The sequence below is a fragment of the Eleutherodactylus coqui genome, chromosome 11, assembly GCF_035609145.1.
Source record: "Eleutherodactylus coqui strain aEleCoq1 chromosome 11, aEleCoq1.hap1, whole genome shotgun sequence".
Taxonomy (NCBI): domain Eukaryota; kingdom Metazoa; phylum Chordata; class Amphibia; order Anura; family Eleutherodactylidae; genus Eleutherodactylus; species Eleutherodactylus coqui.
Genome location: NC_089847.1, coordinates 23,467,559 through 23,611,737, shown reverse-complemented (window position 1 = coordinate 23,611,737; position 144,179 = coordinate 23,467,559). Strand labels below are relative to the sequence as shown.

The 144,179-nt window shown below is 45.8% G+C and overlaps 5 protein-coding genes across 9 annotated transcripts; 1 reads left to right on the top strand and 4 right to left on the bottom strand.

Moving 5' to 3' along the window:
- Positions 1–17,335: 17,335 nt before the first annotated feature.
- Positions 17,336–37,398, bottom strand: TMEM231 (transmembrane protein 231). Its single transcript, XM_066582611.1, has 8 exons — positions 37,341–37,398; positions 32,725–32,947; positions 32,481–32,647; positions 23,499–23,627; positions 23,108–23,251; positions 22,330–22,411; positions 21,261–21,366; positions 17,336–17,866 (listed from the first exon to the last, which is right to left on the bottom strand). The coding sequence occupies exons 2-8, from the start codon at positions 32,861–32,863 to the stop codon at positions 17,695–17,697; spliced, it is 939 nt and encodes a 312-aa protein (XP_066438708.1). The 5' UTR covers positions 32,864–32,947; positions 37,341–37,398; the 3' UTR covers positions 17,336–17,694.
- Positions 37,399–44,714: 7,316 nt separating this feature from the next.
- Positions 44,715–61,128, top strand: GABARAPL2 (GABA type A receptor associated protein like 2). Of its 2 annotated transcripts, XM_066582603.1 has the most exons (4): positions 44,715–44,845; positions 55,250–55,305; positions 58,090–58,262; positions 60,549–61,128. In XM_066582603.1, the coding sequence occupies exons 1-4, from the start codon at positions 44,812–44,814 to the stop codon at positions 60,637–60,639; spliced, it is 354 nt and encodes a 117-aa protein (XP_066438700.1). In that variant the 5' UTR covers positions 44,715–44,811; the 3' UTR covers positions 60,640–61,128. The 2 variants fall into 2 exon arrangements, with proteins under 2 accessions (XP_066438700.1, XP_066438701.1); XM_066582604.1 differs by lacking the exon at positions 44,715–44,845 and having other exon boundaries at positions 55,141–55,305.
- A 2,583-nt stretch (positions 61,129–63,711) lies between these two features.
- On the bottom strand, positions 63,712–93,460 carry ADAT1 (adenosine deaminase tRNA specific 1). 2 transcript variants are annotated; one of them, XM_066582602.1, is made up of 10 exons: positions 93,384–93,460; positions 91,237–91,391; positions 90,953–91,009; positions 88,856–88,910; positions 81,439–81,569; positions 79,865–80,393; positions 79,647–79,786; positions 72,453–72,552; positions 71,105–71,191; positions 63,712–64,084 (listed from the first exon to the last, which is right to left on the bottom strand). In XM_066582602.1, the coding sequence occupies exons 1-10, from the start codon at positions 93,386–93,388 to the stop codon at positions 63,958–63,960; spliced, it is 1,386 nt and encodes a 461-aa protein (XP_066438699.1). In that variant the 5' UTR covers positions 93,389–93,460; the 3' UTR covers positions 63,712–63,957. The 2 variants fall into 2 exon arrangements, with proteins under 2 accessions (XP_066438699.1, XP_066438698.1); XM_066582601.1 differs by lacking the exon at positions 93,384–93,460 and adding an exon at positions 93,232–93,250.
- A 6,291-nt stretch (positions 93,461–99,751) lies between these two features.
- KARS1 (lysyl-tRNA synthetase 1) lies at positions 99,752–115,892 on the bottom strand. 2 transcript variants are annotated; one of them, XM_066582597.1, is made up of 15 exons: positions 115,739–115,866; positions 110,771–110,925; positions 108,874–109,000; positions 108,144–108,306; positions 107,180–107,273; positions 106,746–106,932; positions 103,990–104,115; positions 103,789–103,908; positions 103,547–103,709; positions 102,052–102,225; positions 101,846–101,931; positions 101,535–101,620; positions 101,304–101,430; positions 100,024–100,167; positions 99,752–99,945 (listed from the first exon to the last, which is right to left on the bottom strand). In XM_066582597.1, exons 2-15 carry the CDS (start codon positions 110,884–110,886, stop codon positions 99,868–99,870), a joined length of 1,791 nt encoding a protein of 596 aa, XP_066438694.1. In that variant the 5' UTR covers positions 110,887–110,925; positions 115,739–115,866; the 3' UTR covers positions 99,752–99,867. The 2 variants fall into 2 exon arrangements, with proteins under 2 accessions (XP_066438694.1, XP_066438695.1); XM_066582598.1 differs by lacking the exon at positions 110,771–110,925 and having other exon boundaries at positions 115,739–115,892.
- An 8,240-nt stretch (positions 115,893–124,132) lies between these two features.
- LOC136581634 (carbohydrate sulfotransferase 4-like) lies at positions 124,133–134,353 on the bottom strand. 2 transcript variants are annotated; one of them, XM_066582249.1, is made up of 2 exons: positions 134,136–134,353; positions 124,133–125,384 (listed from the first exon to the last, which is right to left on the bottom strand). In XM_066582249.1, exon 2 carries the CDS (start codon positions 125,377–125,379, stop codon positions 124,183–124,185), a length of 1,197 nt encoding a protein of 398 aa, XP_066438346.1. In that variant the 5' UTR covers positions 125,380–125,384; positions 134,136–134,353; the 3' UTR covers positions 124,133–124,182. The 2 variants fall into 2 exon arrangements, with proteins under 2 accessions (XP_066438346.1, XP_066438347.1); XM_066582250.1 differs by lacking the exon at positions 134,136–134,353 and adding an exon at positions 132,130–132,173.
- Between the last annotated feature and the right edge of the window lie 9,826 nt (positions 134,354–144,179).

Below are 144,179 nucleotides of genomic sequence, written 5' to 3'. Positions count from 1 at the left end.
GTGGGCCAAAGCCCACCTGTATTTTATCTGACGTTACCTCAGCTGTGCAGGGCAATGCAATGGGATTTATTTATGTACCGCCGGTGGCTTCCTGGGACCCACCTATGCTGTCGGTCCACAGTGACTTCACATAGGGGAGTTTTACCTGCCTGTGTCTACTTATAAAAACCCCAGTCTGACTGGGGCATGCAGTGTGGGCTGAAGCCCACCTGTATTTAATCTGACGTTAGCTCAGCTGTGCAGGGCACTGCAATGGGATTTATTTATGTACCGCCGGTGGCTTCCTGGGACCCACCCATGCTGTGGGTGCACACGGAATTCCCATTGCGGAGTTGTACCTGCCTGTGACTATTTATAAAAAACCCCAGTCTGACTGGGGCATGCAGTGTGGGCTGAAGCCCACCTGTATTTCATCTGACGTTAGCTCTACTATCCGGGGCACTGCATTGGGACAAACTACAGGAGCAATACAGCGCTAATGAGACGTGCACAGCTACGCTAGCATTGGAGTCCGCTGTAGGCCCACGATTGCTGAAGGTTTGTGCAGAGGCCTATGTCCTGGGTGCAGTGAAAGTCCGCTTCCTGCCTAGGATTGCTTAAGCTGTGGGCCGAGGCCTATGTCGTGGGCGAGGTGCAAGTCTGCCATGTTTGGCCGCTCAGATCAATTTTTTGTTCATGGTTGGGTTTCCTAGAACCTACCTATGCTGTGGTTGCAAACGTAGTTCCCATTGCGGTGTTTGACCTGTCTGGCACAAAGACACTGACTGACTTGGGTAGGGGGCAGAGCGCAAACGGCTTTCCCCTTGCAGTGTCGATTGAGCTATGCGACACCTTGACAGAATGAATACTGTGTGGCACATGGATTCCCCATTGCTATGCCTATGTTTGCAGCTCCTGATGGAGGTGGCACAGGATTGGATTTCTCATTGCTTCTGTACAGCATTGTGGGCTATCGCACCGCCCCTTTTAAAGAGGGTTGCTGCCTGGCCCTGCCAACCCTCTGCAGTGTGTGCCTCCGGTTCCTCCTCATGGCAGACGCACTCATAAATAGACATGATGGTGGTGTGGCTATGAGGCCAGCGTGTGGCATGAGGGCAGCTGAAGGCTGCGCAGGGACACTTTGGTGTGCGCTGTGGACACTGGGTCGTGCGGGGGGGTTGGGCAGCATGTAACCCAGGAGAAGAGGCAGCGGTGTGTCCCGCAGGCAGTGCTTCTGCTTAGTTGGAGGTAATGTGGTGCTTAGCTAAGGTGTGGCTTACTAATGAGGGTTTGTCCAAAGTAAAAATTGTTGGGGGGGGGGCACTCTTGCCGCTATTGTGGCTTAATAGTGGGACCTGGGAACCTGAAATGCAGCCCAGCATGTTGCCCCTCACCTGCCCTATCCGTTTCTGTGTCGTTTCCATCACTTTCTTGGGTTTTCCAGATTTTCACCAATGAAAACCTTAGCGGAGCATGGGTGATATACAAAAATGCTCGAGTCGCCCATTGACTTCAATGGGGTTCGTTACTCGAAACGAACCCTCGAGCATCACGGAAAGTTCGACTCGAGCAACGACCACCCGAGCATTTTGGTGCTCAATCATCTCTATTTAAGACCCTTCTGGCATTGTCCGAAGCCTGTCAACTAGAGATGAGCGAGCATACTCGCTAAGGGCAAATACTTGAGTGAGTATTGTCCTTAGCAAGTACCTACCCGCTCATGAGAAAAGATTTGTGTGCCGGCAGGGGGAGATCTCTCAGGATTTATGGTCATTAAATGTTTACAGGTCGATCATAATTGACAAAGCACTTAAAACTGGTACGTTGGAACATCTCTGTTCTGTTCAATATACAAAGTTAAAAAATAATAATATTGAACTATCTGTGGCACAAGGAGGTCTAAGGCTGGGTTCACACAGGGCAACGAAAATTCCATCCGGAATTTTGCTTCGGCTAATCTGCATGCGACGGCTAATCCCGGGATTAGCAAGCCATGTGGACGAGATTTATAAAACATCTCATCCACACAGGACGGCCAATTCGTCGCGGCAAAGCCAGCAGAAGCTGGCACTGTGGCGTGGATTCCTCAGCCGCAGCATGTAAATCTTTTTCTTTTTTACGTTGCGGCCACACTCCTCTCTATGTGAGCGCCGGTCCCAACGGTAAAGTGTGCGGCCAAGTTGCTCCAAATCCGCGGCTAACTGCCGCAGGTTTTGAAGCAGCACTTTCCCGGTGGACATCTCACGGTTTTTGCTGAGCTGAAGTTAAAATTGACTCTACGCGCAGAAGGCTGAGCCTATGCCCTGTCCTGGTGGCTGTGGTGGAACCAACTCCGAGGAGGCAGCCCCTGTACTGGGAGGAGGATCCACAGCTAATCTGGTTGCATACCAATCCAGTGCCGATGAACAGACAGTCAGAGACGGACACCCGGAGGACAGCAGGGTCTTTACAGCCTCTGTACTTTTACAGGAGAGACGATGTTACTGCACAGGCAAGACAGCCGTTGTGGATAATAATCCACCGATGCAACGGAGTTGTCAGAGACTGTATCCTGGAGTTATTCTGACCCTTCATCATGGAATATGGAGATTCCAATTTCTTGTTCAGCGGACACCGCTGAGGAGACCTGCTGTGTCCCCTTCAACTGTCATGGACACTGCATCCACTTCTTCTTCTACTAGCTCCATGAGATTGGAAGATGATGCCGAGCTGTTGGTGAATAACAGTGTTTCAGCTGCTATGGCTGATGCAGACAATAGGGAAAATCAGTGGACGGAAATTGGGAGACTGTTGTTGCTGCAAAACAATTTCCTTTTACATTAATGAAAGTTAAATCCTAAGAAGACTCTAATTTTTTCAAAGACATTTGAACTGTGCCCCCCCCCCATTAAGTCCCTTAAAGAATAATGACTTTAAAGTTATTTTCCCCATTTGCATATTGAGAAGTTCAATAACTGTTTGCAACGTTGTAATGTTCAAGTAATGTGCAGGAGGAGAAGTAAAGGAGTATTTATGATTTATATTTCAGTTGTTCATGCTCTCAAATCATTCTCTTTAAAGTCATTTATATTGCCATGCATATGCGTTATTGCCACCGTATGCTTGAAACTGTGTGCATGCTATGATTGATTTATATGTGTATGACTGGAGGTTTCTTGAGTCCCCCCCAAGTCCTGTCTTAGTGTTTGCAGCCCGTTCTAGCCTGTCTCAGGGAGCAGAGCCTTTTGTTCACCTTCTCAGAAATCATGGACAGCGGGATTGACATAAGCTGCTGACTGCTCCGCTGATATTTTTGCTCTTTTTCCTACCAGTCTCCCTTTCATGTTTTTGTGTTTAGTAACGTTGTGTTTCATTCTCCTGGTTTAGAAATGATTCTCTTCCAGGAAGGTTTCTGAAATATACATTGTCCTTCATTCCTCAAGGTGATCAAAGCTTTATTGACAACCGATATATCACTGCTGCAGCAGATCTCACACGGACACAAGGTTTTCGCAACTACCAGTTTATAAATGCAAATTTCTAACGCGCTTATCAGTGGTGTAGCTATGAGGGTCACAGTTGCGACAGCCTGTATTTAACAGCCTGGAATTGTGTCTGTGAGGGTGGGGGTGGGGAGGGAAGTGCAATATGGACCATGCTGGTATAACCTGGGTATGTTCTATATATAATTATATATTGTGGCAATGTCTGCATAGTGGGTGGGGTCAGCAACAACACACTCAGTCCATGTAAAAGTCCAAATCATTTTTATTTTCTTCAATATTTAGCGGTAACAAGGAAATCTGGTGCAAACAAATCACCCGCTGGCAGCACATACACTTAGTGCTATGAAAAATAAGAAACGCTTGCCCATCAAGGCGCTAACTAAACAGTAGTTCCCTTGCTACTAACACAGTGGCCTAGCGCCACTACACATACCACAGCGGTCCTCTCAAGGAGTAGCTCCAGCTTCTTCTCAGGGCCTTGGCTAGCTGTGGTTTCTTGCAGGAGCACTGCTCTGGAATTGAGCTCTTCTCTGTCTCAAGAGCAGCATGCAGCTCCAGCTTGCAGCCTGGGACTGAATGTGTCTGGAGTTTTTAGCTCCTCCTGATACACCCACACAGCCGTCCCTGCTAATTGGCACACATTCAGTACACAGTGGGGCTGGTTACATTCTGTGCATAGCCTTGCCACAATATTTACAACTGGTATAAGATATACATCTCCTGTATATAGTGATATGGACAATTCTGGTACAAGCTGGGTATGATCAGTATATATTACATATAAGTTACACATATCTATTTGTAGCTCACTGATAAACAAGTTCACTAAATATTCTAAAACAAGGCCATAAGAATTAATTAATGAAATAATAATATTTATTATTAATGCATGAAAGTTGTTATTATCATGCAGTGAATAGAAAGGAGCAGATGATGGTGATTCCGCTCTTCGAGCCTTGGCTTACTCTTTTGGAGTTTTTGGAAATCCAGGTGCAGATCACACATAGGTGACACTTTCCTGGAATCCTACAACACGCCACTTTCAGCATTTGGGCCCTCAGTTTGTTGTGTCCAATAGAAAGGAGCAGATGATGATGATTGTGCTCTTCAGGCCTTGGCTTACTCTTGTGGTGTTTTTAGAAATTCAGATCTAGATCACACATAGGTGACACTTTCCTGGAATCCTACAACTCATCACATTCAGCTTTTGGGCCCTCAGTTTGTCATGTCGGGTGGGTGAAGGAGCTTCCTTCTGTCATTGTCACCACATTGTAGATGAGATGTCCCTCAATTTCCCAGAGGAAGGCGAAAAACCCCTGAGGATTGTTAGTTTGTTCTCATATTAGGGGAAAAAATTCCTCCCTGACCCCAAATATGGCGATCGGAATGAGCCCCTGGGTCATTGAAGCTCGAATCTACATGGATGTTATGCGGTGAATAGTTAGATTGAGATGGTGGAATTATTAGATGGAGAATATGGATGGATATCATTAGCTCTGCTGGTGTGAGGTGGTCATCCACCAGCTTTGTTTGTTGACCAGTTAGTTTGGTTCCTCCTAGAATGGCCTTCTGGCAAGCAGTTTGGCCATCCAAGATTTGTTTTCAATAGTGACATCAGGATGATAATGATGAGACCACTCTGGACATACAAAGCTAAAATGTTTGAAGATCTTCTGGTCTTTAGATCTTATTTTGCTTGGGTTTTCCACATAGTCCAGAGTTTGGTCCATACTCAGATCAACAGAAGCTGCTGTCATGATTGCTGGTGGTATGAGTCTCCTGGAGTCTACATCTTCCCAATTGATGTTGGAAAAATATGGATGTTTCCTCACGTCACTTTGTACTCCTATCCGATTGTGCTGCTTTTTACACAGCAGCCCTTGTAAGATGTCCACTGTGTCAGGAGTCAGGGTCTCTGGGTAGACTGGAGTATGGGAGAGGACAGGACGCTTATGTCCAGAAAAAGGAAGCTTAGATACATGCAACTTATAAAGTATCACCCCTATTGCAAAGTAATCTACCCCTCGTCCATGTTTCTGGCCTCTCATCACTTCTGGGGCCATATAGGAAAGTGTACCACCACGCTGGTCTAGGATCATTTCATACACATCCATTGCAGCAAGGCCGAAGTCGATTATTTTGACATGGCCATCTGCGGTCAGAAGGATATTTTGTGTCTTCAGGTCCCGGTGTATGATATTTTTTTTGTGCAGGAACTGTATGCCACAAATCACTTCTACAATAATAAATTGTATTGTGGGGATATCTAGATGACTGTTCTTATGCAGAAAATGATACAGGTCCCCTCTGGTGGCTAATTCCATCACATAATAAACACAATTTTGTGTGTGGAAGGCAGCCAGGCCGTTAATCAGATAAGGGTTTTCATGGGATTGGAATAAGATATTTCGCTCTACGAAATTGTGCCCACGCTGTGTGAAATACAGTTTGCTGGATACTTTAATGGCAACGGATTCCTTGCGGATTATATCTGTTGCCAAGTAGACTTCTCCAAAGCTTCCTTTTCCCAGCGTCTGATGGAAAGTAAAGGACTGTAATGTTAGGGGTACTGTGGCAGATCTTTCCTTGACAGCTTGCTTGTGTTTCTCCAAACAAATGCCGCTTGTGGAGGGTTCCTCATCATGGCTACTGCTTTTCTGAGAGGCTTTGATTGATTTCGGGAGCTTCTCTGGTGTCTCATCTTCTAGAGAGCTGCACTTACAGCTTGACTTCCTTACAGATCGACATTGTTCTCTGTCTTCATTGCTGTTAATGCTAGTATTTTCTCCCTGATCATCCTCCTTTTCGTTCCCTTCACATGAAGCTCTTTGGCTATTCTTGGCGCTGTCTGCATTCTCCAGTCCATCCTTTCTAACTTCCTTAAAATTTACTTTATTATCTTCTACTTTACTTTCCAGTTCTTCTTCTCCATCCTGTTGTTCTCCATCTTTTCCATCTTCCTTGATCTTTACTTCTGCATCTCCTTCCTTACTCTCAAGTTCTATTTTTGCATTCTGTTCTTCTTTATCCTCTCCAGTATAATACTGGATGTACAGATCTTCGATACCCTGGATCAGGGCGTGAATACGATCGTACTCTGCCAGTATTTCCTGCTGACACGTATAGAACTGGACGTACAGATCTTCCTGGCTGTGGATCAGGTCAAGAAGATGTTGGTATTCTGCTTCTATTTCCTGTTCCACCAAACTGTCTGTCTCCACCACTTCTGCCTCCTGACAAGTATAGTACTGGACATACAGATCTTCCAGGTTGTTTATCTGGTCAAGAATGTGCTGGTAGTCTGCTTCTATTTCCTGTTCCACAAAATTGTCTGTCACAAGTTCTGCCTCCGTGTTGTCAGTCTTGATGTTTTGGTTTTGCTTTTCCTCCACATCATCTTCTTTTTCCTTCTCTTCAGGTGACATGTTGGCTGTAAAAAAGAAACGTATCGGTATAGGTAAGAAGTCACATCAGGAAACCTGAAACTTGCTTTATACATAATAAAGGGAAAAAAAGGTATGACTAAGGATTGAAAGAATTCATATTTAGAGAACCTTCCAGAAGAGGCTTAACCCAATGACTTTTTTTCCCAGTAGTGCCTCATAAAGACATCTCTGTTTATATATTCTATTAGGGCACATGGACATCATAGAAGTGATCCCCACCATAGAAAAATTCATGCCCCAGGGGACCCAAATTTACAAAAATTACGTGGAGGGCCAGTTGTCTAAATGGCTGGTACACAATATTTCATTTAATTTCCATAGGTGGCGGTAGCAAAACCCGTAGTAATCCATCCTAGTGATGATGATTTAACTTTAATATTCATACAGGACTACTTATCTACACATTAACCTGTTATTTTATACCAAGGGCCATTACCTTATATTATAACTCTACCCTGGTCTGCTATGCAGCATTCCATATTTACTATGATGCCATAATTGCTCTTTACTAACTGTACAAAGGAAAAATTGATTAGTTGCCCGTAGTAACCAATCAGATCACATTTTTACTGTTAAGATGAGAACTGAAATCTGGCTAATTGCTTTGGGTGACTCGTCCACTTTTCCTCTGCAATAGCATTTTATACTTTACATTATAAAGTTTAATGACTATAACTTTAATCATAACTCCCGGAGAATCCTGAGCTCTTTTCTTACTGAGCTTTCCCTTGCCCTCCCACTCACATTTTTTTCTAGCAGTTACTCCCTATATTATAGGGGTCTTTTTGGCAGTAACAATGGGGGGCAATAACTATAAACATAACTTTTGTATTATATGAGAAGTTACATGATGTCCTACCTTTGCTGTCCTCCATATTGAGCTCGCTATGTCCTGGGAGTTCCTCCATATTGGTACCACTGGGTTCTCGGAGTTCCTCCATATTGATGACGCTTAGTTCTGGGAGTTGCTCCTCCATTTTTAAGCCACTGGGTCCTTGGAGTTCCTCCATATTGATGTCTTTGGACTCTGGGAGTTCCTCCATATTGACCCTGCTGGATGTTGGGACTTCCTGCATATTGACCCTGCTGGATGTTGGGAGTTTCTCCATTCTGATCACACTGGGATTTGGGAGTTCCTCCATGTTTAGGTCACTGGGTTCAGGAAGTTCCTCCTCAATTTTCATCTCATTGGGTTCTGGGAGTTCATCGGCACTTCTCTCTATTTGGATGCAAGTGCATCTCCTCATACACCCAGTAATCCTCGCCCAGGTTTTTCTTAGGCGTGCTAAGAACCGGTTCTCTCTTGGTGTCTTAGCTTTAATTGGCTCGTCTTGGCCTTCATGGCCTTCACGGCCATCGTTCTTCACTTCTGGAATTTGCTCGATCTTATCAGCTTCTTCCAGTAAATGGTTTGTCTTCTTTTTTGCCTTCATTGTATCACAAAGGCAAAAATATCGAAAAAATAGAAATCCACAAGGATAGTCGCTCTCACTTATTTTCCGCTGGCTGCAGCAAGTGAATGCAAGGATTCTAAGCCGTACACCTGTATAAGAAGCCTTGTGCCATTGTGATGTCACAACTGCCATTGTGATGTCATTGGCCATTGTGATGTCATCATCTGTCTTGGGAACATGCCCCAACATGCCCATGTACAGAAGCTCAACATCATTAACTATCTAGTGAACTACCATTGTGATGTCACCTAGTGGACTAGCATTGTGATGTCATCAACTGCCGTTAGGAACACTCCAGAACATGGATAGACATATAAGATTGATTTTACATAGATAGGTAGATAGGATAGCAGAACCAAGCACATACATACAGTACCAGAACGGAGCTTGTTTGCTTCTGTCAGAAAAAATATGTCCACTGTATACCATGTAAAGTAAATAAAACAAAAACAGCATATAATTGACCTACAGTTGTGTCCACATTTTTGTGTGCCCCTATCTGCAGATTTTGCTGTGGATCAACAATTTGAATTTGTTGTGGATTTTTAAATTCCCATTGAACTCAATTGGGAAAATTCACAGCAAATTTGCAACCAATATACAGTATAAGATCTTCTTCACATTAGTGTATGTATTTTTGCGTGTGCATCAGTGAAACGTATTTGCTCCATGAATGAGGCTTTTTTGCGCGCATCTGCGTATTTTTCTGTCCTTTTTGCACCCACATGTTTATTTAAGCACAGCAAACAAAGATGCACGGATTGAAATGACTAATTAGTCTAATAAGTTCCAGATCTGTTCTTATTTCCCACGCAATTCTGCACTTTCACGCATCTTCTAGCATATTGCATGTACATTTGCACATCGCCATTCAGTTCTTTTGGGACTTTGGATACGCAAATGGTACCAACAGAAACTACAGGACATCCTGCAAAAAATGAGCACAACTTTGTAGACGGAAAAACAAAAAAGTTATGGCTGTCAGAATATTGTGGCAGAAAATTATTTTAAAAGATGAAATCTTTGGGGAAAAAAATAAAAGTAGTATAGCAGAAAAAAAACTAAATAAATCTGGCATTGTAGTAATGGTACTGACCCATAGAATAACATTATTAGGTCATTTTTGTTGCAGTGTGCATGCAGAATACATGCATGTAGAAACAAGACATTTTTCACTAGGGGACATTTAGTCCAAACCTAAAGATACCCTTCACAGGTCCTGGTACATTTGATTCATTCCATCTATGAAGTGTTAGGGTGGAGAGCTAGTTCATCATACTGCTCTCATGTGATCTACTGTACCCCAGAGAGTACTGTATATTGAAGGGATATCTAGCACCCAGAAAGTGTTTTTTTTCCTAGTCTAACTGTAACATCACAGGTTGCTGACTGTCTGACCCGTAAAACCCTATTATCTGTGACCCCATTCTTCAGGCAGTACAGGATTGGTGGGGGTCCTAATACTTTTGTCAACATAGTGTACAATGAGCGCTGGAGCAATGGAGGGAAGCGGTGTGATCTCCTGAATCATGTTTTACATTATGTGGATGGCCGGATGTGCCACTTATCTCCTAACAAAAATGAATGTCTGAGCGGCAATACCACATACAACCCAGTAAGATGAAGGTGATAACTCTTCTCCAAATTTTCCAGATCTCAATAGAGCTCCTATGGGATGTTCTGGGAAGCAAGTTTGTTCCATGGAGGCTGCACCTCACAAATTAAAGTATATGCTAACATCTTGTACAGATGCCACAGGATACATCATAGGTCTTGTGTAGCCCAGGCCTCGACAGGTCACTGAGGGGGAGCTGCACAGTATGGGGCATGTGGCCTTAATGTTATGGCTGTTCAGTGTATAATAGGTGTTCTCAGGCAGCATGTCTATAGCAACCATATAGTCTATGCATAGACATATACAACCCAATGAGGCGCTGTTTCTGGAAGAAAGCAGCCATGTTTTCCTAATGCCTGATAACCCCTTTAATTTCTCATTGTTTGCTTGCTCTTTGACTTCTTTTGGTAATAGATGTGTATAAAGCACATGGCCTTTTAAGCACTTATAAGGGTGCGTTCACATGTAGAGCAAATTTTTGACAGCGAAAAATCTGCACCACACTCCTAGCGTTACTGTGACTACACACTAACTACAGTGAAAACCCAAAGCAGAACCACATTACAAACTTTAAGAACATTCGATTAGCTAAGTTCCGCCCCATCCCATTGCAAACACTGGCGAGACGTGGAAATTCCATGCACTAGCTCCCGGCCCGCCTCCTCCCCTTCCAGAGAGGGACAGCGTATATTGGCCAGGCGTGAAAACCCGGCCGATATACGTCTGTCTGAATAAGCCCTAAAGGATGAAAATGGCATCTATTGGTTTAAGCAAAAGAGGGAAAAGTGGATAAATAATTAGTACCAGGTAAAGCAAAGCAGTGAGTTGTGGCTCTGGCTGCTGTAGATTATCAATTATTTTACAGACATGTAGGACTCTACCAGATTGTAAATCAAGATAGAAGCTAAACAAAGCTCTATTTGGACTCAATGTTTATAGTTTTCAGTCCATTTGTTTTGGCCGTAACAGCATTTTGAAGGTAGCGATTATTATCCTCCATGATATCTCGAATTTGGAATTTCGGAGTCTTCTAGTAATGTTTCCAATTGCTAGTCTATGTAGAGCGGTTATTGCTATGGGCACGTATTTTATACCCTCATTTTGCCAATCAAAAGGTTATTTGTTGTAGGTAATATAGGAAATCATTGGGGATGTTCATGGAAAGGTTTGAGATTTCCGTGCATTTGTTTTATAGTAAGATATCCAGTCTAAACTCTTTTACAATGTCCAGAGCATTATCAAGGGATGGTACGGAGGCTGTTATTGTCAGAATATCACCTGTTATAATATGGGGGGAGGGGGCCTCTAATCTTTAATTAGGGTATTTCCTCTGAGGGCTTGAGCTAAAGGTTCTAAGGATAAAATACAGATCAGCAGAGAAAGAGAGCATACCTTTCTAGTGCCATTTGTAAGTTTGCAAACATTTGATAACGCACCATTAGTGAATACTTGTGCCGACGGTTTTGAGTATAGTGCCAATATAGCTTTGAGAGAAGGGCTGCCAAAACCTATCTTGTCCAGAGCTGCAAACATATATAGCCAATTTATACGGTCAAACCGTTTAAGCATCCAGAGCAAGAAAACAAATCGTGTGGACTCGACCAAGTGTGCAAGGTTTAGCCCTTTCCAATCCACTGTCTGACGTCTGAAGACATTATGATTTAAGGCTGTACAGCTCCGATGTTGGAAGACGTCCGTCGGGGTTCTGTTACTGTATATTGCCAGCCTCTCTGCTGTCGGAGCCTATCCAACATGTCACCTCACGCAGTACTGGCTTTAGCCAGCATATAGCGCCATTGTATAATGGCAGAAAAAGAGAATAAGCCCCTAGGAAAACTAGAATACAACTTGGATTGGAAAGGGTTAAGACTAGAGATGAGCGAACGTACTCGGTAAAGCCGATTTCGCACTCGAGCACCGCGATTTTCGAGTGCTTCACTACTCGGGTGAAAAGATTCGGGGGGCGCCGGGGGTGAGCGGGGGGTTACAGAGAGGAGTGGGGGGGGGGAGAGAGAGAGCTCCCCTCTGTTCCGCGCTGCTACCCCCCGCTTCAACACGCCACGCCCACCGGCGACCCCCGAATCTTTTCACCCGAGAAGTGAAGTACTCGAAAATCGCGGTGCTCGAGTGCAAAATCGGCCTTACCGAGTACGTTCGCTCATCTCTAGTTAAGACCCTTTTGGAATTGTCCAAAGCCTGTCAATCTTTCACACAGCCATCTTGATCTTCTTTGATCAAAGATGGTAGGATAGATGTCAGTCTAGAGGATAAGATGTTTACATAAATTTTGATATCAGTGTTTATGGTGTTGTTAGGATGTGGCTGGTTCTCTTTAAAGATATTTTATTGGGCTATTTCTCTTTCTAGTTATTGCGTCTATTGAAAAGTGCTAGTATCTTGGTCATTAAGTGTTTACAGGTCGAGCATAATTGGCAAAACACTCAAAACTGGTACATTGGAACATCTCTGTTCTGTGTATTATACAAAGTCCAAAAAATAAGAATATTGAACTATCTGTGGCACAGGGAGGTCTAAGGTTGTGTTCACACAGAGCGGATTTGCCGCGGAACTTCCGTCCGGAATTTTGCTGAGGCAAATCTGTATGCGGCCGATAATCCCGGTGTTAGCCAGCCATGTGGATGAGATTTCTGAGAAATCTTGTCCACACGGGACAGCCAATCTGTCGCTACAAAGCCAGCACTGCGGCGCAGATTCCCCAGCCGCAGCATGTCAATTTTCTTTTTTTCCGTTGTGTCCGCGCTCTCCTCTATAGGAGCGCTGGTCACAACGGAAAAGAGTGCGGCCAAGCCGCTCCAAAACCCACGGCTAACTGCCGCAGATTTTGAAGCGGCGCTTTCCCGGCAGAAATCTTGCGGTCTTTCGCTGCCGCAAAACCACGAGATTTCCACCGGGAAGATGTCCCATGTGACCCCAGCCTAAGGACATACATCTTTTTCACTTATTGCCCACATCCCAGACATATACCAGTGTGCAGAGTCTGGAACACTTGAGAAAACAAAAATTTGGGACAAAAATCAAGACAAAAAAATCTTTATTATATTTTTATTAAATTGATATAAAAGTGGTACAAAACATTTTTTTTTACAAAAATTTGAACAGAACTTACAAAATTTAATTTACCACCAAAAATACCTTCAATTTGGAAAAAAAAAATCATAGAAAGCAGGAGATATCAAAACTGTATTTAAAACATTAAAAAGAATGACTACATTATTGACCATCCTGATGGCAGACAGAGCATCTATCAGCTGCCTGTGGGCTGCATTCCCACAAACGTATATCGGCTTGGTTTTCACGTCGAGCCGATATACAGTGTCCTCATGTGCAGGGGGGGGGGGGGGGGGGAGGGGAGGATGGAAGAGCAAGGAGCAGGAACTGAGCTCCTGCCCTCTCTGCCTCCTCTGCGCCCCTCTGCACAATTAGCAATGAGGAGAGGCGGAACAGGGGCGGGGCTAATTCTCAACTTAGCCCCCCCCCCGCCCTGCCTCCTTCCAGTGCAAATAGTGCAGAGGGGCGGAGAGGAGGCAGAGAGGGGGCAGGAGCTCAGTTGTAGCTCCTGGCTCTTCTATCCTTCCCCCCCATCCCTGCAGAGGAGAACGACGTATATCGGCTCGGCGTGAAAACCGAGCCGATATACGTTTGTGTGAATCCACCCTTAAAGGGATAAAGCAATGAGCGCTGATAGGCTGTTGGTGAATCAAGAGACAAGCCGGTCACTCAGAAGCCCAACTACAATCAACCCTTAGGTTGCGTTCAGATGTTGCTTATTTGCTGTGGATTTTGTTGCAGATCTGCACCACCTGCAACATCAAAGGGAATCTGTCACCTTCTTTATACATTGCCTTCTCTGAGGACAGTATAAAGTATTGACAGGCACACTGATTGCAGCGATAGGTCTGTCTTATGTATTTAAAGTAGTTTGTCAGAAACTTACATTTTATCAGTAGCAGCACACATAGAGGACTTCAGGAAGTAGTCCTCCATATTCATCAGAGAGGACCCAAACCCACTGACCCCGCCCTCTAGCGACTGATTCTATAAATTACAATGATATATGAGCATAAAGAGTCAAAGACCACCAGTTCAAAAGAGGTAATGCCCCAAATTAACTCTAGAGCAAATTCTGAGCTACATAAAATCTGGAGGCGAAGCTGAAAGGGGTCATTCCAAGGGCTTTACTTAGTGCTAGTACCATTACATGATCCCTCAGAAATAGCTTACGTATAAAAAAAAAAAAAGATGTTGAAACCCATTGAAATTACAGACATGCCAGGTGCTTCAGCGCTAGAGATGCTCTTACTATTATCTCCCTCAACTTAGGGGAACTTCCTCTGTATTCATTACATATGCCCTAAAATAGCATATATACAGCTCTCAGTAATGCTGCTTCTGCCTCCAGTAAACCATTGGGCCTCCCTTACCATTGTATAGATACAGTATCTGTACCTACATAGAATGTATCCACCAGCAACTTAAAACTATAACTCAGACAACTCATTTATCTGTAAAGCCCCTTCTGCACGCACTAAAATAACCAACCCACATATACTCCCCTAGCCCTTGTCCCAGCTGTGTCCTGTGCTGCTTCTCCGGGTCTGCTATCTGACATCTTGTTTACAGCCTGCCTGTTTACAGCAGGTCACAAATAATGCAACCAATAACAGACCTGAGTGATCACTAAAGGCTCATTTACAAGCAAAGACAATCTTTCAAACTATTGGAAGATTGACAGCTATAGCGATCATTTTGCATAAAGTGCTAATGGACACTAATGCCTATTAGCACTTTATTAGCTTCATTTGCATGTAAATATGCTTCCAGGAGCTGCTTGCAGAACACAGCAGGTGGTCTGAGCTCTGCAATTAGCACCTTTGTTCTCACAGAGGCTGTCAGCTGAATACAATGTAATCAGTACACAGAGTGCAGCTTGTGTTATCTACTCTCTGGCTGAAGGATGGATTTTAAGGCCACCTTAAAATCATCATTCAGCCAAAGAGTGAACGATGGTAGAATTTATCCACAACGATTATCGCTCATATGCCATTGTTTGAACTAATTTTGAGCGATAATCGTTGCGTGTAAATGGGGCTTAAGCTCTGTTATTGGCATGCAGTAAATCGGTCAGGACTGCAGCCTGTAAATAAACACAGGCGCACAGAACCATGGGTGGAAGCGGGAGCAGGGAGGGGCGAGCATATCATTATTTGTTATTTTAGTGCATGTAGAAGGAGTTTTACAGATAAGCTATAACTCTGGCGACCCCTTTAATAACGGTTGTCATGATACATATGGATACTATATGATGCAATACTAAAAGGTCATCTGACAAAAATCTCAGCGCCACATATAACAAAATTCTGACCAAAATCTCCTTACTTACACAAAACAACCAATCAGAATTCAACTTGTATTGTTAAAAACAAAAAAAAAGGAAACCGGAAAATAAAAAAAAAAAACTCCAACTGGCTGCTGCATCCAGCAGGATGACTTTGAGACACTTTAATGTCTTTAAAGGGGTTTTCCGGGCACAAAATGGAAATTCAGAAAATGCTTAAAGGAGTTGTCTCGCGGCAAACATCAAAATTTTACATTACTCCATTCCCCCTGTCACCCCCCTGGCATAAAATAGCAATTTAAAGCGGTTTTTAAACCACTTGCTACTCACCGATCCAACGAAATATGGAGTTATAAAAATCTTCTCCCTAAGATGGCCGCCGGTCCTTTCCCAGGGATGCACTGCGGTTTTCTCCCATGGTGCACCGCGGGTCTTCTCTCATGGTGCACCATGGGCTCTGTGCGTTCCATTGCTGATTCCAGCCTCCTGATTGGCTGGAATCGGCACACGTGACAGGGCAGAGCTACAATGACGACGCGATGACCAGCTCTCCGGCACGAGCGACCCCATTCACCAGCCAGAAGCACAGACTGCACAAGCGCGTCTAAAAACGCCAGAAGACATCAGAATTAGACGGATCCATGGCGAGGGGGATGCTAGCAACGGAGCAGGTAAGTGAATAACTTCTGTATGGCTCATATTTAATGCACGATGTACATTACAAAGTGCATTCATATGGCCATACAGAAGTGTATAACCCCACTTGCTGCCGCGAGACAACCCCTTTAAATCTAGGAGGTGCAGCCAAGTAGCAGCAGGACCTTCTTCATCTTGTGCAGACATCAATCTGCCGCTGTTTACTTGCACCACTTCCACAGTAAACACAGGAACAGATTATTACCTACAACTCCCAGCATGCATAGAGCTCGTTAACTGGCCAGTACTGTAGCTCCGCCCACAGCTCACAGGTCCTGCAACTTACTAGCATGAACCTCCCTCTTACTGACTGTGCCAGAGAAAGCTGCTGAAGCCGACAGACTAGACCCTCCAACACTCTGAACTGCAATACAGCGCAGTGCTTCTGCTTCTGTCCTCCCATCATGCACTGCTCACAGGTTATGGACAGTGGAGGAAGTAGAAAATGGGGGCAAGATGTCAGAGGAACTGGAGATATTTTTTCAGGTGCAAGGTACAGTGAATGCATTACAAACTGACTTATTGTGATGCTGTACTTTTTAAAATGTTAGTCTGTACCAAGAATACCCCTTTAAGTGTCCAGTCACACAGGGGCGTAAATGCTGCGGGCTTTCCACAGCGACGTTTACTGCAGAAAATTTATGCTGCGGATTTCTACGTTTGTAACTCAAATTCGGAAACCTGTAGTAAATCCACATCATTTGGTGCCAATTCCTAAAAAGCTTTTTTGAATGTCTCGGAAAGTGGCCCAGGGCTGGAACAGAATACACTATGCACTAGTCACCTTTAGCAGTCATGTGCTCTTCATGCACACATGACCACTGCGGACAGTGATTGGCTGCAGCAATCACGTGACCGACGAACAGCATGTGACCACTGCAGGAACTTCCAGGACCAAAGAAGTAGGGTCCAGAGAAAACGGTGCTGGACAGATGTCATATCTAGCCGGTGAGAGCTGCCTAGCTTGTTATTTTGTGCCATCCTCAGCTACGCTTTTGTGACTTTTAGAAAACCCCTTTAATATAGGAGACTCTGTGTGTCATAAGTCAGTAGGTCTCTCCCAAAACTGTGATAAGTAGCATGAATAAATTAGTACCTGTGTAACGTAAAAAAAAAATATTTAAAAAAACGTTTTTTAAATCTTAAATGAAACCTGTCACTTTAAAATGCTTCCAATCTGCTGTCATTATGTTATAGAGCAGCAGAAACTGAGCAGAGCAATATATAGCTTTATATGAATCAGTATACCTTGTATTTTATTAATCTAAATCTCTACTCATTCTGAGTTTAGGAGTCCAGTGGGCGGAGCTATCAGTGAATGACAGTTATTTCTGTAGGTATATTGAGAGAGAGAAGGCTGTCAATCACCGATAGCACCGCCCATTGGACTCCTAAGCTCAGAATGAGCAGGGATATACATGTATAATATACAAGTTGTACTGAATCTTTCCCCATACAACTATATATCAATCTGCTCAGCTCCTCCTGCTCTATAACACTTTGCACAGCATTTCCAAGGCAACAGGTTCCCTTTAAGAAAATCCCAGGTAGGCACAGAGCTATATAATTATTGTTGTGGAATAAGTGTAGGAACAATTATAGCACAGTGAAGCGGCCCAATGGTGTCACCATATCCCGTGTAATCAGCGGTAAGAAGCGGACGTCAGCTCTGGTGCGGTTTGGATGACGAGAAGTGGGACACGGGGACTGTGGTGAATACTTGGTTCTGAAAGACAAAGATTTTCACTCTCTCAAAGACCCACAGAAAGATGAGCAAGACGCTGACATATTGGATCCAGGCAAATTTAATCATCTCCCAGAAGCCGGGTTGATATGTGCTGCGGACTATTAAGGAAAAAACACAAGATCTCGGGAAATGGAATGAAGAAGGCGAGGAAATGAGCAGGAAATCGAAATATTAACATGTGTTTCATGAAACATTTGGTGAACAGAAGAAGGAGATGAAACTGATGGAGCCGGTTCAAGACTTGCATCTGCTGAACTCACAATTGTATTTATGGCAACTGCATAAAAAGCAATTCCATAGTGTAGATCTATTCTTGTGGTTACTCTCCTTACGAGCAGGAGCTTATTGTCAGGGGAGGAAGGAGCCGGATGGGCGGAGAAAGAAGCACTTTCTCTGATAAGATTTATTACAAGGTTTCTTCTAATCTCTACTACTGATTGATGCAAAGTTTGCTGAGGGTTTAGTGAAGACGTAAAGTAGTGTTCAGTGGCCCCAATAACTACTCTTTAACCCCTTGGCGATCTCCCTTAGTACATCGCAGGCGCCAGCTGTTTCTTTCAGCCGACACCCGATGGCAACAGCTCCGATAAGTCACATGGCTCATTGGAGCCGTTAACCCTTTAAATGCCGCTGCATTATTTAAATCCCCCAAACAATAGACTGCCTGCCCGATTGCAGTATGATGTAATGCTATGGCATTACATCACACTGCGGGAGCGATCTAAGCATCGCAAGTTGCTGTACTCTCTGGGGGCTCAATAAAATAAAAATAAGAATAAAGTTTTACTAATTATTTTTTTAAAAAGTAATAAAAGTTAAAAAAAAAAAACACGTTTTACCATAATTATAAAAAAAGAATCAACAACAACAAAAATATATATTTGGTACCACTGCATCCCTAAAGTTCCGATTTATCAAAGTAACGCATTATTTACCCCACACGATTAACGTCGTCGTAAAAAGTAAGGAACGCCAGAAAGGCGCTTTTTTGGTCACCCAGTCTCCAAGAAAAAAATACAATAAAAAGCGATCAAAAAGTTTTACGTATACTAAAATGATACCAACGGAAGCTACAAGACATACCTCAAAAAAAGAAGCCCTCGCACAACAGGTCAATGGAAAAATAAAAAAAGCTATTTGAAAAAAAATACAAGTAGTACAGTAAAAAAAAAAAATAAACTAATTATATATAAATTTGGTATGGTAGTAATCGTACTGACCCATACAATACAGTTATCATGTCAAATTTGTTGCAGTTTGTGCGCCGTAGAAACAGAAAGATGGCGGTATTTCATTTTTTTCCCCATTTTTCTCCACACAGAATTTTTAAAAAGTTTTTCAGTACATTATATGGTATATTAAATAGTACCATTGAAAAATACAACCGGTCCTAATACAGCTACGTCAATGGATAAATAAAGGAGTTACAATTTTTTAAAAGGAGGGGGAAAAAAAAAAGCTTGGTCACTTACGGGTTAAAAGGGGTTTCCATGTTTTTACTATTGATTACTTATTTTCAAGAGAGGTCATCAATAGTTGATCGGCATAGATCTGCTGATCATGATCTCTACCAATAAGCCAAGACGTTGTCATCAGTGGTCAGGGCCAAAAGTGTAATAGATAGCTTTAGTGCCATCTATAACATTTCTCAGAGCGATGCCACCTATTACAGTTCTGGCTCTGACCGCAATGAGGAGCCGGAAGAGTAATAGTAGGCGATGCTACTATTGATCTCAAGCAGTGGATCCCCGCCAATCTGCTATTGATAACCTATCCTGAGAATAGGTTATCAGTAGTATAAATTGACAAAACCCCTTTAATGCACATATGGATCATCATATAGACAAGTACCCACCTTATAGGAGAGCTCCACCCAGATGTTGGGAGCAGCTGTAATGGTATTTTTTTTTATTTTTAAAACACATTCTATAGATGATTTTCATGGAAGGGCTTATATTTAAAGCCCTTCCCCGAAAATCCCTGCAGGGCTTGCCGGCATCCCATTGCTTTCAATGGGACTGCAGATGCGTCGGTCCCATTGAAAGCAATGGGAGAACATCACGATCCTCTGCCACAGCTGTCACAACTGTGATGGCAGTGGCAGGGGAATTCTTCAGCCTCGCGGGAAGTCCCCTTGTCACTGAACACTGCGACAGTGCTGTTACAGCATTCAGTGACAAGGGGACTCCCCGCGAAGATGAAGAAATTTTCTGCTACAGCTGAGGAAGGGGATTCTTTACTCCCCGCGGGGAATATTTACACGGCAGTGGCAGAGAGGCGAGTGTGCGTATGTGTGATATATAATAATTTTTATTTATTTATTTCACAAACCAGTGATGATTTTTATGACTTATATTTCAAGCCCTTCCCCGAAAATCACTGCAGGGGTTGCCAGCAGCCCATTGTTTTCAATGGGCCCGCCGGCAGCAGCCACTGACCCATTGAAGGCAATGGGCACAGACCTGCATTCACGCGTTTTGTGCACGTACGTGGGTGCGCGGTTTTGTGCTCACCTATGTACGCATACGCTCGTGTGAATGCACCCTAAGGGGGTATTTTTGATGCATGAGTTGTACTTTTTAAAAGCACCATTTGTTGCTGCAACATTTTGATCACTTTCTATTGTTTTTTGTAAGGAGAGATAGGCAAAATCAGCCATTTTCAACGTGTTTTTTGTATTTTTTTTCATGACGTGCACTGTGCTGGTTAGATAATGTACTAACTAATGTCCTAGAGTAAAAAAAAAAAACAAAAAAAAAAACGTAGAGCTAGTACATGTGGGTTTTTTTTACATGGTAAAAACGGGGAAACGTGGGGTTTTGACATTTTTAATTTTTACTCTTTTTAAAAATACTTTATCTTTTTATTTTTGTCCCACTAGGGGAATTAAATATCAACATATTTTATTATTCTTCTAATACAAAACTAAACTTCAGTATAGCAGTGTATGACAAAGCCTATGAAGCTCATAGGCCACCGTAGCTGGCAGACCTAGAGGCCATATATAAGCCTCTGGGTACCATAACAACCCGTCAGAATCCTCCGATCACATCTCAGGGGTCCAATGGGTGACAGAGGGAGCCACACCGACCACGGCATGTAAAGGGTTAAGCAGCTGGGATCTGTGGTTTCTTTAGATACCACTGTTAGAGCAGGTGCCATGCTGTTATCCAACAGCCAAGCATCTGCTCTCCCTGGCACGGGAGACCAATACCAGATTTCTGATGCAGCGTCGTCAGAAGATTGAGCATCAGAATAAAAGCCCCTTAATGGCCGCCATCAAAGACATATGGCTGGTCGTTAAGGGGTTTAAACAGTTAGGAGGAGTGTAGCATGTGTGCTGCTTATGACCACAGAGTTTGTTTTCCTCGGTGACCAACTGACTCTTACGGGGAACCAACAATGGACTTGGAGGAAGTTTGGGTTTTGATCTTACATGATGACGATTCCTGAAAATAATTTCTATCACAAGCAAAGGATATGAAATGGTCTCCACAGGGTAACGGATAATGGCATTTATCACAAATGGATCAGAAGTGCCTCTTCCCACAAGCCACACAGGGTTAGAGTTGCTCAAGACCGTAGTCACTGCAATGACACAAAAAGTAGATGGGGTAAGACAGTTACATATTAAAGGGAACCAGTCATGTCCTTTATGATGCTGTCAATGAGATAATGATTTCAGCAGTCTATCACTTTCAGGGTAATGTGCTGTGGTTTTAAGAACTTACAGCTTGTTCCTGCAGCTCCTAGCAAAAAGGACTCCAGGGATTTAAACCTCACAGTCATTAAAGGGGTTGTCTCATCAGTCATATAGCTTGACTTATTTTACATTTTTCCTTTTTAGTCCCACTAGGGGAGCACAACTTGCGATGCTTTGATCGCTCCTGCAGTATGATGTAATGCCATAGCATTACATCATACCACGATTGGGCAGGCATTCTATGAAGCCACCCCACGAGGATGGCTTGTTAGGCATTCTGCCATCAACGCCCTGGAGCCTTTCAGAAGGCCCCCGACTGCCATGACAGCTGCACGGCTGCCTGTGGACCTCATCGCGGGGGGCCATTCGGGGGATTTAAATGCGACTGAATTATCAGAATTTAAAGGCATTTAAAGGGTTAAGAGCCCCGATGAGCCGTGCAGCTCATAGCAGTTTTTGCCGCTGGGTATCGGCTGTAAGAAACAGCCGTCGCTCGGAATGTATGAAGGGAGGTCGACCTGCGAGCTCCCTTCATACATGTCCTGCATCTGCAGGATGTACAAACACTATAGGGCCCTCACTTAGGGGTTAGGACCAGCAGTTTAGACACTCATCCATCAGCCAATCCATGTGATATAAATGACATATATCAGTTGGGATAAGCCCGATACGAGAACTTGTAATAAAAAAAAAAATAAGTACCGCAATGCAAATTATAAATTTCCTGGGCTCCAGTATTCCCTTAAATCATCATGCAGGCCGGGGTGTATGAATTACACTCCTCTGTTATCAGAGCTCATGAGCTCATAAAAGGAATTTATTACAGAGCTGTAATGTTTTATACTCACCGTTCCGCTCCTGATAAGACGATATTATGTTTGTCAGATCATAAGAACTTGCAAATGGATTGGTTCCATTGATAACAGACACCTGCCACATGAATGGAAGCAGAGAACACTATTAGTATTCCGGCTGTATAATCCCACATCTGGCCTCCTCTTCTCCTATGTATGGGTCGGATTTACATGTATTTCCTTGTTCATGGTCAGCAATCCCCAAACCGAAGACATCGGCACAACAAATAACGACATGTGTGCCGCAGAACATCTCCCCGTCCTCTTATAACAGCACAATGCTAAAATATTAGATTTTCTGAGAAAATTTTCAGGGCTTCAATAATCCAGCGCCAATGGAGTTTCATTCACTAAGGATTCATTCACAGGAGCGTGACCATTAGGGTTAGAACTTTTTTTTACAACCTCATATTCCTGTATCCTATTACACCTGTAATTGTAAGTGCTGCAGAATGCAAGATAGATCTTGTTAAGACCCCCCACACACGTCTGACTTTAGTCGTCCAAACCAGCTGATAATAGTAGAGTCGGATTTCTGATGTGTACGGGGGTGTCTCAACTTTCCTCCAACAGATGATGTCGGGGGAAAGAAGGATCGATACTGCTAAATTTCAGTGCCCAATCCTATCATTCCCCAGGAGATAAGTCAGTGCCAGAGCTGTCTGGTGGTGGCTTACCTCCCTAAATACATGAATGTTTGACAGAGCCAGTGAAAACCACTGTCATACGCACAATCTCTCTTGTATTGGTTATAATGTCATGTTCCTCTTACGTTGTAGGTGTTGTCCAGTCCTTGGTGTCTCAGTGGTCGTCTCTGCTGAAGCCTCAGATCCCCATTGACGTAAAGCCTGGCTCCGGGAACAGGAGAGGTATGCTGAATGAATGCCATGCTCTGCATTACAAACGTGGACATCCTCTGCACATACAGAAATACAATAAATGTGATATCAGGCATCAATCTACAAGCTTCTAGTAAACATTCGTACCGCGCCATATAGGGAGCCCAGTACCATGAATAAGGCATTATAGTTGGGGGCCCTGTTACAGGTTTTGCATTGGGGCCCAGGAGCCTCTGCGTTAAGAGGTTAAGAGATATTGACCCCCCCGAGCCCATGAGCCTTTAGCTATGCCCCTGGCTCTTAGCATACATTACCAATACTTACATAGAGCTGGTAGGAGAAGGTTAAAATAAGTTGCACACCATAGACATCCTCCACAGGTAATAAAGGAAGCTCCAAGTTGAAGTTCAACTGGTCCATCTTTCCATCTTGGTTTTTGTCTTCTTCTCGAACCTACAAGGTATGTAATCTGTGAACAAACTGAACTGTTCCAGTAGACAAGACTGTAAATAAGGAGCCTCTTACACTGGCAGGTAATCTGCCCATGCTAACGGCCATTGGCGGACAGTGAGCACGGCGGGCAGTCTTGTTCCCTCTGTGTACACATGCAGGTTACCTGCTCTATGGGGCCGATGGGGCATTAACACAATCGTTCATCCCCGTATGGTTGTCTATGATCGGCTGCACATTTCCCCGTTTACAAGGGAAGATGTTTAGCCGACCAACAAGCATATTTTTTTTAATTCTCTTTTATTTATTTCTCAATATATAAAAGGAAAACAAGAACATTTGCATAAAATAAATGAAATGTATCAATTTGCATATTGTCTCGTAGAACCTTTCGCATGAAAAGGGACATATAACAAACAAGCATCAATAAAAAGGATTTCAATATTTACTTGCCCGTCTCTCTTTGTTATTACTTTATTGTTTCTACGTTTGCTTTTTTTTAAACCGGAACAAGTCCACTTTATTCTTCAACCATTAGGCTGTTACGGAATAAACTTGACTCACATTGCCCAGGGCTCACCCCTGAAGGGTCGATGGGAAAGGGGAGGGGAGATATGGATGGGGAAATTTGGGGGAGGGGAAAGGCCCATTTACACGCAAAGATAAATCAATAAGCGATTGCTCGGCATAAACTGCTAATGGACACTAACATCCATTAGCAGCTTATCACCTTCATGTGCATGTAAATGAGCCTCATTTTGCATGTAAATGAGCCTTCAGGGCTGTATGCAGAGAACAGCAGGTGGTCTCTTTTCTGCATTCACCTCCTTTGTTCTGCCTTTGGGCCTCAAGCTGAATACAATGTAATCAGCAGCTCCCGTGGAGAATAGAACACCATAGACAGCAAACACAGCATGCGGTCTGCGTTATCTTCTCTCCGGCTGAATGATGGATTTTATGTTCATTTAAAAATCATCATTCAGCCGAAGAAATCAAAGATAAAAAATATATCCAATATAGCGCTTCACGGGATGAAGTATATCTTTCTGCACCTTAGAGGTGTAGTTTTATTGCAACGCGTTTCGACCCTATGGAGGGCCTTTTTCAAGCATACAGAAATACAATTTACAATCATTTAATTAGTTTAAAAGAAATTACTTACACTTAGCAGTCATGGCAATGCTCACGGCCCCCGCCATCCTGTGGGCGGAGTCTCGGCGTCAGCGTGATAGCGTCATCATGCAGAGACGTATAGTGGACTGGAGGTAAAAATAACACATATACTTTAGAATTTAATACAAAAGCGAGCTGGTAAAATAACCAGCTCTTGTTAGAAGTTAGATTCTTTAGAATTCTAACTCCCGTAAGGAAGATACCGGTGGATGCCCCGGTCATGTGATGGATGCGGGATGACGTCATTACGTCGTGCGTACGTTGTGCGTCTTGGCAACAGGGAACGCCGTGGTTCCCCGGGATCAGAGCCATCGTAGCGAAGGTCTGATCTGTAATGCGTCTTCAAGATGATGTCATTGCGTGGTGCGTGAGTCACCTGATAGTGAGACACGCTGCAGTTCATCGGAGCTATATGACACAATCATGTGACCTATAAACGTATAGATGTGCTCATCTATAGAGGACAAAACCTCTTGATTTATATATTATATTAATCATGTGTTAGTTATATATGAAACTATGGATACCATGTTCTCTTTCTATATATATAAAAGGAATAGATTACATAAAAATTAAAGTAAGAAATGGGAGTAAAAAATGGGAAGAAAGTATGCAGTTCAATTAAGCTGCTCATTTTATACAAAAATAAGTATTATTTTGTCTCACGTTATACTCCCATTTTTGGTAGGTAATATAAATTTAAAAACTTTAGTATACTTCATAACATAGACATTACTAGCATAAACCATATGTCTTATATAGTATATCATGGTTTATCATAAAATATCATAAAAAAACATACAAAATATAAAAAAAATATATATATATAAAAAAAAAAAAATTCTCATGTTATCAGTTTCAGCATAAATTAGATCGTTGGGGTACATCTTATGAATTTTTTTCCCCGAAATATATGTATGAACTTAGTTTGAAATATTTTGTGCAATAAAGTTTATTGGGGTGCAATGAAGTTTTTTGTTTGGTATATCGTTTTATTACATTTTCTCTAATACCTCATTTAGGCCTCTCGGAACCAGTGTATCAAGTCTAAAAATCCAGAACATTTCCTTTTTTCGAAGATCCGAAATGGATTTATTGGAAATGTACTCTAATGGGGTCACCCTTAGCCCTGAGGGATCGCACTTGTGTATCGTAAAAAAATGACGAGATATGCTGTGTTTTAGATAGCCTTTTCTAATGTTGCACTTATGTTGTGATATTCTTGTCCTAAGTGAGTTGCTTGTACGGCCTACATATTTCGCCCTACATGGACATTCCAGAAGATAAATGACGTACGATGTGTCACATGTTAGATGTTGTTTGATATCAGTGTGCTCTTTGTCATTAATCATAATCTGCTTGGTTTGGTGTATTATATGCGAGCAACACTTGCATTTCTTCTTGCCGCATCGAAAAACGCCGTTCTCTTGCTTACTCGTTTTATTTTCTTGTCTTTCTTTTTCTTTTGCTGGACGAGAAGGTGCCAGTATGTTTTTCAGGGTTCTGTTTTTACGGAATATGCAGATCGGATTTTCAGGTAAGTTTTTATTCAAATAGGGGTCTTCCCTTAAGGTGGACCAATTTTTCCGTAAGATTCTTTTGATGGAGCTGAAATGGGAACTATATTTAGTGAAGAAAGCCGATTGGAATTTTTTCTCTGGTTTTATCTTTTTTCTTCCGGTAATCCTTTTTATTGATACATCCCTTGGTTCTCTCAATGCCTTTTTGAAGGCACAATCCGTGATGGCTTTGGGGTAGCCTTTTTCTTTGAACCTATCAGTAATTATCTTAGCCTGTTCAATAAAGTCACTATCTTCAGTGCAATTGCATCTTACTCGTTTATACTGGCCATAGGGCACATTCACTTTCCATTTTTTGTAATGACAGCTCTTAAAGCTGAGATAACTGTTCGTATCTACCCGTTTGAAATGGGTTTTAGTATTGATTATATTTCCCTCTGTCGTGGACAGTTCTAAATCCAGAAAGACTACATTATTTTCGCTGATATGACCGGCGAATTTTAAATTATGATGATTCTTGTTGAGATTGGTAATGTATTCCATGAGGTCTTCTTTTTTGCCCTTCCAAATTAACATTACCAATCTCAACAAGAATCATCATAATTTAAAATTCGCCGGTCATATCAGCGAAAATAACGTAGTCTTTCTGGATTTAGAACTGTCCACGACAGAGGGAAATATAATCAATACTAAAACCCATTTCAAACGGGTAGATACGAACAGTTATCTCAGCTTTAAGAGCTGTCATTACAAAAAATGGAAAGTGAATGTGCCCTATGGCCAGTATAAACGAGTAAGATGCAATTGCACTGAAGATAGTGACTTTATTGAACAGGCTAAGATAATTACTGATAGGTTCAAAGAAAAAGGCTACCCCAAAGCCATCACGGATTGTGCCTTCAAAAAGGCATTGAGAGAACCAAGGGATGTATCAATAAAAAGGATTACCGGAAGAAAAAAGATAAAACCAGAGAAAAAATTCCAATCGGCTTTCATCACTAAATATAGTTCCCATTTCAGCTCCATCAAAAGAATCTTACGGAAAAATTGGTCCATTTTAAGGGAAGACCCCTATTTGAATAAAAACTTACCTGAAAATCCGATCTGCATATTCCGTAAAAACAGAACCCTGAAAAACATACTGGCACCTTCTCGTCCAGCAAAAGAAAAAGAAAGACAAGAAAATAAAACGAGTAAGCAAGAGAACGGCGTTTTTCGATGCGGCAAGAAGAAATGCAAGTGTTGCTCGCATATAATACACCAAACCAAGCAGATTATAATTAATGACAAAGAGCACACTGATATTAAACAACATCTAACATGTGACACATCGTACGTCATTTATCTTCTGGAATGTCCATGTAGGGCGAAATATGTAGGCCGTACAAGCAACTCACTTAGGACAAGAATATCACAACATAAGTGCAACATTAGAAAAGGCTATCTAAAACACAGCATATCTCGTCATTTTTTTACGATACACAAGTGCGATCCCTCAGGGCTAAGGGTGACCCCATTAGAGTACATTTCCAATAAATCCATTTCGGATCTTCGAAAAAAGGAAATGTTCTGGATTTTTAGACTTGATACACTGGTTCCGAGAGGCCTAAATGAGGTATTAGAGAAAATGTAATAAAACGATATACCAAACAAAAAACTTCATTGCACCCCAATAAACTTTATTGCACAAAATATTTCAAACTAAGTTCATACATATATTTCGGGGGAAAAAATTCATAAGATGTACCCCAACGATCTAATTTATGCTGAAACTGATAACATGAGAATTTTTTTTTTTTTTATATATATATTTTTTTTATATTTTTTATGTTTTTTTATGATATTTTATGATAAACCATGATATACTATATAAGACATATGGTTTATGCTAGTAATGTCTATGTTATGAAGTATACTAAAGTTTTTAAATTTATATTACCTACCAAAAATGGGAGTATAACGTGAGACAAAATAATACTTATTTTTGTATAAAATGAGCAGCTTAATTGAACTGCATACTTTCTTCCCATTTTTTACTCCCATTTCTTACTTTAATTTTTATGTAATCTATTCCTTTTATATATATAGAAAGAGAACATGGTATCCATAGTTTCATATATAACTAACACATGATTAATATAATATATAAATCAAGAGGTTTTGTCCTCTATAGATGAGCACATCTATACGTTTATAGGTCACATGATTGTGTCATATAGCTCCGATGAACTGCAGCGTGTCTCACGCACCACGCAATGACATCATCTTGCAGACGCATTACAGATCAGACCTTCGCTACGATGGCTCTGATCCCGGGGAACCACGGCGTTCCCCGTTGCCAAGACAACGTACGCACGACGTAATGACGTCATCCCGCATCCATCACATGACCGGGGCATCCACCGGTATCTTCCTAACGGGAGTTAGCATTCTAAAGAATCTAACTTCTAACAAGAGCTGGTTATTTTACCAGCTCGCTTTTGTATTAAATTCTAAAGTATATGTGTTATTTTTACCTCCAGTCCACTATACGTCTCTGCATGATGACGCTATCACGCTGACGCCGAGACTCCGCCCACAGGATGGCGGGGGCCGTGAGCATTGCCATGACTGCTAAGTGGAAGTCATTTCTTTTAAACTATTTAAATGATTGTAAATTGTATTTCTGTATGCTTGAAAAAGGCCCTCCATAGGGTCGAAACGCGTTGCAATAAAACTACACCTCTAAGGTGCAGAAAGATATACTTCATCCCGTGAAGCGCTATATTGGATATATTTTTTATCTTTGATTTCTGTTCACACTGGGCTCCCTGTCACTGGGGACCCCAGATATCCAAGCAGCTCTCCAGACAGGATTGGGAAGGAAGTTCGTTCAATCTATTCACTTATAGGCTGTCCCAGATTTGGAGGTACTAGTGAGTTAACCCTTCACAGGGCTGCTCACTTAGTGCCGGGTAAGTCATTTTTTCTTTATTCATTGACCTAATCATTAGCACTGTAGGAGCGCTATTACTGATCCCGACACCATTGTTATCATTCAGCCGAAGAGTGAAAGATGGAGCATTTACACACAACAATTATCGTTTAAACTATTGCTTTTGAGTGATAATCGTTGCGTGTAAAGACAAGTAAACCATTGTCATGCATCTATCCGATCTTTCTACCTAACAAAAGATAGAGACCCATCTTGCCTTTGAGCTAGGGTTCTCCGATTCCTGCTTGCTCTCCGCTCACCGCTAACCTTCCCAGTGTCCCCCGTCCCCCCGCCCATCTCCTCCACGAGGAACCATTCCGTAATCTAAAGGAGGTGACTATAGCAGAGATTCCCGAGTCTGAGAAGTGAAAAATTTCTTCCATTTTTTAAAATGTTTTTTGTGCCTCTTTCTTTGTGCCTCTCTACTTCTATTCTTTCCATGGTCATTATGTGAATCAGTTGGGCCACGACTTCTGCCATGTCAGGGAGTGTCTGTGAAAGCCAATGTTCTAAAATTGTACGTTTGGCAGCTAGGAGGAACACATGGGCAAAAGGCGGGATGGCATTGTCTGTTGCGGTTCGGCATGGAAAAGCAGAGAGCACCTATTTACATTGATTTTTCTCTTCCATTTAGTTTGAATGTATTGTGCTATAGATATCCAGAATAAGTTTGTTTGTGCTCATGACCACATGCCATGTTCAAAATCTGTGGCAAATGAGCCACATTTTGGGTATTTTACCATTCGGTCAGGACTAGCTGGCTTACCTGGGATGTTGAAACCATAAATGGCATAACCAGCAAGCATTGTTATGGTCACAAAGTCAACCGATACACAACCATTTGCTCATTCATCCAGCAATGCATGAGTGTTTGCGCATTCGTCAGCTGATAATTCATCCTTTTACATGGCCCAATTGTCGAGGAAAGGAATGAGCATTCGTAGGAACATTTAGGGCTGATAATCAGCCTGTACAAGACGACCTTAAAGGGGTATTCCAGAGACTGAAAGTTTTTTGAAGTTTTCACCTATCCAGTGGTGGTCTGACTGCTGAGACCCGGACAGATCCCGAGAACAGGGAACGAATGTCTCCCTTCCCTCCATGCAGGGTTGCTTCTCCTACCTGCATTGACGTGAGACTTAATAGAGTGCAGGCGGTGCTTGCGTTGCAACCACTGCATTCAGGGCTGACGGAAAAAGCCAAGCGCTTTGTACTCAACTATCTCTGGTATAATCCCATTAAAATTAAAGGGGTTGTCCCGCGCCGAAACATTTTTTGTTTTTTTTCAATAGCCCCCCCCGTTCGGCGCGAGACAAACCCGATGCAGGGGTTTAAAAAAAAAAAAAACGGATAGTACTTACCCGAATCCCCGCGCTCCGGTGACTTCTTACTTACCTTGCGAAGATGGCCGCCGGGATCTTCACCCTCGGTGGACCGCAGGTCTTCTGTGCGGTCCATTGCCGATTCCAGCCTCCTGATTGGCTGGAATCGGCACACGTGACGGGGCGGAGCTACGAGGAGCAGCTCTCTGGCACGAGCGGCCCCATTCAGAAGGGAGAAGACCGGACTGCGCAAGCGCGTCTAATCGGGCGATTAGACGCTGAAAATTAGACGGCACCATGGAGAAGAGGACGCTAGCAACGGAGCAGGTAAGTGAATAACTTCTGTATGGCTCATAATTAATGCACAATGTATATTACAAAGTGCATTAATATGGCCATACAGAAGTGTATACCCCCACTTTGTTTCGCGGGACAACCCCTTTAATGGAACAGCACTGCCCATGCACAACCGCAGCTACATCCAATCTGACATCACTACAAGTAGGAGAAGCAGCCCTATGGTGAGGAGAAGGGGGGGGGGGACACAGATTCCCTGTTCACAGGATGATTGGGTGTCCCAGTGGTCGGACCCCCACTGATCTATTAGTTTTTGGCCCCCTGCACAAGAGCAGAAATTCTGCAACGGGATTTTCCACAGAATTTTCGCCCGTGCCCGCCTGCATAGGATTGCATTGCAAAACGCAATCCTATGACACACAGCCGCGATTGTGTCATGTTCTATTTCTGTGCGGGTCTCGCAGAGGCCCACACAGAAATGTCAGTATGACAGGCCGGCTCCGCTCTGCGCATGCGGAGACTGAAGACACCGGGAGCGGGTGAGCCACAGGCCTCTGCAGGGGCATGGGTCCGCATCCCGCTGCGAGAATCCTCGCTACGGGATCTGACCCGGCCGTCTGGAGGCGGCCTTCCTCTATCCATTGGATGGGTGAAAACATGTAAAACTTTAGGTCTCTGGAATACTCCTTTAAGGCTTTGTTCATATTTGCAGTAGGGTTTGTGTTTATACCAGAATCCACAAAACTCTGCTGGACCTGTTGTACCCCTGGCATCAATGGAGCTCGCTGACTTATAATGGGGTCAATCATTTTTACGTGAAAAATAGCGCTGCATGGTGGGCTATTATACCCATCAAATATGGCTGAATCTGTGACGGAGGCTCAGACACAGATATGAACACAGCCTGACCAAAATGTTATTAGACAAAACGTGACAGCGAGACGTGACAACCCACTGCTTTTTAAACATCCTGCCATGCTACCATCTTGCACCGTACCATACTGGCGCCATGGCTCCCTTTCAAACAGGGGTTGCAGCTCCACACAGGGTAGCAAGTAGTGTTCAATAAACAGTTCTGCGCCTACAGCTGCTATGTGTCTCCATGGTAACAGACTACAAACAAATATTGTGTAGTCTGATCCTGAAATCATGTGTAAAAGTACTGTTGGTAACCGGACAAACAAGTAAATATTTGTTGGCTGATTGCCTCTGCTATGTGGCAAGAAAAATCATAATGCCAACAATAACGAAACCGCATGTACCCGTTTGCACTAATGATCTACAGGAGTGCTGATGGCTCCAGGTCAATGGAGCTGAAAAAGTGCTGAATGACGCTCATTGATGACAGATAATCATCTTGTGTAAAAGCCCCTTTAGTCCGTTTCCTCTATCACTGTCTCTAAATCACAGCAAAAAAGGGAGACAAATGGAGCGGAGTAACGCATGACTACGGGATCGGACTACACAGAGATTGTTTGTAGTCCGTACTATAGAGACAGTCAGTATGGAGGTGCAAAAATAATAAAAACATTCAGACTGCAGCGAACAGTCCGAGATCTCTAGTTCGTACCGAGACTTGGGGGATCCGGAGTCTGTCCCCCACTAAGCTGTTGAATCCTTGAAATGTGCTCCAAGCAACATAACCCCCGCTGTTGCTGTTCAGGGCAATGAGCAACACTTCATAGCGGAAGCGGACGTTGGGTTGTTCTTCGTAAGTGCTTTGTTTCAACCAAAAACCTGGAAAAAAAAGTGTAAAAATTGATTCAAAATAATAAAAGGTGGTAAAATATATATATATAGTCAGAGTGACTCACCGTGACTGCGATAGGCGACCAACAGCGGAGGAATGTAGGTCAACACTAGAACGAGGAGGAGGAAAAGTGTAGCCTTGGAGCAGATGCTGGTTCTGTATCGAACAAGTAGTGGGTGAGAGTAGACTTCATAGATGGCCATGGTGGGGATGCTGGGCGGTCTGCAACTCCAGAGGGTCTATCCTTCTTAGTGTCTGATCCCTACTTGGTTGTCACATAGGTCCTCCTGCATAAATATAAAAGTAGCAGTGTGTGTATAATATATTATATATATAATCCAGTGTAGGTCCGTATATATACACATCCCTCTATACACTCCAATGTAGGTCTGTACACCCTCTATGTACCTCTATAGTATTAAAAAGTCTACACACTCCTGTTAAAATGCCATGTTTTTGCCATGTTAAAGAATGCGACGAAGATTAATCATTTTTTAAAAACTGAAATGTTTTAGGGTGGAAAAAAAAATACTAAAATAAAACCTAAAAAACTACTAAAATAATGCAGTTGCCTAAATTTGCAGACCCTAAAACTAATACTTTGTTGATGTACCCTTTGACTTTATGACAGCATTCACATCTTGACTTGGCAATCATCTTCCTTGCAAAAGTGCTCCAAATCTGCCAGTCTGCGAGGGCATCTCATGTGTAGCGCCCTCTTCAGTGTAATCCACAGATCTTCAATAGTATTGAGGTCTGGGCTCTGACTGGGCCATTCCAAAACGTTGACCACCTTCTGGTGAAGTCATTCTTTTCCTGATTTGGAGGTCTGCTTTGGGTCGTTGTTGTGCTGAAAGATGAAATTCCTCTTCAGTGGCCTGAAGGTCTTGTGCCAAAATGGACTGATATTTGGAACTGTCCATAATTCCCTCCACCCTGACTAAAGCCCCAGCTCTTGTAGCAGCAGAATAGCCCCCACACAATGCTGCCCCCGTCCTCCTCACTGCGGGTCCGGGGGTCTTCTGGTGATGCGCAGGGTTGGCTTTACACCAAACATACCTCTTTGGAATTCTGGCCAAAAAGTCCAACCTCTGTCTCATCAGGTTTTGGCTGAGCTTCAGACATGTGAAGATACAAGGGAGATGGCTGTCACATGCACTACACAACCAGGACTTGCCAGAAATCCCTGCAGCTCCTTTAATGCTGCTGTCGGCCTCTTGGCCGCCTACTGGAGCGATTTTCTTCTGGTCTTTTCATGAATTTGTGATGGACATCCCGTTGTTGGTAATGTTACTGTTGTGCCACATTTAATCCCCTTCTTGCTGACGGTCTTCACTGTGTGCCCTGCTATATGTAACGCCTTGGAGATGTCTTCTCCTGATTGACACCTTCCAACAATCGGACCCCTTTGTTGTGCTGTAAGATCTTTACCGACCAACTAAGGAAATGTCAAGAAAATCCGAACTTTACACGGGGAAATCAGAATCCCTGTAAATAACGTCAGCGGAGTGCGGACTGCTATATCACAGGAGTCTAAATGTGATTGGCTGAGTCTGAACACGACCGCACCCCAAATATATATAAAAGGGTGTGAACACTTACGCAACCACATTATTTTAGTTTTATTTTTCGACCAAGAAATATTTTAGCTTATCTGTACAATTCTACAGAAAACAACAGGAAACATGGAAGGCGGAAAGAAATCTGAAGTTACTCATCTTTATCAAAGTTTTTAACACGGCAAAAACACGGCAGTGTGAGAGCCAGGAGTGGGGAGAAAGGAGAAATGGAAAGATTTGCAAGTCTTCCATATTTTAGACCCGCTCCTGGGTTTGGCTCACAAAAACTATCATGTGAAAGCACCCTAACAGGGGTGTGTAGACTTTTTATATCTCTCTATATACCCCAGTATACCTAATTACATATCCCTCTAGATACCCCAGCGTACCTCTCTATATATACCTCTATATACCCCACTGTACCTCTCCACGTCTCTCTCTATATACCCCAGCGTACCTCTCCACGTATCCCTCTATATACCCCACTGTACCTCTCCACGTATCCCTCTATATACCCCACTGTACCTCTCCACGTATCCCTCTATATACCCCACTGTACCTCTCCACGTATCCCTCTATATACCCCACTGTACCTCTCCACGTATCCCTCTATATACCCCACTGTACCTCTCCACGTATCCCTCTATATACCCCACTGTACCTCTCCACGTATCCCTCTATATACCCCACTGTACCTCTCCACGTATCCCTCTATATACCCCACTGTACCTCTCCACGTATCCCTCTATATACCCCACTGTACCTCTCCACGTATCCCTCTATATACCCCACTGTACCTCCCTATATATCCCTCTATATACCCCAGTGTACCTCTCCACATATCCCTCTATATACCCCAGTGTACCTCTCCACATATCCCTCTATATACCCCAGTGTACCTCTCCACGTATCCCTCTATATACCCCAGTGTACCTCTCCACGTATCCCTCTATATACCCCAGTGTACCTCTCCACATATCCCTCTATATACCCCAGTGTACCTCTCCACATATCCCTCTATATACCCCAGTGTACCTCTCCACATATCCCTCTATATACCCCAGCGTACCTCCCTATATATCCCTCTATATACCCCACTGTACCTCTCCACGTATCCCTCTATATACCCCAGCGTACCTCTCCACGTATCCCTCTATATACCCCACTGTACCTCCCTATATATCCCTCTATATACCCCAGTGTACCTCTCCACATATCCCTCTATATACCCCAGTGTACCTCCCTATATATCCCTCTATATACCCCAGTGTACCTCTCCACATATCCCTCTATATACCCCAGTGTACCTCTCCACGTATCCCTCTATATACCCCAGTGTACCTCTCCACATATCCCTCTATATACCCCAGTGTACCTCTCCACATATCCCTCTATATACCCCAGCGTACCTCCCTATATATCCCTCTATATACCCCAGCGTACCTCTCCACGTATCCCTCTATATACCCCACTGTACCTCTCCACGTATCCCTCTATATACCCCACTGTACCTCTCCACGTATCCCTCTATATACCCCACTGTACCTCTCCACGTATCCCTCTATATACCCCACTGTACCTCTCCACGTATCCCTCTATATACCCCACTGTACCTCCCTATATATCCCTCTATATACCCCAGTGTACCTCTCCACATATCCCTCTATATACCCCAGTGTACCTCCCTATATATCCCTCTATATACCCCAGTGTACCTCTCCACATATCCCTCTATATACCCCAGTGTACCTCTCCACGTATCCCTCTATATACCCCAGTGTACCTCTCCACGTATCCCTCTATATACCCCAGTGTACCTCTCCACATATCCCTCTATATACCCCAGCGTACCTCCCTATATATCCCTCTATATACCCCAGCGTACCTCTCCACGTATCCCTCTATATACCCCACTGTACCTCCCTATATATCCCTCTATATACCCCAGTGTACCTCTCCACATATCCCTCTATATACCCCAGTGTACCTCCCTATATATCCCTCTATATACCCCAGTGTACCTCTCCACATATCCCTCTATATACCCCAGTGTACCTCTCCACGTATCCCTCTATATACCCCAGTGTACCTCTCCACATATCCCTCTATATACCCCAGTGTACCTCTCCACATATCCCTCTATATACCCCAGCGTACCTCCCTATATATCCCTCTATATACCCCAGCGTACCTCTCCACGTATCCCTCTATATACCCCAGCGTACCTCTCCACGTATCCCTCTATATACCCCAGCGTACCTCTCCACGTATCCCTCTATATACCCCAGCGTACCTCTCCACGTATCCCTCTATATACCCCAGCGTACCTCTCCACGTATCCCTCTATATACCCCAGCGTACCTCTCCACGTATCCCTCTATATACCCCAGCGTACCTCTCCACGTATCCCTCTATATACCCCAGCGTACCTCTCCACGTATCCCTCTATATACCCCAGCGTACCTCTCCACGTATCCCTCTATATACCCCAGCGTACCTCTCCACGTATCCCTCTATATACCCCAGCGTACCTCTCCACGTATCCCTCTATATACCCCAGCGTACCTCTCCACGTATCCCTCTATATACCCCAGCGTACCTCTCCACGTATCCCTCTATATACCCCAGCGTACCTCTCCACGTATCCCTCTATATACCCCAGCGTACCTCTCCACGTATCCCTCTATATACCCCAGCGTACCTCTCCACGTATCCCTCTATATACCCCAGCGTACCTCTCCACGTATCCCTCTATATACCCCAGCGTACCTCTCCACGTATCCCTCTATATACCCCAGCGTACCTCTCCACGTATCCCTCTATATACCCCAGCGTACCTCTCCACGTATCCCTCTATATACCCCAGCGTACCTCTCCACGTATCCCTCTATATACCCCAGCGTACCTCTCCACGTATCCCTCTATATACCCCAGCGTACCTCTCCACATATCCCTCTATATACCCCAGTGTACCTCTATATACCCCAGTGTAGCTCCGTACATCCCCATGTACCTGTATATCTCTATACATATGGCCTCCTCCCCCTACAGTCACATCCCCGGTTTGTCTCCCGCTGTGCTGTGATTACTATAGACTGTGCCGCCCGGATCCCCCATTTACCACATCTACGAGCTTCTAAGCGCGCGGTCTCCATACCGCCGTCTCCATAGCAACGGACGCCATCAACCGGAAATAGCTGATAATGACAAGTAGCACACCGGATGTGATCGCTGGACACGTGATCCAGGGCAGCCGCTGTACCCTGTGACTTATACTGCAGTGCTCGGTGTCCCCAGCTGTTAGACTATGCTGGTATCTGTAGTTCCACAGCAGCTGGAGGCAGAGCATTACCAGACACACCGGGCAGGGGCAGCTTGTGTGACAATGTACATATCACTGGGTACATTACAACCAGTGCTGTCCTGTGGCAGAGACCATTGAGTCCTTAGATATCAGAGACAGGGAGCATTACATGTAAGGCAGGCAAGACGTAATAACGCTGTGCTGGAGTAACCCCGCGGGGGCCGGCCCAGCCCTGCTGCACCGCGCCTTCTCATTGGATACACCAGTGCTTCCCAACCTTTATCAGCCTTGGGGCACCCCTGGAAAAACTTTATGGGGTCCATATAATGTGTAGAACTTTTATTAATTTTTCCTTTCGGGGCCTCATTCACACGCCCGTGTGCGTTAAAAGCTGTAGGGGTCCCGCAGAGTTTTACTAGTCCGTGTGGAGTTGTCTACCGCTGTCAGTACGCTGCCCGTGACTGCGTAACGCATGCACACTCATGCGCAGTGTGACTTTATCCTGTTTTTTTAATGTTCCCCTTCGTTTCTTAGCGGGGCTGTGCTGCATATGAAGCCCATAGAGAAGAATAGAGCTGTTCGTGTGCGATACGCGTTGGAAGCGAGCAGGCTGCCATCTTTTTCTCACACATGCGCTGTGTTTAAGGGTAAGTGTAACAGCCTTACTTTTATAATATAAGGCTAACTGTTACACTTACCCCTCACCCTTAACCCTTGATCCCTGCCACAAATTGCCGAATGGTGCTTTTTTTGCTGGACCGCTCCTCCGCTGACAACGCCCATCCCCCTGCACCGGCACTCTCAGCTCCCCCTGCAGCTGAAGCAGGCAGGAGCGCTGTGAGTCATGTCCCCGCTGCTGTTCCTGGCTCCCGCTCACCCTTCACTGGCACACTCAGCTCCCACTGCCACTCCCGCTGTGGCCAAAGCAGTCAGTAGGGCTGTGAGTGGCAGCCCCGACTTCCGCTCACCCTGCATCGGCACTCTTGGCTCCTGCACCTCACACACTCACCCCGGAGTAGCCCTCAGCGGCTGCAGCGGCAGGGTGATGGCCAGGGGGAAGAACACGGCATGGCATCCGGGCAGATGAAGCAGCTTGCCGGGCCGAGAACCATTCATCCAATCAGGAGCTAGGGGTGTGACAGGCCCCTCCTCCATGTAAGGGCTTTCACACCCCTAACTTCCGGTGGCGTCAAGGTACAATAGTACCAATGTAATTTCCAGCCAGAGAACCGCGGCACCCCGCTTGGGAATCACTGGGATACACGTTGTGGAAGCCGAGCCTTGGCAATCTGCTATTTCTGTAAATAAAGCTTAAATGGTCGCTAACCTTTAAAACAACGTGCACTTACATAAGGTGACCAGAGCTTCCCAGGGTCAAAGCGGGACAGAGGGGTGTGGTCAGGGGTGGGGCTTATCACGCTATAAGATTTTACCTCCGTCGTTATATAAAGTACAGGGCCGGCTCAAAAGAGACAGGGAGCAAATTCAGCATTTCTGCATCCAAAACACTAAAAATCTGTACCATTGGTGCAGATTTTGACTGGAAATCAGTCTTATATCCGCAGCTGATTTCATACTATGCAGCGCTCCATCTTGCCTCCTCCATAGGCTTCTCGCTGTCAGTGCTCCCGAGTTCCATGGCCTGTTGTGGCCTCAGTGGACCAGTGGCGCCACGCCTGACCAGGCCGCTGGGAAACGGAAGCGGGGAACACTGACAGCAGGAACCCCTCGGAGGAGGTGAGGGGGAGGGTCACATAGTATAAAATCAGCTGCGGATATAACACTGATTTCCAGTCAAAATCCACACCAATGGTACAGATTTTGACTATTTTTTGGATTTCCGTCAAGTGTAAACATACCCTAAGTGACCTCAGTAGTAATAGTGTCCCATATATCAGCCTCAGTAGTAATAGTGTCCCCCACAGTGGCTGTGATAGACATGATAATTAGTCAGTGTAAAATGTCTATTGATTTTTACTAAACTAGATGTATTACGCAGCTGTAGTGACTTTAAAGGGGTTGTCCCGCGAAAGCAAGTGGGGGTATACACTTCTGTATGGCCATATTAATGCACTTTGTAATATACATCGTGCATTAAATATGAGCCAAACAGAAGTTATTCACTTACCTGCTCCGTTGCTAGCGTCCTCGTCTCCATGGTGCCGTCTAATTTCAGCGTCTAATCTCCCGATTAGACGCGCTTGCGCAGTCCGGTCTTCTCCCTTCTAAATGGGGCCGCTCGTGCCGGAGAGCTGCTCCTCGTAGCTCCGCCCCGTCACGTGTCAATGGAACGCACAGAGCCCACGGTGCACCATGGGAGAAGACCTGCGGTCCACCGTGGGTGAAGATCCCGGCGGCCATCTTCACAAGGTAAGTAAGAAGTCACCGGAGCGCGGGGATTCGGGTAAGTACTATCCGGTTTTTTTTTTTTAAACCCCTGCATCGGGATTGTCTCGCGCCGAACGGGGGGGGCTATTGAAAAAAAAAACCTGTTTCGGCATGGGACAACCCCTTTAACTCTTAGAGGCTAACGACTGCATAATTTCATTATAGTAATTGCTGGACAATGGCATGGTGAAAGATGTGTGTGTGGTATAATGTTGACTTGGCACAAAGTTCCACAAGCAGCCTCTTAAAGAGTTAAGTCACATTCCAATACTGAAGAAGAGTATCCAGCCCCTCACCCACTCTCCAACTTCTCCAACAAAGGAAATTCTTTCAGCTTGACCGCATGTTGATAAGACAAAGTCCACATTATACTGGACTTGAGAGAAGGTGGGCAAGGAGGCTGGGAATTCAATATGATCCAGTGAATAAGAATATGTATATGTTACTGATGTAATCTGTTGCACGCCCATAAAGGGCAGGTATCATGTGTTTCAATAAAGTTAGGGCTCTGAAGATCATAACGCAGAGCTGGTTAGGATTCAAGGCTGATGACTTGTGTCTGAACTGCTTTCTTTCATTATGTGTGCACACTATACAATTAGGAAGCTACAGAATACCCTGAAGCCTGCTGGAGGAAAATATTATCCAGTTCATGGCCTCAGTAGTAATAGTGTCCCCTATATTGTCCCCAGTAGTAATATTGTCCCCTATAACAAACTCAGTAGTAATAGTGGCCCCCACAGTGGCCTCAGTAGTAATACTATTACTACTGGGCTGATAGGGGACACTATTATTGATAATGTCCCCTATATCGACCCCAATAGTAACAGTGACCCCCAGAGTAGCCCTATAGTAATAGAGCCCCCCCCCCCCCTGAAACCAATATACTTACCTTCTGCTTGTCTGCAGAGCATCGCTGCTCCTCTGCTGCAGCCAGAAGTATGTGCACATGGATACCTCCTCCTTTCTCCAGCGGAACAAGGAGGAGAGATCAGGGGGGGGGGTCACTATTACTACTGGAGCCAATATAGGGGACACTGTGGGGGTCACTATTACTACTGAGGACACTGTGGGGGTCACTATTACTACTGGGGCTAATATAGAGGGCACTATTACTACTGAGGCCACTGTGTGTGTGGGGGGTGTCACTATTACTACTGAGGACACTGTGGGGGGTCACTATTACTACTGAGGACACTGTGGGGGGTCACTATTACTACTGAAGCCGATATTGGGGACACTATTACTACTGGGGTCTATAAAGGGGACACTATTAGTACTGAGGCCCCTGTGGGGGACACTATTACTACTAGAGCCGATATAAGGGACACTATTACTACTAACTAGATAAGGCCTTGTCACGGGACTCTACCATCTCCTCCCCTGGGGTAGCACAGGACCCAACCAAGTTACTGCTGGGGGATTTTCACAGGGAAAACCCACGGTTTACCTTAAAGCCCACCACTCCGTCCTCTGCGGTGAATCCAGAAGTTGGAAATAAATAGTCCACACACAGGGATAACTTTCTGAGAAAAACCGAGAATGGTTGGTAGAGCTCGTTTACTTAAATAAACTGTTAACAATCCACAAACTTCCCATCAGCCGGCATGACACTGGTGTAGACAGCATAGTGGTGTGACAGGGATGGCAGACAGATCTACAGTCCCAGTTATCTGTGGGGTTCTGCTCCCGGCAACTCTCTTTACTCTCACTCCAGCTCTCTACCGGTCAACACTCACATTTAGAAGGCACACTCAGTGCTGCCTGGCGGCTCCTCTTACTCTCTCTCAGCTCTCCATTTTAGCACAGAGGAGGCCTGGGTGACTTGCTCCCAGGGCAGATATAAGGCCATTGTCCAGCCTCTTCCATCTTGGGGATCCTTGTAGGAAGAGGCACATTTCTCCTACTCAACAAAAGTTTCTTCCCCTTAAGACAGGCTCCACTGCTTGCATTTTTGCATAGGCTGACCAACAACCCCCTTCTCCACTTTGCAAGACACAAGACCCTTGCACTACACCTTGCATACACATATATAAAATATGATCACGTGAATTACAACAAGATACATTTCTCAGACATAACCATGACGTTAAACCATTCAGTGCTGCAGAGGTGCAATAAACATCAAATTCACACACATAGAAGACACTGACAATACAATTGTACAAGACAAACACATTCATACTTATGGAGGGGCCCCGTTAACTCTGGGTCACTACACTGAGCCTATAAATAGGATATACTACTGAAGCCACTGTGGGGGTCACTATTACTACTGAGGCCACTATAGGGGGGGGCACTATTACTACTGAGGCCACTGTGGGGGGGGGGGTCACTATTACTACTTAGACCATTGTGCGGGTCACTATTACTACTGAGGCCACTATAGGGGGGTCACTATTACTACTGAGGCCACTATAGGGGGGTCACTAATACTACTGAGGCCACTATGGGGGGTCACTATTACTACTTAGACCACTGTGGGGGTCACTATTACTACTGAGGCCACTATAGGGGGGTCACTATTACTACTTAGACCACTGTGGGGGGTCACTATTACTACTGAGGCCACTGTGGGGGTCACTATTACTACTGAGGCCACTGCGGGGGTCACTATTACTACTGAGGTCACTCGGGGGCACTATTACTATTGAGACCACTCTGCACGTGGCAGCATACCTCAAGCTGACTTAGGATATGTTTACACTTGGCAGAAATGCTGTTGAATGTCCGCAGTGGAAATTTGCGTGGCAAATTCTGCATCCAAAAAACTGTCAAAATCTGTACCGCTGGTGTGGATTTTGACTGGAAATCAGCCGTGTATCAGCAGCTGACGTCATACTATGCGGAGCTCCCTCTCAACTCCTTCGAGGGCTTCCCGCTGTCAGCGCTCTTCGGCTTCCAGTTACCAGACTCTACCCTCTCCAATCCGTCCTAAATGCGGCAGCCAGGCTCATATTCCTGTCCAGCCGCTACTCGGACGCCTCTGCCCTGTGCCGGTCATTGCACTGGCTGCCCGTTAAATACAGAATTCAATTTAAACTCGCTATCTTCATCCACAAAGCCCTCGACAGCGGAGCATCCCCCTATATCGCCTCCCTCATCTCAATCCATCACCCAGCCCGGGCTCTCCGCTCTGCTAACGAAACCAGACTGACGCCCCTTTAATTCGAACTTCTCATTCCCGCCTCCAAGACTTCTCCAGAGCAGCACCGGTCCTCTGGAACGCACTACCAAAGGCTACCCGAGCAATCCAGGACTCGCAGAACTTCAGGCGTGCTCTAAAAACGCACCTCTTCAGGGAGGCATACCGAATTACCTAAACAAACCCCCCTGTACTCCGCCTGATAACATGCTCACTGACCTACTGACTGCAATCCCTGCTAGCCATCATAAACCGCTCCTGCAGTCATACCGTTTCTGCCGTCACACGGCTAAATGTCTGACCATTGTCTATGTGTATAGCATCCCTCACACTCCACCTCACCATACTGTGCACATCTCCAGCCCCTTTACCTTCTGTATCACCCCAATTACTTGTAGTATGTAAGCTCAGTGGAGCAGGACCCTCACCCCTATTGCTTCCATCAGCTGATTACTATGTAACCGTGGTTCTGTAATGTTTGTACTTTTGTCTTTCTGTATTCCCCCTGTCTATGTAAGCGCTGCGGAATATGTTGGCACTACACAAATAAAGTTTATTATTATTATTATTACCAGCGGCCTGGTCAGGGGCGGCGCTGCTGGTCAGGTGATGCTGGTCAGGTGCGGCGTCGCTGGTCAGGTGATGCTGGTCAGGGGCGGCGCTGCTGGTCAGGTGCGGCGCCGCTGGTCAGGTGCGGTGTCGCTGGTCAGGTGATGCTGGTCAGGTGCGGCGTCGCTGGTCAGGTGATGCTGGTCAGGTGCGGCGTCGCTGGTCAGGTGATGCTGGTCAGGTGCGGCGTCGCTGGTCAGGTGTGGCCACTACAGGTCGCTGGTAACTGGAAGCCGAGGAGCGCTGACAGCAGGAACCCTTCGGAGGAGCGCCGCATGGCATGAGATCAGCTGCAGATACGTGAGTTTTTCTGCTACTTCTGTACATACTACGATGTATTTCGGGGGCTCAGTGTATATTGTTATATCTTTCAGGGTTCCCCATCCGCCCCGGCCAGAGGTGTAGGAGCTCATTGATTTCTGTAGGAGTGAAGCCAGCTATGGCGCATCGCTGCCGTTCCCTACGATGATGTCTTGGCCCGCTGCACTGATAGCAGGATCCCGATCCACAGAATAAGGGGTAACAGTATGATCGTTGGCGGTCTGACTACTAGGACCCTCACCGATCCAAGAACGGGTGCCCCAACAATCCCTGCATGCGTGGAGCAGAGGTCACACTTACAATCCGTCACTCCACCCAGTTTAATGGCAACATCAGAGATAGACGAACGTAAGCGCTCCGCAATCTGTAGTGCTGTCATTTAATGAGTGGCGCAGCCGCGCATTCATGTGGGGACCGTTAGGACCCCCGGTCTTGGTATCGGTGGGGGTCCCAGTAGTTGAAACCACAGTGATGATAAAGTTATAAAATATTTTTCACCCTTCAATGGATCACTTTTCAGGACCTCACTGATGGCCAGTATCACAGGTGGTCAAGAATGAATAAACATGAACTGATTCACTGACAGCTAGCAGAGTTCTTGTAATGGGGAGGAATAACGCAGCACTTTACTCTCCATTCTACTGATGACGTACACCAGGGCTAGGATGGAGATAGGACGGGCCCGGGTGACGTCACCAGCTATGCGATCACGTGAGCACCATGTGTGGGCGGAGTCGTCCAGCGGGAAGTGTTCCGCTCCGGAAGTGACGTCACAGGAGGCCCCGCCTGTTGTTGTTATCGTTGCTGTCAGCGCTCGCCGCCACCATGAAGTGGATGTTCAAGGAAGACCACGCGCTGGGTGAGAGAAGGGGGGCTGCCGGTACTCGGGGGGCTCCTCCTGTCACTTTACCACGAGCTCCCCTCACCTACATGTTACTGTCCCTCCCCCACCCGTGTTATATCACGATATCCTGTCAGGACACATCCCCTGATATCACCACGTCCTGTCCTGGAGATCCCCTATAGACCCCAGACGTCTCCTTAAATCCATCATCTGCTCTTCATCCCCTGCATGGTGTTATTTCATATCGTGACATATCACAATATCCTGCTGTTATTCTCCGCCTGTGATACTGCAAAGTGCATTACAGCTCATGTCATGTGAACAGGAGCAGTCACTTCCTGTATATCTTTACTTACATTTTATCGTAATGTGTCGTCCCCCCCCCCATATCACAATATATGTCCTGACAACACTGTCTACAGTCCTGTCAGAATATCTGTCCCACGCCTTGTATACGGTCCCGTCGCAATATCTGTCCCACGCCCATCACGGTCTACGGTCCCTTCACAATATCTGTCCCACGCCCATCACGGTCTACGGTCCCGTCGCAATATCTGTCCCACGCCCATCACGGTCTACGGTCCCGTCGCAATATCTGTCCCACGCCCATCACGGTCTACGGTCCCGTCGCAATATCTGTCCCACGCCCATCACGGTCTACGGTCCCGTCGCAATATCTGTCCCACGCCCATCACGGTCTACGGTCCCGTCGCAATATCTGTCCCACGCCCATCACGGTCTACGGTCCCGTCGCAATATCTGTCCCACGCCCATCACGGTCTACGGTCCCGTCGCAATATCTGTCCCACGCCCATCACGGTCTACGGTCCCGTCGCAATATCTGTCCCACGCCCATCACGGTCTACGGTCCCGTCGCAATATCTGTCCCACGCCCATCACGGTCTACGGTCCCGTCGCAATATCTGTCCCACGCCCATCACGGTCTACGGTCCCGTCGCAATATCTGTCCCACGCCCATCACGGTCTACGGTCCCGTCGCAATATCTGTCCCACGCCCATCACGGTCTACGGTCCCGTCGCAATATCTGTCCCACGCCCATCACGGTCTACGGTCCCGTCGCAATATCTGTCCCACGCCCATCACGGTCTACGGTCCCGTCGCAATATCTGTCCCACGCCCATCACGGTCTACGGTCCCGTCGCAATATCTGTCCCACGCCCATCACGGTCTACGGTCCCGTCGCAATATCTGTCCCACGCCCATCACGGTCTACGGTCCCGTCGCAATATCTGTCCCACGCCCATCACGGTCTACGGTCCCGTCGCAATATCTGTCCCACGCCCATCACGGTCTACGGTCCCGTCGCAATATCTGTCCCACGCCCATCACGGTCTACGGTCCCGTCGCAATATCTGTCCCACGCCCATCACGGTCTACGGTCCCGTCGCAATATCTGTCCCACGCCCATCACGGTCTACGGTCCCGTCGCAATATCTGTCCCACGCCCATCACGGTCTACGGTCCCGTCGCAATATCTGTCCCACGCCCATCACGGTCTACGGCCCCGTCGCAATATCTGTCCCACGCCCATCACGGTCTACGGCCCCGTCGCAATATCTGTCCCACGCCCATCACGGTCTACGGCCCCGTCGCAATATCTGTCCCACGCCCATCACGGTCTACGGCCCCGTCGCAATATCTGTCCCACGCCCATCACGGTCTACGGTCCCGTCGCAATATCTGTCCCACGCCCATCACGGTCTACGGTCCCGTCGCAATATATCTGTCCCACGCCCATCACGGTCTACGGTCCCGTCGCAATATCTGTCTCACGGTTTACGGTCCCGTCGCAATATCTGTCCCACGCCCATCACGGTTTACGGTCCCGTCGCAATATCTGTCCCACGCCCATCACGGTCTACGGTCCCGTCGCAATATCTGTCCCACGCCCATCACGGTCTACGGTCCCGTCGCAATATCTGTCCCACGCCCATCACGGTCTACGGTCCCGTCGCAATATCTGTCCCACGCCCATCACGGTCTACGGTCCCGTAGCAATATCTGTCCCACGCCCATCACGGTCTACGGTCCCGTAGCAATATCTGTCCCACGCCCATCACGGTCTACGGTCCCGTCGCAATATCTGTCCCACGCCCATCACGGTCTACGGTCCCGTCGCAATATCTGTCCCACGCCCATCACGGTCTACGGTCCCGTCGCAATATCTGTCCCACGCCCATCACGGTCTACGGTCCCGTCGCAATATCTGTCCCACGCCCATCACGGTCTACGGTCCCGTCGCAATATCTGTCCCACGCCCATCACGGTCTACGGTCCCGTAGCAATATCTGTCCCACGCCCATCACGGTCTACGGTCCCGTCGCAATATCTGTCCCACGCCCATCACGGTCTACGGTCCCGTCGCAATATCTGTCCCACGCCCATCACGGTCTACGGTCCCGTCGCAATATCTGTCCCACGCCCATCACGGTCTACGGTCCCGTCGCAATATCTGTCCCACGCCCATCACGGTCTACGGTCCCGTCGCAATATCTGTCCCACGTCCATCACGGTCTACGGTCCCGTCGCAATATCTGTCCCACGCCCATCACGGTCTACGGTCCCGTCGCAATATCTGTCCACGCCCATCACGGTCTACGGTCCCGTCGCAATATCTGCCCCACGCCCATCACGGTCTACGGTCCCGTCGCAATATCTGCCCCACGCCCATCACGGTCTACGGTCCCGTCGCAATATCTGCCCCACGCCCATCACGGTCTACGGTCCCGTCGCAATATCTGCCCCACGCCCATCACGGTCTACGGTCCCGTCGCAATATCTGTCCCACGCCCATCACGGTCTACGGTCCCGTCGCAATATCTGTCCCACGCCCGTCTACGGTCCCGTCGCAATATCTGTCCCACGCCCGTCTACGGTCCCGTCGCAATATCTGTCCCACGCCCGTCTACGGTCCCGTCGCAATATCTGTCCCACGCCCGTCTACGGTCCCGTCGCAATATCTGTCCCACGCCCATCACGGTCTACGGTCCCGTCGCAATATCTGTCCCACGCCCATCACGGTCTACGGTCCCGTCGCAATATCTGTCCCACGCCCATCACGGTCTACGGTCCCGTCGCAATATCTGTCCCACGCCCATCACGGTCTACGGTCCCGTCGCAATATCTGTCCCACGCCCATCACGGTCTACGGTCCCGTCGCAATATCTGTCCCACGCCCATCACGGTCTACGGTCCCGTCGCAATATCTGTCCCACGCCCATCACGGTCTACGGTTCCGTCGCAATATCTGTCCTATGCCTATCACAGTCTACGGTTCCGTCACGATCCCTGTTTGCTTGTGAGGCTCGTTACAGATACGTGTGGGAGGGAAAAAAAACGGATGTGTAAATAAACGCTCCCAGTCTTGTCCATACGGCCTATTTAGATGCAGATCTTGGCGCAGATTCTGCATATATTCCACAAAGTGGCGCGTCACTCGCTGCAGATTCTGTATCAAATTGGAAATCCGGTGCAGTCCCGCGTGGCGCCCGCGGTGAACAGTGCAGCGTTCGCAGTCTGTCTCAGCACTTTCTGACATGTTATCTGCAGGGGTGTATCCTAGAAGGACATCTTCACAAATTGCGCAAATCCTACACCCCCCCTCCTCCCCCCCCCCCCCCCCCGCAGTAAGTAAAGGAGACAGTAAACAACTGTGGTGCAATCATGGACTCTGCAGCCATGTGTATACAGGCAGGGGGCGCTATAGCGGAGCAGTCGATCATAATCCAGCACTTCACTAGAACTATTTACGCAGCGCAGGCCGCACATTGGGGGGAGGGACCATCTCTGAAGGCGTCCGATCAGTAAGCCCGGAGTACGCCCAACTCCGTTACATGAAAAACTGACCGATGTTAATCCGTACGCCGCGTGACGCCCACATGTGCTGCGTGTGTATTTTATATCCGTGTTACCCTTTTTTTTTTCTCTCACGCGCAAAAGAAAAACTGCAAGTGGCACGACTCTCTAACATTGCCTTGCAATTAAAAAAACAGCGCACGCGAATGTTCTTTCGCTTTCTTTTTTTGCGCCCTTCTATTAACTTAAATGGAGGACTCAGCTGAGAAATCGGTCAATATACTGCAAAGTAAAAAAATAAATTTTTTTTAAAGCCCCTTTATACGTAAATGCAAGTCTGTGCGCCCCATGACGTATAATGGGTCAGTGCAAATACGGACAGCACGCGGATATGCAGGTGGGGCCGTAGTTACACCGGTGAGTGCGATGGCGGTCCGAGAAACTCAAGACAGATGTTGCATGTGCAAACCATTATTTCTGGGGAAGGGGGGTGCACATAGGGTACCCCATTACTTGAAGGGGCACAGAGGAACTACCACTACTTGGAGGGGGGAGAAGGGCTCACAGGGAACACCAATACTTGGGGGGGGGGGGGGTGCACATACACCACTACTTGAAGGGGCACAGAGGGAATACCAGTATTTGGAGGGGCACAGAGGAAACACCAATACTTGGGGGGGGGGGGGGGGTGCACATAGGGTACACCATTATTTGAAGGGGCACAGAGGAACTACCACTACTTGGAGGGGGGAAGGACACACCAATGCTTAGGGGTCGGGGGGTGCACATACACCATTACTTGAAGGGGCACAGAGGGAATACCAGTACTTAGAGGGGCACAGAGGAAACACCAATACTTGGGGGGGGGTCACCGATGCTGAACTCTTGCACCACGGCCTATGAGTCTTTAGCTACACCGCTGCCATACGCATTAACATAGCTCAAGGCCTTACTGTTAGGACGTCTTCAGAAGTCGTCCACCCGCCATCGTGTAACCTACGCTGCGTAAATAATCCTAGTGAAGTGGGGGATTATTAACAACGGCTCAGTTATAGCGCCCCCTGCCTGTATGCACATGGCTGCAGAGTCCGTGATTGCGCCACATTTCTTTACTTTCTCCTTCACTTGACCCCCATTCCCGATCCACTTTACATACGACCCTGCAATATCCGTGAGCAATATGGAAATAACCTAGAAAAGCCGCAACAGAGACTAGAATACTGACAACCGTGCGGCCATGAAGGGACGTCGGGACCCCGGTGCTGACGGAGGACCTCCCTGATCAGTCACTGAATCGCCCATATATAGGGCACGCTCTGCTTCTTCTCTCGCACTATTGCTGGTGTAAATTAACTAATTTGAAATAATGGGTTCTTTTCACGTGAATCTCGCAGCACACAGGAATCGCACATGAAAATCGCCCGTGTTCATACAGCCAGAGGCCGTGTTATTGCAACACCTGCAAAATGAGTAACTGACCCCAAACCGGGAATTATCGTTCACGCAGATCCCTACTATTACTGCTGGTTCAGTAAAGGAGAACGTATACTTTACATTCCTGCCGTGCCGCTCATGCAGCCGAGGGAAAGCGACTCTTGATCCTGTGGTTTACTCATGAGATGAGTAGTGCACCATGTTATTTACATGACCGGTTGTTGTGAGCGCTCACATGCAGATGGATAGTGATTATTTCATTTATTGCCAGTGATTGCGGGGTCAGATATATAGTTTTATTTTATATCTAAAAATCGTTTCTGAACTTACAAGTATACATGCTACTAGGACAGATGGAGCCTGTGAGTCCTGCTGCCCCTACCAACCTCTAGAGAGAGCCTGGCAGTCCTGCTGCCCTTTCCCAGCTCTAGAGAGAGCCTGTGAGTCGTGGTGCCCCTACCAACCTCTGGAGGGAGCCTCTGTGAGTGCTGGTGCCCCTACCCATTTCTAGAGAGAGCATCTGTGAGTCCTGGTGCCCTTACCCATTTCTAGAGAGAGCCTCTGAGTCCTGCTGCCCCTACCAACCTCTAGAGAGAGCCTGTGAGTCCTGCTGCCTCTACCCACTTCTGGAGAGAGCCTGTGAGTCCTGCTTGCCCCTTCCCACTTGTAGAGAGAGCCTGTGAGTCCTGATTCCCCTACCAATCTCTAGAAAGAGCCTCTGTGAGTCCTAGTGCCCCTACCAACCTGTAGAGAGAGCCTGTGAGTCCTGGTGCCCCTACCAACCTCTAGAGAGAGCCTGTGAGTCCTGCTGCCCTAACAACCTTTAGAGAGAGCGTGTGAGCCCTGCTGCCCCTACCCACCTCTAGAGAGAGCGTGTGAGCCCTGCTGCCCCTACCCACCTCTAGAAAGAGCCTGTGAGCCCTGCTGCCCCTACCCACCTCTAGAGAGAGCCTGTGAGCCCTGCTGCCCCTACCCACCTCTAGAGAGAGCCTGTGAGCCCTGCTGCCCCTACCCACCTCTAGAGAGAGCCTGTGAGCCCTGCTGCCCCTACCCACCTCTAGAGAGAGCCTGTGAGCCCTGCTGCCCCTACCCACCTCTAGAGAGAGCCTGTGAGCCCTGCTGCCCCTACCCACCTCTAGAGAGAGCCTGTGAGCCCTGCTGCCCCTACCCACCTCTAGAGAGAGCCTGTGAGCCCTGCTGCCCCTACCCACCTCTAGAGAGAGCCTGTGAGCCCTGCTGCCCCTACCCACCTCTAGAGAGAGCCTGTGAGCCCTGCTGCCCCTACTCACCTCTAGAGAGAGCCCTGCTGCCCCTACTCACCTCTAGAGAGAGCCTGTGAGCCCTGCTGCCCCTACTCACCTCTAGAGAGAGCCTGTGAGTCCTGCTGCCTCTACCCACTTCTACAGAGAGCCTGTGAGTCCTGCTGTCCCTACCCACTTCTAGAGAGAGCCTGTGAGTCCTGCTGCCCCTACCCACTTCTAGAGAGAGCCTGTGAGTCCTGCTGCCCCTACCCACTTCTAGAGAGAGCCTGTGAGTCCTGCTGCCCCTACCCACTTCTAGAGAGAGCCTGTGAGTCCTGCTGCCCCTACCCACTTCTAGAGAGAGCCTGTGAGTCCTGCTGCCCCTACCCACTTCTAGAGAGAGCCTGTGAGTCCTGCTGCCCCTACCCACTTCTAGAGAGAGCCTGTGAGTCCTGCTGCCCCTACCCACTTCTAGAGAGAGCCTGTGAGTCCTGCTGCCCCTACCCACTTCTAGAGAGAGCCTGTGAGTCCTGCTGCCCCTACCCACTTCTAGAGAGAGCCTGTGAGTCCTGCAGCCCCTACCCACTTCTAGAGAGAGCCTGTGAGTCCTGCAGCCCCTACCCACTTCTAGAGAGAGCCTGTGAGTCCTGCAGCCCCTACCCACTTCTAGAGAGAGCCTGTGAGTCCTGCTGCCCCTACCCACTTCTAGAGAGAGCCTGTGAGTCCTGCTGCCCCTACCCACTTCTAGAGAGAGCCTGTGAGTCCTGCTGCCCCTACCCACTTCTAGAGAGAGCCTGTGAGTCCTGCTGCCCCTACCCACTTCTAGAGAGAGCCTGTGAGTCCTGCTGCCCCTACCCACTTCTAGAGAGAGCCTGTGAGTCCTGCTGCCCCTACCCACTTCTAGAGAGAGCCTGTGAGTCCTGCTGCCCCTACCCACTTCTAGAGAGAGCCTGTGAGTCCTGCTGCCCCTACCCACTTCTAGAGAGAGCCTGTGAGTCCTGCTGCCCCTACCCACTTCTAGAGAGAGCCCGTGAGTCCTGCTGCCCCTACCCACTTCTAGAGAGAGCCCGTGAGCCCTGCTGCCCCTACCCACCTCTAGAGAGAGCCCGCGAGTCCTGCTGCCCCTAACCACCTCTAGAGAGAGCCCGCGAGTCCTGGTGCCCCTACCAACCTTTAGAGAGAGCCCGCGAGTCCTGGTGCCCCTACCAACCTCTAGAGAGAGCCCGCGAGTCTTGGTGCCCCTACCAACCTCTAGAGAGAGCCCGCGAGTCTTGGTGCCCCTACCAACCTCTAGAGAGAGCCCGCGAGTCTTGGTGCCCCTACCAACCTCTAGAGAGAGCCCGCGAGTCTTGGTGCCCCTACCAACCTCTAGAGAGAGCCCGCGAGTCTTGGTGCCCCTACCAACCTCTAGAGAGAGCCCGCGAGTCTTGGTGCCCCTACCAACCTCTAGAGAGAGCCCGCGAGTCTTGGTGCCCCTACCAACCTCTAGAGAGAGCCCGCGAGTCTTGGTGCCCCTACCAACCTCTAGAGAGAGCCCGCGAGTCTTGGTGCCCCTACCAACCTCTAGAGAGAGCCCGTGAGTCTTGGTGCCCCTACCAACCTCTAGAGAGAGCCCGCGAGTCTTGGTGCCCCTACCAACCTCTAGAGAGAGCCCGCGAGTCTTGGTGCCCCTACCAACCTCTAGAGAGAGCCCGCGAGTCTTGGTGCCCCTACCAACCTCTAGAGAGAGCCCGCGAGTCTTGGTGCCCCTACCAACCTCTAGAGAGAGCCCGCGAGTCTTGGTGCCCCTACCAACCTCTAGAGAGAGCCCGCGAGTCTTGGTGCCCCTACCAACCTCTAGAGAGAGCCCGCGAGTCTTGGTGCCCCTACCAACCTCTAGAGAGAGCCCGCGAGTCTTGGTGCCCCTACCAACCTCTAGAGAGAGCCCGCGAGTCTTGGTGCCCCTACCAACCTCTAGAGAGAGCCCGCGAGTCTTGGTGCCCCTACCAACCTCTAGAGAGAGCCCGCGAGTCTTGGTGCCCCTACCAACCTCTAGAGAGAGCCCGCGAGTCTTGGTGCCCCTACCAACCTCTAGAGAGAGCCCGCGAGTCTTGGTGCCCCTACCAACCTCCTAGAGAGAGCCCGCGAGTCTTGGTGCCCCTACCAACCTCCTAGAGAGAGCCCGCGAGTCTTGGTGCCCCTACCAACCTCTAGAGAGAGCCCGCGAGTCTTGGTGCCCCTACCAACCTCTAGAGAGAGCCCGCGAGTCTTGGTGCCCCTACCAACCTCCTAGAGAGAGCCCGCGAGTCTTGGTGCCCCTACCAACCTCCTAGAGAGAGCCCGCGAGTCTTGGTGCCCCTACCAACCTCTAGAGAGAGCCCGCGAGTCTTGGTGCCCCTACCAACCTCTAGAGAGAGCCCGTGAGTCTTGGTGCCCCTACCAACCTCTAGAGAGAGCCCGTGAGTCTTGGTGCCCCTACCAACCTCTAGAGAGAGCCCGTGAGTCTTGGTGCCCCTACCAACCTCTAGAGAGAGCCCGTGAGTCTTGGTGCCCCTACCAACCTCTAGAGTGAGCCCGTGAGTCCTGGTGTCCCTACCAACCTCTAGAGTGAGCCCGTGAGTCCTGCTGCCCCTACCCACTTCTACAGAGAGCCTGTGTCCCTACCAACCTCTAGAGAGAGCCTGTGAGTCTTGGTGCGCCTACCAACCTCTAGAGAGAGCCTGTGAGTCTTGGTGCGCCTACCAACCTCTAGAGAGAGCCTGTGAGTCTTGGTGCCCCTACCAACCTCTAGAGAGAGCCTGTGAGTCTTGGTGCCCCTACCAACCTCTAGAGAGAGCCTGTGAGTCTTGGTGCCCCTACCAACCTCTAGAGAGAGCCTGTGAGTCCTAGTGTCCCTACCAAGCTCTAGAGTGAGCCTGTGAGTCCTGCTGATCACAGACTGTTTACAGTGACTCTTAGGCCAGGCCTGGTGGAGACCACAGATCTTGCTGCGGTCCTTCTGAATAATTTATAAGTGGCCTGAGTTTAGAGTCGCCGGCCCCAAAGATCCAGAGGAAGGTGAAACCGCCCCTCAGAGTTCTACCTGATTGGGGCAAAAAATTATTTCCTGAACCCTGATGTTGCGATCGGCTATAACTCTGGTTCGTGTGTGTGTGTGTGTGTGTGTGTGTGTGTGTGTGTGTGTGTGTATGTATGTATGTATGTATGTATGTATGTAATTATAGGCTCAGGAGAGCTGATGCTTTAAAGAAAGACACTTATACAACAACAGCCGCAGGCCTCAGCTTCATGTATTGAGCGGCGCACTCCTCTTAATACATTATCAGGCTGTCCGTACGGCAAAGATGAATTTATGCCAATTTCTGTCATAAATTATAGCAAATGTGATGGCCGCGAGCAGCAGCGCCTCCTAATGCTAAGCCACGCCCACTCCCCCCCCCCCCCAAATGGTCATAAATTTGACACAGGCCTAAACATTTCAAAGGGTTTCATGGTAGAGTGGACTATATGAGAAGTCTGGAGATAACACGCAGGCCTGGTGACCCCCCTAACACCAACTTTCACATCCTTATCAGTGAACAAATTATGTGTTCACTCCTCTGCTTGTCCTGTTCAGATTTGCCATTTCGGAGCCTGGGAAAGCTTGGTGATGACCCTTGCTGGAGCTGTAATAGGGACATATCTTCCATTCCAGTGCTGGGCTAGTTGCTGCACCACAGCCTCCTGCACCTGCGTGATCATACACGGCTTATCATGCACAAGTCATGAGTAATGCGCGTCTCATCCATAAAGAATCCTTTGTGTCACCGGTCGCTCCACAAGTTCTCGCTCCCAGCAGTGCGGCTCACTTGTTGTCAGGTCTCCGGTGACATCCATCATCTCCTGCTTGTTATCTGCAGTCCTGCCTGAACTCTTCGGTCACAGCTATGCTTTCTTCCTTCTCCTCAGAACACAGGTGCGTGGAGTCGGCGAAGATCCGAGCCAAATATCCAGACCGTGTTCCGGTAAGTTCTGCTGCGGCCTCATTTATTATTTAGTGTTCTTTCTATTAGAGCTGTAGACAGATTGCAGCAGCTACCATCACCCTCTTCTCTCTATATACCAGGAGCTAGTGGGTTAACCCAACAGTCATCACATTTAAAGGGGTATTACTATTGATGACCAGTCCGCAGATTGATCGGCTGGGTGCTGCTGCCGATCAGGATCTCCGCAAATCAGCTAATCCTCCGAGCCGCATTCAGTGTAGCGGGGTAGGGCAATGGTGGTCAGGGCTGGAACTGTAAAGCCTCACTTGCACGAGCGTATGAGTGCGTATTACGCGCGTTGTTTTTGTACAGACGTACACCGCAAGTATGTATGTAGATGCGTACTTGCTGCATACGTTTAATCGTCATAGCCTATCTTGGCATGCATGCGCACGTAATAGAATATGCCACGTTTTTTATTTTTTTTTGTGTGCGGAATGATAGTCTATTGGATATTAGTACTACATATTACGCACACAAAAACAGAGCGTAATATGCAGTGAACAGACACTCGTGTGGGTGAGCCCTATTGGACGGCTTCACTCCCATTATAATCAATTGAAGCGATGCTTTCCGTTACACTTCCAGCTCTGATTTTAATGTGAGTGAAGCAGTCTATTACGCTTCCAGGCCAGACCGCCGATGCGGACATCCAGCCCCACCGCACTGACAGGGGGCCATAGGATTAGCTGATCAGTGTAGATCCTGATTACCTATCCTGAGGATAATTCATCAATAGTAAAGGCCCAGAAAACACATTTAAAGGGCCACTCTGGCAAAAACGCATTTTCCATCCCTGTTCCCCCTCACCTGATTGTTTGTCACACTCTGGAGGTCTCCTCTGTGTATTGCAGCCACTTCCATACAATGCAGCTCCCTGTCTGATGCTTATCAGGCACCATCCTGAGTGTGGGATTTTTTTACTTTCACATCTATCACATGACTCATTAGCTAGTTGCTGTACCATTTCTGCCTGCTGGGAGGGGGGAGTTTAATTATTACCTTCTATATGTACCTAAATAAGCTACAGCCCCTAAGTATACAGCCAGGAGGCTGAGCTGTGATCTCCGCTATTATACCTGTGTGTCAGGAGCTGTGTGATCATCATTAGTGACTGTAACAGGAGTATCAGTATCTAGGTGGTAGGATTCATGCAACAGCATCACACAGACTGTGGAATGGACTAGAAACTGAGTCCATAACCCTAAGTAGATTCAAGCTGGTCAGAACTGAGATCACATGACCATCTTAGGAGAAGGTTTCAGATAGAAAGGAATAACTAACCAAGGTGACACCAGTTCCCTTCTATATACTGGGGGGATAGCTACATAATGAATAAAGATCACTAGAGTGGCCCTTTAATAGATTACCAAGCAAAGAGAGAACCTGCCACCCCTCTTTCATGACTTCTATTTCCCATGAAGTGAGAATTCTCGCACATCATTTTCTTAGAACCCTGCATTGTGCTGATCCTCTGTTATTCCTCCTGGAAATGTATGAACAACTGGGTGTTATCATTCCCCTTGTCAGTGGGGCATGTTCATACACACTATCCAATCAATGCAGACTGTGTTAGGGATACATGCGGTTGATCTTGTGAATGACGACACCCGGTTGTCCGTTTATTCATATGTAAACCCTGTAACATTTTTATATATAATGTGGATGAAATATTGAATATTTTTGTAAATACAATTGATGTCGCACCGTGTTATACTCCGGAGCTGTGTGCACAATTCTTCCGGTTTGCTATTAGAAAGTAGTTGAGTTTGTTGTAAGACGCGCCGCCTTCTTCTCTAGCGGCAAATTGGTTGATTTTGTTTAGTGTATTGACTATTGTCTGTATGATGGAAATCATCAGAGCAAGTTCTGTGCAGACACTGAACAAGCAGTGGAAGATTTCAGCTCTGAAGCCTGCAGAATTCTGTATGCTTCTCTGGAGTGTAATAGAGGATGTAACTTGGAATTATTACAAAATTGGTGAAAACAGGAGGGGGGGGGGGGATAGTTAGTGGGCCGCCTGTCAGGTGCTTGTGTAAAGGTACCCTTACACGGCGCCCCGTTCCCTTGCTGGAAGTTGGCGGGCGGTCTGCGCACATGCTTATAGAGAACAGTGTGCGCGCGCATGAGCACTGGCTGCAGCGATGAGTTCGAGGCACAGACGGCGCCAACTTAGTTTATGGAGCTTATTGGTGATGACCGCTTCCCTTTAACTGTATATGTAACAGGGCCGCTGGATGATCTGTTCTGCGGAGCGTACGTCTACTGAATGGAAATTTATGCAAATAAAAGCCAAGTAAGACTTATAAGGCAATGCTCCTCTGGGAAATTTATGCAAATATAAATTTGCATAAATATCCCAGAGGAGCCATGCCTTATAAGTCTCCTTACTTAGCTTCTAAGTGTCCCCACACCTTCTGGGTGCTCTTCTTGAGGAGAGACTATACCATGCCCTGGTCCACTCACCCTCTTGGGGTCTCCACACACATTTTGGGTGCTCTCCTTAAGGAGACACGACCCCGCTTCTGATCTACAGACTGGTGCGCACGACTGCTGCATTACTTATCACATGGGAGCCACGTCTTGTTCTGTTACTGCACTGATCACGGCAGTACATGCACAATAGTAAAAGGTAAGAGCTGAAACGCGAAAAACAGTCCAACTGCATTTATTGTCACTTATTGGGTTATTTTCCTGAAATCGGACAGTTTCTAGTGATCGGGTCGCTGGCGGGAGTAATGATAAATCTTCTGCATTTCCCAGGTGATTGTGGAGAAAGTGTCTGGCTCACAGATTGTGGATATCGACAAGCGGAAATACCTGGTCCCTTCTGACATCACCGTGGCTCAGTTTATGTGGATCATCAGAAAACGCATCCAGCTGCCTTCAGAAAAAGCCATCTTCTTGTTCGTAGACAAGACTGTGCCTCAGTCCAGGTGAGCCGAGGACCATGCAGCGCCGTCTTGTAGGAGAAGGAATAGTAGCGCTGGTTGACCATGCAGCGCCGTCTTGTAGTAGGAGTAGTAGTGCTGGTGGCTAGAGAGCGTGCTGCCCAACAACTGGCTTCTGGCATAGCTCACAGAGGAAGAAGGGATCAGCGTTATTTAAGACCCATTTACTCAGATGGATTTTTGGGCCACGTATGCATTACGTGGCCAGTACACCATTTTTCACATGTGGAAAAGAAAATCACTGCATGTTCAATTCCCATCCATTTGCATGGACCGGTAGTCTGCAGGGTCTGTGACGATTGGACAGCAGTGCCGTCTGCAGGTTACACCTGAGTTACTCGGGCACAACACGCATACAGTTGTGTGAAATAGACCTTTAAAGGGGATAAAACGTGATGGCATGTCTGTTGCAAAACACTTTGAAACGGCGTCGCTGTGTGGTAACTTGTAGCACAGCACTTAAAGGGACCAGAACTACAAGTTATTCTCTATCCACAGTCACAATGAATGGAGCGCTAGCTGAGCATGTGTGGTAGACACTCCAATCATCTCTACGGGGCTGACGGAAATAGACAAGTGTTTGCCGCTTGGCTAGCGCTGCAGTCCCATTGAAAATGACTGGACTGACAGTGTGCTTTATTCTCACTGCGGGGGATGCAGCGAGGAGGATCAGGGAAACAGGATCCCCGTTCTCAGGATCGGTGGGGGTCCCAGTGGTGAGACCCTTAAAGGGGTTGTCCCGCGGCAGCAAGTGGGTCTATACACTTCTGTATGGCCATAATAATGCACTTTGTAATGTACATTGTGCATTAATTATGAGCCATACAGAAGTTATAAAAAGTTTTTTACTTACCTGCTCCATTGCTAGCGTCCTCGTTCCCATGGAGCCGACTAATTTTCGCCCTCCGATGGCCAAATTAGCCGCGCTTGCGCAGTCCGGGTCTTCTGCTCTCTTCAATGGAGCCGCTCGTGCAGAATGCCGGCTCCGTGTAGCTCCGCCCCGTCACGTGCCGATTCCAGCCAATCAGGAGGCTGGAATCGGCAATGGACCGCACAGAAGAGCTGCGGTCCACGGAGGGAGCAGACCCCGGCGGCCATCTTCAGCAGGTAAGTATGAAGACGCCGGACCGCCGGGATTCAGGTAAGCGCTGAGCGGTTTGTTTTTTTTAACCCCTGCATCGGGGTTGTCTCGCGCCGAACCGGGGGGGGGGGGGGGGGGGGTGTTAAAAAAAAAAAAAAAAACCCCGTTTCGGCGCGGGACAACCCCTTTAACAGATCAGGGAGGATAACTTGTAATTCTGGTACAATTCCTTTAAGCATAGGTGGCACGGTTTCATCACCTAAAGGTTGTCAGGGACTTTTGGGAATGTTCCTATTGATGTCCTGTCCTCAGAATATGTCAAGTGTGGTGGGGGTGCACCACTTGAAATTCCCGCTCATCACCTGATTCCTAGTGCCACCGTCAGCAACGGAAGCAGATATCGCTGTCCATATTGCAGCAGCCCAGTTTGGTAGTGCAGGCAAAGCTCCCACTAAATTCAATGCAATACCAACTCAGGCTGCTGCACTACGGACAGCGCTGTCTGCTTCCAGCGCTGTCAATGCTGACGGCAGCACCAGGGATTTTCCCTGATCACCCATTGAGCTATCCTGAGGATAGGACGTTAATAGCAAATGGCCGGAATACCCCTCTAACTCATTAAGGACACAGCATATTTTGGCCATAGGGACACAATGATTTTTGGGGGATTTTTATGTCAAATCATAACTTTTTTTTTTTTTGCCTGGACATGGCTGTATGAGTGCTTGTTTTTTGCATGATGAACTGTTTGTATTGTTTTCTGGTACATACAGCATTTTTAAACAGTTTTGTGTTTTTTTGGGAAGCAAAATTAACAGAATAAGCATTTTGGTTCAATTTGTTTATCTAGCACATTAAAACATTTTTTATAATAGATTGTAGTACATCTGTACTACTTTGTATTATCGCTAACCATCATATGCCATGGCAACCCATCAGCCCTCTGCGCTGAGATCGCCGAGGGCATATGACATCACAGAGGGAGCGTGCTGTGATCTACATTGGTGCGGCGGGAGGCCGTCTGCCGGTCACAAATGGCACGGGTTATGACTGATATTGCAGCTCAGCTTCATTTGGTTGAATGGGGATGAGCTCCATCATATGCAACTTATGAACAAACATCTTTAATGGGCCGCTGATTTATTTTCTGGAGCAGGCGCACTAATGGTTAACTTTTCTTTCTTCTCCAGTCTAACCATGGGACAGCTATACGAGAAAGAAAAAGATGAAGACGGCTTTTTGTACGTGGCGTACAGCGGAGAGAACACGTTTGGCTTTTAGACATATTGACAGCTTGTGAATCTTGTAAATAATGTTGGTGGTTTTAACACGATGCATACGTCTCCACCCTATAGGTTAGATGCATATTAACTGGATGCGTTCTTTTGTTTTTTTTTTCTTTTCTCTTACCCGCGTCTCGTCCTTCATCTATGTCTTAGTCGAGTTATTTAACGTAATTTATTTTTCGTGCTTTGTGAAGAAAACGCTTTTCTTGCCAAAGTCACTGGCGATATAGTGGGAATTGATCGCCGGCCATTTTGGCAGGGAAATGGTTAAGTAGTAGTATATATGAGGAGGTGGGGTTCAGTGACCGCACCACTAGCGTTCATTCTATATATTTTTTTTTGGATCCTGTTTAAGACATTATGTAATTTGCTGCCGTTCGCTATAAGACACATACTATTAGTGATTGATATTGTAATCAGTAATGACCGGTATGTAACCATCCACCTTTCCAACTTCCTGCAAATAAAATGACTCAGTACATTACTCCTCGCGGGATGCCGTAAATATTCAAGGTGTCAGAGCCTATAGGTGAAGTCACATGACACCTGCTGGAACAACCTGCTTTATACACAACACGTGCCAATTTACAAGGAACGTCTGCCGCTCTTTGAATGAATCATACGTGTGATCCAGTGGAGACGGAACGCGTGCCATGCCTGAAGGATAATGAGTGCTCATTTTCATTGTTTAATTGTGATGATGACCGGAAGGCCCGACTGATCCGAGGAGGAGTTACATGCACATCCGGAAAGTCTGGTTTTGGCTAAATTCACGCGAGCGTGAGATCACAAAAAACGACTTGCATCACTTCTAGAAATTGCGATCCCTTGGCACGTGTTTGACGCGCATCAGAGGATTACAAGTGTTTCCTATTGATTTCAATGGGAGACATCACATCGCACAGCATGCACATCACATGATATGCGAGTGCCGTGCCATGCGATGTCTAAGGTCCCATTGAAAACAATAGGTGAAACGTTCCGAGGGTATTCCAAAAAGGTAGAAAATGCTGTGAGAGGGCTAAAAAAAATGCTCATGGGAATAAGTCCATTTAAAAGCAACGCACATAACGCGCATGAGATTCTTGCGCCCTCAGCGAGTGCTTGGGGCTGTCTATTACTAATGGATGTCTTGTAGGTTTTCTTTACTAACATACAGGCCATAGTTTGTACAGTATATACTGATGTTCACGGACTCCAGCGAGATCATTACGCCCCGAGGCAGCAGTATCAAGCACATGTTATGACCCTTTGTTTCACATGCCACCACAAGTCACTGCACATGTGGAGACTATGGGATAAAAGGAGAGGTCTCCTATACCAGCCATAATAAGATTGTTATGGGGCCATCGGTCCTTGGGTTTGAATGAACTCTAAACAATCAGCCTTTTTTTTTCAACATTAGGTTTGGCCCCTTAATACCCCAGAACACATATGAGCGTCCTGAGTGAGCAGAGCCCAACCCGCTCCATACACATCACACAAATGTTCGATATTTTATCACAGAAATCATGGCCGTTCACTTGCAATCTTGGTACAACCCCTCTATCTCCTATTCATGGGATAGGGGATAACTTCCTGTAATGCAATAGATCTGAGATCGAGGGGCCCATGTTCCCTGTTGTCCTCCTCCAATGAGGAGGAGACTGAATCAGAATGCGGGTCGTGCAAGCACATCACTTCAATTTGAATGGGGCTTCAGTGATTAAAAAAAAAAATACATGCCATGTGTTTTTTGTTTTGTTTTTTTTTGTCACCTTGTCTCCATGCAAAAAAAAAATGGTCCCAGTAGAAACCACAGGTGGTCCCACAAAAAACAAGTCCTCAAAACCCCATTGACAGAAAGATAAAAGTTATGACTGTCAGAAGATGGCGACAGAAAATGTTTTAAAATTAGTATAGCAAAAAAAAGTTATAAGTCATAATGGTACTGACCCCCAGAATAAAGCAGCTATGTCATTTCTGCTGCAGAGTGTACGATGTAAGGACAAGACAGCCCCCAAAGATGGAAACATGCAATTCTGCTATTTCACTCCACTTAAAAATTAAGATTTTCATTACAATTAATAGTGCCACTGAGGGGAAAATTAGTGTTTTGTTTTTTTATACGGAGTGGGGGGGGGGGAACCAAAAATGAGCAAAAAAAAAAAAAAAGGGCAGTATCCTTAAAGGATTTTGGCACTATAAACATAGATGACGTAGCAGTAGGATATACAAATGTCTAACCGTGGGAGTCTGAGCTGGCAGATGTATAGTGCAAAGGGGTCACAGCAATTTACCTTTTAAGGGTGCATTCACACGTAGCAGAAAATGGTGTGGATTTTGGTGTGGAGCGGCAGCAGACGTCATCCCTTCTATCAAAAGGGCAATAGCTGAGGATTTGCTCCATTGGTTACTATTTCGATGCAGAATTTGGTACGGATTTTCCACTAAATGTGAACGTACCCCAATACAAACCACCACTTTGGGAGAAACAAGCTGCCAGCTTCTCTTGCTCTAGACATCGGTGGGGGTCCTAACATGCAGACCCCAAACTGAGACCGTAATGACTCAATCATTAAAGGGGTATTCCTATTTCAAGGTATTCGAGGTTGCAAAATAGTGTACTCACAAGATGTTTATTTCCAAAATGCTCTCTTCTCTGGTTGTTTACCGCCTATCCCCAGGGAAACGGATCTCCTCTTCTATGGAAAGAAATAGCAGAGGCGGATGCCGCAGGCGCACTTCTTTCATCTAAATCCAGCGGCCCGGATTCCCGGTCACATGCGCACTAGCTTTCTCTTTCGCTACCAGCTACTGCGGTGTTCTATTTCTTTCCATAGAAAGGTGTTCTGTTTCCCTGGCAACGAGCAGTAAACAACCAGAGGAATCAATACCTGGAGAACAGAGCATATTGGAAATATCTTATGAGTGCATTGAATTGCAATTTCAAACACATTGAAATAGGATTTCCAGGAGGGGAATACCCATGTAATGATTATAGTTCAGGTACCCCCTTTAAAGAGCACATAAATGTAGTGACCCCTAAATTAATTTTTCAGTGTCAAAATGATTCACTGCAATGAGATATTAGAACAGGCAGGTTTTCCTTTACTTGTATGTATGAAATCAGTGACAACCCCTTGGAGCACATTCCTGCTATAGCTGTCGAGCCACAAATTGCTGAAAAAACTAGGAAAAAAAATACATTTCCAGGTTGAGGAGGAGTCTTACACTTGGATGGACGTGCCCATCACCAAGGGGTTAACCCATCTTTCTGTGCCTGTCTCCCACAACCGTGGTTGAAGCAGGTCAGTGATTTGCACTTGGTATCTCAGCTGAAGTTCAGGAAGTCACGTGACGTTCGGATCCAGGATGTAAATACTTGCTCTCGCAGCCGCCTCCAGGCTTCCTGGTAAGACAGAGCAGCTTCCTTGTGATCGCAATAGGTCTTCAGTTCCCTGGAAGGAAAAAGAGAAAATATTCTACATTAACGAATGAACTAATTGAAGCAATAGTCATTCAGTGTAAATGCAAAAAATATTCACTATCACTGGCGTCTCGTTACGTGTAAACGCTCCCCGCTGCACATAGAAGGTGAAGCGCTGAGCGAGAAGCCTGCGATCCAGCAGTGTAGTGTGTCATTGATACGCCTGCACGAGCGCTGATGTCACCACTAAGGTCGTTAGCGCTAGTGCAGGCGTTTAAATGATTCTCAACCAGTGTAAAAGGGCAATTAGGGATAAGTCCATATCAGCGGGGTGAAGGTGTGGCGTCGGCGCTAGGATGTGATAAAACCGAATCTGCCTCTCATCCTAAACCTAATCCAACAGATCACATCCGGACAGCTGTCTTATAGCAGAGTATACATCCAAGCTGTTGGGATGCAAGAACACTAGATAAGAATGGACCTGCAGCATGCGGAGACCATGAGGTGTGTACACAAGTATTGCCGCACTTCAGATCCTACTATGTCCTTATGTGACCCCCATAAGTTAACATTAGGGACAATAGCATGCATTCAGACACTGAGCAACAAGTAAAGCCCCTTTTACACGGATTATCATGCAAATCGCACATTAGATTGAGTGGCTTCCACTATAACTGTGCACCGTTCATCTATCAACGATAGCCTGTTTACTGGGAATGGAGGACGGGGGCCAGAACGATCTTCGTCCCGCTCTGTCCGCCACCATTTACTGAGCAGTGATCGCCCCTGTAGGGAGCGATCATCGCTGGGAGGGCTGCCGGGCACTGGCATTCCTGACAGTCGTCCCGTGTAAAAGGGGCTTTATTAGCCATATGACTCTACTGATAACAGCAGAATGTCGGGCCGATACTGAACTGCTCCGGCCATACTGATCAGAATTGTAGGCAGCTTCTGATTAAGCAAACATTGCACCAGAAGACGGGGCAGGAGCAAACTCCCAAATGGACTTTCTTTTCAATTCATCTTCATTTCATTATCTCCGCTTGCTGTCAGTTCATGAACCTATATCTGCTCACATACCTCATGGGCTTGTTACAATGTATCCAGTCTACACAGAGCAGCTCGGTCTCCTTTCTGTTCTGGACTCCAGGCTGATCGCTCTTATCTACAGGACTGTGCAAAAGTTTTAAACAAGTGTGGAAAAAATTCTGCAAAGTAAGAGCGCTTTCAAAACGGAAGTGTTCATTTATTTTTGTCGATTAACTAAATGCAAAGTGAATGGACAAAAGAGAAGTCTAAATCCCATCAATATTTAGTGTGACCGCCGTTTACCTTCACAACAACACCCGTTCTTCTAGGTACACTTGCACATAGTCAGGAATTTTCCAGGATTATAGTCAGGGGCATGATTAACCAATTATACGAAACAGGTTATAATGACTGTATTTTAACTTGCATATAAAAGAGAAACAGCTGTGTAAGAGGTTTAAAACGGAGTAAACCGAACTGCTACAAAGGTGAGGTTGTGGAAGACAGTTTCATGTCACAGGTCATACACCGTGACAAGCACAGCAACAAGATACAAGGTAATTATACTGCTTCAGCAAGGTCTCTCCCGAGCAAATATTTCACAGCTGACTGGGGTTTCGAGATGTGCTGTTATAGCTCTTTTGAAGAAGCACAAAGAAAAGTGCAACGTTAAGGACAGCAGACGCAGTGGTTGGGCAAGGAAACTTAAGAGTGGCAGATGAGACACATTGTGTTTACTACCCTTCAGAAGTGGAAGATGTCTAGAAGCGCCATCAGCTCAGAACTGGCAGAAGCCAGTGGGACCCGAGTACATCTGTTTACTGCTTGGATAAGTCTAGCCAGAAAGTAATCTTCATGGAAGAACTGTGACCAAAAAGCCATACCGTCTACACAGAAACAAGGCCAAGCGACTCAACCATGCATGAAAACCTAGGAACTGGGGTGCAGAAAAATGGTAGCAGGGGCTCTGCACTCAGGAGTCAAAATGTGAAATATCTGGCTGTAACATAAGGCAATTTGTTCACGGAGGGGCTGGAGAGCGGTACAATAATAATGAGTGTCTGCAGGCAACTGTGAAACATGGTGGAGAGCAGTACAATAATGAGTGTCTGCAGGCAGCTGTGAAACATGGTGGAGAGCAGTACAATAATGTGTGTCTGCAGTCAGCAGTGAAGCATTGTGGAGAGCGGTACAATAACGAGTGTCTGCAGGCAGCAGTGAAGTATGGTGAAGAGCGGTACAATAATGAGTGTCTGCAGTCAGCAGTGAAGCATTGTGGAGAGCGGTACAATAACGAGTGTCTGCAGGCAGCAGTGAAGCATGGTGGAGATTTGTGGCTGCATTTCAGCTAAGGAGTTGGAGATTTGGTCAGGATTAATGGTGTCCTCAATGCTGGGAAATACAGACAGATACTTATCCATCATGTAATACCATCAGGGAGGCATCTGATAAACTCCAAATATATTCTACAGCAAGACAACCACCCAAAACATCCAGCCAGTGTCATTATGAATGGTCTTCAGTGTAAAGAAGAACAAGGAGTCCCAGAAGTAATATGGCCCCACGGAGCCCTGATCTCACATCATCAAGTCTGTCTGGGATCACATAAAGAGACAGAAGGATTTGAGCGAGCCTGCATCCCCAGAAGATCTGTGTTAAAGGGGTTGTCCCGCGGCAGCAAGTGGGTCTATACACTTCTGTATGGCCATAATAATGCACTTTGTAATGTACATTGTGCATTAATTATGAGCCATACAGAAGTTATAAGAAGTTTTTCACTTACCTGCTCCGTTGCTAGCGTCCTCGTTCCCATGGAGCCGACTAATTTTCGCCGTCTAATGGCCAAATTAGCCGCGCTTGCGCAGTCCGGGTCTTCTTCAGTTCTCAATGGGGCTCCGTGTAGCTCCGCCCCGTCACGTGCCGATTCCAGCCAATCAGGAGGCTGGAATCGGCAATGGACCGCACAGAAGCCCTGCGGTCCATGGAGGGAGAAGATCCCGGCGGCCATCTTCAGCAGGTAAGTAAGAAGTCACCGGAGCGCGGGGGATTCAGGTAAGCACTCTCCGGTGTTCTTTTTTAACCCCTGCATCGGGGTTGTCTCGCGCCGAACCGGGGGGGGGGGGGGTTGAAAAAAAAAAAACCCCGTTTCGGCGCGGGACAACCCCTTTAAGTTCTCCAAGATGTTTGCAACAATCTCTCTGCCGAGTTCCTTCAAAAACTACGTGCAATTTGCTCAGACACTTTATTATGGCCCCCTGCACACGGGCGGAAATTCTGCGGCGGGATTTCCTGCAGAATTTCCACCCGTGGAAGCTGCCATAGGATTGCATTAAAAAATGCAATCCTAGGCAGACGGCCGTGATTTGTCCATGTGAAATCACATGCGGAAAACAAATCGCGGCATGCTCTATTTCTGTGCGGGTCTCACAGAGGCCAGCACAGAAATGTCACTCCCGGGCCGCCGTCTCCACTCTGCGCATGCGCCAGCTGGCCGGCAGCTGGCACATCAGATAGCCGGAACCGTGGGAGAAGGTGAAACCTGCACTGGTCCCTGCAGGGGCGCGGGTCGGGTCCGGCTGCGAGAATTCTCGCAGCGTGATCCGACCTGCAGTCTGCAGGCGGCGTATGTCAATGAGCCAGATAATCCCCAAATATTGGAGACAGAGTATTGTGATCCTGAGAGAAGTGCAGCTGGAGGCCATAGACTCCTTGAAATATATGTAGGAGCTCAGATGTAATGACCTTGAATCAGATTACTCCAAATTTTAAGCTACTTGGGCCATTTGGGTGGAGTTTCGAGACTCCCCCTCCCTCCCATCTTGGTTGAGGAGTGGTTTGATGACATGAGAGACCTCAGGCGATTGGATACGGAAATCGGTGAAATTTCATGAACAATATTGGCCTATGGTCTCAGGTTATCTCCCCTTCCCTAAATTCACTTACTTACCCCTCTTTCTGATTTTCTTCTTTTTCTCACTTTCTTTGGTTTTTCTCTCTAAACTATATATATATATATATATATATATATATATATATATATATATATATATATATATATATATATATATATATATATATATATATATATATATATATATATATACACACACACACACACACACACTTTTATATATTTCTGGATTAAATGGGACAAGAGGGGAGGTGGCGGCGCTCGGTGAGACCCACTGGACACGACACAAATGCTTATTTCATTCTCTATATAATTACATAGAAGACGATATCAAACCGGGATGTGAATACCGTCTCTGTATTTACAAACAGTCGGATTCTTATTCGATGTACTATTTTCAAATTCTAATTGTATTCTGTCCACGGACGTTCAATAAAACTTTTTGAACATGAAAACTGTGTGCAAGTGTCCCTGGAAGAGGTGATGCTGCTTTGAAAGCAAGGGGTGGTCCCACCAAATATAGATGTGTCTTAGAATTTACTTTTGTTCAGTCACTTTTCATTTTGTTAATAGATAAACTATTAACCCTTTTGAAATTATTCTTACTTAATAGCATTTTTTCACACCTGCCTAGAACTTTTGCACAATACTGTACAATCTAATGGAGCCATACAGCTGTGTGAGGAAGGCTGATAAAGGGACCCCAATAAAAAGTCCACATGAAGAGCAATCAAATAAGTAGATATTAAACCCATCTACATATTTGGTTTGTAAGTGCGGCTGCAGAAAGTATGCTGTAAAACAATCCCTTGTCCTCTTGGCAATAGGCGACTCATTCATAGAAAGGCCTCTGTGTAATCGTGACACCAGGACTGCACCCTCCTGCAGACATTAGCCAACTTTTCCTGGACATATTGCCAGCTCTGACTTTGGGAAAGCAAGCGATATTTAACAGCAGCAGCAGCAGCAGCAATGGTCTGGGAGTGGTAGGGTCTAATCCTCAGTGCTCGAAAGAGGCCACATCCGAGAGGGCGACTTCTAGTTTCCATCGTACGCTATAATCCCCTCTACAAGGAGCGACGTGGGTGTCCAACGACGACACAAAGCGCTGCTTACCCATCACACGCTACAAAATTAAAGGGGCTTCCGCAAATTATGCTTAATCACAACGCTGTGAGATAGACTTAGCGTTTCAACTCCTCCCCATTTTCAGGATCTCTGCTTTCTTTACATCCAGAAGCTACAAAACTTTAGAGGGGAGATATTTCATAAACACGAAGGTTCGCTAAAAGTATCCCCATCGAAAGAGTTTGCTAAAAGGGGTTAGCCGGCGACAATAAAAAAAGTTTTCAAAGCTGCTGAAACTGTTGTAAAAAAAAGAAGCAATATTCACCTCCCCCACTGCTCCCCTGCTTCCATTCCGCCGGTGCGTGGTCCTTACTTGCAGCGAGCCAGGCATGATGTTACCGTCACCAGGGACAGGTGCTTACTGCAGCCAATTTCTATCTCAATTTGGCTGATTAGCTGGAGCAGTCACATGCTGAGGTCATTGCCGGAAGTAAAGACCGGCGGGGGACCCCAGCAGGGAAAGCAAGTATGGCGCTCATCTCTTTATAACAGGCTGAGGAGCTTTGAAAATCATTTTTGGCCCTGGACATCCTCAATATAGGTCATCAATAGTTAATTGGCTGGGGTCTGCCAATTGGGACTCTGGACAATCAGCTGTTTCAACACCCACAACACAGTATATGGAGAGGAAGCAGATCACTCTGACTCTGTGTAATGGCCGTTACTGGTAACTGCAGGTTCAGCTATCATTAAAAGCAATGACAGGTGTGTTTGAAATTACCAGCGCCAGCCACTACACAGGGGTTGGAGCTATCTGCTTCCGCTCCATATACAGTGATATGACACTGCGAGTGGGTGCCCGAACAGCTGATCAGCAAGGTTCCCAAACACAGGACTGCAGCCGATCAACTATAGATAACCTACCGTAAGGTAAAATGCATCAGTCTGTAGTCCTCAGCACACAGAGGATTGCCTAGACTGGATACAATCCTAGGATACTTTTAGCTGTCACATGTTAGGTTACGGGAATTAGCAAGACTATTTCCCTTAAAAGTGTGATTGTTCTCAGTAAGAGAAACCACGTAATCTAGTAGATATGATACCCTTAAATGGCTAACAAAAATAGTTAACAACCCTGCGGAGGTTCTAAAGCTCGCTATAACATCATGTATTTTTGTTAGTCAGTAAAATTAGAGATGAGCGAGCATGCTCGTTTAAGGCAGGTACTCAAGCGAGCATCGGTCTTCTCGAGTAACTGATTACTCGTCCGAGCAAATGCGGGGGGGAGAGGGGGGGGAGGATGAAAGAAAACTCCCCCCCCTTCCCCCGCATTTGCTCGGACAAGTAATCAGTTACTTGAGAAGACCGATGCTCGCTTGAGTATCTGCCTTAAATGAGCGTGCTCGCTCATCTCTAATTAAAATGTATCATAGCTACAAGATGACTTGGTTTCTCTTACTGAGAACAATCACACTTTGCTCTACTGGCTAACACGGTACCAAAAGTTTTTCATATTTTCCTTCACTGACAGCAAGCAGAGAGTTTAAAAACAGGAAAAAAATAAAACTAATTATAACATTTCATTGCATAGCTTAAATCTCAACGAGTGCCTTTTTAGGATTGAGGGCATAGAGGGGGAGATTCTTTTCCATTTCCAAATGCAATATGGGTGGAACGGCTGTTAAACAATGAATACTTTTTTTATCCGCCCATCTGTGAATCCCAATATAGGGTGACATCACAAGCCTCTCACGAAAATCCTTAGAAGCGTCAACTGGCCAAGTTGTCACACCCTATGAAAGTAGAGCTGCTAATCTGGGGACGGTTACACCATTTTGGCAATTCCTCTGGGCAGTAAGCCTTGTGCAGATCTCTATTCTGATCAGCGACACCATTCTATGTGCTGCAGAGTTTATAATGACATATCCAGCTTTATCGTTAATTAAAACTACAACAAATGCGATAAAGGTGGAGCGGTCATCTCCGGGCTACGATGTATTGGCCCCTCATCACTATTCTGTAGCTCAAGTATAATAGTCTTACCTGAGCGACTCTGGCATCTGCTCCTTTGACAGATTTTCTAGCAGATGACGGAATACATGAAATAATTCCACTTTACAGATACGGGATCTGAAGAAATAAAGAGAAATCGCCACCCATTACGTACAGCAGTAAGGGCCCATATTCGTGCAGCCATTTGATGGGCTCTATTTGAAGAGATGATCGCTCTTTGAAATGGTCTTTACACAGGCTGATGCAATATACAATGGGGATGGACGATCTCTAACGTGATTGTTCGTCCCCAATACAGTACCATCATTGTCAGTAGCACATCCCTCATTTACGCGGGGAGATGTGCTGTGCACAATGATTATTTTCTCAGCTGTCCATCAAATATATGCTCATTTGATGGCTAATTGAGTGCAGCTTCACAAGGCCTGACGATTGGGTGAACAAATGATCATGCCCGACCATAGGGTTGTGTTAAAGGGCCTTAATTATATAGCATCTATTCTGAGTTATGACATTATTATGCAATCAGCGTAAGTCATCACGACGCCAGATCAAACCACCACTGATATTTGCAATTTTTGGGTTTTTCCTTATCTTTTTAAAAGCAAACAATGTAGATGGCACTCGTTTATGTGCTTCAGTCTGACAACATGTGATTGCAATCAGTAATGGCCCATTTACATGGGACAATTATCATTCAGAGTTGTTCAAATCACTGCACTCCTGCAGGAGTTTGAACGATTGTCGTCCCATGTAAATGCATGCAGAGACTGAATGACTGAGCAAAAGTTGCTCAGTCGTTTAGGTTCTGCATACAGAAACCTAAACGACTGTCTGCTTCCAGTGAATGGAGCCAGACGGGGGAAGAGCGCTCCTCGGCCTCCCCGCCCCCATGCCGGCAGCACTTTCAGCGATGCCAGTGATCCTGGCTCCTGTGTAACAGCACAGGAGCAATGCAGCAAAACCTGCTCCTATATAACAGCACAGAAACAAGCTTCACTGGGATGTGCTGTCCGCATCGTGTAAATGGGGCCTAAAAGAAATAAAGTAATCCTGTAGATATAACACCTTGAATTGGCTAACAAAAAGAAATTATATTACAGAAAGCTTTCATAACTACTTAGGATTGTTCATCAGACTTTTCTTTATAGAACCTGATGAAGAAACCCAAGTAGTTTCGAAAGCTTCCTGCAACATCATTTCTTTCTGTTAGGCAATGAAAGATGCATCTACAAGATTGCTTAGTTTCTCTTACCGAGAACAATCTCATTTTGTTCTACTAGCTAACACTGTAACAAACCTGCGGCCCAGATGTAACTAGAATCTCTACAACCCCCTTCTGGCGACATCACTGAATATACATTACAGTATCGCTTACCTGGACTGTGGCGTCCCAATTGCTTTCTTCGTTGTACCTTGTCTGTAGCCATTAGCAGTGACATCTAGTGGCTGATGTGGAACTGCGCACCAACTAATTGCTGTAAGAAAGAGATCACACATAGAGATGAGCAGGTATACTCGCTAAGGCACATTACTCGAGCGAGTAGTGCCTTAGCCGAGTATCTCCCCACTCGTCTCTCCCTCCCTCTCTCTCCCTCCCCCCCCCCCCAGCTCTCCGCGGCAACTCACCTGTCACCCGCACCGGCCCCCGAATCTTTAGAGACGAGCAGTGAGATACTCGGCTAGGGCACTACTCGCTCGAGTAATGTGCCTTAGCGAGTATACTTGCTCATCTCTAAGCCCGCACGTTAATTCCACATGGTATCCAACAGCAAAACAAAGTAACGAGTGCCGCGTCACGCAGGCCTCTCCCCACTCACATCATGCAGAGTGATAGCACTCTCCCTACACAAAAGTGGAGAGAGCTGTCAACCTACATGATCACAACCCCTTTAAGAGATTCTGATCTAATGAATTCATGAAAGAAAAAAAGCTCTGTATCATTTTTTGTAGAGCCAAAACCCTACATAACATGCCGACCCCCTTTTGTCCGAAACCAGGTCCTAGTTGCATCCATCAGTAGGAAGGGATAAAATAATAGGGGCCTTGTTGGACACTAAGCATATACTAAAGCACACTTGACTTTACTGATCTACACTATAAAGGATACTGCATGTGGAATCGTCACCACTGTCCTGTTTTGGATCTTTGTCATCCCAGTAGCATTGGATCTCATCGAAATTTGGTGCAATTTTCACAGATGTACATAGCGCACTGTCATGTCTCATCTACCTGACTCTATTCATTGACATGTATAACCTGTACTGTATCTGTAAGTGCTTGCCTTCTTTAGTTTGTCCCTCCTGGCTCTCTGTACCCCCCTGTGTTGCATAACCCCTCCCTTTCCTCCTGCTGGGGAGTTTCCTGTCTATAGCCTATGTCTTAGGTCTCTACTCTGTGCTCTGGCTAACCATCACTCTTTTTACCTACTGCTGAATGTGCATTATACAAGATTTCTACCTAAATAAACCCTGGAATCTTCTCACATGCCTCTGCAGTCGAGTTGGATGCTGTCTGACAACATATACCTACTGTGAGTACTGGTTCATAACTACAAGAGAAGTTACTTCAGCCGATACGCTTACAGCCATGTTATTGAGTCAGAATAGTAAAAAGAGTGTATAAATACAGCCAGACACTGCTGTAAAGACTCCTCCAGCAGCTCCACATACAACCACAGCTGCAGCTCATAACCTCCCACCAAGCTATAACTCTCCTCAGTGATACCTCCATCCTGTGTGCTGCATCATGGCTGAAGGACACTCTGAGGCACAAGCTAGCATGGACCCTAGTCTGCAGTCTAGTGAGAGAGACAGGCGCTCTAATAAGCCAACCTGGAAGGTTAGAGAGAACCTTGAAAGTCTCAAGCAGGAACTTTCCTCTGACATTTTAAAACTGTGGGAAACATTACTAAGTCATGTCTCCAACATTCAGCAGAGTCTGTCTTCACTCCACGTGTCACCACTAGAGGGAGCCCTGCAACAGCTTTGTGCAACGTATGAACATTATAATATAAAGGTCCAGGAGTACGAAAATGCTTTGAGAAAATTAAACACAGAGGATTCCATAGAGGAATTGCAAAGCTTCCAACATCTCAGTGTAGGAAGAGACAGCTTAGTACGCGACATTAAGTCTAAGACAGAAGTGAGAATTGCGCAACTTCAGAAGGTGTCATCTCACATTTCTGACTCTACCAGGCACTCCAAGCGTACATCTAGGTCACGATCTTCAAAGCATTCCACCCTCAGTGAGCAGCTTCTAAAAGCACGCGTAGAAGCGGAAGCGACTAAGATACAGGCCGTCTTTGCGCAGAAGAGAGCGGAAGTGGAAGCTGCGCATAAGGAAGCAGAAGTGGAAGCTGCACATAAGGAAGCGGAAGTGGAAGCTGCACATAGAAAGGCAGAAGTGGAAGCTGCACATAGAAAGGCGGAAATAGAGGCTCTGGAGAAACAATGCGAACATGCTACAGCCGTAGCAAGGTTAAGAGTTTTAGAACAAGCCGCGAGTCAGAGCGAAAGAGACAGCATTGACTTCAGCGGAATGGATGCAGAGGAACCTCTCAAGCGTACAAGAGACTATGTACTAAGCCAATGCTTCAATTCCCCACCTGCCGCAAACATTCCAGACAAAACAGACGTCTCTCCAGAGCGGCAGGCCGCACATCCTTCCACAGCACCAGGCATGCAAAGTCAGCACAGAACTCCGCTCGTTCCTCACACCAACCTTCCATCCTATATGGAGCACCAAGGCTCTGCACCCCAGCAAGCTCAATATACCGGTATTCATGGACAATTCAAAATACCAGCGGTTCTCCAAACCTCTAGCAATTACACGGTTCCATATCCACATGTCACCAAACCTATGGACTTCAAACCAGCTCCCAGGCTGAATACCCTGGCAGCCCCATATGTACCTACGTCTCTCATGCAAAACACCACAAACGATGTGATTAGCACCACTCAACCAATTTCACACCTGAAGTCAGAGAAAACCGACATGTCAGAGTTTGCAAAATACATGGTACGTCGTGAGCTCACCAAGACAGGACTGATAAGGTTCGACGACCAGCCTGAGAATTACAGAGGCTGGAAATGTGCCTTCAGAAGTGCAACTCACGATCTCGGCATTACTGCTTCGGAAGAACTAGATCTACTGATCCGGTGGCTTGGCCCACAGTCTACAGAACGAGTAAAGAGACTCAGATCTGTCCACATTGAAAATCCAGCAGCAGGCCTTGCAGCCGCTTGGGAGAGACTGGAGAGAACCTATGGTAGTCCTGAAGCAATAGAAAATGCTCTGTTCAAACGTCTGCAAGCCTTTCCAAGGATATCTGGTAAAGACAATCAGAAATTCCAAGAGCTCTGTGACTTACTGCTAGAGCTACAGCTGGCCAAGGGAGACACTCACCTACCTGGCCTGAGTTACCTGGACACTGCTCGTGGAGTAAACCCAATCGTGTCAAAGCTGCCATACAACCTTCAAGAGAAGTGGACCGCTCTGGGGTCAAGATATAAGAGAGAAAATCAAGTCTCTTTTCCTCCATTTTCCTACTTCTGTGAGTTCATCAAAAACATTGCAGAATCCAAGAACGATCCAAGCTTCTCCTATGAGGAATCCAATCCCGGTCCACATCCATTCAAGTCTGACAACCCACGCATCGACTACAAAGGCCGCAGAGGTCCAGTGTCAGTAAAAAAGACTGATATTTTTCCCTCTACTTTGTCAGCTTCACAGGGAGTCAGTTACAAGAGCAATCAAGATGAAAAGGTTGAAAACCCTAATCGCCTGTGTCCCTTACATAAGAAGCCTCATCCCCTCAAGAAGTGCATCGGCTTCAGGAAGAAACCACTCCAGGAACGCAAGGAGCTTCTAAAGAAGTTTGGGGTATGTTTCAGATGTTGCGCTTCTACTGAACACATCGCTAAAGACTGTAAAAATGCCATCAAATGCATTGAGTGTGGTCGTGAAGATCATGTACAAGCTCTTCATCCATCTCAACCTAGAACCGCACCAGCTACAAGTTTCCCTACCCCACCAACGTGCGGCGGGGAGAACACAGATCAAGCAGAAAGTCCTACCACTGTATCTTCTTCATGCACAGAAGTCTGTGGAGAAGGCATTTGTGACCAGTCCTGTGCAAGGATATGCCTAGTCGATGTGTACCCCCAGGGTCAACCAGAAAGGACTATGAAGGTGTACACCATCCTCGATGACCAGAGCAACCGATCACTTGCAAGGTCAGAACTCTTTGATTTGTTTAACATAAAGGGAGATGTTTACCCATACACCTTGGGTACATGTAGTGGAGTGACAGAGGTCTCGGGGAGAAGAGCCAGCGGACTTGTAGTAGCCTCTCTTAAGGGCAACCTTGAGATACCCTTGCCCACACTTGTTGAATGTAATCAGATACCATCCAATAGGGGAGAGATCCCTACACCAGAGGCCGCTTTCCATCATCCCCACCTAAGGGCTATAGCTAACGAAATACCAGCCCTTGACAAGAGCGCAGAGATCCTACTTCTGCTGGGTAGAGACATTCTTAGGGTGCACAAAATACGTCAGCAAATTAATGGACCTCATGATGCACCATTTGCCCAGCGCCTTGACTTAGGATGGGTCATCATAGGCAATGTCTGTATAGACAAGATGAAAAAGCCAACCAAGATTTCCTCATTTAAAACACACATCTTGCCAAATGGTCGCGGTACTTATTTTCATCCATGCCCACACCATTATCGGGTGAAGGAGAAACTGACTAACAGTAAGTGGCACCACGACCAACAAGACAGTACAAACACTTTCCTCTGGGATGACAGTCTTGGATCAACAGTGTTCAATACAACAAGTGACGATAACAAGTTGGCACCTGCTAGAGAAGACATTGAATTTCTCAAGGTCATGGAAAGGGAATTCACCCAAGATGACTCCAATAGCTGGGTAGCTCCCTTACCCTTCCGTTCTCCAAGAGTAAAGCTACCTAACAATAGGCAGCAAGCTACCACTAGATTCTCCTCTCTGAAACGCACTCTTGAGAGAAAACCAGTAATGAAAAAACATTTCGTAGACTTCATGCAGAAGGTATTCGATAGAGACCATGCAGAACCTGCGCCACCGGTAAGGGAAGGAGAAGAATGCTGGTACCTTCCGTCCTTTGGCGTGTATCACCCCCGCAAGCCTGAACAAATCAGAGTTGTGTTTGATTCCAGTGCTCAGCATGAAGGTGTCTCTCTCAACAACCTTCTCCTCACAGGCCCTAACCTAAACAACAGCCTCATGGGCGTTCTAATTCGCTTCAGACAAGAACCCGTTGCGGTTATGGCTGACATCCAGCAGATGTTCCATTGCTTCATCGTTAAGGAAGATGACAGAAACTATCTCAGGTTTCTATGGCACAAGGACAATGATGTCAGCAAAGAGGTCATAGATTACCGGATGAAGGTACATGTCTTTGGCAACAGTCCATCACCTGCTGTAGCAATCTATGGACTGAGGAGGACAGCCCAAGAAGGTGAGAAGGAGCACGGATCGGATGCTCGGCAATTCGTCGAGAAGAACTTCTACGTAGACGACGGACTTAAATCCTTACCCACAAGCGCAGAGGCGATTGATCTCCTCACCAGAACCAAGGAAATGCTGTCTGCCGCAAACCTTAGGCTTCACAAGATTACCTCCAACAGCAAGGAAGTAATGAAGGCCTTTCCATCTGACGATCATGCAATCAACTTGCGGGACCTTGACCTCAGCTCTGAGGTTCTTCCTATACAACGCAGCCTAGGATTGCTCTGGAATATCGAACAAGATACATTTATATTTCAAGTATTAGCTTGCAACAAACCTTTCACCAAGCGTGGAGTTTTATCGGTCGTGAACAGTTTTTATGATCCTCTCGGATTCATAGCCCCCATCACTATTCAGGGCAAGATACTTCTGAGACAGCTTACTACTGAGAATATGGATTGGGACGCTCCCTTACCTGTTGAGAAACAACAAAGGTGGGAAAAATGGAAAAGGTCCTTGAAAGTATTAGAACAACTCCAAGTACCGCGCTGTTATGCTCCCAGTTCTCTTTCAGCTGCTGTCAAAAGGGAAATACACATCTTCTCTGATGCATCAATGGAAGCCATAGCCGCAGTGGCCTATCTGAAGATCTCAGGAGCCAACAATGAGCTACACTGTGGATTCGTACTAGGTAAGGCCAAACTAACCCCAAAACCTGCACATTCCATACCAAGACTTGAACTCTGTGCAGCCGTGCTAGCAGTAGAGATCGCCGAAGTGATCAGGGATGAAATGGACGTCGCATTTGATTCATTCACCTTTTACACAGACAGTAAGGTTGTTCTCGGTTATATACACAACCAAACAAAACAATTCTACGTGTATGTAGGACACCGAGTAGAAAGGAACAGAAGTTTCTCCACCCCTAACCAGTGGCATTACATCCCTACAGAACTTAATCCAGCCGACCGGGGAACAAGAGCCGCACCAACATCAGATCTGCTAGACCACATATGGTCTTCACCTCCAAGTTTTCTATACGAAGATCCTTGTTTGTTACCTACCAATGCCATCTATGATCTGGTGGAACCCGCGTCTGACAAGGAAATCAGAGCCCTAAGTTCTACGCTCTACACTTCTGTAACTTCTAAGGTGAAGCTGAAGTCACATCGCTTTGAACGTTTCTCGACATGGAGATCTCTCGTGCAAGCTATTGGCAGACTAATTCACATTGCTCAGTGTTTTGTAAAGAACGCATCGTCAAAGTTTAGTGGTTGGCATATGTGTAAGGCACACCCTACAGTCACAGAATTTGAACTAGTGCCTTTTCTTCCAAGGCAGGAAGTCACCTAAGGAAGCTTGATTATCCTACACAGCTCATGGCGGGGAGCATATCACCGCAGACTGCAACCGAGAGAAACTGAAGAAGTCCACCTGTGGATTACCTTTGCCACAACAGTTGATTTGTTCATTTATTATTGCTGTTGCATTCGTTTACTTGTTTTTTAGGTTAAACAAGAATTTCTGGACTTTGAAGGACATTATGTCAAAACAGTATTCAGTGAAATCTAAAGATTTCAGACGGGGAGTGTCATGTCTCATCTACCTGACTCTATTCATTGACATGTATAACCTGTACTGTATCTGTAAGTGCTTGCCTTCTTTAGTTTGTCCCTCCTGGCTCTCTGTACCCCCCTGTGTTGCATAACCCCTCCCTTTCCTCCTGCTGGGGAGTTTCCTGTCTATAGCCTATGTCTTAGGTCTCTACTCTGTGCTCTGGCTAACCATCACTCTTTTTACCTACTGCTGAATGTGCATTATACAAGATTTCTACCTAAATAAACCCTGGAATCTTCTCACATGCCTCTGCAGTCGAGTTGGATGCTGTCTGACAACATATACCTACTGTGAGTACTGGTTCATAACTACAAGAGAAGTTACTTCAGCCGATACGCTTACAGCCATGTTATTGAGTCAGAATACGCACTGTGTTATAAGCCCCCGTATATATCACTTGGGGCAGATCCTACTTCGTTGGTCAGGTTTAGATTATTGTATCTTATCTTCGACTCACCTGCCCCACAAGGAACCAGTTTTCTTGCACCGTCCACGTCCCTCAGCGCATCCCTCCCATGCTGAAACTGTAACTGTGACTGCAGGATCTGCGGCTTATGCACTTGGAATCCATCAGGTAGACCCCATACATTTTGGCACCTGCAGAAAAATGAAGCAGAAGTCACAGTCCTGCCTTACCCTCTACCAAATGACTGACACATTCTGATCATGTAGTACCTACTATATAGAGCCCTCTCCATAGACTGCAGACTAAACGGGCACTTCCCCACCACAATCGAGGATAGATAGATGGGCTGTTGTAAAAAGTGCATGAGCAGCGCCCCCTGGCAGCCGAGCACGTTCCATCGAGCCATCTTATCACTGCAGGACATGGATATGGTGCGGTCTCCCCGGCCCGGCTTGACGCGTAGTACTCCCACAGTGTGATAGTCCACCCCCGGATTATGCCTATCCTGAGGCTCCCCAGGTACACACTTAGCTCCAGTTCTGAACACATCTACCGGCTCGAGTGTATCATCTGTACTTTCTTCCTTTTCCTCGGGTTCAGCTTGTCTTGCATCTTCCTGGTCGGATCCATTTCCTTTTAATCTCTTGTTCACAGTGAAAGAATCACAAGTTGCCTGCTTTCTTTTATTGGCGCTTGCGACAGGGCTACAGAATAATGGCGAGGCTTCTGGCGGTGCTGCGGGTGTGGGACAGAGCTGGTCCTCTAAGGGAAGCATGGGTATAATTGATGCATCTCCACCTATAGGGGTAAGCAATGATACATTAAATCCTTTAGTTACCAGCTATTTTTCGGGTTTTTGTTTTTTTCATCCTTGCCTTTTAGGAGCCATAACGTTTTTACTTTTCTATCAACATGGCCGTACGAGGGCTTGTTTTTTCATAGAATGAGTATCTTTTAAAACACTATATAGTTATTGGAAAACTTTTAAAAAATTCAAGTGGGGTGAAATTGGAAAAAAAATGCAACTGCACCATTTTTTGGTTGTGAGGGGGAGTTGGTTCGCTTTTGCAATGTTCATGGTGTTGTACAAGTGACATATTAACTTCAATCGATGGGTCAGTACTATTATGACGATACAGTATTGCAGTATATTGTATGTTTAACATTCACATATTAAGCCTTGCCCCATGCAGGGCTTAATATGGTTAAACACATGGCAGCTCTGGGAGCCTTCACTAGGCCCAGGGATACTATGGAAATTAGCAGCACCCTGCGATTACATCACAGGAGGCTGATGGCGAATCAGAAAGGGGACCACCCCTTCGGCTGACAGCTTACATGCTGCGGTCAGGATTGACAGTGCATGTAAGCTGTCCCCAACCCACATTAAATGCATGCTATATGAAGTGCACAGAATAACATGCAATACACATATAGGCACCATGGACGTCATAAGGGTAAGGGACCCCCTCTGTTAGCCTGAGTGGTGCTGTGGGGTTCAGTGGGCGTGGTGAATGCGAACTGATGACCAATACGGTCGACAGAACAGCTCTAGCAGTAGTCGTCACTTGGCTTCTACAAAATCCAGAATGGCAAATTCGCCTAGTTTATGCCCTGCTGGCCTAGGCAGATTTGCAATTCAGGATGTGAAGAAAAGCTTGATGACGCCATTATAACTGCATCCATATTAACTACAATGAAATAATAGACAGCAAGGACTGGGTTACAGCTGTGTCATTTGAACCCCCAGATATGCAGAACAAGCTTCATTAAAAGGCCCTGTGGGGAGGGCCAAGAGTTATACTCCTTCAGTGGCCGTAACACTGAGCATCCAGATACTCACATGGCGTGTGACTGGTGAAGAACACAAAGGAGACCCCTGGCTTCAGCGTCCACTTGTTGGTATCACTTCCAGGAATCAGCACACAATCCTGGCTCCTTGACAGTGCGAAGGAAAGCTGGTGGAGGAGGTACCTGGCCCGAGACGAGAAACAGAGGCCTAATTACAGTCTCCTGGGAGAAACTAGTAACAGCGAGCTGCCGACGGAACAAAAGCCAAGTGTGCTGTCTGCGAGGAGAGAGTTCTGGGCGGCCACTTATCCCTGACGCAGCTGAAGGAGCACAAGCAGAACCTTCAAGGAGTCCAGGAGCAACAAATACACAAAATCTGCAAATATAACCTTGTTTGTTAATCAGAATTTCCTAATTCGTTCTCTTGGCTCAGTCTGCTGGTCTAGTGAAATTCCACATCAGTGTGTAGTTTCGGGTGGCTTTATACGAGATATCTATCGTCTTAATAGTCGCTTGAAATAGTCACTTAAGTGGACGAGCGATTGTGTGATTCTACACAAAGCAATTCTTCACTTTTTGACCAATTTCACAATCACTAAACGAATTGTTGGGAGCATTTACACGGCCTAAAATATTGTTTATGCGGTGTGAAGTTCTTTGGCGGGCGTGTATCTGAAATTTTAACCCCTCCCCAACGCATGTTCATAGGTCGCTGAGTCCACTGAACGCACATAAAGACATCCGAGTGCTCTATGACGGAGCACTTGTTGCTTGGAGAGGCTGCAGTACTGAGTGTCCCACCAAAGGCTGAACCAGCCAGAGGCCGCGGCAACGAGTGCTATTTCACAAACCAGCATGGACTGTTCAGTCGAGCATTACTCGTATCTATATATGTGTTTTCGAGAACTAGTGAGCGTTAAGTTGGTGAGCAAAAAAAAAAAAGGGCAGGAGCCAATCAGCGGTTGGTGGGAGGTGCATGTCGCACAAGCGTACACCTACCTGCAAAGTTGTTAACTACTTGTTAAAGGACAACTAGTAATTATTAGGAAATTATAGCACCAGTGTTTCTGGTGGCGCAATGCGACACACAGCTGCGGTACACGCACGTTACACACACACAGCTGTGGTACATGCATGTCACACACACACAGTTCTGGTACATGCACGTCACACACACACAGCTCTGCTACATGCACGTCACACACACACAGCTCTGCTACATGCACGTCACACACACACAGCTCTGCTACATGCACGTCACACACACACAGCTCTGCTACATGCACGTCACATACACACAGCTCTGCTACATGCATGTCACACACACACAGCTCTGCTACATGCATGTCACACACACACAGCTCTGCTACATGCACGTCACACACACACAGCTCTGCTACATGCATGTCACACACACAGCTCTGCTACATGCATGTCACACACATACAGCTCTGCTACATGCAGGTCACACACAAACAGCTCTGCTACATGCACACACAGCTCTGCTACATGCACACACACAGCTCTGCTACATGCATGTCATACACACACAGCTCTGCTACATGCACACACACACAGCTCTGCTACATGTACGTTACACACATAGCTCTGCTACATGCCTGTCACAGACAAACAGCTCTGCTACATGCACATCACACACAGCTTTGGTACATGCACGTCACACACACACAGCTCTGGTACATGCATGTCACAAAAAAAACTCTGCTACATGCATGTCACACACAGCTCTACTACATGCACATCACACACACACAGCTCTGGAATATGAATGTCACATACACACAGCTCAGGTACATGTACATCACATACAGCTCTGCTACATACATTTTTCATCCCATACAACAGGGATCACAACCAGCACAACAGAGTCCTGTACATACTGATCACCCCCCTGGTCATGCGACACCGGACTCCTCCCACACAGGTGACTGATCACGACAGTGACATCATCACAGGTGCTATAAGCAAGCGGCTCCTGTCCGATTCTGCACGTTTTTAACAAAATGAAGGACCTGTGATGATGTGACTGTCATGTGATCAGGGGCGGATCTCAGAGCCCCAGTGACTAATCCCATGACGGTGGCATCTTCACATGTAACTTACAGCCACTCACTTACAGATAGGTGTTCGTTAATATTCCATAGCAACTGAGGCCGTGGGGGTTTGTAAGGGGTATAGTCTATCCGTAATATGCACAGGGATGAAGCATCTGTGATGACATCACCGTCATGTGATCAGGGGCGGAGCATGTAACTCACTCACGGACAGACAGGTGACCATTAGTATTTTGATGATCACTTGTTTACATTAAACGATAATTAATCCCCCACAATTTTAGGTGAGCCAAAATGAAGCAACTAGTAAACAAATTTTCACTTGTTACCCAGTTGATAGCTGCGTTTACATAGAACTGTCCCTTACATTCACACTATCAAACTATTCAGATGATTGCCGACTCCTCTAAAGCCACCTTTAGGGTTCATTCACATGGGTGTATTTTCTGTTTGTATTCAGTCTATACATTTTTTGGACTGAATACGGACTCATTAAATTAAATTGGCGTATTCAGACTTGCGTAATTTACGTGCGTAAAAAGAATAGCAGCAGTTCCTGTTTCTAAGGCCCAAGAAAGTTCATGAAAGCCTATGAAAACCTTAAAAACCACAGTGAATACGCACGTTACATGCTCATTTACTGAGTTTTTTAATACATGTTGCCAGAAAACAATGTGAAAAAAAGTTACATCAACATCAATTGGGCTTTCTTCCATTTTTTTCTTTGGCGTGCATCAAAAACGCAGTGAATACGGATGTTACATGCACTAAAACACATCAAGTACGCATTAAAACGCACGTACACACTGAAAATGGAGTGTTTTGCGCAGACCAAAATGCATATGCCCGTGTGAATGAGCCCTTAGTCATGGAAACAAATGCCGGATCATCAAACTTTCTGGATTATCAGAGGCCGGATGAAAGAAAATTCTCTGAATAATCATTATATGGCAAGAAAAAAAAAAGACTTTAAATATATTTACTGTATACTCCTCTTCAGTTCTAGGCTGCATCATCTCTGTCTGCAGCCCTGAAGAACAGACAGAGAGCAAATATGCCAAGGAGACAAGCGGGTAAACATGGAAGAAGAAACGTTCTCCTCTGTGTGTCTCCCACCTGCCCTGCAGTCATTAGTTATGTGATTTGGTGTGACCGATACCCTGAAGCACATACGCTATACATGCAGTGTTATTCTTGGGCAGATGCCAGAACTTTCTAGCCAAGTTGTGCCTAAGCAAATAAAGTGATGGATCTGTGCTCTAAGGAGGATGAACTGTGGCTGCGGCAGACATCAGCTTATGTGAATATAGCATAAGCTAAAACAAACAAAGTTTAGTACTGTGTTAGCCAGTAGAGTAAATGTGATTTTTCTCAGTAAGAGGAACCACGTAATCTTGTAGATATGATACTTTTAATGGCTAAGACCCCATTTACACTGAAAGATGATCGCTCAAAGATCGCTCAAACGACAGTTTGAGTGACACTTTTGAGCGATTATCTTTGCATAGTCTATAGTAGCTAATGTAGGTGGAGCGGGACACCGCCGCAATCACTACAAGAACAATACAGCTGTTTTGCATAAGCAAACAGCTGCATTGTTCTCAGTGCTTACAGCTCGTGTCACGCTGTGAACTACCAGCGGGACGCGAGCTGAAAGAATCTTATCAGCGCTGCCGACTGTTATAACAGCCTGCATCGCTGATAAAAGTTCATCACTCAATTCAAGAAAACTAGAATTGAGCGAGGAATGAATCGTGCACAAAAGTTGCACGATGTCCGTGCATTTAGACACAATGGTTATCGCTCAAAAGACGGCTCTGAGCGACTTTTGAGCGAGAATTGCTGTGTCTAAATGGGCCTTAACAAACGTATTTTTGTTAGCCATTAAAATATATCATATCTACAAGATTATTTGGTTTCTCTTACTGAGAACAATCACATATACATGCATGAGAGATTCCATGTATTATAAAATGGTAGTGGAAAGTGATGCAATGGTAGCACCAACCTTGGTAGAAGGGCCAAGCAAGAAGATCTATTCATACAACCAAATGATTTCCTACACCGTTACGTTGGCCATAGACATGAAACGTTTGTCAAAGAAGTTTGTGCTTTTGGTACCATCTCCTTGTAAGGGGGATATAGGTTATCACACTGTTAGTGTGATGTTTTTCTTTAAAAGTACTGTCTCTTTAAGAGGGGATGTGAATGTGTTAATAAATCGGTTTATTCAGCCACGATAACTCCTGATGGCCATGTAACCTACCCCGCAGCCTCTGGGCCACAGTGGCCAACAGGGATAACTACATGACCCGGCCCTCACCTAAATGGTATGGCCGGGAACGCAGCCATGAGTCCCAGTTGTCCCAACTCCCTACTCATGAGCAAAGGGGACATAGAGCTTGGCCTAGCACTCCCTGCTCGAGAATCAGGTCAAGCTCTACGCTTATCAAGCAGTCACCGACCTAGAAAACTCAGAAAGCCCCGAACCTGCTGCCTGCACTCCCTCTACATCCTAACATATGGAAACAGGCATTGGGTCAATGATGGAGCTGCTGCCCTTTGCCGATCAACGAAATCTATGCTTGTCTGTCTGGCCTTTGGACAGGCCGATTCAGAATGCAAGAGGGATCAACGATCGTTCATGTCCCATATTGTTTCATCGCTATCGCCAGCACATCCCATCCACAGAGGGAGAAGAGACGCTCACAACAATGATTTTTAGTGCCGCATGAAAGATGTGATCAACGGACAAACAAGTTTTTTCTCATTCGTGAAGTGATCAGCGCACCTTCTCATGGCCCAAACTCTGGGCAGAGGAACGCTCCTCAACAAACTTTTTTCTTAATAAAGATCTATAATTAAACACTTTTTTCCCTTTAAGGTATTTTATAGCAAAAAACACATGTCAAACATACGGAAATGTAAAGTTTCCTCTTGACTGTAATCTTAAAGTATACGTTTCCAGGGCCTCCAGATACAGGGGGTTTGGCAGTGCGGTCATGCCCCCTATTTTGTGATTGGCTGCACAGCATTCATGGTTTGCTCGTTCAGACAGGTCCTGCTTCTTGTGCCAGTGTGAGTGTAGGCACTGAACTTCAGCGTAGCTGGGAGGGCGCCGGTGCCTACTCTTACAGCGGGGCCAGGAGCAGAAGGTGTCAGCAGGTCACCTACTCTTACAGCAGTGCCATGAGTAGGAGATCTCAGCAGCACGGGCATCAGCGCGCTTTCTGTTACACTGGGGCCAGGAACAGGAGGTCTGAGCAGTGCGCCCAGCACCTGCAAGCAGGAGGAAGGGCCGGCAGGGAGACTGACAGCGGGGGGCCCCCGTACTAGCAAGCGGAGCTGACATCGGCGCCAGGAGCAGCCCGGCCACCGGCAGGAGCTGTAAGGAGGAGGAAGCTCCGGCAGGGACAGTAACAGCGGCGGCCCTACAACCAATCCGAGCAGACAGCGGCAGTAAGCATTAGCAAGGGGCGCCATGGAGAGTGACAGCGGCCCCAAGGCAGCGGAGGGCATCAGCTTCAGGCCACCTTTAGCGCAGCTGGCACACCGGCTACAGTCAGAGTGGGGCCACAAGCAGGATCTGTGAGGCCGAAGACAGACTTTTTAACGGAACCCATCACTAGGTTCAGGCTGCTGGGGCAGCACAAAACTGGCGACAGGTTTACTTTAACCCATTAAAGACCAAAGTGCTTTTGTCCTAAAAGGACCAGATACTTTTTAGCGATTTTACCAAAGTGATGGTTTTATGGCTCTATTTTTTCCCGGCCTGCTGAAATTATTTTTGCTGTGCTATTTTTTGTCACATATAGTGCTATTTTTAATAACTTTTTTCTCTGATTTTTTTTTATAATAAATTTATTTCTTTATTCATTATTATTAGGGTTGATGTGTGTACAAAAAGTAAGAATTTTTTTATTTATTTATAGTTTTTTTATATTTAAAATTATATTTATGTTAAAATAAAGTAGAGGAGTGGGTTTGTTTTTTTGTTTCTGATGTTTTATTATATAATTTGTATAATCTTTGAATCTTGGACGGCAGTTTAGGTTGTATTGGCAGCGGGTAGTTTTCATATATGTACCCTGTTTCCCCGAAAATAAGACAGTGTCTTATATTAATTTTTGCTCCAAAAGATTTTATTTTTTTTACATGTATAGCTGCCTGGACACTATTTAAATTGACCTTTTTTATTAACTGTAACTAGGGCTTAATTTTAGAGTAAGACCTATAGTTTAAGCATTCTCAAAAATCCTGAAAAATCATTCTGCATCCTTAAAAATCCTGAAAAATCATGCTAGGTCTTACTTTCAGGGAAACAGGAGATATATATATATATATATATACACACACACACACACACACACACACACACACACACATACACACACACACACACACACACACACATACACATTTTTGTGGAGCAGTTACAGGGGAAAACAAGCCCCCAGTGGGACACTAGTCACTTCCAGAGATAGTCAGGGGTCTGCTAAGACTCTGCAGCTCTGACATACCAGGGGTCGCCAGTGATCATGTGATTGCCAGTTCTGATACAGGAAATAACACTCTACTGTCAGCACAGGGATAATGAAGCTTTAGAGGGGTTATAAAACTTACCTGGTGATTATGCTGTAAAATGAAAACCTTTATAAATGAAATGCATTATGTCATAGTAAAGCGGATCTGTCATGAGACTCTGCTCATGGGCAGCATAGTTCAGGGATGGAGCTTCTCTAAAAAATGATGCCACATAAATTATTTACCCATTAAGTCCCCCACTGTTTCAGTGCCAATGACCTCGAAGTTGCCACTGCTCTTTATCTTCTTAGAGTGTTACCCATGTGACCGTTGCAGCAAATCACTGTTCCTAGCATGTACGGCACACAACTATCAAGGCCGGTGATAAGCTGCAGTTCTCAGATGGATATACAGCTTCAGGAAAAGAAAGAGGCTGGTGGAGAGCACTGGAGCGTGGCCATAGGAGATTCAACGGGCGGGTAACGCTTTTTGGTTTTTTTTTACTATATAACATTTTCTGCAGTCAGTTTAATTTTTAACCTCTTGGACAACCCCTTTAAGTGCACGAAAGTGGCAAAAAAGAATGGACATGTAATCATATTTTTTATGCTGAAACAGGTTGAGCACCAACCATACTCTCCAATCGGACATCAGGAATAACATTACAGTTGCTGAGACAACCATTTGATACCCAGCAATCATGGAACACAAGTTCAATGCTCACTGGGTGGGAGAATACGCCTGCACAACCAATTAAAGTTGTAATCATGGGCATTTAAAGTCATGGGAGAGCTATTGGCTCCGGAGAACAAGCACGGTCTCTTTTACCTGATAGGATGCAGCAAGTTATAAGAGATGAAGGATCTTTACCTCTGAAAGCTTCTCCTGGCAATTATCTCCGCATGACTGTCCTGGAGAACGTCACCTAGGCAGGAAAATGATCCAATTAATGACCGGGGCTGGTATCTGTCATTATATACAGTACAATATGACTTTTTGTTCTTCACATGGTGCAGCGCTGACGTTAAGGACAGGGGTCACTGGGTTCAACAACTAGAAACAAGCTGGCAATGAGAGACAAACCCTGCGCCACCACATTGGTCAAACACGTCATAACCGGACAATGCCAGTTTCTGCCTGTCAACATCTGCAAACGGTAAAACTTAAGAAGCAGAGATTGATTAGAGCCATAGGCAGAAGCAATATGTACCGCATATACTCGAGTATTAGCCGCCCCGAGTATAAGCCGAGTCAATAAGTTTTACCACAAAAAACTGGTAAAATTTATTGACTTGAGTATGAGCCTAGCTATACTCAAGTATATACTAGGTAAAGAAAAAAATGCAATGCTCACCTCCCAGCCGACATCTGTGTCCCCGGCGCGATGGTCTTCCCGGCGGTGCGGCAAGCTGCTTGAGAATTCTCCCAACTGTCATCTCCCTGCTCAACTTTGAATTCCCCTGCCATCAGCTCTGTGATTGGATCGAGCCAATCATAGCCGGAGCTCGATAAACCAATCACAGCCATTCATTGATGTCATCCACTGAATAACTGTGAATGATCGGGCACCGGCTGTGATTGGCTGGCACTCTATCCAATCACAGCGCTTACTTACATAGCGCTGACGGTGGGGAATTTAAAGCTGAGCAGGGAGATGAGATCGCAGAGAATTCTCAAGCAGCTTGCGGTACCGCCGGGGAGACCATCGTGCCGTGGACACAGGAACGGGCTGGGAGGTGAGTATTGGGGTTTTTTTTGTAGTGTTTTTTTTACCTCACTCGAGTATAAGCTGAGGTGGGCTTTTTTTTAGCATTAAAAAATGTGCTGAAAAACTAGGTTTATACTCGAGTATATATGGTAATTAAACATATTCCCTCGACAGAAAGCCTCCATGTCTCCTGTGTATAAGAACTGTTTGATGATACCTTGACAAGTAGAACTGAGACATTTACATTTTAACATGTCTGATCCTATTATTCCTTGTGAGATAAGCAGCACCGGCATCCGCTTGTCCCTTATTAATATCTGATATAAAAAAAGCCTACCGGCTTTTTCTTGCACCGCACTTTGACCCCTATGTATGACCTTTGGTGGATGATGTTGGTGTCATTAGATTTGTTCCATGCACACCACCGCCGTAAAATCATAAAATTTGAGTTTGATACATTGAAGGACCTGGCTGGCGACAGAGAAGGATACGAGACATGTAGCCTTTTTATATTAGATATCTGCTCCAAATAATCACCGAACCAAGCAGGTTTAGAAGTTCACAAAGACCCCTTTCTCAAACATTTTATGTTCACGTAGCGAACATCGGGTCAATCTAGTTATAATGAATATGCAAGCTCGGGCCGATCTGTGCTTTTCATGCACATATTTACAATCCAACCAGTATCTTATGTCTACAGCCACCATAAGAAAAGCTGAAGAACGGACTTCCCTCATCTTCACCCATGATACCCAGACCCCATTCTCCCTTCATGAGCTGAATTTGCAGCAATGCTTGTTCTCCATCTGTGACACAGTGACATTTTCTGCTCATTCGTCAATAAAGTTAAGAGTAAATAATAAAATAATTGAGAACAAAGTTTAATTTATAATCTTAAAGGGGTATTCCCATCTCAGCCAAGTGAGCCCAAGATAATAATACCACTTTATACACTGCGGCAGGAGGGCCGGGAGTATGGCAACCGCTGAGCAGGCTGTAGTATGCTGTTTCTGCAACACTGGGGGGCAATAGGCTGAACTGTGTGGACTTTACATACTATGTTACTATGGAGAGAGCTCAGCAAGATACACTCTTTCCATAACTCCGGTTGACCGGTGATCGGGCTCTGTTCTTGAGATAATTGAGGGTCCCAGACCAGCATCCATCAGACATTTATGACATCTTTTGTGACTATACCATATAAGTCCAAGGTAGGACTACTCTGCGTTTTTCCTAGTGACAGGATTGTTCGTACTCACCAGTCTTCCGTAATTTTGACTCGGCAATACATTTTGTCCCAGTTCCCATAGCAACAACTGTAAATATAAGGAAGAATACCAGTTAACTCCAAGAGAATTAGATTTTAAATCATTAGAAATGGAAGCATTACACCACCTAGCGGACAGAATGAGTACTGCATAAGAAAGAAACTGGGAGATCCGCCTGTGTGGTATCGTAAATGGCTGAAGAAGCTTACAATCTCAAGCTATAGAGACCAGTTCTAAGAAGTACAAGAGCTAACAAGAGTTGTCAGCACCATCACCTTTCCTGACGTCAGTCTTTCCCGCTCTGGACTCCACTTGTATAACTGCAGCCATCAGAGTCCATTCCTTGCTAGTGCCTGGTTGACCTTGTTTAGGGAGCTTGGTGAGATAATGTCCATAACACAATGCTGCGATCTCATCCGCCATGTCTGACCTACAACCATAGAGAAGTTCACATCATGAGCCATAACATACACGTAATGGAATCAACCAGAAGATCTGGATTAGTATTGACACTGCACTGTACATTTTTGCGTATATACCACAATACGTCAAACATATCTATTTTGTCTCTTTGGCCGCTGTTGGACTGGTATATATCAGTACGCCAATCTATACACAGTAGAAAAAAAAGTATACGGCATGAAGTGCAGCAGTTTGGTTTTTCTATTTGTATTACTCCTGGTCTATTTTGCGAAGGGAAGCGCTGAGCACATGGTCACACAGCTGACATTTTTCCACCGAAATCCGCATTTATTTACAGATGCGTTTTATGGCAGGTTTCATTTTTTTGTATTCCAGGTGTATCTAAGGATATATTCCCACAAGGCAGTTCCACAGCAGACATGTTGAAAACTGGCAGCGGCAAAACCGATGCGGGTTTTGTTGTGGAAAGGCTGCAGGTTTTATTGAAAATGGTGAAATCAGCAATAAAATATATTAACCTGATGATGTTTGTTTGAGGATTTCACATGGATGATATTTATTTAACTCCCATTCATTTCACTACTATTGTAAGCGCTCATGCACACTTGCATTTTTCCGGCGCGTTTTTTATGCTATATCGCTGCGTTTTCTTCACACGATTGTCAATGGGACTTTCTAATGTTAAAACCGCACAAAAATTGCAAAGCGCCAACTGGCGATGCGTATCTAACATTAGAAAGTCCCATTGACAAGCGTGTAAAAAAACACAGCGATATCGCGTTAAAAAACCGCAAGTGGGTGTGAGGATGCCTTTACACAGGATGTAAATGCTGCAGTAATCACTACTACTGTAAGGGTGCCTTTACACAGGATTGTGTGATCCTGCCCTAAATGAGGGGGGTGTACAACTTGTGTTGGGTGATCCGCTTCGCGGAGCAGGACAAGCTAATCAATGCGGCCGACTGGTTCCATCTCAGGACTCGATCGAACAGCGGCGAACGTACCACATTAATTATAATGGGGTCCATTCGGTTTCCGCTCAGCCGCCCGGCTTGAAGACGGAAGAAATAGCGCTGCATGCGGCACTTTTTCTTTCAGTATTTTGAGGCGCATCTTCGGCGGGTCCGACTGGAGGTTCCAACGCGGGTGTAAGACCGCCCTGAGGAAGCTGACATAGAGGTCTTTAGTTACTACACATCGGATTACATAATACGCGTACGTAAGGCCGCTCTCACACCACCGGATTGCAAGTGCGGAATTCGCAATCATCACCTGCGCGGACGATCCGCAGTATTCTGCACACACTGAAAGAACATTGGCCTGTCCGCTTAGATGAGCAGATAGCAACTGCGATTTCCGAGCGTCCGCGGCCATCCGCAATACAGAGAAGCAAAGGTGCGCAGGGTCGCCGGCCGGCCTTCGGTGTACATTAAGGGCACGCTCACTCGCTGTGGAAGCGCCACGGACCGCCACAGCGGAAAACCTCGCTGCAAAAAGAACAAAGCCAAAACCCGCTCCCCCGGCGCAGACCCCAGCCCGAAACCAGCCCCCCTCCCACACGCTTGGCGATCATTTTATTATTCGGAGCTGACGAGCATACGGCCTTTCAAAAACGCCAAGCGGAGGCGACAGATTCTGTCAGTAAAGGGAAGATATTCAGTAAATTTCTGTCACATGTCCTGTGGTAGAATATGGCTGGATTGTTGCTATGGAGATTATCTGTTGCTATGGAGATTATCAGTGCGGCCACCAGCTATAAAGGGTTTGAGGCATCATAACTTGCTGGGACCTGTGCTCCGTCTATTTATCCCCCCAGCGCCTCAGTCTATCCACGCTGGTTATATTACCCCGCCATTCTGCTCTGTCGCTTTGGTGATGACGTCACTAATCGCGATGCTGACAGAAAAACCTAACTAAAAAGCGCCGGGCCCCCGCACTCTGCAGCCGCGGTGCTCACAGACTCCGGTGGATATAGAAGTCTATAACGGAGACTAGTCACCTCATACTTAGCACCAGGACGGAGCCCGAACGTCATGGGAAAGGGATTCTGGGACTTGTAGTCTCTACGAGTGCATGAGCGTCGTCATGACAAGGGCGGATCTTTCTTGCCGGACTACAACACCCAGAAGCCCCCAAATAACGTATATACACATTATCTTTATATATATAAAATTTTTTTATTTTTTTTTTTTTAGAAAACATGAAGACTCATACTAATAAAATAGACAGACAAGCCCCTGGCATCACAGCTGTAGTGTTCTGCAGACACTACAGTTTTCTATGACAACCTCCACAAACTTGTTGCCCCCACTACAACGAAGGCTCACACAACCATATTGGGGGGTTCTTATTACGCAATTACATTGCCTTGCACAGTTTCACTCACAGCGTGTCAGAATTGCGTAATCCGTGAGCACAAAATAGAACACAGCGTATTCTATTTTGCCGTGCATATGCAAGATAGAGCCCATTGTTGCGTATATACCCGCAGGCTGCTGGTATACGAGTCATCGCTAAGCATCGGTGCGGGAAATAAACATTTAAAACCGTGTACTGCGCATGACCACCTGCATGTGTTTGCGGTCACACGCAGTACAAGTTCGACGCCATACACAGGGTGACAGCTTTGAACCGCTGAGGGAGTCCGGCAGCATTTTACAATTATGGCGCAGCCCAACATTAAAAATGAAGCATCTTGACAACAGGTCTTTATTAGAAACGTCCTCGCTGTTTGTTTCTAGAGCTATGTGGTAACAGCCAGCGAATGGTGCGTACGAAATCCTGCGGGCTCATACAGGACGCGCCACGGAGAAGTAACCAGGAATCACATGACTGTGTAGTAAAACGCTGCATGTATAACACGGTGTTTTACCGCAGAGTGAGCCGGCAAATCACCACATATGGCAGCGCTTTGTGACTGCAGATGACAGCGTATCTCACGCACGTGGTCATGCGCAGTCTTCCATTTGTTAAAATTCCTGCTGTCATTTAGCAACGTTGCGTTTAAATGCCGCACATACGCAATGAATTAGCGCATAATACACAGTAAGGCCGGCTGCACACGAGCGGGTCGGATTCCGCATGCAGGAGCGCACAGCGAAATCCGCCACCCACCAATATACGCACTAAAAAAAAGCAGTTAATTCCGTAAAGACACTATGCTTTGCGAACCCGATCTAACGAAAGTGGTCTATGGGTTCTTTCACATGGGACAGAATATTCTGCAGCAGTCTTGTAGAATATGGCCCCCTGTCCATGGCAGTTTACCGCCGGCAAATCACGCCGGCCAGCGCTTCCCATAGCGTTGCTATGGAAAGCGCTGGCACCTGTCCATGAGCTGAGAATCATTGCGATTCTCCATGGTCAGCCTATCTATTAGATAGGGCTGACCAGCAGAGATTCGGCAGCGGCTCCCGCATCGCCCGTAGATAGTCGGCCTATGTCACCCTGGTATTCCGCACCAAAATCTGCACTAACTGCAAATTTTGAGGCGGTTGTGCCTGCAGGATTATGCTATTTTCAATGCCGCATGTTAGGGCTTCTTCAGACAACCGTATGTTAGAAATAACATGTCAAGCACATGTCTTCAAGGCCCCATTAAAATCAATGGCGGCATTGTACCGCGGTACAAAGCAGCATGTGTGGATGTCCACCCAGTTCAGCCCATTATTCCCCAATGTTGATCCTGAGGAAGGCAAAAAAAAAAAACACCTCAATGGAGGTAGAAAGCAAATTTTCCTTTTCACGGTCAGCCAATATGCGCTATGAGCTGATGCACTGGATTCCAATGCATCAGATCACATGGATGCATTACAGAGATGTAAAAGCGCCCGGTGTTTTTATGTCGGGCCCAAAAGATAGTTCTGGAACTGTCTTTTGGGCCGGAATATGTCCGCTGCTGCATGGGCTCCTATGGGAGCCCATGCAGCAGCCATAGGTGGGAGGAAGTTTAGCCCCATGCAGGCTCACCTCTCGTCTCCTCCACGCTCGTTCTGTACAATGGAAGAGGGTGGGTGGGTGGAGCTAAGTACCAGCCCCGCCTACTCCCATTGACAAGGGGGTATGTGGGTGGAGCTAAGCTACCGCCCTCTCTCCGGCCCTTGTCCATAGCCATCGATGGGAGAAGGCAGGGCGGGCCAGCACTTAGCTCCGCTTCCACCCCCTCCCATTGTAAAGAACGAGCGGGGAGGAGACGAGAGGTGAGACTGCCATAGGGAAGGGGGAATGGGCGACGGCATGGTGAGCTCGGTGCATATGCATCGGGCCCCATCAAATGAACGGGTGCACAAACGTTAGATTTGTGTGCCTGTTAACGAGCTTCTAGGCCCCAGATGGAAGCGTATATTGGCCGGCCATGAAACCGCCGGCCACTATGCGCTCGTGTGAAAGAACCCTAAGGGGGGGGGAATGCTTCCAGCTCTAATCAGGCACTCAGACTAATCCCCGGCTCACCGATCATTCTCCAAGCGTCCAGGCCCCTCTTCTGCTCCTAATAATTTCATCCTCCCCACATCCTCAGGCCTTTAGTAAAGACCCCCCTTCTATGTTGGTGTAGAAACCTTCTTTCCTCTAGATGTAGAGGGCGCCCCCTTGTTACAGTCACAGACAGTCACAGTCCTGGGAATAAACAGATCAAGGGAGAGATCTCTGTATTGTCCCCTGATCATTCATACATAAGTAGGTGGCCCCTTTGTCATCTTTCTTCTAAATAACCCCAATTTTGATAACCTCTCTGGGTATTGTAGTCCGCTCATTCCATTTATTACTTTAGTTGCCCCCCTTTGTACCTACTTAAAGGGGTTGTCTCGTGAAATCAAGTGGGGTTCAGCACTTCTGTATGGCCATATTAATGCACTTTGTAATGTACATCGTGCATTAATTATGAGCCATACAGAAGTTATTCACTTACCTGCTCCGTTGCTGGCGTCCCCGTCGCCATGGTGCCGTCTAATTTCAGCGTCTAATCGCCCGATTAGACGCGCTTGCGCAGTCCGGTCTTCTCCCTGGTGAATGGGGCTGCTCGTGCCGGAAAGCTGGTCCTCGTAGCTCCGCCCCGTCACGTGTGCCGATTCCAGCCAATCAGGAGGCTGGAATCGGCAATGGACCGCACAGAGCCCACGGTGCACCATGGGAGAAGCCCCGCAGTGCATCATGGGTGAAGATCCCGGCGGCCATCTTGGTAAAGGAAGAAAGAAGTCGCCGCAGCGCGGGGATTCGGGTAAGTAATAAACTTTTTTTTTTTTTTTTTTTAACCCATCCCTTGGGTTTGTCTCGCGCCGAACGGGGGGCCTATTGAATAAAAAAAAAACGTTTCGGCGTGAGACAACCCCTTTAAGCTCTGATATGTCCTCCTTGAGTACCAATGCCCAAGACTGTCCACAATATTCCATGTACGGTCTGACCAGTGACTTGTAAAGAGGAAGAACAATGTTCTCGTCATGTGCTACTAGACCTCTTCTGATGCACCCCATGATACTAGCTGCCTTGGCAGCAGCTGCCTGACACAGGTTGTTCTAGTTAGGCTTACAGTTAAACCGACTGGGAAAAGGACTTGGGGGTTTTAGTTATCAGTTTACCTTACATTTATCAGTGTTAAACCTCAGTTTGTCACTTTTCTACCCAATCCCCCAATTTATTCAGATCCTCTTGCAACCAACCGCCTTGTGTTAATTTCTGTACATACTGATATTTTTCCATTTGCTGATGCTATAAAACTAAACAATCCTTCTACCAGGTCATTAATACTGTATATTAAAAATAAGCGCTACCCCCTCCAATACGCATATATCTATATTACACTCAAGTTTGGAACTATGGAGCAATTCCAGCAACCTCATTGGTTGTGATTCACAATTCTAGCAACCTGATTGGTTGTTTGGCTTGTCTGATTCAACCCCATTGTTTGTTTGGGTTCCCTGATTCAACTGGATTGTAATATAGATATATGGCCCCAAACCTGCCCCCTGTGGTACAGCACTAGTAACGGTGACCCAATCAGGTTATGTACCATGTATAACCCCAGTCTGCTTTCTATCACTGACCAGTTACTTACACACATTCTGGCCCAGACCAAGCATTCTCATTTTTTATACCAACCTTTTATGTGGCACAGTATCAAACACTTTAGAGAAATCCAGACTCTCCCCGATCCAGTCTAGCACTTACATCCTCATAGAAGCTGATCAGGTTGGTTTGACAGGAGCGACCTCTCATAAACCCATGCTGATAGAGTTATACAGATATTTTTTGTTACTCCAGGATAGCAAGTTATCTCCTATTTTGTGGATTACTTGAAATTCTGGAACAAGCCCATTAATATTTCAGTCTATATGCTCTGCTTTTTCTTGAAGGGAGACATCTTCTGCGCTAAGGGATGACTATAATAGAGTAGACCTGATCCACAGCCAAAGGGAGTATTTACCCTAACCATGATAAGTGTATGTACTTTAAAGGAAACTCTTAGGGCTCCTGTCCACGGGCGGATTTGAATTGCGTTCTCCGCAGCGATAATCCGGCCACGAGGAACACAGTGAACGCTCTCCATTGCGTTGCTATGGAGAGCGCTTACTCCCTGTCCACGAGCGGAAAACCATTGCGATTCTCTGCTCGTGGGCGGCAATTCGTAGCATGCTGCGAATTTACCACGATTCTTCACGGTGAGTCTGTCAGATACGCTGACCAGCGGAGATCCATCTGCTGGCTCCTACTCCCGGACGGCGGTATCCCGAGGGGGATCTCTGCCGCGGGATACCGCAACGTTCGTGGACAGGCAGCCTTAAGAGTTGGCACATTCCATTCATTGTGCACAAATTGCCATTCGCCTTGGTTTCCCCCTACTCTAAATAAGAGACAGAACATTAAAAGGCATTTCCAGTGAAATACTATTGATAACCTATCCTCAGGGTCTAGCGCTCGGTATCATAGGCATTCAGCTGTTTGGGTGCTTGCCATCAGTACTGCAACACATGGGTAGAGAGCAGAAGCGGCTGCTGCGACGCATGTGTAGAGGGTGGAGCAGGTAATTGATTTTAATGGAAGATGCACCTACAAGCACCGGCAGCTACACAGGGTTGGAGCAGCAGCTTCCACTCTACTCTGAGGATAAGGTCATCAATAGAATTTCCTTGGAAAACCCCTTTAAAAATTCAGCCCGGGCAATTAGATAAGAGCATCTTAGGCCTCATGTCCACGGGGAAAAACCAGGCCCGCTACGGATTCTCCATGGATAATCCGTAGCGGGTCCCTCCTGCCCCGCGGACATGAGGGCTGAAAAGAATTAATAAGAATTAACTTACCCGCAGCGGACCGGGCACCTCTTCTCTTCTTCACGGCCCGGATCTTCTTTCTTCAGCCGGCGGATATACTCGGCACGTTGGCGGCGTGCCGCGCGCGTGCGCCGGGCCGAAGCAAGAAGATCCGGCCGTGAGGAAGAGAAGAGGTGCCCGGTCCGCTGCGGGTGAGTTATTCTTATGTTAGGTCTCCCGCGGATCCGGACAGCTTCCATAGGCTTCAATAGAAGCCTGCGGAAGCCGTCCCCGCGGGAGACCCGCACTAAAATGGAGCATGTCACGTTTTTTTTCATGCTCCATTTTTTTTTTATTCCCTTTTATTGACCATCCGCAGGTATTTATCTACCCGCGGGTGGTCAATGCATCCCTATGGGGTGCAGATCTGCGGGCGGGAGAAGAGTTCAAATCCGCTGCGGATTTTAATTCTTCTTTTGCCCGTGGACATGAGGCCTAAGTAAGTGAATCAGCAGGGCTCGGCTTGTGAAGGCGCCCAATTTTTTTGGTCAACCATATAAGTCACAGCGAGTCCTATAGAGTTTGGTTTAGTTGTGTTCACATTATGTATAGTTAAGTTACACCCCAACCCTACTTTTTTTTACTATAGCCTGTTTATCGATGCAGAAGCAGGGGGCTCAGAATAAGAGTGCCTGGCCACGGCAGAGGCGGAATATCGCTAGCGATATTACGCCACTGGGGAGAACTGACAGGTCTCCGCGGTGAGCCTATCTAATGCCGCTATTTAAACCCCGTGAGCAATAAATCACTATGATTAGTTAGCCTATGGAAAGCGTGTCATGCAAAGTCCGCTGGCGATTTATCGCCGCAGATGTCGAAATGACAATTTGCCTGTGGAGAGCCAGACTAAATGGCAAATATGTGTCTTCTGGGAAGAGTGAATATAATGTTTTTTTTAACTATTTTACTGGATCACATTTCTTTCTGCAATCCACATAACATTCTGGTTTAGTTTCCTCTTCTTACATTCATTTCAAGTGCTCCTCCATAGTTTCCTTCAGGATAGTAATTTTAGCACCCTGACATGGCTACTGCTAAATATCAGCACTCCACAGACCGAGACCACAGTTTATATAATTTATTCTTTCAGTATAAAGCAGCTTAGAGCTGTAACGTGGTGTAGACAGAACCTCTGACAAGTACATATCAAACATCTTAAAAGCAGACGGATCCCAAAGGTTACACAGACGTCCCAGAGTCCTGTGCAGGTTCCTTCTTGTTCTCTTCTGGCTTCATGGCTGGAAATAGGAGCACCTCCTAGAGAAATGGAGAGGTGGATGTCAGACCTAAAGTTACCTTACTGTAGATTATAACCAAGATCTGGCATGTCATTACCTTTATATTATTTGAGTCTGTTAGGAACATTGCCAGTCTATCAATGCCCATTCCCCAGCCGGCAGTAGGTGGCAGGCCATATTCCAGGGCGGTACAGAAGTTCTCATCAATAAACATGGCTTCATCATCACCGGCTGCTTTGGCCTAGAGAAACAAGAGAACAGTGGACATGATGGATTTAGGACTGTTAGTCAGTCATCAGTCTCCCAGGAGTCAGAGAACCTACACCATCAGGTAGGCATCATGACAGCTATGAGACAAAGTATATAGCAGCCATCTTTACCTGTACTGGGGTTGTCAAACGTTCTTGATTCTTAAAGAGGGTGTATCAGAATCACAAGTAATCCCCTGTCCACACCACCAAGAGCCTCACCAATCCTAAGAACAGGTGTCCCATCCTCTTCACTGCTGACTTACCGCACCCCATGCAGTGAGGAGGCGGCTGAAAGCAGCTCTAAATGCACAAGCATTGCTCCCGCTCCATTCACTTTCAATGGGACTGTCTGATAGCCAAGTGCTCAGGTATTTCCGTCAGTCCCACTTTAAATCAATGTCACAGCAGCTGCGCATGCTCAGCAAGTGCTGCTTTCCTTCTGATGTCACTGCAGGGGTGAAGCAACCCTGCAGTTACATGCAAAGAGGAACATGGGCTCCCTGTTTTTGAGATAGGTGGTGCCTTAGCAGTCAGACCCCCACTAGTCAGCAAGTTATCCCCTATCCTGTGGGCAGGTGATAACTTATGACCCTGATACAAGTTCCTTAAGAAGTTACTCCCATCTGAAAGTGACAGCATATTGCTAGTATATCACGCAACTTTATTATCCTGAGGCTTCAACTTCTGGGACCTTAGCTGATCCTGAGAGAGAAGCGGCTGTAGTGCTGCATCTCCTAAATTTTACCTGCACAGTGGCATTCCCCACCATTCAGCTGTGCAGAGGACAACTGACTCCACTAAACTGAAGGAGGCTGCACAGCAATTATCTGCACAGTCTGGCACATCAGCTGAAAGGTGATGCAACGCTAAGTCAGTGCAGAAGCCGCCTCATTCTCAGGATTGCTTGGGGTCCTTAGGATTGGGCCCAACCAATAATAAATTGATGGAACATCCAAAAAATATGCCAGACGAGCCTTTGGGCGTCAAATCTGCCTATTTATAACACACTAAATGACAGGCCCAAGACCACAAAAAAAGGCTGTTATACAGTGTAGAGACTGATGTAACATGACTCCCAAGGGAAGGGAGGAAGTGTATAAGAGGTTCACATAGTTTAGCAAATTACCTTAGCTTGCTCTTCAAAAAGCTCCCTTTGCCTAACTGGGTCGTTCAATTCAGTATATGCATTGCAAATCTCTTTTTTCATGACAAACAGCTCAAACCTTTCAGTCAGCCCCTTCTCAGATCGATGCCTTGAGAGCGAGAAAAGAAAAGGGGATGTAATCTCACATTACATAGACTTGCACACATGCCAACAGATGCTGTAAGGGAACAGACTGATAAGGTCAGGACTTACCATTTAGCAAGTGGGCTCATGATTTGCGGATGGTCACAGATATAGGTTGGGCTAATGCACGTTACTTCCAGGAATTCACCAACAAGCTAGAAAAAGAGACAAATAGCACCATCATATAGTTATGACAAAATAGCAAGTGTTGTGATCCTTCAGCGCTACTCAGCCATCTTCTCAGGTAGAGTCGATGGGCAGAATAAGGACTCACAGGATCATTTTGTGCATCAGCTTTGTTTGCAGGAATTGATGAGGAGACAGCACTGCCTCACTTTTCTAGTAACGGTGGGATCTAATATCTACAATCTATTACATACCTTATCTAATAGCCTGGCGGTAGTCCTTGGAGGCGGACACTCAACACCTTTCTCCGCAGCGATGTCATCTAGAAACTTGCGGGTTTCTAATTTAGAGATAAAATAGAAATAAAATACCTCCAGAAATCCAACAAGGACATCCATTTCCAAACTTGCAACAAGTGGAATACAAATGGGTTTTCATACATGTTCCCCGTTACTATTACCTTCAGTGTCAAATTGGTCTGTTGGAGGCAGCTTCTTTCCCAAGACCTTTTCCAGTTCATGCACCATGCTGATTCTTCTGAATGGTGGAGTGAAGTCTATTTCATAGGCTGGTCCTTCTGGACCCTCTGGGTGGTACGTCACTTTATAGCCACCAGTGATGTGCTTAACCATACCTGCAGAGTCAAAACATAAAAACTTAAATATTCAGCAGTCTAATCGAGCATTTAAGAAGTTATGTACGTAATCAAATTAGCACTAGCCCTCCAGTCATGCAATGGTTAAACAAAATTTTCTCCTATCAACATATATAAAAAATTAAAAAGATACAATAGCGCAGCATAGTGTGCTATTTTGTCCAAGAAAGTGCCGGAGGGCATGATGTAAGCCCGACAAACCCCAATAGTCAATTGGGTCCATCGGGCGCTGTTCGTACTTTTACACAGGACGACTGTCGGGCGCTCAGGTTCAAACAGGAGCTTTCACACAGGAGTGACAGTCGTTCAGTGAGACCTTTACCAGCTGCCGTCTCCGTTCAGCGTAAACAGGCAATCGTCCATAGATAAAGGACTGTGTTTACACTGGCCAATAGTCACTGGGTTTTTAAGCAAACTAAAAACTATGCAACTTCAACAAATGAGCAATTCTTGCTCACTTGCCCTGTCGGATCTTGATATTTACGCAAGACAACAGTTGCCCATAATTTCTCTTTTGAGTGCTCACCTGGGCAACTATTGGCCAGTGTAAAAAGAACCCTTAAGGTTTAAGACTTATCTGATCTGCAAGCAAACTGGTAATGTTAAGTCTCTCATCTACCGGTCTAACAATTTCTATAAAGGTTGAGTAACAAAAGTGACTAAAACTACAGAAACCTCCTGCTGCCTACACTTCTACATAACAAAGTTCATTCGCTGTTCAATAGACTAGGAAAGCTGTGTCACCATAGAATTCCCTATAAATAAATGCAGAACTATTAGGGTAAAGTCTCAGTAAAGGTTCCGGCCCATCAACAGATATTTGCTGCGGAATCAGCAGCAAATAGTGCCCATAGCATGCTACGGGAATCAATTCTTCCTCCACATTTTCCACAAGGACATTACGGAAAGGTTGTGGATTTCCTGTCATTGCTGGGCGATGATACGGGAAAAGCAGGAGTTTAAAAAAAAACAAAATCTGCACTGCGCATGTCTGACAGTGAGCCGTGCGGACCATCCACAGTACAGAAGAAAATGAGTGACAAGGTAAACGCGAATGCCGCTGCTGACAGAGCCGGATTCCACATACGGAATCCGGCTCTGCAGTGTGCAGGGGGCCCAAGTATGTTGCAAAAAGTTTCTGCAACCAAAACGCAGTTGCATTTATTTAAATGGGGCTGTTTTGGTGGCAAGCACATGGATTTTTGCAAGCCCTCTTCAAATGAATGGGACATTTACAGAAATGTATGCACCAAATCCACCACGTGTCAATTTACCATTGGGTTTAATTTGGATTACATACCTGATAGCAGCTTCTCTGTGATCTCCATGAGGTCATGATAGTCGGCATAAGCCATATAAAATTCACAGGTTGTGAACTCAGGATTATGAGTCAAGTCGATTCCCTCATTTCTGAACTGTCTGCCCACCTCATAGACCCGATCAATACCGCCGACCACCAGCATCTGAACGAATAGACTACAGAGTTAGCTGCAAGTGATAGAGTTTCATCGCAAAACATAAGGAAAAGAAACTGACAGTTACCTTATGATACAGCTCAGGGGCAATTCTCATGTACAGGTCCATGTCCAGCTCATTGTGATGAGTGATGAACGGCTTGGCTACAGCACCTCCAGGAATAACATTCATCATTGGAGTCTCAATCTGTCAATATACGAATTAACTAAATATCAACATCACATCACATGTCAAGATAATCCACACAGATCACAAGATATTTTGTACCTCAAGAAATCCCAAATCGTCAAAAAATCTGCGGAGGTAAGTGATAATTTTTGCTCTGACAATAAACTTCTGCCGTACGTAGTCATTGAGAATGAGGTCAAGATAACGCTGGCGGAATCTGGTCTCCTGGAAAACAGAAGAGGAAAACAAATGAGAAGTATGACAACAGGTCAGCAGTCAAGGAACAAATGTACTGCATGCAGAAGCATTAAGGGGTTTATACCACAGGATGCAAGTTTATGTCCTGACAGGGTGATAGTTAAATCAGAATTGAGCCCACGCTATTCCGCAGCAGGAGTCGGCTGTGACTGATAGCCGGCCTCCTGATGCAACAGTAAAAAAGCATTTTGCCTTAATTTTTACCCCTCTCATGGCAGTGTCAACGGAAGAATAAAAAAGTTATGGCTTTTGGAAAGGGAAGATGAACATCCCCCATAAATCATTGGGTCTATGGCCAAAATAAGCTGTATCCTGGGGTTGAAGAGAATCCCAAATACTGCAAGTGATATTCTCTGCACGCTTCTGTAAATTTGATACATACTCTAATCAACTCCTTTATAACTATGAATGTCTTTGATAGGTGTGGCGGCAAATACTGCTCTGACCAAATTTTAGACATACTCAAAAAACTCATTTATATTTAGCACATGCAGCAGGAAAGATCCCAACTCATGTGTTAAACATATCCATAGGACTATTAAACCAGCATGTGCTTTCCTATACAGAGGGGGGAAAAAAAGGGTATATTCTTTTCCCCTCAATGGGAGTCTATTGGCAGCATATGCTAATGTATGCCTATATAGTGGCATATGTTGAACCGTCCTGTCGGACGTATATACATTTGAGACTACTAGTCATGCGCACTACCAATGGCTACCAGGGCAATCCAGGACTCGCAGAACTTCAGGTGTGCTCTAAAAACGCACCTCTTTAGAGAGGCATACCGCATACCCTAAACAAACCCCTCTGTACTCCGCCTGATAACATGCTCCCTGACCTACTGACTGCAATCCCTGCTAGCCGTTATAAACTGCTCCTGTAGTCATACTGATCTTGCCGTCGCACGGCAAAATGTCTGACTATTGTCTGTATATAGCATCCCTCTCTCCACACCGTGCACATCTCCAACCCTTTACCTTCTGTATCACCCCATTACTTGTAGTATGTAAGCTCGTTGGAGCAGCACCCGCACCCCTATTGTTTCCATCAGCTGATTACTATGTAACCGTGGTTCTGTAATGTTTGTACTTTTGTCTTTCTGTATTCCCTCTGTCTATGCAAGCTCTGCGGAATATGTTGGCGCTAAACAAAAAAAAATATTATTTTTATTATCATAATCATCATCTGAGCAGGGAGGGATAAAAACATTAACAGAGCCTTAGGGTCTTTTTACATGGGACAAATGTCAAGCGCTTAAAGGGGTTGTCTCGGGGCAAGGGTGGAATTTTTTTATTGCCCAGTCCCCCATCTTAAGCATACATTACTATGCACACGTGTAAATGGGTTTTAAAGCAGGTTTCTACTCACAGTTCTTGTGTTTCAGCAACTTATAAAACGTTTCCCAAAGATGGCCGCCGGTCTTTTCCCAAGGTGCACCGCGGGTTTCTCCCATGGTGCACCGCGCTTGCTGTAGCCCGACGTGCGCGCTCCCGAGACGCTACCAGCTGTGTCTCCCTGACAACCAGACGCCCCGCAGCCACCGACCAGACCCCACAGCCACCGACCGGGCCTCGGGATTGAACGCGGCCGACCACGGCACACGCCCCGGGGCCCAGCGGCAGTCCCCTCGCTACAGATGTAGGCCCCGGGGCCCAGCGCTAGGCCCCGGGGCCCAGGCCAGTTAGTCACACATCACCCCCGACCCATCACTTACCTGGGCAGCTGGGCGGCTTCTCGGCACGGCTGGGCGGCTTCTCGGCACGGCTGGGCGGCTCAAGTTTCTGCACCTTCCTCTAAGAGAGGATGGTAGCAGAATGGCCGCTCCAGCGCACTCCCGAAAAGTTACAGCTCGTCTGCGCATGCGCAGAAGAGCTGTAGCGGCGAGCACACTGAAGCGGCTCATGCTCAGAGCAGAAGAACGGACTGCACAAGCGCATCTAAAAAAAGCAAGCCGCCAGCGAAATTAGACGGAGCCATGGAGACGGGGACGCCAGTAACGGAGCAGGTAAGTGAATAACTTCTGTATGGCTCATATTTAATGCACGATGTACATTACAAAGTGCATTAATATGGCCATACAGATGTGTATAAGCCCACTTGCTGCTGCGAGACAACCCCTTTAAGCGCCCAACAGTCGTCCCAATGATCATTGCTCAGTGGAATGAAGTAGTTTGTGCTGGAGATCTCTTAGGACCACCCGACTTCATTTAGAGTAAACAGTCAGTCGTTCATAGATGTCAATTATTGGCAGATTTCTATGCCTGCATAAACTCGACGACAAGCGATAAGTGTACAATTTATCAGTCATTGTTCAGTTTTGTATGATCCAGTGATTAACTGAATGGTAATCATACAGTGTAAAAGGGCCCTTAGAGTGTCATTAGGAATTCAAACTGACAATATATATGGACATGAGAGTCTACATCCTAAGGCAAAACCATATCAGTTATGTTGCCAACAGCAACTAATCAAATCCCATCTAATTTTGTCAGTGATTTGGAAGCAATTGTTTGATTAAATGGCTGTCAAAGGCAACACTAACGTTTTCTTCCCTTTGGACCCGCCCCATTACCTGATCTCTTATGCGTTTCACTTACCTTGTCTTTCAAACCAAAGTGCAAATGAGGTAACATATGTAGACAAGGGGACAGGAGGGTCATTTCCTGGGGTATGATGCTCAGTTCTCCCTTTTTGGTTTTGCCAGGGTTTCCTTTCACTCCAATAATATCTCCACGGCGTAACTTGTTATTTACTGCCATGAATTCTTCCTCAGATTTGTAAAATCTATAGTTAAGAGACAAAATAATGGTCATATGTTAAGCATCAGTTTAAATGCAACGCTGCAGTCCCGTAATCACTGCTCCACATTTTGCCCTTGTAGCCCATAGCATGTGTGTGAAATAATGTCCCTAAAGAAAACGGTGTATTTTGTGGCCTGCTACCATGTAAACAAAGCACTTATTACCTTTAAGGTCTGATGCATGAGGTTATATATTCAACATCTAGATAAACACAAATACTTAGGACTTACCTAGAATTGGCCATAACTTGCAGCTTCATGCCTTCCCCACGAAGGTCATAGAAGATCAGCTTGGCACCAGAGAGACGCTTGGCATGGATTCTGCCTAAAATAAGAGTAAAAACAGGTTATGCAGAATTTGAAAAATGCTACCGACTCAAATGAAGAAGAAATGTTCGCACAGCTAAATACTTTACATTCCAGACAAGTCTCACTGAGTGGTCACTTTAACAGGAGGGCAATCATTATTAATAAAGGGTTGTTCAGTATTAGAATGATCATAATTGCTACGATTCTCCGCTCGTGGATGTCAGGCTGCGCTTTCCATAGTTCTCCTATGGCAAGCATTCACTGCATTACACACGGACAGATTATCGCCGCAGATAACGCAATGACAACTTGCCCGTGGACAGGCAGCCTAACACTCCAGTAAAATTAACACATTGTGGCATGCATAGTTTAGGGGGCCTAGAGGTCATTGCGTAACACAGGCATTCAAAAACTACCGAGGATAGAATCTCTGTTTTGCCACAACCCTCAGGCTCTGCACTAGGCAGAACAATCTATAAATCTTTTAAAGAGATTATCCAGGGGTGTAAAATGTGAATCCAAGCAATGTAGTCACATAAAAAAAGATATGTGACTCACATATCCTTTGCTTATTTGCCATTTCATGCACCCCACTGATGTAGGTCTTCTTGGACTTGTGGTTTGTCAGAGCTCCAGCAGTGAGCTTCGATCCACCTCGCCCACAAACTTTTGCGCTTGGTCTCCAGACTTTGTTGTCGCTTCCCATTTGTGACTTCCACAAGCTACTTAATGCCAGGATAGCTACGACACATATGCAGTCTCTATTCTGCAAGCAGCTGCAGCACTATAGTCAGTTCATGCACAGGATGTCATTATTGACAACACATACATTGAACTTCAGTACTGAATGCACAACATACTTAGAGTACAATCAGAGTAAACTCACCAGCTACAGTGACTACTTCCTCCAAATGCTCGCCCACCTGCAGGTTATTGTATTTTTCGATGAACTGAGTGAGTGACATTTGAACATGGAACTTATGTGGATACGGATTGTCCTTGGTGCCTTTCAGCTGCTGGATTGCTTGGGTTCTAATTTTGTAATATTGCTGGTAGAGGAAAAAAAAGATGAAAGATGAAGTAAAGGCAGTATTGCCCCCCAGGTTACATCACTGGCCAAGGATACTTTTACACGGGCTAATAGTCACCAAACTGGTCACTCAAGAGGTGACAGTCATCCTGTGTAAACATGGGACTCGAAAAGGCAAGTTAACAGGAACTCCTAACAGGTCGGAGACACTTGGTTCTAAGCTCACCTAAAAACCATGCAAATATCTGTCCATGCAAACAGGGAGTTCATCTATGAATGACTGCCAGTTTACTATGAATGGAGGCGGGCAGCCAGAAGGGTACTCCAATGTGCTCCGCCTCCATTCAGTGAGCGGTTATTGCTCCCGTGAAAAAACAGGAGCAATAATCGCCCCATGTAAAAGCAATCTTAGAGAGTCAGTCTTTGAAAGATGCCCGGGCCAGTGTTCTCCAGATGTTGCCAAACAACAATTCCTAGCATGCCATAATAGCAAAAGCCCGTCAGGGCATGCTGGGAGCTGCTTTTCCAACAGCTACAGACCACTAGTCTCGATGATAGTTTTGCTAGTGTTAGATCAGGAACTTACATTGGGGTCCAGACTTTCCTCGTCCACCGCCTCCTCAACTTCTTTCTGCGGTTTCTCATTCTGATCTTTCTGTTTTGCTTCTTTGTCAGCTGCCTTTTTCTCGGCTTTCAATCGCCGTTTGAGCTCACTGGAAATTACATCAAAAAGGAGAAATAAAATTAAAGCAGTTGTCCGTCTTTATGGCGCGGTGAGATCACGATATAACGAGCATTTTGCATCTTAAAATGTAGCCCCAATTTGAAGCTGCAGTGCAAAATATACATTTCTAAAACAGCAATTTCAGAGGCAGACTGGCTTCATGCAGGACGTCTGAAAATCCTTGTGCCCGCTCCAAAAATCACTAGAAAGCAATATTTTAGGGCAGACTGGATCTCATATATAGACAGCCGGAAACTCTAATGACAATCACTGTATTAACCTTTTAACAGCCACATTGAAAAAAAAACAAAAAACCAACTCTCCCAAAAATGTCCCTCTAACTGTAGATTTCAAATCTACGTCTCATGTAAATGTATCCAGCGCAGATTCAATCAGGATAGGTCATCAATAGTTGATAGGCCGGGATGGCCGCTCCGGATTTGAACCGATCAGTTGATTGCTTGCCCGCTGACAGCACCGCAAATACACAGTGGTCGGAGAGGAAGCAGATGCTCCAATCGCTGTGTAGTGGCCGATACTTGTAGCTGTAAGCACGGCTCTCATTGATTGCAAGCAATTTTAGAATTAACCAGTAAATAGTTTCAGCTTTTGTGTTCCAGCAGTCAAAAAGTCTTTTTTGTCACTGTAACTGTATGGCATCTTGTATTTTGTAGAACGAATTCTAGTTCTTATAGGAACCAAGTTAAGGGCTCCTGCACACGGGTGGATTTGATTTGCGGAATCCGGTATCGGTGGTTGCCCTTTGAATTCCACAGCAAATACCGCCCCATAGCCTCTTATGGAGACCAGCTGCTTCCTGCACACGAGTGGAAACTTCCGCTCGTGGCAGAAAAATCGCAACATGCTCCATTCTGTGCGGTTTTCCGCATTGACAGCCTCCATTGAAGTTATTTTAAAAAAGCCAACTATCCTGCGGCCCTTCCGCAGTGAGCACTGCAGAAGGGTCGCGAGATCCGCATCATTACCTGTACTGCACATACGCGGCGGCTCCCGTAGTACAGAAAAAGAAGAATCCGGACAGGTGAGCAGGGTCACCGGCCGGGCACAGGGTTGGATCCTGCAGCCAGATCCAACCCTGTCATGTGCAGGATGCTTTAGGCACATATAAGTGAATAATCTATTAACTTTTTGCAAAGTGACAATGAAAAAGAAGCAATTTCACCATTGTTATTAGAACTACTACAAATTTATAGACGTTTGATTACATTTAACTGCTTGTACACAATTGAACACTTTTTTGTTCTGGAATAAAAACAAAAAAAAGGACCGGAGCGTTTTTTATTAATAGGGCTGTACGAGGACCTTTCTGCAGGCTGACTTGTAGTTTTTATTGGTAACATTTTGAGGTAAAAATAACTTTTTAATCCCATTTTGGGCAATAAGATAAACAAAAGGGAAAAAAAAAACTATTCCGGTTATTATTTTAGTTTTTTAATGGAATTTACTGTGATCTATAATACTTTATAGTATGGGATGTGGCGATACCAAATACTAGTTGAAGTAGAACGAGACCCGTTTGTCCAAAACTGTAGTGTTCTTTACCCCGGGTGCTGTTTGTCCCACAGGTAATCACTGTGTGGGGGGAGGGGTTGGTAATGAACTGCCATGTAAGCGATTACCCTGTATAAAGTCTTGTATAGCAGCTGACTGGCATTTTATCGACTTGTCAGCGGCTACCAGGCAAGGAGGTTCATGAAGAAAAAAGTTGGTGGGAAGCATAGAGACAGGAGGCACCAACCTTTTCCCATGAAGTTCCTGGTCCTTGTAGAGAGGAGAGAAAGTGGAGAGATGTTTTCCAAGTGCTCTCGGTGCCCAAACCGGGCTCCTAACCAGCCTGAGGAGAGCCTGTGCCATCACGGCACACAACGCCTAACCCACAAGTGGCGTTACCACCTAACAAAGAGACAACAAGGCGGAAACACATTACAGATGGTCAGTGTAGCAACATACAACGTCACTCTATTAGATCACTGTGTGGACCACGTCCATCTACAAGTTCCGAGAATTAGCCCCGCCCCCTCCCCGCCTCTCCCCATTGCAAATAGTGCAGAGGGGAGGAGAGGAGGCAGAGAGGGGGCGGGAGCTCAGTTCCTGCTCCTGGCTCTTCCATCCCCCCCCCCTCCTCCTGCAGATGAGGACGACATATATCGGCTCGGCGTGAAAACCGAGCAGATATACGTTTGTGTGAATGCAGCCTTAGGCCCATTTAGACAACAATTATCGCGCAAAATCCATCTTTTGAGCGATAATCTGTTTCTGAATCTGCCCATCTTTCAGTTTTCTGCCGAATGACGGTTTTCAGTTCTAATTGAAAACCATTGCTCAGCAGAACAGCTGATAAGCGGGACTGCATGCTGTGCTCTGCTCATGGAGAGCTGATTACAGCTAATAACATTGTATCAGCTGTCAGCCCCGCTGGCAGATCAAAGCGAAAGTAAAGCAGAAAACAATGGGAGGTCCATTCCCTGATTACAGCGCCCAGCAACTCACAGGCTGCTACTTGGTACTAATAGGGATTAGTGCCAAGTAGTAGTTTATGCAAAATGATCGCTAAAAAGCCATCTTTTGAGCGATCATCTATGCAGTGTAAATGCACCCTAACAGCCCATTTAGACACAAAGATAATCGTTCAAAAGAGCGATTGTTTTGCATAACCTGCAAACGAACACTAATGTCCATTAGCAGGTTATCAGCTTCATTTGCATGTAAATGAGCCTACCTTCACTGTATGCAGAAAACAGCAGGTGGTCTGTTCCCTGCATTCAGCTCCTTTGTTCTGATATGGGCTTCCTGCTGAAAACAATGTTATAAGCGCTCCCACGGAGAATACAGCACCATGGACAGCAAACAGTGTGCGGTCTGTGTTACCTTCTAGACATGCTCTGTGACCTGCGCAGAGGTCATTTTGCAGGGAGGGGGAGGAGGTGAGCTGTGACTACTGTAAATGGTGGATCCTGGGTTATCTATATACAGACGTTACCTCTCAGTGTAATCCTGCCTGTGAGGTTAGTGAGATGACTGCTGCAAAGCTTGGCATCAGGGAATGCTGGGAGACGTCACCGCTAGCTCGTTCGCTCTCGTTCAGCCCGTTAGGGGGGGGGGGCAGATACATCGTTGGCTCGTTCAGTCTATCACATTTGCTGTATAAGTGAATGAATGAGCGCTGTCTGAACAGATCGATACGTGAACGAGCCAACGATGGTTTTATGCCTGCAGAATATGAATGTCAAGCGAATAGCGAGCTCTTCTCGCTCAGTCATCAGCGCACATTTAGACCGAACGATTATCGTTCCCTTTCGCTTGTTGGAACTATTTTTTTTAAAACGATAATCGTTCCGCCTAAAAGCACCTTCACCTTTTTGTTACCCCAATTTTCATCACACGGTCATACATGATTTAGGACAATCCGCAGAATGAGGAATAATCAGAAACACGAGCCTGCACATTACTGGATAACAGAAGTGAAAGTAAAGTTGGACGGGTGTAACCAGACCTTCCCAGAGTCCAAGAAATCACATGACCCGTGGTGCAAACTGCCAGAACGAGAAGAGTCCAAGAAATCACATGACCCGCGGTGCAAACTGCCAGAACGAGAACCCAACAAACATTAACCCCTTACATGTACGCTGTCTAGCAGCAAGGTTTGTATGGAGCCAAGCCCACCAGATACATGGTGGGTGACGGTGGTTTATACAACTGACACGTCCACCTCAGCATCAGATGGCGCCATCAAAACTGACAGTGGCATTTAAATGCCCCAACAAAGCGGTGGACTCCAAACGATCAACTATTTATGACCTATTCTAAGTATAGGTCATCCAGAGAAATTGGCCAGAAAATCCCTTTAATGTCATAGCGGATTAGTGAAGTCTTCAATGAGTGCAACCGTGACACAACCCCCACCCCCCACCCCTGATAAGCAGGACAGCATGCTGTGCTCTGCCCATGGAGAGCTGATTACAGCTGATAACATTGTATCAGCTGTCAGCCCCACTGGCAGATCAAAGTAAAAGTAAAGCAGAAAACAGTTGGAGGTCCATTCCCTGATTACAGCGCCCAGCAACTCACAGGTTGCTACTTGGTACTAATAGGCATTAGTGCCAAGTAGTAGTTTATGCAAAATGATCGCTAAAAAGCCATCTTTTGAGCGATCATCTATGCAGTGTAAATGCACCCTAACAGCCCATTTAGACACAAAGCTAATCATTCAAAAGAGCGATTGTTTTGCATAACCTGCAAACGAACACTAATGTCCATTAGCAGGTTATCAGCTTCATTTGCATGTAAATGAACCTACCTTCACTGTATGCAGAAAACAGCAGGTGGTCTGTTCTCTGCATTCAGCTCCTTTGTTCTGATATGGGCTTCCTGCTGAAAACAATGTTATAAGCGCTCCCACGGAGAATACAGCACCATGGACAGCAAACAGTGTGCGGTCTGTGTTACCTTCTGTCCTGCTGAACGATGGATTTTATGCTGAACTAAAAATCACAGTTCAGCCGAAGACTATAGGATGGGAGCATTTACACACAACGATTATCGCTCAAACGGTGGCTTTTGAGAGATAATAGTTGCATGTAAATAGGGCTTTACTTATGAAGTATAGCTGCTAGGCGAAATGTAGACACTGGACACTTCCACACCATTATACACCCCTATGTGTTTGGTTATCGTATCTCTACTGGGCAATCAGGCAGCCTGAAGAAAGCAAATCCCTTTAAATTGGTTTTCCACATACCAACTGATCATACATTTATGGTGTCTGGGAGATATGGTAATGAGACCCCCACCAGTCACACTTAGGGCTCAATCACAAGGACTCATTTACGCTCTGCATTAAGCATGTATTCTATAGACACGTAATACGGAGAGCTGAAACCTTACTGATTTGCAATGGGGTATTCACACCTGCACTTTTTCACGTACGTGAAAAAAAAAAAAAATTACGTGTCCTATCTTGGTCTGTTTTTACAAACCGAAATAGTTTAATGGGGCGGAGTAAATATGCAGTGAATATACATGATACAGTAAAGTTGGACGGGTGTAACCAGACCTTCCCAGAGTCCAAGAAATCACATGACCCGTGGTGCAAACTGCCAGAACGAGAAGAGTCCAAGAAATCACATGACCCGCAGTGCAAACTGCCAGAACGAGAACCCAACAAACATTAACCCCTTACATGTACGCTGTCTAGCAGCAAGGTTTGTATGGAGCCAAGCCCACCAGATACATGGCGGGGGCCGGCGGTTTTTACAACTGACACTTGTCCACCTCAACATCAGATGGCGCCGTCAAAATTGACAGTGGCATTTAAACGCCCCCAGCAGAGGGAGCAAGCGAGCCATCCTATATTTCTGCCTATTAAGATGTGCCTGTGGCCTGTCTTAAAGAAGCTGTACCAAGATTGTCCCTTATCCGTAGCTTGCTGATGGGTGAAGGTCTCACTACTGAGACCCTCACTGATCTGCCCCTCACTGTGGAGGTCGCTTCTTCCACCGCAGTGACATCAGGATGAAGGAAGCGCTGGCCGGGGAATGCGCGGGCAGCGCTCTATTCATTTCAATGGGACTGACGGAAACACCTGAGTGGGTGACGCTCGTGGATCTCTGGTGTCCCACTGAAAGTGAACGGAGCGCTAACAAGACCAGTACGCCGTTCAGTCTCTTTCGGCAGCTTCTCCAAAGAAGAAAAAAAATATATATATTTTTTTTTTTACAATATACCGTTTTCCCCCCCCAAAATAAGACGGTGTCTTATATTAATATTTTGTTCAAAAAGGTTTAACTTTTTTACATGTATAGCTGCCTGGACACTATTTAAATTGACTTTTTAAATTAAACTGTTAGCAGGGCTTAATTTTGGAATAGGGCTTATATTTCAAGCATCCTCAAAAAGCCTGAAAAATCATTTCGCATCCTCAAAAATTCTGGAAAATCATGATGTGTCTTATTTTCAGGGTATGTCTTATTTTCAGGTTAACAGGGTAGTACAAAAAGAGCGATACAAGTTTAGCATCGGCAGAGTTGTACGAACCCACAGAACAGTCAGCAAGTCGTTTTTTGCTGCAGTGTACACTTATAACTGCTTCTAGTCTGCACAGTGCGTTTTGACAGTGACAACGGTCACCTGACGGGCTGATTGACCAGGATCCTGAACGGCAGACTCCAAACGATCAACTATTTATGACCTATTCTAAGTATAGGTCATCCAGAGAAACTGGCCAGAAAAGCCCTTTAATGTCATAGCGGATCAGTGAAGTCTTCAATGGGTGCAACCGTGACGCAACCGTGACGCAACCCCCCCCCCCAAATGAACAGGACCAAAAACGCCTCACAAGTTTTGCTTCCAATATCAGAAACAACCTGCTCTCCACTTACAGCAAGAACGTCACATCTGCCTCATTAGCATAAAACTGGATTAGCTTTCCAAAAATCTCTGCTGCAAAAGCCCTGAAAACCCTCAGCTAGTTACATCAGCCATCGCTTCGCCCTTGGCAGCTGTAGTTTCTTTCCCAATATTTCTCGTTGCAGCCTATTGCCTGACGTTTCCAAAGAACTACATTTCCCAGAATTCCACACTGCGCGCCTCAGGCATGGACACTGAGTGCAGGTCACATGCTCTTCACAAAACAAGCCGTGACTAAGTCGCTGTAAGAACCGGGCCCCCTATTTATCACGTCGCCCTCTAACCAGCGCCTTTTACTCACTTTTTGCTCAGTTTCTCATTTGCGTCTCCAGGAGCAGCTAACTGAACGTCCGCCATGTTCTCAGGCCGGTAAAAAGACAGCACTTCCGGTTACGCCGGGCGAAGCCGCTGGAGCTGCTTCCGTTCAAGGTTCCTTCAGATGGGCGGTGCTTCGTGACGTTGCAGCGTTGGATTGGCTTTTGAAGTGTTCTGCCTTATTTGGCGGCTCCTCGATGTTGTAGACAGCAGGAGTACGAGAGGGCGGGACGTCTGGGCTACAAATACTAGCAACCAATCACAGCGCAGCTTTCATTTTACCTCAAGAAGTGAAAGCTGGGCTCTGCCTGGTTGCTATGGGCAACAAGGGCATTTTGTTTTGGACGGTTTTGATAAATGAGTCCCATATGTATTCAGTGAAGCGGCACTCCCCAAAAATATTTCTTATTAAATATGTTTTCTGTCACGTTCACTTACCTTCAAATAACACATTTATGTTCGGCGTCACCTTTTCCACTAGCTATTTTCTCAAAATAGCGTTATCTGTTATAGCTGCCATCTTTTGCCGCTCTTCTTTCCCCTGAGACGGAAAGGGCTCTCAAAGTGTACGTAAGCTCGTGCACAGATCTCTTGACAGCATTTCTACGAAGACCCTCTGTCTGTGATGCCAAACAGCAGGAGAGTTGTTAAAGGCGCATGGGGGCTGCGTATAACGCGCATATTTTTCACGCGCGTAATACTCAGTCCTAAAAGCCCATTTATTTACATTGGGCCATTCAGAAATGCGCTTTTTTCACGTGTAATCTTTGGTGTGTATTACACGCATTATAGGCTGGGGGTGAGTTAAAACACGCAGTAAATACTGTGTGTTACGAGTGAGAAAAATACACGTGTAAGGCCGGGCTCACACGACCGTATGTTTTCCGCGTATTACACAGGCCCTGTACGGCTGTGCGATACGTGGTAACTCGCAGGCAACCAATTACATTGTCTTAGACCGCTCTCACACAGAAATGCGGCAAAGCGCCGAAATGTCAAACGCGGAGCTTTACCGCAATTATACTTTTGCTTGCGACTGCAACTCCCTGTGGTTGACAGTGTATTGTAGCGCACCCCATCATTGTGATGGGTGATGAGGTGCGCTAAACGCACAAGTATAGAACAGACTCTGCTCGCTGTCTGCGAGGCTCCATTGATTTTAATGTCCATGAGTGTTCTTTCACAGCGTGTTACGTGTATGTGACACGCACACGTGATACGTGGTGAATGCAGGCAATGAAAGCGTGTGGACATAGCGTGTCGATACGCGCGTGAAAAAAATGCGGCCTGCTCTATTTTACCGCGTAACACGTGCGTACAGCCCCCGGTGAACTCTATGGATGCGTGTGCATACGCAGAGCTTATGCAACCCATTGCGTCAGCCTTGTATGTGAAATGCTTGTTGCCTTTCAAAATGCGAATTAATCCCTGTATATGCTTATTTCACAGCCTGCGTTTTTTTCACGAACATATGGAAACGCGGTTACATAAACAGCCATACCTTTGGGGGGGAAAAAACCCCGCATACGCACTCAGAAGCAGGGAAATATGCCCGGAATACGCAGGCTTTGATACGCAGCATTCTACCCATACGCCCGTGGACGTGAGCCCTTACGCAGTTCTGCTCACATTGTCAGAACTGCATAATGTGCGGGCGCAGGTTTGGCCACAATTTTCCAAAATTGCGGTAAAAATGCTTCGGTTTTGTAAAATTGTTGCAAAAACTGCAACATGCCCACAAGGTGTGAACAGGTCTCTCTATTACCCCCGAAGGCCTCTCGCACACAGGTATTGCAGTAAGCTCCGCGATTTTACTTTAGTTTTCGGCCGCAGGTGATGAGGTGCGCTAAAAGTTCAAAAAAGAACAGACTCTGCTCGAAAATCGCAGCGCTGTCTCAGAGCTTCCATTGAAATCGATGGCAACGTTATACTGCGATTAGCCTGGTAAAAAAACCTCTGTGTGAGGGAGACCTTAGTGAGGAGCCGAATTTTTGTCTTTAGGACCAAGCGATGTTCATTGTCGCATTGTAAGAGCGTTGCCCGCTGACATAGATGTATGAGGGCTTGTTTATTTTGGGACGAGTTGTGGTTTTTAATGGCCCCACTCTTTGGTACATATGATGTGTTGTGGAGCTTTTATTCCATTTTTTTTGGCGAGGAGATAAACCCACTTTCAGAAATTTTCCAATTTTTGGGGGGTTAGAAGAAAAATAGCAATTCTGGCATTACTTTCTAATTTTATGACGTTCTCCACGTACAATAAATAAAGGCCCTTTTAAGACACAACGATTTTCGCTCAAAAATCGCTCAAAGCCGTCTTTTGAGCGATAATCGTTGTGTCTAACTGCACTGACATCGTACAGTTTTCGTTAAGCCGTCGTTGATTGCTGATCTTTCAGCATGCTGAAAATTCAGCGATCTGTGAGGCTGCATTCACACGAACGTATATCGGCTCGGTTTTCACGCCGAGCCAATATACGTCGTCCTTATCTGCAGGAGGAGGGGGAGGATGGAAGAGCCAGGAGCAGGAACTGAGCTCCCGCCCCCTCTCTGCCTCCTCTCCACCTCTCTGCACTATTTGCAATGGGGAGAGGTGGGATGGGGCGGGGCTAATTTGGGAAACTTAGCCCCGCCCCTGTCCCACCTCCTTTCATTGCAAATAGTGCAGAGGGGCGGAGAGGAGGCAGAGAGGGGGCGGGAGCTCAGTTCCTGCTCCTGGCTCTTCCATCCTCCCTCCCTCCCCCCACCCCCCTGTAGATGAGGACGACGTATATCGGCTCGGCGTGAAAACCGAGCCAATATACGTTCGTGGGAATGCACCCTAAACAGGGATTCACAGCGGGATACAGCTGATACTATTGTTTCAGCTGTATCTCGCTTCCTGATAACAGGCGGGGTATGAAGAACAGAGCTCCAGCTGTGTTCTCCATACCCCGCTCAGAGCGGTTGGCTGGCTAGCAGCTGGGTGCTCTGAGCAGAGAACAGCTGGATGCAGAAGACAAGCGGGGACACTCAGCTTGTCTTCTGCATCCTCCGCTCAGCGTTTAAGTGATCACCTTGTGCTGTTGAAGAACACGATTATCGCTTAAAAATTTTTTTGAGTGATAATCGTTGTGTCTAAACCAGCCTTAGGGTGCATTCCCACAAATGTATATCGGCTCGGTTTTCAGGCCGAGCCGATATACGTTGTCCTTGTGTGCAGGGGGGGAGGATGGAAGAGCCAGGAGCAGGAACTGTGCTCCCGCCCCCTCTCTGCCTCCTCTCCGCCCCTCTGCACTATTTGCAATGGGGAGAGGCGGGCTGGGGGCGGGGCTAATTCTTTTAACTTAGCCCCACCCCTGGCCCGCCTCTCCCCATTGCAAATAGTGCAGAGGGGTGGAGAGGAGGCAGAGAGGGGGCGGGAGCACAGTTCCTGCTCCTGGCTCTTCCATCCTCCCCCCCTGCACACGAGGACAACGTATATCGGCTCGGTGTGAAAACCGAGCCGATATACATTCGTCTGAATGCAGCCTTAACACAATGTTTTCATTGTCCAGGTTGCTATGAAAGTGGTAATACCTATTATGTGTACATTTTAAATTTTTTTTCTATTTTATCCACTTAAAAAGGGGGTTTGGATCTATCTCATCATTAAAGAAAGATCTCTTACACCATTTCTTAACCGCAGCACGTGCTGTTATCCCCAGACATTGGAAGACTCCACTAACACCCACTACCAGTGAGTGATACAAGATCATGTCAACAGAGGAGATGCTGTCTGGGGATTCAGATCTCCCGGAGACATTTACAGCAATGTGGAGCCCTTGGCTAGAGTTTCAAAACACCTCTGATTTTCAGGCCTTGTTAATCTCCTACTAGTGATACCTCAGGGCACCCCCCCCCCGCCCAATTTACTCTTTTGGTATGTATCTGAAACTGCCCCCCCTCACTAACTTTTTTTCCCTCTTTCTCTCTTTTTCTTCCTTACTTCTTACTTCCCTTTCTACCAAACTATTAATATTAAACCTATATAGAGTTCAAATTAGTTGTGTTAAAAGTTGTAACTAAGATATTACCTCCTTTTGGTTTGACAATATGGACGTAAAGTTATGTATTTTATTATAATAACCTTAGTAAGCCAGATCCATTGGTTAGGCAATTGGTTAAATGTGTCATACAATTTATATGGTCCTGCGAGACCTACTTGCTACTGTTTATTTTATTTCAATACACACTTTAATAAAAAGTGATTAAACATAAAAAAGGGTTTTTTGAAGAAAAATGAATTATTTTAACTGGATTATTTTTCTTTAAATTGACTTTTATTGAACATTGAACTTTTACTTTAAAGGGCTTTTTCCAGGGAAATACTATTGATGACCTATCTTCAGGATAGGTCATCAATAGTTGATCGTCCGGGGGTCCATTACTCGGCACCCCGACCGATTAGCTGAGCGTATGCTGTCAGTGCTGCAAATACACAGAAGTCGAAGCGGAAGGCTCTGTGCCGACCTCTGTGTATTGGCCAGTGCTTTTAAGGGCTCTAAGGGCTCATTTACCTTTAGTATGGAGCCATACAGCCTCTGCGTACCGCCATACAGGCTTTGTTGGATTCCATGTCTATGAGATATTCCGCTGTAGAAGCGCCACTGCCTTCAGCTCTGTACACATAAAGAATGATGAGACATGCCATGATTTATTTCACGTCGGACTTATAGGAGTCCATAAATCCCATAGGAATTGGACATAATTACACCTTTGCTTCTAACACTGCTTTTCAAACTAGGAGACGTCCCAACATCGGTGTAGTACAGTTCAGGATGGAGTTGTGACATGTGTGATTATAAACTGCATAAGCCTTTCTATGGTTGCGCCAATCTGTGGCTTACTTCCAGCTAGCAAATTTCACCACTAGATGGCAGGTTTATCCCACTGTATTTACAGCTGACTCGGTAGGTCCACCTGCTGCAGACAATACTTGCATGAAACAGTCCTGCTATGTTGTGTTTCCAGCTGCCAAAGAGAAGCAAATCTGATGGAAAACTACAAATGAAGTTGTCAATAAAGTCTTGGATTTAGGCCGAATGCTCACAGCCGGGTCAGATTCCGCAGCAGGATTCTGCATGCGGGATATCGCAGCAGAATCTGACCTTGTGCCCGTCCAGTGATCCCTGCGTACCTGTCTGCAGTCATCTTTTCTGTATTGCGGATGTGTAGGACGCAAGGTCAAAATGTTGTTGTTTATGGTGTGGAGAAATAAAGATGCATCATAATTAATGCCATTGTTTGCACTACGTATGCTGCTCTTGGATTTTCTACATATGTGAGTTGTGTTTAGATCCAGAGTCAGGATACCCTCGTTGGGCGTGCATCCTAAACCACTTTCCGGTTGTTGGTATGAAGTTTGTGCTGCTGACCAACTATTATTTATTAGGTCCTGTCAGCACACGGCTGCTGTCTGGCTCTGCAGGTGTTTAATAAAGTGAAGCACCCTGTTACATCCGTTTGACGCACAAAAGCGCCACTCCCCAGAACGGACACAAACATGTCCATTTAAGACCGCAAACACACACATAGAGTACTTGCACGGACCAATTGCATCTCTCCAGGAGGAAGAATGGAAAACTGTCCCTAACGCAATGTAAATCCATTTGTGTGCAGGCGGTCTCAGTGGGTCACCTTTCAGCCCATAAGCGTAGTTTATAGTGCTAAAAGTAGGTGATAAAAATTCCATTCTGAGTTGAAGCAATCAGCAATCGTCATTTGTCCCATTGAAGTGAATGAGACTGATAGATATTACCAAGCGCTTGAACCCAGCTATTTCTGGCAGTTACCATTGAAGTGAGTGGCGTGTAAAAGCTGTCCCTGCTGCCCATATTCAGGGTCTTTGAATGTTTAGGTCTCAAATTCAAGTATACATGAGTTGAGTGCAGAGAGAGGACATACTGTAACTGTTTGCGCGGCTAAGCTCTGCCCCATCTCACCCCCTCCCATTGCCGGCTGCAACAAAGGGCAGAGAGGCGGCGGGAGCTTAGCACCCTAGCTCCCACCCCATCCTGCCACCTCCCCTTGCCTAGAGACGGTGAGAGGGAGAGAAGAGGGAGACAGTTTAGCAGAGCTAAACTGTCTCCCACCGCCCAACAGCATTGCGGCCTCAGCGTTTATGCGCCAAGCCAGGGATGTCTGAACAAGTGCACAAACATTAGATTTGTGCGCCGGTTCCCGTGTTTTTACGTCACCAGCGGGCAAACGTAAAAACGCCGACCCCCGTGTGAATCCAGCCTTTAGGTCGCCGCATGCCAAGAGCCGAAACATTTTTATTTTCTATTGATAGATTTCCATGAGGGCTTGTTCCTTGCTCAATGGGCTCTAGTTTTTTGGGGGAACATATAACATTTTGATTATTTTTTATTCCATTTTTCTAAAGGCAGGATTAGCAAATCTGCAATTTTGACATTGCTTTTTATTCTCTGTTTTTTTACAGCATGTTAAATTAATTCAGCGGGTCAGCTTTATTACGTTGATACCAAATTTATATAGATTTTTTTTAAATTTTGCTACTTTTGGACATTTTTTGTATTGCTGCATTTAACGACCACTAACATTTTCTTTACATTAATTGTGCTGTTGTAGTGGCCCAGTACATGCTTTCCTGGCCCCCTCCATAATGTCATACATGTATGTCTTATGTAGATGCTCTGTGCAAAACTGTCTTGTCATTCTGTTATGTGTATTACACAGCTGCAGCAAGTGAGAGGTTAAGTGTTTGCAAAGCCTGGAGACTGTCTGTAAATGTATCAATTTATGTCCAGTCACGTGGTATGAGAGAGGTTATTAAAGTGAGTGAAGTTGTAGTCAAGAGGTTCAGCTACATGGGGGTACCTTTAGCCCTCATGTAGTAAAGCATGGAAGAGGAGGAGAGGTTTTCCCAGCTTGGATGTGCATGTGAGGAGGAAGGAGTGAGCCCTATCTAAGCAGAGCGAGAGAAAACGTGAGTGCTTGTCAAGGCCCAGTGCAGAGATACTGTCTACGTGATAATTTCCTACACAGCCATCCGGAGTTAGTGGATCATCATGTAGAGGTACATCTTTTTTTGTCACACCTGGCCGTCCTGAAGTCTGGATCACTGGGTGGAGGTATTCCTAAGTCTATTATTCACGCACGGGTGTTCTGAAGTCTACATCACCCTGTGGAGGTACTACTGTTCAAGTCTATTAATTTCCTGCACTGTCATTGCTCTAAATTGTGCCTTGTATTGTTGAAGTTTGCCAAGTAAAGTTTATTCCAGGCCCTGACTGTTCCCAGGGACCTGAGGTACTTCATATCTGTTTGCAGCTCATTTTATTCTTCATCGGAGTTCATTCTGGTGTGTACCAGAACAGTGGCGTTACCCGTGACAAACTTTTTCCCTGTTCTACCATCTATTGGGCATCCCTATCCTAGGGGTGTCCAGAAGGGGCCCAGCACTGCCCTGGCCTTGGCTGCGTGCGTCCCTCCGGGAAGGAGCGTGGTAAGTGCCACCGTGACAAGCTAGCATCTTGCCCTCCCAGCTCCTCAGCGGATGCCATGTGTCTGGGGTCACTCTATGGGACGCTGCACTGTGTGAGTGATTTTTAGGGGTTTTTTTTGCTTTTGCGGGATAAATTGTACTTTTTAATGGTACAATTGGGTACCATTGGTGATTTATACTACTATTTGATTGCTTTCTATTCTGTCTTTTTATGAGATGAAATATGCAAAATTAGCTATTTTAGCTATTTTTTTATATATTAATGTGGTTCATTCCAAAAGTTCAAATTTCGTAATCAGTTTTTTTACATAGAGGGGTAAAAGTAGGGCTTTGAGTTTTTTAAATGTATCTTTTACCATTTTTATTACTACTAGGAGACTTGGAAGTCAATAGGAAAGATTGTTCTTATAATACACTGCAAATACTTCAATATTGAAGTGAATGACATTAGCCTATCAGACCATGCCTCTTGCAGTGCCTCATAGGCCATTGCAGATGGCAGACCCGGAGGCCATTGTCAAGACTCCGCACGTCATAGCAACCCATTGGAGCCCCCTGCTCTATCAGCTTTTTACATACAGCAGTCACATTGACAGTAGCATATAAAGAGTTAAATGACTGGGATCAGGAATTTCTCCACTCCTGGCCATTAGAGCTGGAGCCTGGCTGTCATTAGACAGCCGAGCCCCTGCTCATACAGACATGGGACACGCATGCCGGTCTTACTCCGATGTACCTTAAAAAGGTGCATGCATTGGAATAAAGTCCATTAGTGACTGCCGTAAAGACTCTTACTGGCGGTCACTAAGGGGTTAGTCAGATTTTTTTTTATTACACACATATACAGATAGACATTAAATCATACAGATTTTTTACTTTATTTGAGGCAGTCTTTATGTTTGAATCTTACTATCTACAATATAATACCTAATATCTCTTCATCATATGAAATAAGAAGGATTCTCACTACTCTTTGTTCTTTCAGGTAAAGGCAGCAATAATTCATAATCTGAGTTATTTTGGGCTTCTTTGGTTTGAAGTAATTTGTACCCAAAAACTTCCATTGCCTCAGCGCACAAATCTTGTATCCTTTGGACAGATCCAAACTCTAGAGATTTCCGCCAAGCCTTAGAGACCCGGACTGCGTCTCTGGAATTGATAACAAATCTGCTACCTTCCCCTTTTCCATGGGTTAAATTGTGTATCCAGTCTTTTAGTTTGGGGGTAAAATTAAGTTGCCCAAATTTGTACATACGTTCTGCATTCTCAATAGGGTTCCTTATTATATCTTCATAACGTAACATCATATAGCGACTATTCAAAGCACCGTGGCTGCCATTGGTGGCCGAAAGATAGATGTCTGCTTGACTCTTACAAATCATTTCCATCACTTTGTAGGGTATGTCCTCTTTTTTATGATTAGTTTTGTCGAGTGATAAGTCCTTTATAAGGATATCGGTATCATAAGAGAGCTCCGAAGCTGCTTTCTCCCGAGAGTGAAAGACGGCCCGGGGATCCCGCACCAAGTGGAGGACTTTCAGGTTAAGAGATGGATCTTTGAGCAATGGATAAAGACTCTTCAAGCTAAAGAATCTCACTTCTTTCATTACAAGATGGCTATAGGTTTTACATGATTTTTCAATGGTGTCAAATGGGTAGGATTTGCAAAGCTTCCGGCAATCTGTCTGGGATATGATATCAGTACGGTGAAAAAGATGGCAGGCAGGTGGAGAGCATAAAGCCCGACTGGTCTCCCATTGAAACAAATTAGACTTAAGCCTTTTCTGTGGCATATAAGCATCATACACTGACATGTCACATAAGAAGACAGAACGGACCAAGTCTCGCACAGCCATTTGTAAGGCATTAACGCTGTAATGTAAAGTAGACCACACATGCCATGCAGGTTCCATCAGGTAGAAGACATCTGGATGTTGACTGAAGATTTGACCAGTGAAGGAAGAACCCGATCTCCAAGTAGAAAGTATGAGGATGTGTATATTCTCAGATTTTGTCGCAGGAGGAGGTGACTTGTGGTAATGCAGGCTCATCATAATATAAATGAATCCCACAGTCTGAGCAATTACAAGGATTAACAGGGAAAACTTGCATCTGTAGACCCTCAACATAATCTCCATGATCCCTATGCAGAGGAAAAAGAAAAGCATTAAAAAGGAAACATACTTAGAATAATAGCATCATTATTTTATTCCTGCAAAGACTATACAGAAAACTGTAGACTGTAATACGAGGGACTTGGTGTAATATTGAGGTAAGGTCAACTGAAACCCAACGTAGGGTTGAACCAGAACTGTAGCAGTATCCCTTACAGATAATGCTACAGCATCAATGTCAATGGTATGTGATGTTACTAGAAGCTGACATTGTATCTCAACTTGCATTTGGTTGCGTGCATTTATGTTATATGTGTAAGTATCTGAGTAAGCACCTGAGTGGGAGCATGGGTGAGTAAACGAGCACCTAGATGAATGTCTATGTAGGTTAGTGAGACCATAGAGAAGTAAGTGAAAACAAGTGTTGATGATCGGATAGTTGAGTTACCATTTATGAGCCCCTGGTCGTGGTTATGTAGACGAATAAGTGAGCCACGGTCCTGACTGTCCACACAACTAAGCTAGCATTTGGTTCTGGCTTTCTGGATGAGTGAGCAAGTGAAAGAGCAGGTGGGTTAAAGTATGACTCTAGGTGTATGAACAAGTGAGCAAGAACCATGTTCTGAGTGCCTGATTTAGTGAGTAGGAACCTAGCACCTGATGTTTGAACAAGTGAGCAAGAACCTGGTCCTTGCTTTTTGGATGACTGTGTAAGTGAAAGTACTAATAAGGCCAGCAGCACACGGGCATATTTGCATTGCAGAATTCGGAGCGGGCGTCACCTCTGGGTTCCACAGCCAATATGTTTCATAGCATGCTATAGAAAAAGTGCTTTTTCCTGAACACGAGCTAAAATCAATTGTGATTTTCCACTTACGGAGGAAAGGTCACAGCATGCTCTATTTTAGTGATGTGTCCGCAAGAGTGGCTTCCATTGAAGTCAATGGAAGCCATCCGACCCGCGGCCTATCCGCAATTATCAGACCATATGCAGCACAGATATGAAGAAAAGAAGACAGGTACACGGAGTCACCGATGCCTGAGTTATTGGAAGAACACCTGGCTTTAAGTATCAGAACAAGTTGTTGAGAGAATGCCCAACTGTGAACACGTGTCTAGGGGAGTTAAGAAGTGGCTGACTATGGGCAGGTACTTCTGTACATGTGGGAGGTCTTGCCTTTTGGCATCTGTCTAAGGTAGAAAGAACTTGGCTTTGACTGGGTGTCTCAGTGCACCTCCAGCTTCAGTGAGGTCAGTGATTCCCAACCAGTGTGCCGTGGCACCCCAGGGCACCATGACAATCTGCCAAGGGTGTTGCAACACTTCCAGCTAGAGAATCAAAATTAGCAACATTAGGGATTAATTAGGAGCTAATTGGCAGCTGGCGAGACAGGATAACTGTGCATTGTGGGTAGAACTTGCATTACTTTCTCTCGATTCCTTTTCCATAGTTCTAATTTGGCCATATGGGGAGGAGGACGAGAAAAAGCTCTGCAGGCAAGCTCCACCTATGACGGACAGTCCTGCTACCACGCCAGAGAAGAGTGCTCCCACTCAGATAGATGCACATGTATGTTGGATGTCCACAAGCTCATACAAGACAAAGTACAGTATGATAAAGTGTAAGAATAAGCTTAACCCTCTCCCCCAGGGAAGAGATAGGTTTCAGCACACTTATATTGCGGCAGGATGGAAGAGGCTTGGCCACACATATACTGCTGGGGAGTGAAAAAATTACTAAAAGGCTAAAGGATTGGGAAACATTGAGTTAGGTAGATCATCTGCAGAAGGAAGGGTAGTACCAGGCAGCTCACAAGATTCCAAAGATACATTTTAACAGTGTTAACCCTTTCCAATCCACTGTCTGATGCCTGAAGACATTCTGATTGAAGGCCATACAGCTCCAATGTCGGAAAACGTCCAGCAGGGTATTCTTACTGTATATTACTGACCGCTCTGTTGTCGGGGGCCTCTCCAGCATGTCCCATACCGCAGTACTGCCTCTAGCCAGCAGACGGCATTATTGTATAATTGCAGAAAGAGAAAGCCACTAGGAAAACCCTGAATCCAAAATTGGATTGCAAAGGAACAAAGGTTGGTGAACATTGTCAAGACCTCCATTAATCACTGGAACAAAAGGGCTAAACACCAGTTCCTTATGATAAAAGACCCAACTTCATAACTGATGAAAGATGTTGTGTATGTGATCTTCTGACCCAAAGTGTTTTGATTGTTATCTTGACATATTTGTTAATTTCACCCTCTAAACAAATTGCAGCCTCAGCTGCTAACACAATGATGTTCAATGATCCATGATATCAGTAAAGGGCACAAAACAATGAGAAATAACTTTCTGCCAGAAATGCTACACTCACCGTTGGCAGAGTTAAGGTGCCTTCATACTGCATTTAAAGGGTAAGTCATATACCTCCAAAAGATGCCTCTAATGTATGCTTCTGCATAGGCACTCAATGACATACGTCACCCATAGGCTCAGATGTTAAAAAGGAAGTATACTGCACAATGTCATTTTTTTAACTGTAAGAGTCTGTATAGCGCAGTCGACTAAGCTAATCATTTCAGCAAAAATAAGATATGCCAACATATACCAGCACACTTTTATAGGACACTCTTAGGTCTTTAAATACATTTGACATACATGAGAGGAGTTTTCCATGTTAACGTATACAGCAAATACAGTGTTAATGCACAGATACTGTGTCTAAATGGTTAATAATTCTAGTATATATGCCTACATTTCTCAGCAGAACATAAAACAGACTTTTATTGTTTATTGCCTTTCAAGGGAAGATTGTCATGACCTTTGAACTCCAAAAGACTACATTATGTGGCTCAAAGGTCATGGAATAGGGGGAGCGGGGGGGGGGGGGGGGGGGCGGGTTTTTAAGGCCTCTTTGAAAAAAAGGTTTGGTACCGTGTTAGCCAGTAGAGCAATGTGTGGTTGTTCTCAGTGAGAGAAACCAAGTAATCTTGTGGATATGATACCTTTTAATGGCTAACAAAAATGCATGATGTTACAGCAAGCTTTCGGGGATATCTCGCCTTTTTCGTCAAGCTATTGAATGAAACTAGTTTGGATGGCACACAATTATAATATACAGATGCAGAGGGGAGGAGAACAAATTGCTATTGATCTAAATAAATGTTCACACAGAAATTTGAGACTGTTTTGCACTCAGAACTTAAAACAACAGAAAAAGCTAAGACATACATTGTAAGGCCGCCTGCAGACGAGCGGGTCGGATCCGGCAGCGAGAAATCTCGCCGCGCGATCCGACCCGAGCGCCTGCAGGGACGAGCGCGTACTCACCCGCGCCTGGCGGCCCCGGCTCTTTGATGTGCCGGCTGCCGCGCAGCCGGCGCATGCGCAGACCGGAGCCGGCGGCCAGGTGAGTGCGTGCTCCGCACAAAATTAGAACATGCCGCGGTTTGTTTGCCGCGCGAGATTTCGCGCGGCCAAACCGCGGCCGTCTGCATAGGAGTGCGTATTGTAATGCACTCCTATGCAGACTTTCAGCGGCGGAAATCCCGCGGGAAATCCCGCGGCGGGATTTCCGCTCGTCTGCAGGCGGCCTTAATCAGTCCACTGAGCTCAGGACAGTTTTATGATGTGTCTTATCTCTCCTTTCACCTGCACATGGAAGGAGATGCAGCACCACCTAGTGGATGGCAGCATCAAAAAAACACATACATAGCGCCACTCCATTTATTTCAATGGGGCTGACAGAAGTAACTGAGTACAAAAACTCGGTTACCTTCAACAGTCCCATTAAAAATGAATGGAGACGCACTGTGCATGGTTGATAGCTGCTCCATTCAATCACTGTGGGGGTGCAGTGGTCTTCAGTTCGGAGGTGGTCTCAGTGAGACATCCATCGATCGGGTTCTATCACCTGCGTTAAAGAGGTTTTCCAGGTCTAAGATTGATGACCTATCCTTAGATAGGTCATCAGTATCAGACCAAGTGGGGTTGGGCTAAAGACCCCTACAGATTGGCCAACTGAAGAGGCCGTGGCTTGCATGTGAGCTCCGCAGCCTCTTCTCTGGCCAATGAGATCACTTTCACTAAATGCCAGAATTGCAGTGTGGAATGACACCTATACTGGCAAAGTATGAAGACAAATAGGGTCATATAAAGGATAATGACTCACAAAGACATCTCACATTAAGACTGCGCAGGATTTTGTTTTCTTAAGAGAAAGTGATATTTCTTCTTGCACAATCGTCCTGTCGCACATCGCTCTGTGTTTGTCATCTGGTAGGCCACCCATCTGTCTACAAACACACAGATATCACTCGTGTTTCCAGGCACACCTTGATTTTTGGATCTGTAGGATACTGCATTCCTTACAGCCGAACTAGAACTTCTTAGCTACTGAGCTACATAAGAGCGGGCTGATATGCATTAGGGAATGGTCCAGTGACTTCTCCAGAAGACAAGGTGTTCTTAACTATCCTGTCCTGGAGGCATCAAACACATCATGTCATTGTGATATACAGGGGTTCTACCAGAATCGCAAGTAATCCCCTATCTACAGGATATGGAATAATTGTTGATCATGTGGGTCTCTACACTGAGACCACCAATCTCAAAAACAGCGAATCCGCTCTCCTCTGCCTGACCCTGCAGGGTCGCTTTTCTTCCTGTAGTGATGTCAGAATGAAGGGAGAACTGGCCGAGATGCACGGTTAGGGCTCCATTCACTTTAGTGGGGTTGATGGAAATACCTGAGCACTTGCCACTCGACTATTTCCGGCAGTGCCATTGAAAGTGAATGGAGGAGCAGCATCCTTGCACGATCAGAACTCCATTCAATTTCCTCCTCACTGCAGGGGGTACAGCAAACTCACAGTGAGGAAAAGAGGGACACAGGACCCTCATCCTTAGGATTAGTGGGGGTCTCAATGCCAAGACCCACACTGATCAAGAATGGGAAAGGGGATAATTTATGATCCTGGTACAACCCTTTAAGGGGTAAGTAGAATTAAAATAATTCAACTATCTATCTATCTGTATATCTCATATCTATCTATCTCATATCTCTCTATCTATCATATCTATCTGATATCTATCCCATATCTATCTATCTATCTATCTATCTATCTATCTATCTATCTATCTATCTATCTATCTATCTAACTATCTCACATCTATCTATCTACCCCATGAATATTGTGGGGCACAGATGGGTTACTATGGCAGTTTCGGGGTTAAAAAGTCCCCAGGTCTGCCATAAGCATCTGCCTTCTATATCAGAGGTCCCCAACCTTTTGTCCCATGTTAGCCACATTCAACTTTAAATGATGGCCAAAAGTCACATTCTGCTCAAAAGTGGAGGGAGAGACATTATGAATCGAAAGCTACACAGCGACTTTAGGTGCCATGCACATTACATGGCCAAAGACTGCATTATAATGTAAGAGAGTGCCGTATCATTGAGACTCACAATTTGCCATAAGCGGACAATTGTGAGAAATCCAAACAATAGATTTTTTGTGTTGGTAAGATCACCGTAACTTGCAAGTCGCAACGTGAACACATTCAATTACATTAAGATTAGAGATGAGCGAACACGTTCGGCCCCGCCCCTTTTTCGCCCGAACACCGAACTTTGCGAACACCTCGGTGTTCGGGCGAAAAAGTTCGGGGGCCGCCGTGGCAGCGCGGGGGGGTGCGGCGGGGAGTGGGGGGGAGAGGGAGAGAGAGAGGGCTCCCCCCTGTTCCCCGCTACTGCCGCCCGCGCCGCCGCGCATCTCCCCGCCCCCCGGCGGCACCCGGACACTTACGCGCGAACACTCCAGTGTTCGCTAAAGCCGGTGTCCGGGTGCGGATGTGTCCGTTACGGACACGTTCGCTCATCTCTAATTAAGATGCGATGTAGCAGATGTCACATCCAATGTCTCCAGGTAGCCCTAGCTTAACCATGCAGAAACAAAAAATTGTGAAATATTTGAGTGTAAAGCTTGACACTAATTGTGCTGTTCAGTGCTTAGAATATGTCTGCAATAATGTCAATTGCCAGTACATGTGGTCATAATTTAGGACTCCCGTGATGAGCCACATAACAAAGGGTCACAAGCTACATGTAGCTCCCGAGCTACTGGTTTAGGACGACTCTTCTGTATGAATTCACACCAAAAATCCACATGAAAGGGGTGAAATCTGCCATGAAAATCTGCAAAAACCTTTTCTTCCTTCAAGTCCCCAAAGAGGACAAAAAAGAAAACTAAAATAAAGTTTAATAAAGTTTCATGAAAAAATTCTCTCCCCTCCCAAAATTTTTAAATTAAAAATGATGTTATTTAGGAAAAAAAGTGCACCATAAAAATATACAGATTTGGTACTGCCACAATCGTAATAATAACCTGTAGAATAAAGGTAACAGACTTATTTCATTATACTGTATGGCTAATCAAAACAAAATAGGGGATTTTTTTTCCTTTCTCCACTGCCTAAATAAATATAAAAATAAATCAATAATTGATGTGTACCCCAAAATGGTACCAATAAAACTGCAACCCCTCCTGCTTGACAATAACCCCTTATATGTTTACAGCAAACTAAACTAGTTATGGCTGTCTGAATGTGACGAGACTACGTGACTTTTTCCTATAAAACATGCTTTTATTGTGCAAAAGTACTGTATTTTCCAGCGTATGAGACGACTTTTAATCCAGGAAAATCTTCTCAAAAGTTGGGGGTAGTCTTACACGCCGGACTAACTATCTGTAGAAAAAAAAATCAATACTCACCTTCTGCGGCGTTTTGTGATGATCTACTGCTGCAGGCTGTCACTCCCTCCTCTACGCCGAGAGAGCATTGCTTTCTGGATGTGGGGCTTGAATGCCATGCCTCCAGAAAGCTAATGCTCTGATTGGCTAACTCAGCACAGCGTCAGCCAATGAAAGCCGGCGCTGGGTTAACCAATCACAGCCATTCAGTGATGTCAGTGATGTCATAGACTGATGCTTAAGGGGTTAAATGAATCTACTTCATAAGGCTATGCCTGTCTATCTCTCGATCTACACACCTACCCATCTATAGCTTAAAAAAATATCTTTTACAACATAGTAACATAGTATGTAAGGCCGAATGAAGACATTGTCCATCTAGTCCATCTAGTCCAGCCTGTCTATCCTACTGTGTTGATCCAGAGGAAGGCAAAAAACCCCAAAAAACATATTTGTTTTTTTTTATGCAGCCCTCGGAATAAGGCCTCATGTCTACGGTCGGGTCAGATTCTGCATGCGGGAGCCCACAGCGGAATATGACCTTGCCCGCGTCCAAGGACCCTGCATACCTGTCCGGGTCTTCTTTTTTCTGTACTGCGCATGTAGGCAGAAGTGCCAGCTGGTGTCCCGACGCACATGCGCAGTACAGATTTTTCCAAACTCCTGCTTTGCCACAGAAACCGTGGCCTGTCCGCAATGTCAACTGCAGACAAGCCGCGGATTGGATGGCTTCCATTGACTTCAATGAAAGCTGTCCGCACTAGAATGGAGCATGCTGCTACTTGCTTTCTGCATTTGGAATACGGAAAACAAATCCCTATGTGTAAATTCAAGTGTGGACGCCCATGGTTCCCTATGCGAGGTTTGAACTGCGGATCTTCCGTGTGGGTGCCCCACACAGATTCCGCATTTCAAATCTTCCCATCAGCTGGAAATTACAATTACCTGTCTATTAACCCCTTAACGACCTCCCATACGTCTTTCGATGACTACCAGTAATGGGCTTTATTCTGATGTACCATTTTTTGACAGCGGCTGCTTTAGAAGCCTGGCACGGGTTTCCTGTGCCAGGGAGAGCAGATGATAGCCTGGCACTTGCTTAACAGCGGGGAACGAAGAAACCTTTGATCCCCGCTGCTTAAACCCTTACACGCCGCAGCATGTAAAAGGCAAACAGAGGGAGGGGGTTGAGGCACCAGGAGGCTTGAATATAGCCACTGGGGCTGCCAGCTACGGCGGCCTATGAGGCTCGGCTGAGCTTCATAAGCTTTCTAAAACACTACCATACATTAGTATAGCAGTGTATTAGAAGAATGATTAAAAATTGTGAGAATCAACTCTCCTAGTGGGACAAAAAAAAAAAATTTTTTTTAAGTCTTTAAAAGAAATACTAAAAAATAAGAATAAAAACATCAAAACCTCACCTTTTCTATGTAAAAAAAAATTAAAAATCACATATGTGGTATACATTAGTACATTATTTAGCCCTGCACATTGTGAAAAAAAATACAAAAAACATGGTGAAAATAGCTAATTTTACCTATCTTGTTTTACAAAAAACATTTTAGTAAGTGATCAAAACGTCACATGGAACAACAAATAGTACAGTGTACAAAAATAGCAAAACATACAAAAGCGTATAAACTTGGTATCGTCGGAATCGCGCTGACCCAGAGAAGAATGCCATCACATTATTTATTTTGTACACTGAATGCTGTAAAAATGAACTTCAAAATACAAAAGTCAGAATTGCTTTTTTTTCCCCAAATACCCCCAAATAAAAATTAGGAAAAGTTATATAGTACATTATATGTACCCCAAAAGGGTGCCATTAAAAAGTACAACTTGTTCTGCAAAGAAAAAAAACCTTATAGGGGCATGTTTACATAAAAATTCAAAAGTTATCGCTCCTGGAATGCGACAATGAAAAAAACTGAAAAATTAGTTGGTCATTAAGGTGCAAACAAACAGGCTTTGTCACTAAGGGGTTAAGATACTTTAGTAGAATATTATAAAATCCATCTTACCTGTTATCTGTGCGAGATCTGGATTTGATAAGCTGCAGTCAAGCGTTTTAACCCACTTCACCCTGTTGCCTTTGCCGATGTTGCACTATTACTACATTTGCACCGTAGTTTCTTGACAGGTTTGGCACCTGTAATTGTTTCACTGGTTCCTCCTCTACACTTTTTAAAGTTTTTTATGAACCTCCTTCATCTTCTAGATGCCAGTGGTCATGCTCTGCCCGGTCAAGGGATGAGAGCATTAAAATCATCTAGTAACAGCTATTATATTTAGCAAAGGGGAAGCATATAGCCCCTGCTGCAATATGTCAGCTCCCTCCCCATAAACACATACACACTGGTAAAGACATATTATATGTCTTACCATCTGTTGCTTTGCCAATCTACATTCTGACTGCCCCTCCCATACAGAAAGTAGATTGAATTGCACAATGAAACACAATAAAGCAACAGATGTGAAAGTATCATATAAAACAGTAGAAAAAAGTATATAAAAGTACGGGCTCACCTCTCCTGCACTCTTGTATCATATAATACATTTAATCATTAATACAACACACAAACCAGAATTAAAAGGAGTGTATGGACCCATTCACAAGGAATCTTTCCTCACCTAGGCTTATGAGGTCTCTAACTGGACCCTAGAGAACTGGCAACATGTGGCATAGCCCGATTGTTTTGGGCTAATGGTAGGTTACATGTGAGTAGCAAACCTCATGAGGCCGTGGATCCCAGTTGTCACAAGGCACTGTGTAGGCTGATGGTGATTCCATATTTGTGTGGGGTATGTTCTCCTGGCATGGGTTGGGTCCACTGGTCAACCTATTGACCAACCTATTGACCAGTGCCTGCTACATTTTACTATTTGGTGACCATTTGCAGTCCTACATGGACTTCATATACCCCTGTGGGGGGCTATTCAGACCGCAGAGCTGAACATCCCTCCAGATGTCTTACGTCCACTTGTGGAATCGATGCCATGTAGAGTTAGAGAAGACTTTTGGCATGTCATTGTATAGTGTACAGAAGTCAATGTGTGAAAGCTTCTGGATGTTTCTTGATGGTCTATGTAGTTTTGTGCTTATGTGTATTGTCCATGTGTTCCATGTGAGTGAATATGATGTGTATTGCATAGCTGCAGCACTGAATGGGTTACAGTCTGGGTTATGTCTGGAAAAGTATCTCTTTGTATGTCATGTGACCTTGTTTTATATATGTGGATGTGCACCTGGCCAACGTAAAGAGCTGGCTTGTCACGGCTGCACCTACCCGGCTCTGGTCCTAGAGAGATGACACGCAGCCAAGGCCAGAGTAGAATCACAGGCAAGCTTCAGCATCCCTACGATAGGGAATGCCAATACGGGTTGATGGGGGAAGTAGTACTTATTACTCGTGACACCACCGTTTCCACACACTGGTATGCTACACGGCGGAGAAATGAACACAGAGACTTGTGTATAGTACCTTGGGTCCCCAGGAGAGGTTAGGACCCGGTAAAACGTTTACTTGAATAATAAACTTTTACAACAGGTAATGCAGGTACAATTCACTTTAGAACGTTAGCAGGCTATATCTCAGAGGTAGGGAGGATAAACAAGATAAATATGGTCCTACAGTCCATAGGTCACCTCAGGTCCGTGATCTGCGCCTGCGTGTAGATTGTATGCGAGCGTCTGCAGCGTGTTCTCGCAAGTAGATGACGTTTATTGTGATTCACATTAAGGCCTTAGTCAGACGGGCGTTTTTAGCCGCGATTTGCGCATGGTCATGCGTCCGGCGATTTTATAAAACCATTGCTTTGCAATGGTATCGGACACATGAGCGCTTTTTATGCGCTCGTCCGATAAATTATAGAACAAAAAATCGCAGATCGCACCTATCTGCGATCTGCGATTCCTGTTCTCTTCTCTATATGCGCTCAATGGGGCCGGCGGCAGCAGCGCCGACCCCATTGAGAACATATAGAAGACAAATCATTCTTCTCTGCCACAGCTGTAACAGCTGTGACAGAGAAGAACGATGTTTGCCCATTGAATTCAATGGAGCCGGCAATACAGCCGCTCCATTGAAAGCAATGGGCTGCCGGCGTGCGCGGGGTGAATTGTCGGGAAGGGCTTAAATATATAAGCCCTTCCCTGCAATTCATCCTAAAATGTGTTAAAATAAAAAAAAATTGTATACTCACCTTTCCGCTGCAGCCGGAGTCCAGCCGCGGCCGCTGTCAGTTCTCCTGAACTGCTTCTCGGCACTATTCAGCCGGCGGGGCTTTAAAATCCCCGCCTGCTGAATGATCTGCCTCTGATTGGTCACAGCCCTGACCAATCAAACGCGGCTAGGAGCAGATTTTCGGGCGATTTGCGGGCGACTTGCACGTACCGGTCACGCGATTTGCGGATGCGCATCCGTCATGCGATCCGCAAATCGCGCGAAAAAACGCCCGTCTGACTAAGGCCTAAACGTCATCTACTCACGAGAACACATTGCAGTCTGCAGAAGATCGCATCTCATACTATCTGCACGCAGGTGCGTGGGACATCCCCCAGAGCGGCCCCAGCGTTGATAGTGACATTCCCCAGAGCGGCACTAGTTGTAATAGAGACATCCCACAGAGCAGCCCCAGTGGTAATAGTGACATCTCACAGTGGCCCCCAGTAGTAATAGTGACACCCCACAGAGCAGCCCCAGCATTAATAGTGACAGCCCACAGAGCAGCCCCAGTGTTGATAGTGACATTCCCCAGAGCGGCCCCAGTTGTAATAGAGACATCCCACAGAGCAGCCCCTGTAGTAATAGAGACATCCCATAGCGGCCCCAGCGTTAATTGTGACATCTCGCAGTGGCCCCCTGTAGTAATGGGGACATCACACAGCGGCCCCCTGACACAGATGACAGCTGTGGTATAGGATCCAGCTGCCTGCACCCCTTAATTGATTTTCAGGGAAGGACTTTAAATATAAAGCCTCCCCTGAAAAACAACCCAAACTGGTGTAAAAAATAAAAAAAAAATCATATTCACCTTTCTTCAGCTGCCGGGGCTCATCCTGTCTCCGCTGTCCCCGACTGTGCACTGAAGTTCTTTCAGCAGGCGGAGAATTAAAATCAGCCAATCACAGGCAGCTCTCGTCTGTCATTCATTGAATGGCCGGAAGCTGCCTGTGATTGGCTGCGTGTGTCCCTCCGGGATGGAGCATCGTAAGTGCTACTGTGGCAAGTCCGCACTCTACCCTCCCAGCTCCTCACGTATGTCAGGTGTCTGGGGTCTCCCTATGGGACGCTGCACATGAGTGAGCTTTTTCTGGTCTGACGGTCTCTTAGTCTGTCCTGCGAGGAGTTGCTCAGCGCACAGGCACCCTCAGTCTGTATGTGGTAGATATGGAAGAGGCCAAGAGAATAGAAGACATGTGCTGTGAACCTCCTTCTTCTTCCCTATATGGAGAGCTAGAAGTGTGACAAGCCACCAGAAGTGCAAGTTACCGCTGTGTAGTGTGAAGTACAAATCTACTACTCCTTGAGTGTCTACCGGTAGAGAGTCATCAAGGTGTTCATGAGAAAATGTTTTTATTCATTTACCGAGAGATCACCGCGGAGGAAGGAACAGTGGCATCACCCATGACAAAAGTGGACTAAGGTAAACTCTCTACAGGTTAACCTAACTTTAATAGCCGTCTCGCGGCCCCTTGGACATGTCCCTGGTTACCCTCCGGGTAGGAGATAGTAATGCCCCATGATAAGGCCTAAACTCTACCCCGCTGTCTCCTAGGCTGGGGTCCACTCCTTGGACGCTGCAATTGTAAAGTGCTCAGAAATGCACTATGTTAACAAAACCATTGCGACACACGTGGAAGGTTGATGGTATCCATCAAATTCCGATAGATGTGTGGAGGGATTTTCCTCCATTCCCACAGGAGAGCTTCAGATAGTGATGTAGAGGATGATGGGCGCGTTGACCATGCACAGATACAGCATTCTATTTCATCCTAAAGATCCAGACTTTGGGCTGGCAAATGAAGTTTACAGATGTTCTGCTCCTCAAACCAAGACTGTGTGATGTATGACATGGTGCTTGGTCATGTTGGTAGAGACAAAGAGTTGTAGTAAAGTGTTGCCACAGGGTAGGTAATGCCACATTGTCCAGAATGTCTCTAACCATTGGCATTGAGGGTGGATTTCACTATAACCAATGGCCCTAGTCCTTCCCAACCAATTTGCATATCCCCTTTACCTGACAGCAGAGGATTGGTGGGTGTCCCAATACTTTTGTCAGCATAGTGTATAAAGCCCTCCTCTACCTTCATTGGTTGCACAACAGCTATACATAATCTGGTAGAAACAATACTGCAAGCAATGGCACACATCTATCCAGGCAGTGTCCAAAAAGATGTGGATTCTTGAGGCGGAATTAGAATTTTTCCACAGTGAATTCAACCATGTGACCCTTATGTTAGAATCACATCATAAAAATCCAACATGGGTCTGATACTCTTAATAGCTATGTAAATGTGCCCTAAGTATCATTACAATTTGATGCTGGCTACTAGAACAGTTAGAATTGGCTTTTCTACAGTGCACTCTCAAGCTTTGCTGTTATAGACTGGGGAAGCATAAGTCTTGAAGGCCTAGATAAAGCACAATAGCAACAATATACACCAAACACTTACGACTCTTTCTTCTCTGTCACTCCCAGATCTCTATTAGAGGGGGTTCTACATTCCTTCAAGGAGACTGTATAAGTCTATAGACACTTTTCTGTCCTTTGACTCCCATAGCTTAAACGTTCACTAACTTTCAATAAACTTATGCTTATGTAATGGCCGATGTGACAACTAGCAAAAGTGAGACTTACTTTACCTAAACTGACAATATTGTTCTGAAATCCGTCTAAAGTGCTGGCTGCTAGGTGTTTCCATTCCTTCTAACTTTCTGTCCACTGACCATTGTTATGTGAAATCAGTCTCGGTATTATTGTGTCTTGACGCCACCGAAAGCTAAGGGTGTAACAGGCCTTGTCACACCCCCAGCTTCCGATAGGGTCAAGGTTGGAAGGTCCTAGCAGCACAGTATGGATTGCTTTGTGCCTGCCCTGCAGCCTTAGGGTAAGGGGTACTTCTGGTCTGCCGCAGGGAAGCCGCAGTCCGCGATAGTTGTCCACTGCCTGGGAAGCCCCTTGCATCTGGGATTCCTCAGTGCCCTTCCAGGACCTACAGCCAAATCAACTCAGCAGCCAATCACGTACAGGGGGCGTCACCCCCCCTGTCAATCTCGGCTCCACTAGGACTTCCTGGTGGCGTCAAGATACAATAATGCCAATCAGTCTCTAATGACCAAGACCGATTACAGGAAGTAGAGGCAATGTTGTCTTATGTTACCCATGTAATTCTATGGAGAGGAGAGTGTGTGTGTATGTGTGGCGGAATGGGGGAAGGGTGGGGGGGAACAGAAGCAGAGATTCACACAGACCAGTTTGCTGCTAACAGTAGGGATTTACTTTGGTATAGCTACTGAAATCGCATCTACACTGCTCAGTGTTGCTGTATAATGTCTGCCATGATGCTGTTACTTATAAGAGTATGCTACAGAGAGATAAGAGAAGAAAATATTCTGTTCTCATGTGTGCAGTGTATGGAGACATCATGGCAGCAGTTGATACCAATCAGCTCAGGGAGGACTGAGAATTAGAGATACAGCCTGCAGAGGGGAATACTAGAAATAAATGCTGGATACAAGTCATAAATTGTCCAGAAATAGTGTTATTTTTCATACAGTGCACAATAAAGCATTATGCTTTATTATCTGAATTACTGTTCAATTACAACAAGTTCCAGTGACAACGTAGCAGATTTGCGAGCGCAGCTCTGGAGTATAATACAGGATTAGTGCCACATTAGTAATGTATTTACATAATGATAACATTTTATGAGGATTGTAACTGTATACAAACTGCAAATTGGTGTTGGAAGGTAGAGATGCACTTTCTTTACTACGGTCGCTCTGCAATCCTTTCCTCTAAGGCAATACATTCAAACATTGCCTCCCCTGGGTAAATCTTCTGTAAATCTTGCTACCCAGAGCTTTTCTTCCCAGACCTCTCCCAGTTTCTTACCTGTAGACGGAGTAATAATTACATTCACTCACTACTGGTGAAGATGATTTACTGTAACTTTAAGAAAATGAGGAAATTCTGCTTATTTGCTCTGCAACATGTCATTGTGAAATGTTTTATCGTTATCACTAATCCATAACGTCAATGTTACATCGTAATCACTGTAATTCTATCCTAAATCACTTATTGAGATCTGTACTGTAACAACGTGATGATGTCAATAGCTTTTCTTTATGCAACATGCCCTGATTGGTTTACAGCATAAATATAATAATTACGATTCTAGAAAATTTCCATTGTTACATTTTTTTCCTGTAACCTGTGATATCTCATCCATCTCTTTTTGGTCACTGCCTCCAAAAAAATCAGCACCTACTGGTGTCATTATACACAGGTTCTATATGGGGTGTTTGGGTGAGAGGAGCTGAGGAAATATATTATTACTTGCTACCAATGTACATAAGCTTGCTCTTTTCTAAGGAAGCATTCCCTTTTGTAGTCATATTCCTAATGTTTTAGGTTTTTTTTTACTATAGGGTGGGTTTCAATGGATTTGTATTCCTGCCTCAAGAATGGCACCCTCTCCCAAGAAAACCTTATATAAAACAGTGATACATACAGTGACATGACAAAAGTCACAGGATCACAGTTCATGCTCATGAAAAGGCAACGTGAATTATCAAAATTCGAACGAGACATGATAGTGGATGCCAGATGGATGGCGCATTACATTTCTGAAGCTGTGTAGGTATTTCAGATTCCTCGATCTACAGTGTTATGTTTGTACCGAAAATACTGCCCACAGGTATTTAATGGTCGTGACTGGTGGCATCTGTCCAGAGATGTCCATGGGAACTGACAAATGACTCTGGCAGAAATCACATCCACATTTGATGCAGAAGGCACCACATGCATATCCTGTAGGTCAGTGCAGCGTTCTTTGGCTTCCATGAGATATGGAAAGAGAAGATCCACCTTAGTGCCTCTTAACACAACGACACCAGACAGAGCACCTCATTTAGGCTTATGAGATTTCTAACTGGACTCTAGAGGACTGGCAAGATGTTGCATAGTCCAATGAATCATGGTACCAATTGTTTTGGGCTGATGGTCGAGTACATATAAGGCGCAAACCCCATGAAGCCTTTGATCCCAGTTGTCACAAGGCACTGTGCAGGCTGATCGTGGTTCTATACTTGTGTGGGATGTTTTCTCATGGCATGAGTTGGGTCCACTAGGCTGCCTAAACATGTCATTGATCAGTGCCTGCTACATTTCAATACTTGGTGACTATTTTCAGCCCTTCATAGATTTCGTGTACCCTAAAATGATGGGGTTTTGAAGTAGGACTATGCCATCGGGCCCAAATTGTACACAATTAGTTCGAGGAACATTCTGGGGAGTTCCTACAAATGGTGTGGCCTGCACAATCCTCCGACATGAGCCCAATCAAGCATTTATAAAAGGTAGTGCAGACATCCATTCACAAAGCTGTTTGGTGCTATCCCGATGGCAGTGTTGAACATCTCTCCAGATGTCTTGCATCCGCTTGTGGAATCTATGCCATATTGAGTTACTGCACTGCGTCAGGCTAGGAGGTGGTTCTACGCTATATTAGTTCCCATCCCATGACTTTTGACATTGTAACATGTTCAGATATGCACTATGTTAACAAAAGCATTGGGACACACATAGAAGGTTTATAAAATTTAATTTTATTCACATTTTTCAATACAGTGTTGCGCCACCTTTGGCCTCAATGACTGCACTAGCTCTCCTAGGCATGCTTTCCACTAAATTACGATGGATGTGTGGAGATAAGAGCTTCAGATAGCGATGCAGAAGATAATGGACATGTTGGTTAATTTATCCCAAATATACTCTATGGGATTGAGATCTGGACTTGGGGATGGCCAATGACATTTGTAGACCTTCTGCTCCTCAAGCCAAGCCTCAACATTTTGGTGTCCTCCTGTCTGGGGTGTCAGAGCCAGTATATAGTAGGCATGTAAGTGGTTGTTCATCAGTATATTGCACATGTGCAATGCTCCTCCACATGGCGATTTGCCTGTCTGCATGTTGCGGGATGTGGTGTTTATAATGCTTTTGTATTTTGTATCAGTATACTAGTAAGTATGCTAGTCTTCTGTGATTTTTGACTTGATATGTCCCTGTTCTATGATTTGAGTGGTGGATAAGTATAGGGTTAAAAGTCATATGGACTTTTTTATGAGGCCCCCCTCTCCCTTATGTATGCTCCTTCCTGGAAATCGTAGAAAACAGGGGACAGGCATATGCGAACATGTGTCCTCTTCTAACATTTATGCTATATTTGTTTCCCTTATTATATAACTAGTTGGACTGGATTGCTTGAAGAATGCCACATGTGGTGACACATAGAATACTTCTACCCTCAGTGATGCTTTCTGCCAATATTCTCGGGGCTGTTGCATCAGATAGAATAAAAACAGAAGCGGTTTCCTGTGGGTGAGCTCAGAGTCTACAAAATCATCTGAAAGTTGTTTACACTGAAAGACTTGTACAATCCGGGGAAAGAAATGTTTGTTGGGATTTTATTATTACTACAAGCTAAAAGTTACTTAAAACTTACCATGTGCTGTTAATAAGGCCAGGTTCACATCTACAGCGGGAGCTCCATTCAAAGTCTCCGATACAGATGTGGCACAAAACCACAGATGAAATATATGACACTATTTCATCCAGGAAAATATCAGGACTATAGATGAGCAAGTATACTCACTAAAGGCAATTGCTCGAGCGAGCATTGCCTTTAGCGAGTATCTCCCCCGCTCAAGACTGCAGGTTCGGGTGCCGGCAGCGGGCACGGAGCTGCGGGGGAGAGCGGGGTGGAACGGAGGGGAGATATCTCTCTCCCTCTCTCCCCCCCGCTCCCTCCTGCTGACAGCCGCTACTCACCGCTCCACCGTGCCGGCACCCGAACCTGCAGTCTCGAGCGGGGGAGATACTCGCTAAAGGCAATCCTCGCTCAAGCAATTGCCTTTAGCGAGTATACTCGCTCATCTCTAATCAGGACCCTATTATAGTCAATGGAGTCCATCAGTCACCTCTCATGTCCAGCATGTAGTGGATCTGGTGCTTCCATTATGTTTGTTGATCAGCTTCCTATGAAAAAGTTGAAAAAACAAGTAAACAGAAAACCAAGTGGAGATGTGAATATGGCCTAATACTGTCTTCTTATATGGCAAAGAGGCCATTGGATCACCTCAGACACCAAGGTCCAGGTGCAACTATTTCCTCTGGACTACTTATAGCTGTCTGATTGTGTATATATAGAGAGAAATTGATGAATCATAATATTTTTATGATGGGAGATACAATATGCATTAGGTATTTGATCCTGCTTTTCCATTTCCCATTGGAAAGCCCCAAAAGGAGTGGCCCAGCAAAACTCCCTAAATCTAGAAGCCTTAGGTCCTCGTCCTATGCATTTCAACAAACCATCAGATATTTATATATGTATAGAGGTAGGCAATCAGAAGACTTTCAATATGTATGGACACCTTGATATGGCTGTGGTGTGGCTAAGTACCAAAATTTACTTTTTTGCCCATTGTTAGGAAAAATAGTAGAGACATTTGCCATTTGCAGGATGTCTATTTCATATTCCCCCCACACAACCCCAGGCAGCTATTTAACACATTCAGTGCTCTTCTCCATCCCCTAATACCATCCCACACCTCTTATCTCTGCTGATAACTTTGTCACAAATGTCAAAGACGAGATTGACAACATTAGAGAAAGTTCAAACTATAGTCCAACAACCCCTCTGCACAGCTACTCTGTCTTCTCTCTCTTCAACTTGTTTTCCCACCGTTACTGAGGACTAAACTCTCCTTTTTACTCTCCGAATCTCACCTCACTACCTGTGTGCTTGATCCAATGGCCCTTCCACCTTATCTCCAGTC

Excerpts from the sequence above, each read along its gene's own strand:
- TMEM231 (XM_066582611.1), bottom strand. The coding sequence starts at position 32,863 with ATGGCCATCTATGAAGTCTACTCTCACCCACTACTTGTTCGATACAGA. Across the intron at positions 21,367-22,329 it reads GTCTTATCAGGAGCGGAACG|TGACTACGGTCTTGAGCAAC; the intron begins GTGAGTATAAAA and ends GTGTCATTGCAG. Across the intron at positions 17,867-21,260 it reads TACCCTGTGGAGACCATTTC|ATATCAACCCGGCTTCTGGG; the intron begins ATATCCTTTGCT and ends AGTCCGCAGCAC.
- GABARAPL2 (XM_066582603.1), top strand. The coding sequence starts at position 44,812 with ATGAAGTGGATGTTCAAGGAAGACCACGCGCTGG. Across the intron at positions 44,846-55,249 it reads CAAGGAAGACCACGCGCTGG|AACACAGGTGCGTGGAGTCG; the intron begins GTGAGAGAAGGG and ends CCTTCTCCTCAG. Across the intron at positions 58,263-60,548 it reads AAGACTGTGCCTCAGTCCAG|TCTAACCATGGGACAGCTAT; the intron begins GTGAGCCGAGGA and ends TTTCTTCTCCAG.
- ADAT1 (XM_066582601.1), bottom strand. Across the intron at positions 81,570-88,855 it reads GCCAGGAGAAGCTTTCAGAG|GTACCTCCTCCACCAGCTTT; the intron begins GTAAAGATCCTT and ends GTCTCGGGCCAG. Across the intron at positions 71,192-72,452 it reads ATTGGGACGCCACAGTCCAG|ATCCCGTATCTGTAAAGTGG; the intron begins GTAAGCGATACT and ends TTATTTCTTCAG.
- KARS1 (XM_066582597.1), bottom strand. The coding sequence starts at position 110,886 with ATGGCACAGGCTCTCCTCAGGCTGGTTAGGAGCCCGGTTTGGGCACCG. Across the intron at positions 103,909-103,989 it reads ACGATTTGGGATTTCTTGAG|ATTGAGACTCCAATGATGAA; the intron begins GTACAAAATATC and ends GTATATTGACAG. Across the intron at positions 99,946-100,023 it reads CAGACTCAAATAATATAAAG|GAGGTGCTCCTATTTCCAGC; the intron begins GTAATGACATGC and ends CCATTTCTCTAG.
- LOC136581634 (XM_066582249.1), bottom strand. The coding sequence starts at position 125,379 with ATGGAGATTATGTTGAGGGTCTACAGATGCAAGTTTTCCCTGTTAATC.